The sequence below is a fragment of the Paramisgurnus dabryanus genome, chromosome 18 (assembly GCF_030506205.2).
Source record: "Paramisgurnus dabryanus chromosome 18, PD_genome_1.1, whole genome shotgun sequence".
Taxonomy (NCBI): Eukaryota; Metazoa; Chordata; class Actinopteri; order Cypriniformes; family Cobitidae; genus Paramisgurnus; species Paramisgurnus dabryanus.
Window position 1 is genome coordinate 22,114,663 of NC_133354.1, and position 133,893 is coordinate 22,248,555.

Below are 133,893 nucleotides of genomic sequence, written 5' to 3' on the forward strand. Positions count from 1 at the left end.
CTGAGTGCCAGCTTTCTTCAGCTGAGCGCTTTGATAGCTGTGATACTTCAGCTGCGAGCCGGTTGGTTGCTGTGGTAATGTCCCGCCCCTCCTCCACTGTGATTGGGCGGCCGTGTGAGAACTGACATTGACGAGCGGAGCTTTTCTCCCAAAGTAGAATCTCTTTTAACTCTCGACGCTCAGCGCCGAGCGCGGAAAAACCGCCGAGCGCCGGTTTTCAGCGCGGAAAAAACCCGCTAGCTGCTGGCTTATTTGAAAAACGCCGAGCTTCCATTGGAAACAATTGAAAACATGCGCCGGCCGCGGGCGTAAAAGTTTTGGTGTACACAACCCTTAAGGAGGCTGCAACCTTCTAATTGAGAAACGGCATACACACTCTGCTCATTCACGGATTTACTCACTCGTTTTTTGAATTTCCATCACATTTTGTCCTTCCTCGTTTCTTGTCACAGCGAACGCGAACTTTTTCGACACATCAGATTTAAAATCCGTGTTTCTTTTTCTTCCGCCATTGCCGCGAAACTTGTAGAGAGGCGTCAGAGTAGCACGCATGGGATTATGGGAATTGTAGTTCCCGCGTCCCTCCACTCACTTTACTTGACCGGAAAAAAACTACACGTGTTGCCCGGAAGACCTTACGTTTTACCGATCATGTGACCACGGTGGTACCGGGAAAATCTTCTACCGCAATACCACGAAATTTATAATACCGTTACATCCCTAGTGGATATACAGTGTGTCGTTTTAAGCCTTTGTCAAAATGACAAATCTACTAATTTATAACTTTTATGCCTACAACATATGGTATGTTAATTTATAGTTTAATTTGCAGCTTTTCTTTTAACAGTTCTTTAATTGAACCATTACCTTTACTATATGTCTAAAACAAAACACTTGTGACTCCTGCACTAAGGGTTAAAAACGTTATCCCCTTCATATTAATCTACATGTGACAAACTAAAAAAATAGTTATTGTCTAGTTTGATAGTCAGACAGTTAGTGATTTCACACATAACTTACCGGTACTGGTGGTATAGTGATATGTAGTTTGTTTTCACTCTGTTCCAAACGCCATGTTTTCATGACGACTGACCAGAAAAGACGCACGTGATGTCATGTTTACATGACTCCCGATTGTTAAAATAAGTCTCAAATTAACGATAAATCATACAATAAACTTTAACAACGGAGACACACTTACTGTATGCAACTACCCACTGAGACGCACAAAACTGCATGCGTCTTGCGGAAGAACATTGTAACCGGCACTACTTCTCTCCGTTTAAGTCTATGGACGAGTCACCCAGGTACTGTACTACTCCGCAGCGCGCGGGTACCCGCCGGACTAAAATAATCCGAAAATAAACAATTATTATACGTGTACCATGGTGATTCAGTATAAGACAAAAACACGGCTTGAAAGATTGATTCGTGATGTACTCGCTCATTATAAACATAACGTAAACATTTTGTAAGATTTGAACAAAAAAGTTGCATCACAACACTTTTAACTGATCCTCTCTCTGCGTGTGTTTCGCGCTCGGGCTAAGCGATGGTACAGAGAAGTAAAAGAAGAGGATGACACCATTTGCTAAGCGGGGAGTTTTTCATTTTCTACCTTAACATATACATTTTAAACCACAAACTACGGAGTATGTTTTGGACATTAATTAACCTTGTCAAAGACGAACGAACATTTTAGAATAAATACATTTCTTGCTCCAAGTTTTAGGGGTGCTGAGCTCCTTTTTAGGGGTGCTAAAGCACCCCTAAAAAGGGGCTAGCCTCGCCCATGCAGTAAGCTGTTTACACGTTACCAAATCAAAAGTTTGGCCATATTGGTCCCAACCACCAGATATTCGGTGGATGTTCTGACTGTCATTTGGTTGTGTATGGTGTAGATTGTGGGCCTGACAGAAAAGGAGGTGTCCACTGCACATGAGATGGTGGGCTGTCTGGAGTTGGGGAACTCTGCAGTGCACGAACTGTGGGATCAACGGCCATGAACGCAGCCTCGTCCCGATCGCATGCCATCTTTACCATATCACTGGCAGCGACGCAAAGGAGACAAGTATGTAAACTTGCAACACGTTTACTAAGATCACGTTCACATGAGTCATGACTGATGTGAGAAGGCCTTGACTCCAAACACTCCTCTGATTCACCATGGGGCACCCAAGAGGCCAATCACAGTTTGTCCATTAAATAACGTCACTTATTACACGGCTCTCTGGAATGCTTGATTCTGATTGGTCAGTTGAGACATTTGCAGGTTCGTTATTTTCAAATAATAACCGCTCCAAATTAATAACGCATAGCCGGACTACTTGCACGAGTAAAATCGCTCTGCGCCAATAAAGATCAATGAGATCTTTATCTGTTTGGCGCCATCTTGTGACAAACACTGGACAACCGCGACAAGACACAGACAGCTTACTGAGACTGAACTTGACAAAATAGAGCATGACAGCTACGAAGCCAACACACACAAAAATACAGAATGGGGATTAAAACTTCTCAAAGACTGGCTAAAAGAGAAAAAATGGAGACAGACAAGTATGAAGCAGAGGATCTTAATAAGGTATTACGATCATTTTATGCATCTGTGCAAAGTTTCGCGGAAGGATAAAAATTTTAATTTAAAACAAATATGCCAATAAAATGTTTCAAATTCATATTCATGTCCAGTTTTTTTTCTTATGTGGCAAGTAGCCGTGTAATAAGCGGGATAATGTAGAGGCAGCCAGTAGTTATTGGGAAATAAGCCCCTTCAGTGTGATACAAGACCCTCCGCTTCGCGTCGGGTCCTGATCACACTGTCGGGGCTTATTTCCCAATAACTACCGGCTGCCTCTACATTATCCCTTACATATGTATCTAGGAAATAAAATTGACTTTATTGACTCCTAAAGTGTTGGTAATTTTTTTTTTTTTATAATTTTTTTTTTTTTTTAGAGAACATATGAACATCAATACAGAAAACAGGCATCAAAAATAGAAACTTCCAAAGTTGAATAAAAATAAATAAATAAATAAAAAATAAATAAAAATAGAAGACATTCACAGGACGCCAAATACAGACTCATAGACATTAACAATACATGTACCTTTAACATTTTTTACAAGTTTGAGAGACTTCATTAAAAGAGTGATTTCTTTGAAGAAAACCAGCTGTAAAGGATGAGATTTTAACAATCTACATTTATGAATAAAGAATTTGCCATACAAAATGAAGAAATTTACCAAATTGTAAATGTTTTTATCATCATTCTCAAAGTAACAAATAATATCTTTCATATTAAATGTTATGACTGTGTTAGTTTTAGTTGATAGGAAAGTGTTGGTCATTTTAAGTGACCAACGGTTTGTGGGTGTGACATCAGAGGCGGTTTCCCGGACAGGGTTTAGATTAATCCAGGACTAGGCCTTAGTTATACTTGCGTCATTGTTTACCTTGGGATTTGTACCTTTCCATATTGTGAACATGTACTAACACTTACACACCAAAGGAAATGTAAAATCATTAGTCTGAAAGTAGGTGCTCTTTTTAAAGATTGGCAAACTTTAAGCGTTATTTTATAAATGTCAAAAAAATTACAGTTTCCATTAACCAATGTTTTGTGACTAAAACTTATTTTTGTCAACGGGTGTGTTCAACTTCATACAGTGCCGGGCATACTGACATGTGGATGACATAAAAATGCAGAAAGCGACTTAAAAGCTCACAGAGCTGTCGACTGCTGTATCGCAGCATTTTGATATCATGCGCTAGAGACGGTTCTTGTTTCGCCATATGAGGTCAAACATGACCTTTTCTGTCATCTTGCCTCCAGCCAAACCGTGCCATATAATAAAGAATGATCATATAACTTTTACGCACGTCAGAGGTGACCTGTAAATGTGCAAAACATTCAGTTTCATTTTTGTGATGCATTTGCTTTTTGAATTGCCTGAAAAACATCCTCATCCGAACGTAAATAATTTTTTGCGATTTATGGGAGTTTATGTGAAATTGAAATTGCTGTGTTTCCATTGACCGCATTTTCGCCATTTCAATATGCGCAATTTTGTGTTTGTAAAGGAGTGACATCATGATCTCCAAACTACACTTGGTGGATCTTGCTGGATCTGAGAGAAAGAACAAAACTAAATCAGAGGGCGATCGCCTAAAGGAGGGTGAGTTAGTACTAGATAACTTCAAGTAAGCGCTATTAAATCTCAACATTTACAGATTCTGATGAATTAAAAATGACTAATACCTTCCTAATATAAAGTACTGTGCACAAGTCTTAGGCCACCATGCCAGAATTAGATTTGTTGTTTTTGCAGTGTTATAGTGATAATGTATAATTGTTTTTCATTCTGTTTAATAGAATACATCCAGAAAATAAAAGAAATGTGTATGAAGTATTAAAAACTATAAGAATGTAAACAGATGTGTCAAGTTTTTAGGGTAAACTCCCCTTCCACTTGAGCAATAGCAGGAAACTGCAGGATCTCTTCAATCTAAATAAAATTAAATCTTAATTTCTAATTTTAAAGAAATTAGTCTTTACTTCATTCTGCTTTAAAACGCTCAAGATGTGTTTAGTGCCAAGAGAGGTCACACTAAACACTGACGATGCCTAAAGAAGACTTTAGTCCTGTAAATGTATTTATTTATTTATTTTGTACATATTGCCTGTATTTTCTGTTTGTATCTTAATAAATAGATTGAAAAACAAATATTGATGGACATTAAAACTTCTAAAACAACAAGTCTGGTGATGGTGGCCTAAGACTTTTGCACAGTACTGTAAATGTCTTTATACAACAGTTCTTTCTGGTTCTCGAATCTGATTGGCTAAGAGGCGTGCAATATCCTACTGATAACGGCACAGTAACCGCTTCACCATTTTGTATCATTCCGCCACCTGCTGGTCATTTTAGTATTAGTGAATGGAGTCTTATTTAAACAGGCTCGTCTCTGACTAGAACAGGGGTAAGCAAGTTCGGTCCTAGAGAGCCGCAGTCCTGCATATTTTAGCCTAAGAACTGATAATCTAACCTGGGGCCGGTTGCATAAACATAGCCATTGTCTTAAGACTGTGTCTAAGAAATAGTCTGACTAACTAATGTCACTGAAGAAAGACCGTTGCATAAAATAAGCACACAACTATCTTACGTAAGACTGTCTATACGGTTTGTGGGGAAAAATAAGACACTGAAAAACTTAAACAAAATGGCCGACAGTGGGCGCTCGTCACACTTTTCCTTTGCAGAAAATATTTGTATTTTGGAGGAATACAATGCTGCCAAATCCACTTTAATGAATAAATTTACCGACTTCAACGCGAATAGCAAAAAACACAAGGCTTGGACCACTATAACTGAAAAGGTTAACAGCGTTAACCCATCTGTCTCGCGATAATATTTTGATGGTGCTTGTTTTTGCTTTATTTTAAATACTGTACTACTGTTTTGAGTTGAGTACCAATTTTTATCTTCTAGTGGACTGTGAGCTGGTGACTTTGACATTTGTCTCTCAAAATGATGAAATGCCTGCGACAAGCCAGGACCAAACAACACAAAGCGAAGGTAAAGTTATGCGTAGGGGAGAGTGGGGTAAAGTGAGACATCGGGTAAAGTGAGACACCCCCTGTATCTAGGCAACGGAACACATTTGTGGTCCTATGACCATTATGTTTTTAAGCCCCTCAAATTTCCCCTTGGCCATGAAGGACAGGACCTCATGCTGCTGTGGTTAACATGTTTTTTTCACAAAAATATATTTTTTGCTTGTAAAAGTAAATTTTCTTGCTGTCAACTTTATCAACTGTTGTGCCAAAGCAAATTGATTCAGGTAGAAAAACTTATATCACACATGTTTATGAACTACCAACATATAAAACCTTGTGTTGATGCTAGCTGAAGATTAGCCTGAATTTCCAAGAGAGAGAGTTTTTTTCCAAAATGTGGTGGTGGGGTAAAGTGAGACAAATGATGTGGGGTAAAGTGAGACATGAGGCACAAGTTCAGTTTAGTCTAAAACATATTTTAATGTAATATTTCATTACATATGTTTTATTTTTAATGTTATAAACAATGCAGAAAAACCATTATGCCTAGTCAATACACCAGGAAGACAGCCTGGGGAAAAACCCCCCTTGAGGAGATGGAGAGTGCAGCTGCTTAGGTCAAGGAAGGAAAGAATTCTCTAATGCTATGTACACACCAAACGCGAGGCATCATGGTACTGTGGGTTCACACCAGACACAAGTTCAACAATTTGCGCAAGTAGATTACATACAAAGTCAATGCAAAGACGCAATCAGACACGTCCTCGCATGTGGCGATGCGAATGACGTGATATGGGTGGCGCGTTTTCCACGAAAACACGCGCTATTCGCCGCAAACATGTCTTCGCCCAATTTGAAAATATTCAACTTGAGCGAAAAATTCCATTACACAATGTTAAATCCTGCGAGTAATCTAGATCAAGTAACGCACTGCCCCGCATTTGGTGTGTACGTAGCATTATTCACTCTAGATTACTCACGGGATTTAACATTGTGTCATGCAAATTTTTCGTTCGAGATAAATATTTTCAACTTGGGCGAAGACATGTTTGAGGTGAATAGTGCGTGTTTTCGCGGCAAATGCTCCGCTCATATGGCGTCATTCGCATCGCCCCAGGCGAGGATGCGTCTGATCGTGTCTTTGCATTAACTTTGAATGTAATCTACTTGCACAAATCGTTGAACTCACGTCTGGTGTGAACCCACAGTAAGAGCAGCTGCAAGGGATAGAAATATTGATAGATGGTTCTGATTGTCTTTTGCGCTGACCCGCAGACACTAGCTGGCTCTAAGGGTCCTTTGTTCTGACCCCCAGACTGCGTTCTAATCTAACTGGTTCTATATGTCATTTGAATGTTAATTAAAAAAATTTGAATTGTCGGAGCCAATGGTCTACAGTGGGCAGCGCTCCGACATGTGGTGCTTTCACACTTTCTGGGAGTTCGATTCCCGGCTCGTGGTCATTTGCCGATCCAATACCCTTCTCTCCTCCCTGTACTTTCCTGTCCTCTCCAAAACTCACTGTTAAATAAAGGCAAAAACTGGCCAAAAAATATAACTTTTGAATTATGTTATGTTGTATTTGATTTTGGTTCAGAGTTACTGTACTTTCAAGTGTTTAGAAAAATAATGTTCTTAATTGACCAATCCCCTTGATTCTGTTACTAGTCCAACATTAGTTCTGGAATGTGTGGTTGTCAAGCTAGCCGTCAGGATTTTATCTGTTACAATATGTGCTGTTATGGTAGTTTCAGAGTGTAAAAAGTAAGTGGATCAGTTTACCCCGAGCTGGTTCACTTTACCCCCTTGATTTTTCTGGTCTGTCTCAGTTTACCCCTAAGCTGGGGTAAAGTGAGACACAAGACCACTTTTTTTAAAACAATCATATTTTTACTGCTCTATGTCCTGAATACATTCTGGTAATTTCCATAGCTAGGAAACATCCTGAATTAATGGGAAATGTGTAAATTTGACTGATATATCATTTTAGCTCGCTTAGAGGGGAGCAAATGTAAAAAATGTCTCACTTTACCCCACTCTCCCCTACAGTCTTTAAACCACGAGTTATAATTCATCAAGTTAGTTATCCATTTACTACTTCTTAAAATGATGCCCTTTTTAAGTTAAAAACAGATGAACATTGTTTAAAATACAATAAGTGGACACAGGGAAGTTAATTTGTAATGCATTTAGTGCTTGTGCAATCATAGTTGCTGCGGACAGTGTTTTCAGATTATATGCTTTATAATCAAAGACTACTTTTGTCAATATATTAATTTTGTAAAACAATATATAACATGCAGAAAACGTTCTGTAATGGGTAGGTTTAGGGTGTGGGTTGTATAGTTATAAAATGTTTAACTATCTAATTATAAAAACAGAAGTCTATGCATTGTCTCCATTTAGATAGCTAAGTGAACGTGTATGTGTGATTGCAATGCGGATGCGTGTGAGTGTAAAAATATTTTTTCTTTCTAAAATGAATGAACATTAAAAGGGTAAATTAGTAGTGCATTTTTGCAGAAAAAAGTACAACAAGCGTTCCTGTCACTTTCTAATTTTGCTAATGTTGTTTTTTTTTTAAAGAGTAACTAAACCCCTGGTCAGAGCCTGACTCCGCCCACTGGCAATATTTGAAAAATGCAAGAAAAGTGGGCAGACCCCAACGGAGATAGAGGGGACGAACTAAGTGTGTGGTGAGATCGCAACAAGGGCGTGGTGAGCTTGAACCTGCTTACGTCACGAGTCATTTTTTGGACCCAACATCCAATAGGAAAATTCAACTGCAGTAGCCACCGTTTAACCTGAAGAGGGCAGCACTCAGACGTTTTTACACCATATATTGTAGTATTGAAACACTTTATATCCAAATGTCAAAAAACTTACTAAAATCAATGAACAGCACTAATAAAGTATCATTCTTACAGATCATTAACTAAAAAAAGTTGGTTTGGGGTTTAGTTACTCTTTAAAGCAATACTGTGTACTTTGTTGAGTTAATTCTTAACAAAAACCCATGTTTTCTTTCAAAAGTATGTGCTCATTCATGTGTAATTACTTCCCACCCACTAATGAAAGTATTCTCGTAAGTGTAGAATCTGCTATTTAAAATTCATACCGTCGAAGCGCTCTCTGGCTGAATCCATGTTGTGCCTCCATCTTTGAAATACATTCGCCGACGAGGGACATTCCTGAAATTCAAGCTCCACCTTTCGCGCTTTCTCTCTACACTCACGCTGGCTGCTGGCTGAAGCCTACGAAGGTTGCATGTGTAGGCGGTATACGTCATCAAGACAGTCTTATTTCAGAACATTAACAATTATAAAGCTGACAATTATTCTTAGTTAATTGTAAATTGATGTAATATGCGTATGACTTGCGAATGTAATGCTCAGTTGATTTAAATAAACCAGGCTTGATGACGTATCCAGCCTGTGACCTGCGTAGCTGAATCCTTCGGATTTTACAACAACCGCACACCGTGATGAACCTGCGATCTAATGCTTTGATTTGAAAGCCTGTTGAAGACATATTCTCGAGGACATTAAAACAAGTCGCCAAGGATGCGAAACGGGGATTTTAAACGACAACGTGACAGAAAAAACATCAAGACCAAGGTCACTATTGGAGTTAGTTTTCCAAGATGGGGCTCAAGGGACACTGAAGTTTACTTTCTATATTCTCCACAGGTAATTCAGCATATTCGTTTACATCTATACAGTCCATGTTGTAAACTTGAAGTTTTATAGTTCCTTGGCTAACTTTAGCATGATTATGTATAACACTTGTTAGTGTAAACATGCATGTGGTTTAATGTGTTCGAACAGACACACGCCGTCTCTCCGCCCATTTATGTAATCTGAGGTACTGAGATAAATGTTTTTCATCTTTTCTGACCTCTAGCACAAACACACGGTGACAGCGCTATTTTTAGCCTTTCATTGATAAAAGCGTCTGATCTGCGCGTCTTTCGTTTCATTTTACAAGCGTGTGAAAGTTGCGCGATCTTTTTTCACCAATATGAGAGAAAGCTCTTACATATACAAGGACATGTAACGTTTACTTAAAACATAAGCATTGTACTTTGACATTATATTAGTTCGCGTCCAGTTAAACCCGTCATGGTTGCTTTTTGTATGTGATTTTAAGCGGACATATCATGACAATCAGACTTTTTTCATGTTAAACATAAATCTGTGTGCTTTGATGGATCACAGGCAAAGGACATTGCAAATTGTTCATTTTTTTCTCATTGCTTTTGCTTTGTAGCTACTGGAAGCCATGTTAACCTTGGCATGACACGGCCGGGCCACCGTACGAGTTAAAACGCGTTCCGAATGGGGGGGGGCTAGAAAGTATTATTCAGTTGCTTGTCATATAGACTTTCACCGGTAGATGGGAGTAGATCTTACACAGTGGAGCTTTAAAGAAGATGATTTGGACAGCACCCAAATGGCACCTGTAGGACATGGTTCAGACAAAGAAACACAGAAAGACACCACAAGCAAGATAACCATGAACAATATACTTGAAAAGAAATATGAAGTATTAACACTGGAAGAGGCTAAACTAAAATTAGAAATACAAAAACTAGAATTAGAAAAAACTAAGCTAAAGTTGGAGCTACAAAAACTTGGACATGAACTATAGATCTCAAGACCATTGTACAAGAACTAGTCAAATAATTGTTTTTAATAATTCCAGCTATTTAATTTTGAATTTACTTGTAATGTTTACATACAGAATCTTTAGATATATTTAAGAGATTTAAAGTATTTTAGTGAAAGTAAATGTAATTGTAATTTGAAGATTATATAGTATTTCAGCTGTTTTTACTAATACTATGCATTAAATGTTGTGTATTGTTAATAAATTATAATATGTCCAATTCATTTAAAAGTGATCAATTCTTTGATTTTCTCAGTCAAACCGAGAAAAATGTTTTCTACAATCATTTGTCGAATGTAACGTCCAGTTCCATCTTCATGCTTCTGTGATCTCCAAAGTAGGTTCTTCAAAAATTTGGTCATCCTCTATTTCTGGGAGTGCAAGATTTCTATTAAAAGGAAAGTGAAATTTTACTCATGTAATTTATAATCATTGGGGAATATGTAGCTAGGTGTTTTAATTACATTAAAAAACATATTCATTACCTTGCCATGTTGTGCAAAACAACACATGCACAGATTATGTTGCAGACTCTTTCTGGTTTCATTTTGAGCTCTGCATGCAGACAATGAAATCTTCGTTTCAGGACTCCAAAACACCTTTCAATAACATTTCTTGTTTTGGCATGGGCTGTGTTGTACCGAGTTTGAGACACACTGACTGGGTTCAAGAAGGGTGTGAGAAGCCAGGGTTTTGGTGGATAACCAGAGTCACCCAATAGCACACCCTGCAATTCTCCTCTCTCAAATGCATCATGAATTTGGGAATTCACTAAAATTCTTGAGTCATGGGTTGATCCTGGCCAACGAGCGACACAGTTGAGCACTCTGAGTTTGGCATCACAAATTGCCTGAACATTAATACTGTGGTAGCCTTTCCTATTTACAAATAATGGCTCATGAGTTGAAGGTGCTTGAATTCTAATGTGTGTGCCATCAATGGCTCCTACTACATTTGGAAATCCAGCAATGTTAAAAAAATCTGCCTTCACCTTGTTTAAGGTAGAGACATCAGTCGGATAAACTGGAAGTCTGCCTGAAAGTGCACGAGCAACTCGATGAATAATTCTTGATGCTGTAGACTTGTGTACACCAATTAAGTCTGCAGCTGCATTTATAAAACATCCTGTGGCAAAGAAACGTAGAGCTAAACATACTTGTAGCAGTGGTGGTATGCTAAAATTTCTTGATGTTTCAGGCCTCAGATGCTCTGCCAAGTCAATTGCTAGCTCTTGTATTGCATGTCTTGGAAATCTTAGCTTTTCCAGCAGTTCCTTTTCACAGAGTACTTCCAATGGGTTTGAACGGTCTTTGAAAACTCTCTCTCTTCTAATTGCCCTTTCATATAACCAAAGATTGAAATTTGCCATACCGCAAGACAAAGTCGGGCCACTTTGTGAATCTAGAGCATATATTTTCTGTTGACAGTTTATTAATTTCTATGGCAACATAGATTGTAAGAGAAAGTTAGCCAGGGGGGAACCAGTCTTACTTTTTTGGCTCAAATTAGACCAATCTAAAATTTTATGCAACTGACTTAAAAAGTAAATACCAGTCTTAAAGACAAAAATTAGACGACTAACTTGTAAGACTAGTCTTTAATAGATTTATGCAACCGGCCCCTGATGTCTAAATCCTAAAGACATTGATTAGCTTGTTCAGGTGTGTTTGATTAGGGTTGGAACTAAACTCTGCAGGACTGCGGCTCTGTAGGACCGAACTTGCCTACACCCGGACTAGAAAAACTGCACGCACACACAGACGCGCTATTTTTAAACTCTACGTGTGTCTCATTAGTTAACTAGCTCGTGAATCAGTGTGTGAATCCCAATCGGAACTGATTATTCTGTCAAAGATCAGCGCTCTTGAATGTTACGTTAAACTTAATGGGAGTAATGTCTTGTCACGTCGTGTGGACGATTAACACTTGGAAAGAGGAATGTAAACAATATTTTTTCTGGAGCGATCTCTCCTCAGAACGCGAAAACGCAGTGGAGGTAAGCAGCACAGCTGTTAAATGTGGACATTGATCATTTATTTTACGGTGACGTGACTATTAGAACACGTTATGAGATATCACCACTGATATATTTATAAGCAGCATGCAAAAAGCATCTCTCTAACACTTATAAAAAACACTTAGTACTGACAAGAACAAGCGAGTGCTCGTATCGCGTTAAGATTAAATGGGAAAGCAATAGTAACATTATATAAGTATAGTTTTATAAACTTTTACCTCGCGCCAGAACAATAACAACACAAAAGACACTAAATATGAATAAGAAACCAAGTAATTGTTTCATCATGACAGCAAATACTGCTGATTTGATCTCGTTTTTGACCATCAAACAGACAAGGGAATCCCTGTCAGAGATGTAGCCCAGAGAGTATAGAAGCCCAAGAGGCGAAGCTCAATAGAACGCTCCATAGCAACAGTTGCCCCCATGACGTGACGGCGCGGCCGCCATTATGGACTGAAAACTGAAGGAAAACGCCGAAAAATAACGAGAGTCAATAGCACTGAACCAACTTAACATAACAAAAACTTGGCATAACTTATTTTTTTTTCTGGTCGTCATATCTAAATACGAAAACAACGTGTTTATGCATGGCCTAATTATCCTTAGGAAAATAGTATTTTGGGACAAAATATTACTATAAAAGTACGATAAGACTACTATAGAAATACTATAGCGGCTCTAGGATATAGAGGTATTACAGAACATAACATACTTCTGTGATGTTCTAATACCTCTATAATATTTTAAAGCTGCTATAGTATTTCTATAGTAGTCTTATCGTACTTCTATAGTATGTCCCAAATTACTATAGTATTCATATAAGATTACTATACTATTTTGACCCAAAATACTATAAGATTCCTATAGTACTTTTTCGTAAGGGTATGTCCCCCACCGAATCGGCTTCATTAGCCTACCACTTACAGTTTGCAAAGATACAATTATAAAATTACTGCAAACCTTTGATCTATCAATATTCATGTTCTATTATGCATTTTCCTTGTTATATGAATAACAGAAATTCATGAAATAATATATAGGCAGACACACAGTAATAAGATATTTATTCAAATGTTGATTTTGAAATGAGTGAACATCACCATATATATATGATTTGGAAAAATAAATAAATAAATTATAAATGAACATTTCTTAAGAGTTAATCTTTTACATAGAATATCACAAAAATATTAACAAGTTTTTTCAACATCTTCAGTGAAAGTGCACACAGTGAACGTTTCAATGGCAAGAACAAAAACAATCTGTGAATGTCCTATTACAAGCGGAAAGGTACAAAAAAAAAGATGTGCAATATAGCAAGTGCACACATGAACTATAAACAGTACTAAAATGGAGCCATAAGATCTCAGTAATTAATCAGACACCACCATCTATTGTGTGAGCATTTGTGTATGAGAAGTTTTGTCGTATTTTTTTCTTTTTGTGAGAGAAGAGGCACTGACATAGAATGGAAGAGTGTGGAACAGTTGTGAGGCGCGCTAACGATTTCAGCAGCTTACAGTCCATAATGGCGGCCGTGGCTCCGCAGCGCCATCTACAGACTGGTACCCATAACACAACAGAGTTTCGCCTCTTGGGCTTCTATACTCTTTGGCGGGGCGAGTGAACACTGACGTCCGCTCATGCTCTGGTTCTCATACGCACTGAATCTTACTAAGCAAACGTTCAAACAGGCGCTATCTTTACTAATCGACTGCAGATTTAAATATAATACATATATATATTCTCGACTGCACTTATCTTGAAACTACACTTTGTGACCAAGAAACGGTAATATAAAGAAACGGCTGCTCCGTCCATTGAGTTGTTATGAGATTCAAAGCAGCCGAAAGTGTTACCTGTCATTCTGGCCGCCCTCAAATCCGTGGCGAAAGAAAGTAGTTCCCAAACAAAGAGGCTTTTAAAATAACTCCGTTGTTGTTGTTTTCTAGTTTTCGTTTTTCAAACGTCTGCCGTCGAACTGTTGTATAAAAGCAATATCGCTCGAGAAGGAGTGTGATGAATGTCAAGTTATGGAAAATGTAGATCATGCTTTGTTTAATTGCAGGAAGTACACAGAATATAGACAACGATGGAAAGAAAGAGAGGCTGAAAGTGGCATAGAAAACACCCTTAAGGAAGAAGGAATGAAGAGTGATAAGATCAAATCCCTATTTATCTTTTTGAGTGAGTCAGGTTTAATTAAGAGGATCTAGGATCCTTAATTTTTTTTTTTTATATATATTTATTTTTTGATAGTCTGATTATAGTCTGTTAAGTCCCTTTGCACACTCCTGTACAGTAGGTGGCGGTATGCACCAATGAGATGTGATCCGCCAATAAAGTAAAGAAGAAGAAGGAGTGTGATATAAGTTAGCTCTATATCATCACGGCTGTGATTGCCTCCGGCACTCGACCTCGTGCCTCTGGCCTAATCACAGCCGTGATGATGTAGAGCTATATCACACTCCTACTCGAGCGATATTGCTTAAATATAACATTTATGTGGCAATGTTTACGATTTGCTTGTGTAATTATTTGTTATGTTTGTAATGAAAAGGGATCAGCATTAATCGTGGACTGCTGTGTCTTGGTAAAGTGATTAGAGCGCTTGGTGACGAAAGCAAGAAGGGAACTTTCGTACCATACCGAGACTCTAAGCTGACACGTCTTCTCCAGGGTAAGACCGATACGTTTAAGATATTCGTTCATATGGATCTGTAGTTTTTAACACTACGTCATGATGTGAACTTCATGCAAATGCTTCTCAAAACCTTCCCTAGACTCTCTCGGAGGAAACAGTCACACATTAATGATTGCGTGCGTCAGCCCAACGGACTCCAACATTGAGGAAACGATCATTACGTTGCGATACCCTGATCGTGCCCCTTAAAATAAAAAATAAACCAATTTTGAATGTTGACCCACGTGCAGCGGAAATGAACATTATAAGTCTGCACACTGCAGTTGGCTCCCTACAGAAGGAAAAGGAAGATCTCATCCTAGCCCTCCAGTCTGCTAAAAAGGACACTAATCAATCCAAGTAACTCCATATTTTTGGGCCTATTTCCATCTGAATTTAACTGTCCGCACTTGTTTCCAATGCAGGAAGAGGCTTCAGGAGCTGGAAGGACAAATCGCTGAACTAAAGAACAGACTTCAAGACCAGTCCAAGCTGTTAATGCACAAAGTGTCACCGCAGTGACGCAGCGCGAGTTCCCTCGAAAGGAAACTGTTACAATGTATCTTAAAAGGTAACACGATGTAACCATGCTCTCACTTGAAATGTGTCTCCACATTTAGTCCTTGAATTTGAGGGTATTGGACCTGGAAAGTCATTGAAAGGTCTTTGAATTTAAAGTTAACTAAGGTGTGGGAACCGTGAATGCATAGTTTATTTTACCTGTCCATGTCACAGTCGTTTAACGCATATGTTGATCCCTTTGATGTTGTAATGAGGCGTTCAGCATACTCCTCGGCTTTCTGCGGGTCTGTAAAAGATGACTGGGTGCCGTTATGGGTGACTAGGAATCTCGCTGGATAAAGTAAACCATATCTGACGCTGGGTAGGTTGCGCAATATCTGCCTAGCTCTATTAAATTGCGCTCTTTGCTTTGCCACTGATGGAGGATAGTCAGGGAAGATGCTTATGGATTTACCTTGATACTGGAGATTTTTCCTAGCAGCAGCTTTGCGGAGAATGTCTTCCAGAACGTGATAGTGATGGAGCCGTATTACAAATGGGCGTGGTGTATCTGAGGGGTTCGGATGTTGGCGGATGGTCCTGTGGACTCTATCAATAAGCGGGGTTTCATCCAGTGAAAATACGTCTTTCAGCAAGTTGGCAATAAAATCCCTCAGTTTTGTCGCTTCCGAACCCTCTCGTACGCCTGTAATTCTGATATTGTTTCTACGAGATCTTCCTTCTAAATCTTCATTCTTTTTTTTAAGGCTGACAACTTCTGCATTGAGTTTAGTCACCTGTTGTTCAAGTTGAGTAATGCTATCGGAGTGTGCAGTAGCGGCTTCTTCTATGTCCGTGACTTTAGATTGTAGCGTCTGTGATTTTGCTTCAAGATTAGCAATTGACATTTGGGCCATGTTGTTAGTCGTGACAATCTCCTCTCTCAAATCATTATACACACATTCAATACATCTTTCCAAGTTCTCACAGATGTCATCTTTTATCTTAGTCATTTCACTTCTGAGTGCTGTGATAGCAGCTAGTAGAGTTCGGTTAGGTGGATCCTCTTCATCGCCACTGGACTCATCGGGTTGCGTATCAGGCAAGGCCGGAGGTTGATTAAGGCCTAGTTAATTCGATTTCAGTTTCCTGGTTTTTTGTTTGCTCATGTTGAGATATCCAGTCGAATTTGAAATTATAGTGTTTTAAAGTTACATGCTTTTCAAAAGCATGTATTTTACATAGTTGTTGGCTCTTGAAAAAAGTTTTTAACGGATTTGGCTCAAGGATCTCTTTAACTCCTTACTCCATCAGTAGCTCAACTCAAAAGGGATCAACTGGAAGAAGTAAAAAAAAACCAACTGATAATATACTAGGTACCATTTCTGACAGATAACTTTACAGACTGTACTGTGGTAAGATAACGCGACAAGAACTGTAAGTGGAGAGATAAATATTAGATTTTTACTGACAATATGCTACAAATCTCTACTTAAGTTAATATCCTTTCCCATTTATGTAGTGTTGCTCCACAGTCGTTTAAGTTTTGCTCTGGAGGTACCCATTAAGATTAAAGTATAAGAATATAATGTTAAGTTTACAAATCTTTCACAAAATATGATTATTATATAGGTTTTACTTTTTTCTTTACTGTTATTTTTTATTATTATTTTTTTTTATTCTTAAATTTACCTATAAATAATTTGTTTTATATTATAAATGGCTATGACACTATAGTTAGGCTTGAGGGGCTTACCCCAACAGGAGTAACAGTCTTTGTTAGTTAGGTTACTCATACAGGGAAGTTTTGTTTTTGTTTTTTCCCATTAACCATTTTTCCTGCAGCTACATTAGATTAGCTTAAGGTATTTAAGTTTATGTTGTTTATTTGTTCGTTGTTTATTGTGTTTATGCTCGTGAATATGCGGAATTATAATTTTTGTGCAGCAATAGAAGCAAGTCTCATTCTTTATAATTTATACAGATATTTGATCCTCATTTTATTCATATGCCAATTTTCCTTCTTATTACACATGGCGAATGCATTGAATCTTAAAAATGGATTGACATTTACAAGTTGGAATATACGAGGTGCAAACAATCCGGTGAAAAGAGGTAAAGTTTTGAATCACCTAAAGTCACTACATTCAGACATAATCTTTTTGCAAGAGACCCATTTAAAAAACAACTGTCATAACAGATTGAAAGCCAAATGGGTAAAAGAGATATATCATACGTCCTTCTCCACAAAAGCAAGAGGCACTGCTATTATAATAAAGAAAGGGATACCCTTTATTCACAACTCTACTATAGCCGATAAAGATGGTCGCTATATCATTGTCTCAGGAGAGATACACAACACAACTTTAACTCTCGTGAATGTATATGCTCCAAATACAGATAACCCTGCATTTTTTAAAGAAAATCTTTAGTTTACTTCCCAATTTATCGCAGACTATGTTAATAATAGGAGGAGATTTTAACACGTCTTTAGACCCATATCTTGATCGGTCAACATCTCGTAAAATTCCCAAAAATAATTCAAGTGTGCTTATAAATTCATTTCTTAAAAGTATGAATTTAATAGATTTATGGCGCTTTACCAACCCATCTGGCAGAGATTATTCCTTTTTTTCGGCTGTTCACAACTCGTGTAGTAGAATTGATTATTTTCTAATTGACGCTAAACTAGTTCCATTCTCAACGGATGTGAAATATCATACAATATTAATTTCAGACCACAGCCCATTAACATTGGATTTACATTTGGAAGGTATTGACCCACCCACTAGAACTTGGAGATTAAATCCTCAATTACTGACAAATAGGGAGTTTTGTGAATTCATTGAAGCTCAAATAAAATTATATTTCGAAACGAATGACACCCCAGAAGTCACATCATGTACTTTATGGGAAGCGTTTAAAGCCTATTTGAGAGGATGTGTGATTTCATATGAAGCGACCAAAAAGAAAAAAGAAACAATTAAATATAAATATCTTGAAGAACAGATACAACAATTGGATCGACAGAATGCTTTAAACCCCACCCCCGACTTGCATAGAGAAATTATTAATTTGAAATATCAATTGAACCAACTTCTCTCCAGGAAAATTACATCAGCTTTTTTATTTACTAAACAAAAACATTTTGAATTTGGAGAGAAACCTCACAAATTATTAGCTCGTCAACTTAAAAAAAATAGAAGCCGATCGTGCTATTCACAAGATTGGAGATGACAGGGGGCATTCATTACTTAAACCAAAGGAGATAAATACAAGTTTTTTACAGTTTTATTCTGACTTGTATACTTCAAAATGTAATTATGATCCCAACATTATGAATACATTTCTAGAAGAATGCAATTTATTAAGACTCTCACCTGAAAACTCGGAAAGGCTTAATATTGATATTCACGCCACAAAAAGCAGTAGCCTCTCTTAAAAGCGGAAAATCGCCTGGCCCTGACGGCATACCGATTGAATTTTATAAAAAATTTAGTTAAATTCTTATACCATTTCTTCATAGAATGTACAACTAAGCTCAATTAGATGGCGCTTTGCCACCAACATTAACACAGGCTACAATCACTGTTATTCAAAAGGTAAAGATGAATTAAATGTAGGCTCATATCGTCCAATTTCTCTATTAAATTTAGATTATAAAATATACGCAAAAATAGCCTACTCGCCAATAGATTAACTCCCTTAATGAACACAATAATTCATAATGATCAAACTGGTTTTATATTAAATAGATCTTCAACGTCTAATTTACGACGTCTCTTTGATATTTTATACACTGACAGGAAAACCCAAAACGACCATATTGACTCTCGACGCCGAAAAGGTGTTTGATCAGATAGAGTGGGAATACCTGTTCGAAGTATTAAAACGATTTAATTTAGGTGAGAGGTTTATAAAATGGATAAGACTTTTGTATACAAATCCTAAAGCACAAATTCATACTAATCGCAATTTATCTTCGTCATTCAATTTGTTCAGAGGAACACGACAAGGATGCCCCCTGTCAGCACTAATTTTTGTTCTTGCTATTGAACCACTGGCACAAAGTATCCGTTTAGACCCCCAAATATATGGCTATCAGACTAAGACCACTACAAATAAAATTTCGCTATATGCAGATGATATTTTGTTATATGTGACCAAACCTCTCCTCTCCATACCATCCATTCTTGAAAAAATTGAAATGTTTGGGAAATTTTCAGGATATCGAATAAATTGGACCAAGAGTTTATTAATGCCAATTCATGATATCCCTCAAATAACGTTGGCAAGGTTTCCCTTTAAGGTTACTACTGATAAATGCTATATTAATAGGTGAAGTGGTGAAGGCAGTAATAGACTGCATTGACCACGGTGTCGTTCATACTGACATACATCCTGGTAACATCCTGATCAACACCAGCACTTTAGACCTGAAGTTAATTGACTTCGGTTGTGGTCAGCTGTTTACCAGTGATGTCTATGACAGTAGTCAGTATGTAGGTGAGCTGGTTTTTTGTGTAGCACCAGAATGGAAACTTATTTATTATGTGACCCTTGTACAGTTTGGCTAAACTCTGAATCTGTCTCTCTTACAGGAAAACCAGAGTACTGCCCACCCGAGGTCACAGAGATGAACAGATTCATTCATTCATGCCATCTCTGCCAACGTCTGGTCTCTTGGTTTGCTCCTGTTCAAAATGGTCAACGGATGTTTGCCGTATCCCGAGTCGGAGGAAGTCCTGTTTGTGAATCCTGACTTATCAAGAGGTGAGTGAATGAGAAATGTTGATAAACATGGACATAAATAATAATCTGGGAGAGTGTCATATGCGGGAACAGACAAACCCAAAATGTTTAACTCTTTGAACTCAGACATTAGGGGTTCCGGCCCTGCTTTAACATCTGAAGAACCTTTTCGTACCTTTTCTGTTTCATAAAAGGTTCATTTTAAGAACTTTTTACCTTTGACCTAATGGTTTTTCTATATGGCATCGCCGAGAAGAACCTTGGTAGTTGCACCTAAATTCTTAACAGGGCAAACTGACATCACTGTTTCCTATGAAGTTTAAGAGAAAAAACTTTGTAAAGTTGTACAGGAATTTTAACTTAATTTCCATAAACTGTTTTTTTGCAGGCTGATGTTCTTTAGAAACCTTTTATGTTGCATTGTAATTTATTCTGGAAACGTGGAACGAGAAGCACCCTCGGTGAGAGTGATGGGTGTGTGTGATGTTGTCCTCCAGCACTATGAATGGGTCTTTCTCCTACACTCATGCGCCAATAATAGCTCTTCCTCTCTCCAGTTTCTTTCCCACAGTGCCCACAAAAGGATCCTCGTTGTTTTAAGCCTGACAAACAGTTTAGAAAGTCTTGTCATGACTGAATTGGGTTATTAGCATAATATATAGGACAAATCCTAAACAGAGAGGTTTAATACTATAGGAACTTTAAGGAATGTCTTAATAACGTCATTATAAATGATGTACACATTATGACACAAGCGCGTTTATTTTGATTTCCATATTTTGACTCATCACGTCTCAGTGTTTCCCTTTTGCACGCGCAGGATGGTGGTCTGTGAATCACACTCGCACGCATGCGCAGTGGCGTCAGCGCTGCAGAGCGTAGACCCACGAGCGACGCTTCCAAGGCAACGCGCGCGTGCGTACGGCGAGATTTCAGCACCACCGCCGTCCATCGTTTGATAACGAACCGATAACGGTGACGGCTACAAATAACGACATGTAATTCGGAGTGGCTCGTGTAAAACGACGTTTGCGAAAGGACAGCGTCACATAAGAGCGGGAGGCGACAACCGTCACTTGTGAGTACATCATAAACGCAGACATAACGAGTGGCATTTGCATTATCTGTAAGGTTTTCATTTGCGTCTTACGCGATTCTGTCATTTTATATCAGCGAAAGTTGTGTAAAATAATGACATGCGTAGATTTAAGGTCGCTTGCTCGTGTGTCATTCACAAACGCATCTCTAGTCTTTTAAGCTATTTTTAAGACAAATTAACTAACGTTACTTTGACATAAAATACCGCTAGCATGGTTTTGTTCATTTTCCTCATGACCAAAAAAGCATACACCTGTTATCCTATCACATGCCAGCGTAGTGCTGTGAGTGACGTCATGGTAATTAACAGTCACGGAGTCATTAGCTATAGCAATTTCTGTCAAAAGCTACACTGTTTAATAGTTTTGGGGAAAGTAATAACATACCAAATATCTTAAAGTTTAGATTCAAAACAATTTTATAACATTAACATTATTATTATTATTAGGCTATTAAACATTTACAAACATTTACATTTACAAAGCGTCTCGTAAATCATTGATGTGGTCATTTGAGGAATACACAATCTTGATTGTAACAGTATGATTGAACACTTGGGTTACTGCATTGGTTCAGTTTTTATTATTAATATTATAAATTTATTATAAAAAATTGTATTTTATGAGAATGAAAGTCATACACTTTTGCCATACACTATATGCACACAGGACATGTTTATATTGTATTGTTTAATCAAATTACAATATTGTATGTACAGGTATTACCAGCTATTACAACTATTGGGTTATAAATTAACCAATGCTGGTGGGTTGTTTGAACCTAAAATACTTTGTTTGGGTCAAATATAAACATATTCAGAGTTAATTTAGCAGAATAATTAAATGTTGAATAACAGTACTTGTCACTAATCCATAATCTATTGTCACATCTGAGAACCAAACCCGAATAATTTTCACCTAAGGCTTATTCGGATCATAATCCTGTAACAGCATGTCATAGTGCGCCACACTTCCTTAAATTATGGGTAGTGCCAGTGACTCGAATCCTCCTGCAGTCACAGAAATATACCCAAGTGCATGCGGGGGAACTCGGGTTTAATTCACATTCCAGGCTGTAGTGCTGGCGAGAGATTACGTAAATGTGTTTTTGGTGAAGGAGCCACCACAGCATTGCTGAGGCGTTGCCATGGTTTCCTCTCATGAATCAGATGTGTGCCACTGACTGTGGAGGCAGGCTGTCTATTTACACTCAGAAGTGAGAGATAATTCAGCTATAATGTTGTCTAATGCGGCCATTCCCAAACTGTGGTCCGCGGACCACTAGTGGTCCGTGAGGGTACTGCAGGTGGTCCGTGAAAAGGCAAAATAAGAATATGTATATTTTAATATACAAACTCGTTCATATTTTGGGCGAACGTGTACTGCTGCCTAATAAACGTTACTGTTTGAACTCATTCATTCTGGTGCCTGTGAACGGCACGCTCTCTCAGTTTAACGTCGTTCATAGGGTGCCAGATTTGTATATTCTTCCAGGCGAAAACCCGACTAAACCACACTGTAAACAGGCCTTAATGTGTAGCGTAAAAAACACCCAATCTGGCAACACCGCTCGGTGTTCACCAGTCACGCAGCATGCGTCATCACAACAACACAGACGCTACTGAAATTCCTGCCGCGCAACTCAAATAGTTTAACATTAAATAACATCATATTTGTCCTAAATCGTTAAGGATTAACATAGGCTGCTAACGCATATTCCGGATCTTGAAATAGACTTTGACTAAGCTCACGCTATTTAACGTGCACGTGTGGTGTGCAATACCTGTCAGTTGTCATACACGCAATGCCTCGCAACGCTTCTCGCCCGGGGTGCGACCCCCACCCAGCTAGCCTTTCAAGGTATGTTTAAGAAAATACAAAAATTAAAAGACAGTCAATGCTAATGTAAACCCTGGTTGAATAAGGATTTAAAGTTGGACATGAAGATGAAATCTGACGCATTTAGCTTCAGTGTTAAAACTGATCAAATAATTGCTGTCTGTGGTGGTTCTATATGGGCTATAATGGCAATCATTTAAAAAAATAATATGGGAAAAAATAACTATAAATTAGTTCATTTTTGGAACTGTGACCTAGTTTAACATTTTCAAATATGAACTATAAACTTAGTTCATTTTAAAATTTGTGAACTAAACTAGTTCATGTAGAAAGTGAACTTTCCCAACACTAAGAATATGTATATAAATAATTATGATATAAGGTTAAGAAACCTGTTGTACTGATGTGATGACCAGTTATAGTTTTAGTGCTAGTAAGACTATTTAGATGTGCAGATTAATTCAGGACTTTGTGTAGACATATTTTATAATAAGTATTATGAGGTGGTCCGCGAAAATTCTTGATTACAAATAGTGGTCCACACACACAAAAAGTTTGAAAACCCCTGGTCTAATGTTTTAGTTTTCTTTGTTAAAATGTTTTATGCAGATAAAATACATAATAAAGCACTTGGAATAGACATAAGACTAAAGAGACATAACATTTAGCTTAAAATAAAAAAATTATTTCAGCCTATTAAACCTGCTTTGGAGGGACTACTAGTCCCAGATATTTTGTATGTTTCCTCATCTGATTCGTCTCATTAGCTCATTAGCAGAAACTTGAATGCCTGAATCAGGTGTGTCAGATGTACGCTGCATCCGAAATCGCCTACTTTCATATTATCAAGTACATAAAAGGCATTATTTGAAAAACAGTAGAAAAAGATACCTAGATGACCTATACTTTTGGCAAGATTTTGAGGAATGCATTAATGCCCACTTTACTATCCTGTGAGCCCAGGGAGAGGAGCCACCAACTAAAGAAGATGAAGGAGAGCCGTTGTCATATTTAAAAAATGTCGGAAAATGGTGGCACAACCAGGCCTTGACATTAACTTTTTTGCTGACCAGCCAAAGTGGCTAGTTGTTTTCCAAAGTTACTAGACACCTAACCTTTTTTACTGGCCACAATTTTTAATGATTAACATGACTTTGGCATCCTAAAATGACTGTAATTTGAGTAATTTTATTAGCTGGTATATCATTGTATTCATGTACATGGATTTTACTGTCAACTTGTTTATGCAGATTGCATTTTATAAGCTTGATCATGGGTATAACAAAAATTGTTATGTAAGTGTTCGAACACTTACTTTTTTTAAGTTGAACCAACAAATCTTTTTTTTTACTTTGCAGCTGATCCTAACATCATCCAAGTTAACAGCTCACTTGTTGTTATGACAACATAATATGTGAAAATTTATCAGCATGGTGGATATAATACTTCTGAATTTCATTCATACTACCCATATTCAAGCCCTGGTCTATATTAAAGCAACACTATGTAGTTTCCATGTAAAAATGACTCACAGCTCCCCCATGTGGTTGCAAAGCGCAACAGTACCTGGTATCAGACACTCTTCTGCAGGCAGGGGGAGGGGCGGGGCTGTGTTTCCTACCCTCCACCGCCACTTTCAAAGTGTGCTTGTAGCAGCTAGGAGGCTGCTCAGATTGCAGCAACAGTACAATTTGTCCAGTTAAAAGTTGTTCTATCAATGAAATAATTTTAGAGACATTATTTAAAGGTAAAAAAAACTACATAGTGTTGCTTTAAGTCAAATAACAAAGAGGTGTAAATTAGTTGTTCCAGTTATTAGCAGATGTGTTATGTGTACAGATCTGTTCATTCATGATGTCGGTGTGTAGGATAAAACGGCTAATTTGACTTAAATTTCAGAGGTTATTTTTTTTTTTTTAGGAAAATGATGAGACTTTACATATTGTTTTACACATAAATTATATTCTTCATACTTCAAATGAGAATTTTGATGTTGCTGTAACTGCAGAACACAGCCTGTGCCACAGATCAGGGTTATTTCATAAGTGTTTATTTGCATTCACTCTTGTAACATCTGTAAAAAGAGTTCACCGCCTCAGGCAGCACTGCGGCCTATTTAAAAAAAAATTGTTGCATCAAGCATTGTTTCTGTGTTGAACAGTAAGATACATTTGTAAATTGAGTCTGTGTGTTAGTAGTATTTTAAAGGAGTAGTCTCTTCTTATGTCTTGACTCTAATATGCATTGGAGCATGAGAGGCGGCCTCGGGTGGTTGCCATGGAAATGGCCTTAGCCTTGAAGGGAAATAAAGTGGAGTGCCTATCTGAATAAGCCCACGTGATTGTTACGGTACGGGTGAGTAATCCAAAGAGGTCTACAACAAGGAATATAAAAAACATAAACTTTATTAAATAAACAAGACCTGATACGACCACATTAAACACAACCATACCATCAACGTAACACGAATGAGAACAGACAAACAATGAATAAAATTACAATGAATAAATACAAACGTAATGCTACCACCCCCATGCTTCACAGTAGGGATGGTGTTCTTGGGGTGGAACTCATCATTCTTCTTCCTCCAAACACGTTTAGTGGAATCGTGACCAAAAAGATCTATTTTAGTCTCATCTGACCACATGACTTTCTTCTATGACTCCTCTGGATCATCCAAATGGTCATAGGAAAACTTAAGACGGGCCTGGACATGTGCTGGTTTAAGTAGGGGAACCTTTCCTGCCGTGCATGATTTCAAACCATGACGTCTTAGTGTATTACCAACAGTAACCTTGGAAACGGTAGTCCCAGCTCTTTTCAGGTCATTGACCAGCTCCTCCCGTGTAGTTCTGGGCTGATTTCTCACCTGAGACCCCACAAGGTGAGATCTTGTATGGAGCTTCAGTCCGAGGGGGATTGACAGTCATGTTTAGCTTCTTCCATTTTCTAATGATTGCCTCAACAGTGGATATTTTTTCACCAAGCTGCTTGGCAATTTCCCCGTAGCCCTTTCCAGCCTTGTGGAGGTTTACAATTTTGTCTCTAGTGTCTTTGGACAGCTCTTTGGTCTTGGCCATGTTAGTAGTTGGATTCTTACTGATTGTATGGGGTGTACAGGTGTCTTTATGCAGTTAACAAAAGTGCTGTTTGTAACAATTAATTATGATATATTTAAAATATTTTGGGAGTTTAGGACGTTAGGAACAGTATTTTGTTACTGTAGTGTAAAGTGTATGTTTGTGTATCAGCTACCTAATTTACCTCAATTAAGAAACTTTGATATGACAATTATGTACGCAAGTGTGCCGCAAGTGTGTTTGAGTTTATTTTCTTTTGCCCAGTCTGCTTGATGCTGCTCCAATTATGTCTGTAAAGTTTGGATTAAAGGCTAGAGAGAAAACTTTCTGTTATGTGGAACAAGATATTAATGTGGGAATTATGTGTCCTTTATGGTGATGCTGTTACAGTCATTGTAATTCAGTGTCTCAGAGTCAGTCATTATAAAGGTGCCGCTCTGTAAATGGCATCATGTTAGCTCATAAACTGATGTATAAAATGTCCCTGTTTCTCCCCACAGGTGAGTGTGTTTGTATTTGAGGACAGTCATGCCTCTTGTGAAGAGAACCATCGAGCCCAGGCATCTGTGCCGGGGAGCCCTGCCTGACGGAGTGACCAATGAGCTGGAGTGTGTTACAAACAGCACGCTGGCGGCCATCATCAAACAGCTCGGAGGACTGAGTAAGAACATTGATCGCTTTTAAATTTGAAAACATGGTGTATGATGTTTTCTGGTACTGTTCAAGGCACATGACTATTTAATGAGGATAGAATTGTTCAATTTGTGATTTGGTTGTCTGTTGATAAACAAAAGCTGCAAATAAGGGTTGGGCAGATTTCTGCTTTTTTCCTTCAGTTCAAATTAGAATTTCCTGACAGAAAGAGGAACACAACTGACAAGTAATTTAATTTGAAAACTTTAAGAATAAATTCAAACATTGCAGTGTTTTGAACAGTCTAAAAAGTGAAAGATAATGAATTAAATATAATGAAATATATACATTGGGTATGTTGTCGTATTTTATTTGTCATCAAACATTAAAAAGTATGAAATAATAATATCCCCAGTCATTTTCACATTATTTTGATTACAACCCTGTTCCAAATCCCAGTTTTTAAAGGGGATATATCTTGAAAATCTGCCTTTTCCATGTTTAAGTGCTATAATTTGGTTCCCAGTGCTTCTATCAACCTAGAAAATGTGAAAAAGATCAACCCAGTAACTTAGTTTTGGTAAACCATTCTCTGAAAGCATGTGAAAAAATAGTTCATTGAAATTTGGCTCCCCTTGTGATGTCAGAAGGGGATAATACAGCCCCTTAATCTGCACTATCCAACCACGGCACTGCCATTTAGTACAGAGATCAGCTCATTTGCATTTATAAGGACACAAAAACGGCACATTTTGCTCACCCCTACAAACTGTAAATTTTAACATGTTATAATAAATTATCTGTGGGGTATTTTAAGCTAAAACTTCACATACATACTTTTGGGACACCAAAGATTTATTTTACATCTTTAAAAAAAGTATTGTGAAATGTCCCCTTTAAATGTACAAATATGAATTACGGTGTATCTGTACATTTAGATTGTTTGTTTGAAAAATGACCAGTTTGTCCTTGCATTTGAACTCTTGTGTTTTTACTGGTTCAGGTCGACATGCGGAGGACATATTTGGAGAGCTGTTTAATGAAGCCAACAGCTTCTACATGCGCATGAACAGTTTACAAGAGCGCGTCGATCTGCTGGCGGTGAAGGTCACACAGTTGGACTCCACAGTGGAGGAGGGTGGGTAAAAATTATTATTCATATGCAAGCTATGACCTCATCTTCAACAGAATATAAACACAGGGATGTTGATGCCACTAGTCTGGTCAGTAAATTCATATGTACAAGTCACTTCAACTTCCTGTTTTATATCCTTAATAAAGATGAATTGATATAACTCATAAAAAAATTGAAATTGCTTGACTTTTTTACATTAATTTTTTGTCGTGACTTATTTTTTAAATTATTTTTTATAGTAAACTGGGCTGTGCGAAGTATGATAAATAAGATGCAATGATGCATTAAAATGTGTTTACAAACAGACCATTTTATTATGGGGACAATTCCTAGGGTTGTAAATGTAAAATTGTATCAGTGCATTCTTTGGCACCTTTACATTTTGCTGGGGTCTGTGTTTGTGGTGCAGTCTCGCTACAGGACATCAACATGCGAAAGGCATTCAAGAGTTCTACCATCCAGGACCAACAGGTGGTTACCAGAAACTCTATTCCTAATCCTGTCATGGAGGTGTACCAGCGCTGTGACAAACCACCTCCTCTAAACATCCTCACACCTTACAGGTGAATACTGCTTACAAAGACGGTCTGGGTCTTATTTAAACCAAAAATAACTGCAAGTCACTTGACATAAGCTGTTTTTACCAAGTTAGCCTTCTTCTGTTTTACAGGGATGACAAAAAGGATGGGTTAAAATTTTACACAGATCCATCCTACTTCTTTAATCTTTGGAAGGAAAAGATGCTACAGGCCACAGAAAACAAGAGGAAGGAGAAACGAAGGCAGAAGGTGTGTGTGTGTGTGTGTGTGTGTGTGTGTGTGTGTGTGTGTACCTGGTAATTATCACGTTGGGGGGACCAATTGTTCCCACAAAGATAGGAATACCAGCATTTTTCATGATTTTCACAAAAGTTTAATGCCTTCCAGAAAATGTTCTTCTTTAAGTATATAAACAAACAATATTTCAGATGAAAGAACAGACCCTCTGCTTTCAAAAAAAAAAAAAAAAACCTTTCATCCTACCTTCATTAATTCTCTTGTAATCACCTCTCAAACATGGGAAGGTTTCTTCAAAAACACCCAATTTTGAGCAAAAGCTGAGATAAATCCATTTTTGCGCAGGGCATTTGATAGAGATCAGATGCAGAGCGATCTTTAAAACATACACGGAGTTCTTTCTCTTTCACATGAGGCGCTACTTCCGGGTTGTATAAGTTGCAGAAGTAATAGCGGTATTGCGGAAAGACGGAAAATCTCGTCATTGGCGGGGAAGCGTTTTCTCTTAATTGACGAGATATCTCGTCAATGGCGGTGAAAGAGTTAATATAAGAGAAAATATTACAGGTGTCTTAAAATGAACTAATTTGTTTTGAACACACAATTAACACTTTTATTGCTAAAATTGCATTTATACAAACTTTTAAGCACAACCCATTATTTTCAGTCAATAGAAATTTTACTATAGAAATCACTGCACTGCTATACAGAGGATTACAATGTTGTAGCACATGCCAAAAACTTGTAGCACAAAAAACACAAGTGAGGCTCATTACATAAATAGACAGGTCAGATAATCAATGTAATATAGTAAAATCATTTCTGAATCACTTTTGCATTTAATAAAGTCACATACCTTCTATGTAGAAAACAGAGAACAATTTAACATATTGTATTAAAGGAGCATTTCACCCATGGAAACATTAATCTTTATTAAAGTGGATCATATTTGTAGTCAAAATGTAACATAAATTTAGAATTTGCTGCCTATTTGACCGAGAAAAGAAGTGTTTGTAGTCTCACCCCCTCAACAAAGATATTGGACTTTCTTCTTTCAATGATGCAAAATGATGATTTTTACATCATTGAAAGAAGGAAGTGCAACAATGAAATCCCTGTCTCAGGGGAAACAGAGGGAATGATGCATGACCATTCAAAAACATGACTGGGGTTCTAACTATACAAAGCTTAATGCAAATGGGTGAAGTGTCCCTTTAATGTGTTTTTTGGCACCTTTAAAGAATATACTGTTCATAGAATAATTACGCTATAGACCGTTTCATCGAACGACGCGACATGCATCTGGTCCGAACTTTACTTCCGGTTTCAGTTTTTTTTAACTCTTTCACCGCCAGCGTTTAAAAAAAATGTTGCCAGCCAGCGCCAGCGTTTTTCATGATTTTCACAAACTTTTAATGTCTTCCAGAAAATGTTCTTCTTCAAATATATAAACATACAATATACCAAATGAAAGAACAGACCCTCTGCTTTCAAAAAAAAAAAAAAAACGTTTCATCCTACCTTCAGTGGTTCTTTTGTAATCAGCTTTTGAATATGGGTAGGTTTCTGCAAAAACACCACATTTTGAGCAAAAAGCAGAGTTAATTCCATTTTTGTGACGGACTTTTCATAGAGATCACATTCAGAGCGATCTTTAAAACAGACACGAACATGCAGCAGCTTGCCATAGGGCAATACTTCCGGGTTTAAAAAGTTGCGGAGTTTACCAGAAGTAACGCGTTGACCACGGATGCCGCTTGTTTATGTTGTTACTGCTGAAACCGTCTATAGCGCCCCCTTTGGCATTGCTGAGAATGCGGCATGTACTTGACTTGCATTATGATTTAAGTGAGCTGTGCCGGCCAGTGACTTCTTTATCGAGGGCGCATGATGCCAAACTCATCACAACATATTTTTAGCCCATCATGTGTATGGCTTGTCATTTAAAAATATGTGTTCAGTGCATCATGTAAACTTATGTGCATCATGTGTGATTACAAAATACGAGCCTGCTGCAGAAGCTTCGAAGGGTTATGATAAAGAGACGCCCACGTTTGCCAAATACTCGCTTAATCTCATGTGTAATCCGAGTTTACTGTTGATTTAGTGTTTTGAGAGTATTTCATGAACGTAAGGGTCTCTTTTATCATAAACCCTTTTGTTGCTTTTTGATGTTTTTTGACATGACACATGATGCACATAGGTTCACATGATGCACCGAACACATATTTTGACATAATGAGCAACACACATGAGACTCCAAACACATATTTTGAATTCACGCCCCATGGAGGAGAAGTAACCGGCCCTCACTGAGCATGAGAAGTCAAGTGTTGGCTTTTTTACCCTTTGCTCTTTTCTTCCAGTTCATCATTATCCCCATCATCTTCACCGCATGACTCATTTAGACAGGCTGAGCACAAGCCCTTTACTCCTATTGGTCTGTGAGCGTGTGTTTTGACAGCATGCAACTAAACAAGGAAGATGAAGTATTTGGAGGAGATCTGAAGGGTGGCTGAGTATAACGGAAAGAAAAGTGATGTCAGTTTAGAATAGAGTCACAGAAACCATTTAGCCCATCCAGACCTGCTTTTTACACACATGTTCTGGGTTTAAGTACAAGCTGTCAACTCCTAACCCACTAACATCTACAGGGTAAAAAAATCACAAACATTTTCTCTGTTTTCCTTCCTTAGCAAGAACAAAAACATACGGAAGACCCCACTCGTGAGGTAAAGAAAGTTCGTAAAGCTCGTAACCGCCGTCAAGAGTGGAACATGATGGCGTATGATAAGGAGTTCCGCCCGGACACTCGTCTAACACCCTCTCCTTACCACGGCATGTCCTCTGAGGGCTCACTTTCACCTGATAGGTGAGTAACCTGTTCTGTATAAAGTATGTGTAGGTCACATCAGTGCTATCAGACAGATTTGATTGAGTTGTTTTATTTTAGTATCAACATTATCTTTTAACTGCTTAGGAGAAATAGAAACAAATTAAACAACTGTACAAGTGTCAGAGCTATACTATTATATTATTGTAGATTGTATGGCTATCACAGTGTAAAGGTGGAAGATGCAAAGGAGATTACTACTAAATAATACTAAAGAATTCAATGACAAAAACCACTAATACGCTTCGCTTAACCGGGGTTTAGAATAACTATTTCAAGTATGAAAACCCCTTAAAGGGACACTCCATTTTTTTTTTGAAAATATGCTCATTTTCCAGCTCCCCTGTAGTTAAATATTTCATTTTTACCGTTTTTGAATCCATTCAGCTGATCTCTGGGTCTGGCGGTGCAACTTTTAGCATAGCTTAGCACAATCCATTGAATCTGATTAGACCATTAGCATCGCGCAAAAAAAATAACCAAAGAGTTTCAATATTTTTCTATTTAAAACTTGACTCTTCTGTAGTTACATCGTTTACTAAGACCGACAGAAAATGTAAAGTTGTGATTTTCTAGGCTGATATGGCTAGGAACTATACTCTTATTTTGGCGTAATAATCAAGGACTTTGCTGCCGTACCATGGCTGCAGGAGGTGCAATGATATAACGCAGCAACCAAAATAGTCCCCTGCTTTTGAAAGATACTAAGGGGACTATTTTTGGCTGCTGCGTAATATCATTGCACCATCTGCAGCCATGTTACAACAGTAAAGTCCATGGAACTTTTAATTTTCTGTCGGTCTTAGTACACAATGTAACTACAGATGAGTCAAGTTTTTAATAGGAAAAATATTAAAACTCTTTGGTAATTTTTTTGCGCGATGCTAATGGTCTAATCAGATTCAATGAATTATGCTAAGCTATGCTAAAAGTTGCACCGCCAGACCCAGAGATCAGCTGAATGGATTCAAAAACTGTAAAAATTAAATATTTAACTACAGGGGAGCTGGAAAATGAGCCTATTTTCAAAAAAAGTGGAGTGTCCCTTTAAAAGTCCTTGGGGAGATTAAAAGGAGAGGTGAACTATTTCTTTTAACTATAAATAAAGTGTTATCAGACATTTTCACATGTATATTTATTGTATTCATTATTAATATAATTCAGGTCTGGTATGTCGGATGAACACTCGTACCCGGCTAGTCCTAACCACCCACAGGACACTGGTGGAGCAGGGGTTGATGGGAAAGACACAGGCCCCGCACAGACTCAGTCACTGGACCGAGCGTATCGGCCCCCCGCATCATCCTCGGCAGCAGCTCGACAGCATTCTTTGGGTCGTGTGCAGGGACACCACGGACCTCCGCCAGACTCCTCTCTCAACGGACCACGCCCAACAGCTGCCAAAGAATACAGGCATGTGCTTTTCCCCTTTACTACTTTAAACATTTTTAGTTTTACAGATGGTTCATTCCAACCATTTTCCTTGGGCCTCCTTTTAAAGTACATACACGAAAGTTCGAGCCCTCCTAATCCTTTTTTATCTATCTTTCAGTTTGATCCAGCCATTACGCTGACGAGCACGTTAAGATAAAGCAAGCCAAACTGAAATATTTATTTTATACAAAACAATAAATATCTTATTTTGACATTGTTAGCATACGATTTTTAAAAAACAATTTTATCAGTGGAACATTTTATGCACCTTTTTTTGAGCTCCATGTAAACCCCGTAAACTCTGGCGCCCTCTTAAGGGGGTTCAGACCCCTGGCTGGGAATCACTGCTACATATCAACTGCCACCTCTTAACAGCTATCAGCTGGACAGTCTCTAAAAATGATTTGTGACCAAGTGAATGATTTGTGATTTTCTCTATACTCACTTTGCAGCGGCCATCAACTACCCGAGCATTTTGTCCCACCTGCACCTCCTCCACCCCCACCCCTCATCCCCTCATCTCAGACTGCATTTGACAGCACGTCTGGACCTCCATCACTGGCCCCGGGTACCGTTGCTAACCTCACACGACCCTACAGTCCATCTCCTCCTCCTGCACCTCCTTCCGCCTACTCCTCCTCCCCTTCACATCCTGTGATGGGCGGCCCACCGGTGGCCCCACCTCCTCCTCCGCCAGGCCCTCCCACCCATGCCCCATCCCCAGGCCGGGTCACACACCCAAGTGGAGAGTCCACTCTACCCAGGAAGGGCCAGGTGCCACTTATCCCCATGAGCGACGCGCGTAGCGATCTGCTGGCTGCCATCCGGAGAGGTTAGTGCAACGAGCAATGATATTACAAGTATTTCAAATTCCAAGATTAAGGATTATTTTGTGGTTTTATAGAATAGTATAATGTGTAAAAGTTGGAAAGTATCAGCTATTTGCAGATCAAATGTTAAGAGCCGTTGTCATCTCTTTCAGGCATCCAGCTGCGTAAAGTGCAAGAGCAGAGAGAGCAGGAAGCTAAGAAAGAGCCAGTAGGCAACGATGTGGCCACCATTCTGTCCCGACGCATCGCAGTCGAATACAGCGAATCGGACGAGGACTCTGAGCCAGAGGAGAACGAATGGTCCGACTGAGGCAAGGGGAAGACAACCGCGACCGCTCACCATCACGATGCTGCTATTTCCCATAACTGCACATACACATCGCTGTCCTCAGAAGTACAGAGCTACAGCCAGAGTCAGATGCTAAGGAGGTCACGACTGAACCGTAGAAAGAAGTAATGAGAGTTTGTGCAATAAAAAGAATATGGTACACAGGTGAAGTGCAGAAATAGACAATATTTGTGTAAGCTACATATTTGTAGGTGAAGCACATGAACTTTCAAAATACAGAGTATCTCATAATTCCAGCGCGTAAGCATTTATTTCAGAGTTGCTAAGAAAATGAAGTATTTGTGTGATTTTGAGTATATTTTTGGGAATACATATCCGTCTTTTGTGGTACATGAAGATTGTCAGCAGTGGTATTAGCACTTGTATTAACTTTGTTAAAGGTCATTGCTAATGTATTGTTACTAATACAAATTTATTGGCCGTATATTTGGTTTGTGTAAGATGCCCTGAGTGCAGTATGGACAATCAAATCCTTAGTATATTGTAGTAAATATTATTAACTTCAGACTCTCCATTTTAAAAAATGTTGTCACTTTGTTCAATTGTGGACAGTGTTGTGATGAATATTTATACCCCAGTATAACAGTGAGTAATTGTATTAATGGTTTAAATATTTGCGTTTATTCTTTAATGCACAGATGTGGCCATTATACATTGTTACCGCTTGCAGTTGACTAACAGTGTGTTTGTGTGTGACTAAATGTGTCTGATAAAGTGAAAGAAAGACATTTTATTTTTCTATTGTGTTTTCGTCCTCAAAAACACTTCGACATGTTGACACACTGTTTCATGACTAAAAAAAGCACTGCTGTCAGAAGAAGAATATTGTTTGTCAATACTCAGTCATTTATAAGCATTTCCAGTGTCTTTTACAATTTCTTGTTGTATTTTTGTAACACTGCTTGAAAGAAGGAATTAGCAATCTTGTGTATTGATGTCCGTCACAATGTAAAATTATAGCTTAATATGCATGTATGAGTAACAAATAAAACAAAACAGCCTTATAATCATAATTTCTGATCCTTTGATTTGAAATTTTTTTATTTCTCACATACACTGTCACTGGTATATACAACTAGCAGTGAAACGTAAATCAGACTGCACAAAAGAAAATTACTTTTTTTTTAAAGGTCAGATCCCATTTTTAAAGCTTTAGTTAGTGTGTTATGTTCAACCTGATCTCACAAATTTTCGTGAAAAAGTCACGCATTATTTTGTTCAGGTTTTTTTGCACCATTTTACGTGCCCATACCACGCATTTCTTTTCCGTGTCATTTCACGTATTGGTTACTCCACTGTTTTTCCTATTTTTATACAATTGTCACTTCAGTTTGGGGTTAGATTTGCTGTTTGTGTTAGGATGTCACTGTAAGAACTACACAATTTTTTCGTATGCTTTTTAAACCATTGTCGCCTGACATTACGGTTAGAGTTGGGTTTCGGTAAGGATGTCATTTTATGTAACAGAAAGTTGTTTTAACGCCAAACTGAAGCGACAATTGTAAGAAAATAGGAAAAACAGTTGAGTTGCACTTCAGCACTTCATTTTTAAAAACACTGTAAAAAACAGAGGAAAAAAACGAGCAAATGCATTGCAACAGAGTGCCAAACGTTTGCCATTAAAGAAAATAATGGTAAAACACCATGAACTGAAGTAATGTGTTTACACAGCAACATGAAAAATGCTAGATTTACCATTCTATACAATAAAGCATTTTACATTGTAATCTAATATGACAAACCATTATTTGCAATGGTATATGCTGCACTTTTTTGATTTTGATTATGGTTTACAGGTGTAATTTTACATTTAGCCAATATAATTTCTGTGCTGTTTTAATGCTGTTAACTTATAGCGTGTCATATAAATAAGGTCACACTCCCAAAAATTCATTACAGAAAACCAATAGTACTTTTTCCTGGTATTTTTTCTTGCTTAAAATTATCACTATATGTTCTAACACCAGGTGAAAAATTAAATAAGAAATAATTAAAACATTTAAACTAAAAAAACACAACACATTAATGACAAACATTTTATTACAATGCTTATATACTCCATTACAACGAAATATAAATATAAAGAATATACATATATCCTAGAAAAAATTTTGTTAAATACAACATTGACAATCAAATTAATTTCATCATTGCATTGTATGGCTTTCGCACACTACAGTTTGGACAGAACAATGGCTACAACTCCAATTCATTTTGGGTCTTGGTGCCTTTAAAAAATAAAAGAGAAAATGGTTATATGTCATTTATATCATATCAAGTTATACCCAAATCACCTATATATATTCAACATTATGTCTGTTTATGTAATGTTACTTATTCTTTTCTGTAATTACTGCACAAAAACAACTGAGCCAAACATAACATTCAATAACATTTGACAAACAAACAGGGTTGCATTTCCCAAACAACGACAGCTGCTAAACCACAATAGTACGAAGCATAGTTTCCCAAAAACATAGTCACTTTGTTGCACATTCATTGTTTGAACCATGATGCTTCAACAACACAGTTCAAGATATTTCATTAATGCTGAGTTCTCTCTTATACGTCACCCCTCCAAGGCATTCCCTAAAAGCCTGTAGGCTTATACGCATGCGCATTTTTCAAAAACAGCGCTTTAATTAATTCTGCTTGCAAACTAAAAGACGTAAAATGGATTTTTTATGTATTAAGAATGATGGATAGAACATGCACATGTTTTTTGCTTATTTGTTCAAAAGCATGATTAATGCCAGTCTACATGTCATAATAAAAAGGAACTATGCTTCTAACGACAGCTCAACAGCTGTAATCAAAACCACACAAGTTTGCGAATGTCAGCCGGAACGATGGTTTCGGGAAACACTCGAATCTCTAAACTATGCTGAAACGATCGAACTTGCGACCACAGATTTTGGGAAACGTACTGACAAATGAACAAACAAACTAATAACAGGCAGGTATATATACATGACAAGAACCAATCACAAAGCAGAGACAATCAGTAACCATGACAACAAACAGGCAGTGGGTGGAGTATCAATAACTGTCCATTGTAACAAAAGAGTGGACAGAATGGCCAGGAAAACATGAAGGAACACAGAAAATAATAATAACAATGATTTTTGCCGTGTGGGCCACCCACTTAGATTACATGGCAAAGCCTTGTTGTTAGCATTTTGTTTTCAAACGAGTTAATTCTAAATATTAAATGTGTTATTTTTCGTAATAACACAATTCTATGAACTTCATCTGTACTCTATTCCAAAGCCGTCTGTATAGTTGTTTGTATAGCAAGTAATTGCAGCAAAAAAAGACATATTTCCAAATTATAAATGTTTTTTCTAGATGGTGAAGGAAGTCTCGTCATGTAACACTTCAAATAACGAAAAACTCTCTTGACATGTCCGTCAAATTTCGCACTCTGTACACCCTGTATAATTTTTAAAATTACAGTGCACTAGGCTACAGCTTTTATTTGAGGAACTATACCTTCAACAGGGACGTGCACAGATATTTTGAGGGGCAGGGGCTCAAGTGAAATAAAGGGCACTTCTCATAATTATGTATAAAAAAGTATATATATTAATGCAATTTTGACTTCCTTTTTAAAAAAATATTAAAAAGTTCATTAATTTTATCTTCCTCAAACTCACACAATTGTTTACTTTTCAAAAGATGTCTACAAAATAATCAGTTGTTCACACAGACACCATGGTCTCCTTAGTAGTCTAGGTTTATAGAGCAGGAAAGGAAGCCATTACACAATGTGCATGTTTTGAAAACATTAAATTACATATTAATTACAAATTTGTTAAAATGCTAAAAACAAAGTTTTGACTGCCGAGTTAGCGCTACATGCCAATAAATGCTATATCATATGCTAGCGTTTAGCTGATTAGTTGTTACTCAAAATGTATTTTTGTCTGATAAGGGCTCAAAATATAAGGTCTGTTTACTAATGTGAGCTTCTGGCATGAGCCTCAGAGCAGAGCTCAACATTATTATTCATATCCCTTTCAAATAGGGCAAAAATAGACCATTTCATTCAAATGACAAATTCTAGGGTTGTAAATGGACATGTAAAAACGTTTCTGGATAATTTTTGCACTTAATAAATTATCAAATAACAATTTAACATATAATGACAACAGACTAAGGAAAGGTAAAGCCAATCATATTAGCGATTTGAATTTTGGAGGCGGGGCTCATCTGTTAACCGTTTGTGTGCCAAAAATAGCGCTATTTTTCTTTATATAAGAGTTTAAATCTCATTTAAATGATTTCTGGATAAATTCATGTTAAATTAAATAAGCAACAAGTAAAAAACACAAGAAACAGACAGACATCAGTTGTTATATGAATAAAGATCATATTATTTTTTTTTTTTTAAAAAGCACCCCAGAAAAAAAGGGCACTTTCTCTCCAGAAATAAAAAGGGCAGGTGCTCAAGCCCCCTTTGATGTCTATGTGTGCACGTGCCTGACCTTCAATATTAAAAAATCGAGTTACAGTGTTCGTGTATCTGCTTTTACATGTCTTACATTTACAGTAGTGTCTAATCTCATGTCAAATAAATAAAACATTTCAAGTGTTCTAGTGTCTATCTTGATGCGAACAAAGATTTAACATTTAAATATTGTTATTTTCATCACTTAATGTCAAATGTCAAAGCAGAGCCCTGTGTAATTTGACCGTTCAGATACAGCTGCTTACCATAAAATGACAGAACCAGAAGCCTGAGAGCTATACATATTGTGTCGTCATAAATTCGACAAGTTTTGTCATGGGGGTTTGTGATTATGTCACATGACAATAAGACTAACACAGTTCGAGTTTATTTTATTATTGAACAACAACATTAAATATCAAAAATCCAATTTTTTCAATGCCACATGAACAGAAGGTATCAATCTGTTACCAAAGAAGATTTAGAGAAGAATTACAAAAAAATGAGTAGGCCTAGCCTAATTTTAAAATATTAGATGTTTTCAGAGCTTTTTTGTTTTTACTTTATACAGGGGTACTGTATAATTTAAAACCATTCATAAAATGTGGGGCCCAGTATGTTTTGGTACTTCCTAAAACAAAAAATAACTGTAATATTATATTGTTCATTATTAATGATCTCTCTCAAAATAAAAAAGCAAATCAAAAACACCAATGTCTACTACATGACCTTAATTTCTTCTAATATATATATTTCCATATCTTTCCAAAAAAAGTCTCTACATGATGTATATCCACTTAAATTTGTAAGAAGGAAATTAACTTAAAAATTTTGTGTTGAAACTACTTGAATTATTTTAGTAAATATAACCATCTAGGCAGTGGACTTGTACTTCCCAGCATGCTTTGCATGCAACTGCATTTGCACATTTTTTAAGTAAACAACACATATGTTTTTTACAGTGTAATTTAACTTTACTTAAGTAAACTTAAGTAAATTCTACTTATTGTTTTTTTTTGTTCATTTAAATCAGCTTTTCGACATAAATTTTCACAAAAGTGAAATTTACTTGAAAAACCTGAATGCAAAAAATTGCAAAAAAAGTAAATTTTAGTTATTATTTTTTTAGTGTGTGATTTATATAGTATATTGATTATGTGCATCCTCAAGTCATTAAATTCTTTTAATCTGAAATGTATAATGACAGAGTTGAACATTTATTATGTTAAGCTGTCACAGCAGATAAAAGCATGGTGGGTTTTGGCTTTTCTTTAGGTGTATTGTTAAGTATTATTGTATGATAATAATATGTGTGTTGTTAGCACATGGGAATATAGTTTCATTCTAAAGGTCTGGGAACCATGGCTCCTTTAAATGGCCAAGGACCATCCAAGAGGCCAAATGACTGATACATAATATAAAGTTTGCTCTGAGCCTTGTCATGTTTAGGGGTGAGGAAATGTCTTCACCAAATAACAGCCCGGTGAGCGACCAGTAAAGCATTAATTCATGAAAGTTTTTAAGGTTTATAACAACAATGGCAAACTAGATCCCACTATTGCTTCAAACAAAACTCTTGGATGTCTTTATGCCATGAACTTTACATTCTTTTCGAGGCATCAAGTGTTTATTCGATGTGATGAAGCATTGTCACCAATGTATCTGGATTAAACAGTTGTACTGTAGGTAAACTGCAGTTAAAATATGAGACCCTGTTTGTGAAATCCAGGCTAAAGTCTCATAACCTAATGATGAGACTAAGAACATCAAAGTTTGATTTTAATCATTGATTTCACATTGATATCAATCTTTGACATGACCTCAACTCAACTCAACATTTATTTATAGAGCACTTCAAAACAACCAAAGTGCTTAACACAGAATAAAATCAAAGGAGAATATAAAATACATAAGACAGAGTTAAACAAAAATATCGAAACTTACCTTACTCCGAAAATTATCAAGGTTAAATTGTCACAAAATTTTCTTTACATTATGCAGGATGATTTTATGTAAAACAGCAAATAAAAACTAGGTGCTTGAATGACACTGACATTACTGAAAAAAAGTCTATGCTGAATATTTTTTTATTTTGGGGTAACTGTTCCTTTAAGAATGATTGAATTGAAGAATAAAGAATGAAGAATTAATGTCCTCTTTACATTTATTTAGGAATTGTGCTCATAAAGAGCCATTTTGGTGTGACACCTATCAGGTGTTATGTGAATACCAATTTTAAATTTAGATTAAATAAAAAAAATGTGTGGCCTATTAGCCTGCAGGTGGCGTTCGTACACTAAACATTACAGCTCACTCTCTCACGCACGCACGAGTCTACTGTAGATCTGTTTGTGTAACTTATTGGACCCATGTCACTCACAACATAGCCTAATGAATTGCTAAATAAAAAATTATCTCTGTCAAAATTAGTCCGAGGATATAGCAACCCTGTCTATATTTTTTTTCTTCTAAAATAACAATTAATTGAGAATAATGAAGTACCATAGTCCAATTTGCACGTTTAGTTTTAATTTAAGCCTTTGAATTTGCTATCCGAACCGACAGACTCTGCAGGCAAACAGGATGCGTAGTACTGGCGTCACGTTGTCGCCGTTGCGTCCGCGTCTGCCACGAGCGTTGCGCGTCAGCTTCATACAAAAAAAAAACTTTTAAAAACGCATCTCGAGACTCCTGTGTTCCGCTCTGTCCCGCTTCTCCTTCAATCGAGATGCTGTTGAACGCAACAACACCCTTCCTGTGTGAACGCACGCCCTCATTCATGTGCGTATTGAAGCTGGCTGTCTAGTGCACTTGTCAGGCGGATGTTGAGGAAGTGGTGAGGGATATTGATTAAAGCGTGAGAAAAAGATCAATGCCGCGCTGCTATGGACGCGATCGGCGTGTCGAACGCGGATCCGCTCGATGACTATGAACTGATACATCGTATAGGAAGCGGGACTTACGGCGATGTGTTTAAGGTAAGATAACGGAGCGCGAATGTTTGTGCTTACGATGAAATGACCTGTTGACAGGAATGAATCTGATGTACGCAATGAAACATAAGAACAGTGCAAATCATTATGCAATATTAATGGTATCAGAGCATTCCGTTAGCAGGGCAAAGGTTATGGGTTCGAATCTCAGGGAACACACATATTGATATTATGTATTGCTTAAATGCACTGTACGTCTCTTTAAAGGCAGTTGCGTTATTGTGAGCATATGCAACTACAATGCATAAACGTAAAAATACAGGCATTTGACAATACGCAGTATCAACTGGTCTTCCACTTCCACTTTAACTTCAATTTTCACACCTCGTTGACTTTGATGTAACGCTCATGTGCCTGTGCCCTGTGATGACAGCTGAATGTTTGGCACCATAAAAAAACGTGCAGTCATGCATGCATCAGTTCACATGTGATATGCATGCAATTTCACATTTTACTGTAAAACTCCGTGCCTCATGCCACTGCGAATAAAAGCAAGTGCGCTTGCAGTGAACTAATAGTGGACTAATAATAAATAAATAAAGTTGAATAAGAATAACGTTTTATTCATTGCGTACGCAACAATGCATTGTACAGCATGTAGTGAAATGCTTGGTACAGCTCTGCACACAACACAATAAAATGATGCAGATTAGGAGTAAAATGAAAGTAAAAATGGGACACTGTCACATCTAGGCCAAAATCGAATGAGCATGATTTCAAGCATTGATTTTAATCTTCGACATGATCTTGAGTAAACATATCAACATTCATATTTTATATAAATCAACAAAATGTATGATGATGAAAAATCATAAAGTTGGAGAGAATTGTATAAATTCAAGCTTTTCATTGCTGCCTGTGCCACCTTCACAACCAAAAACATTAATGTGTAAACAGTTTTTGCATGAGGAACCAACAAAAAAGCCTGCTTTGCTTGCAAAATCTAATGTAGAGTGTTTAACAGTGACCTTGCGGTCTGCTGAGGCAGATTGCCCATTTTTGTGACCCTGCCTATAAGCAAATATATCTCATTGGCCGTGATAACAGAGATAGACATTATACAGGATGTGATATGGTACGGCAGGAAAGAAAACAGGAAATGAGCACTGCCACTTTTTTCATCTCTACTTCACCTTTCCAGTGTCTGTTGATTCACTATTGGCTGCCGGTTACCATGGTTACAAGCAGACACCTTTAGTTGCCTGGATAGCAAACTAGTCCACACCGAATGTAACATTTTAATTAAATCAGAATCAACCTGTTATTATTACAGTTTACTTCTTATCAACCCTATATTGATATGTGTTGGTGTGCATCATAAAATTCAACGAATGTGGATGAGACAAACACTTTTCCGTCATTGTCATACACTATCAGAAAAAAGGTACAAGAAAGTACAAAAGATGCACCTTTTTATACACTTTTGTACCTAAAATGTACATACTGGTACCTTAAAGGGACATATCTGCAACAAAATGAAACATATTAGGACTTTTTAAGGTAACGTCCCAGTGACGATTTTATTTTACCTTTTTTCTAAGAGTGTATTATAAATGGTCTTTTAAAAATTTAACAGAAGCACAGTCAAACTTCAGAGATGTGTGGAATCTTTTTGTTAATGTACCCTGAATGTATTTAGCCTTTTACATTGAATTTACGATACACTATAATCACGAAACAATTAGGAATTAAGCATTTGAAAGTGAAAGTGAGGCAATGAAAGTACTCACTGTTGTAGGATTCAAGCTGTCTTACAGCAGAAGTTGGAGTTGAAGTGAAATGTTGTCATCTGATGCAAAAACAAGTTGTTACAAACTTTGATGTCCACATACATTGCTGTAATCTATTACAGTGTAAAACTTCCCACTTTTTTGTCTCAATAGGCACGTAGCATTAAAACTTCAGTCATTGCAGCTATCAAAGTTGTCAAACTGGACCCTGGTAAGTCATAAAAAACATTGTTTTAAATTTTTAGCAAGATTTTAGTAGATATGTGTAATATTGTCAGCTAAAATTGGGTTTTACAGATGCAGAGTGGCCAAGTGTCGATATTTCACATATAATGGCACATATAAACACATTTTATTATAAGATGTCAATATATTGATGAAATTAATATTTACATTTTATATATTGTGTTGTCAAAACATATAAGTCAGTCAATCCTATAGATTTATGTGAATCAGTAGTTATCTGCTAATGCTGATAGTCACTGATAACCTTATTAACGTGTTGTTAAGATTTTATAACTCAGCATTAGAAAGGCCACTGGTTGTCAACTAGGATTGCACCGATAAATGACGAATACGTGCCCGATAACTATTCTGAACCACACAATATTATTCACAGCTATTTCATGAACTACGGCTTTTGATCAGTAAGTCCTTATCGATCTGAAATCACTGTTAGTTTGGTTCGTTTATAACATGCATTTGAAAAAGCAACACTCGTCAAACATAATCAATATACATATTCTTTAATAAAATGAAAATACCTGAAAAGATTTCAAGAACAGCAATATAAATATATCTAGGGATGCACCGATACTGGTATACCACATTTTCTAAAGTACTCGTACTCGTTAAAAGTCCCCCGATACCTGGAATCCATACCACGGTCTAAGAAATGTCTATGTTTGAGCGGCGTGTAAGGGGTTAATGCCTCTTGTGTTGTCCAAAGAGGCAGAGTTTACAACAAACTGGAAAACTAGTCATTTGTTTTTTTGTTAAATTATATGACTAAAGCTGTTACCTGTAAATTTAAATCATGTTTTTTTTATTTAGTACTCGGTATCGGCAAGTACTGAAATGCAAGTACTCGTACTCATATTCCAAAAAAGTGGTATCGGTGCATCCCTAAATATATCCTTAAGCCATTTCCTGGAGATGCATGTGTAACATAGACAGTAAAAGAAAGGTGTGTAAATGGTTCTGCATCTGCAGCGCATATTGAGTTTCTCCACAAGAGCGCCCCCTGGCTTTTGGATGTAGCGTTATTTGAACGTAATTCAATGAGAAGCATAGCAAACAACATCGGCCTATATATCGGTGCACCCCTATTGTCAACATCAAAGTCTATTTTAAAAGACCCAGTTTGTCACGTTGTATGCTTTTAAATATTTAATGCAGAATTATTTACTACAGCATTTGATCTTCATGCTGTCTTAATGGAAACAAGTGAAACCTATAGCATAAGACGTACGTCACTTTTGTTCTGTCAGGTGAAGATATTTCAAGCATTCAACTTGAGATAACCATGATGAAGGACTGCACTCACAAAAACATTGTCGGCTATTTCGGCAGCTACCTCAGGTTAGCTCATTTACATCTGTCAAGGAAACAAATAAAGAGGAAAAAACAGTTCTGTATACTAAAGTGAAACTAATATAATATTTAACAGAAATAACAAGTTATGGATCTGCATGGAGTTCTGTGGAGGAGGATCACTGCAGGACATTTACCACGGTACATATCTGTGATTATTAAAAACATCTGTGCTTGTTAATAATCTCAAAACCAACCCTTCCCATATGTTGTTTTCATATCCCTGCCCTGTGCCGTTTACTGTGTTTTTTTATAGGAAATTAATATTCCCTGTAAGAGGATTAATGTTTGTGTGCTATTTTGTTAGTCTAAATGAGGTCATTGTGTTTCTGCAGTCACTGGCCCTTTGAAAGAAAGACAGATAGCTTATGTATGCAGAGAGACACTTCAGGTGAGGACACATTCACTTACATCCTTACTTGTATTCATGGGCCAATAAAATTTTTATTTTTTTTTGTTTTATCCTGGATGAAGTTGTTGTCTACACCAGGGATGTGTTTTTTCTTTATAAATATGGATTTCCATATTTTCTGATCTAGGTGGGATGACTTGTCTAAATCAAGTAAATCCGATGATTATTTTTATTAGGGTGGGGTCGGAGGGTATGCGCACATTGTTTGAAGACGTGCACTTCGCCACTATCCAAAATGTATCCCTGACATTAGGTCTGTCACACCATAAAAAATGTGTTTATTATTAACCACCCAGACAAATTTGAATGATTGAATTAAGGTAATGAAACATAATAAGTTATCAAAATCTTGGAGAAAATAAACAAGATTCTCTGCTCTTAAATGCTGGGGGTGTCTCCGCTGTCAACACTGAAACCAAGCCCATACGTGGGACAGCTGCCGTCTCCAAAAAGTTTCAAACACCTTTGCAACCACATGTCTTTTAATTTGTATCATGTATTTTGTATTTCATGTCATTTCCTTTTTTCGATGTTAGGTGCTGTTTATGGTTCATGTTTTCGGGTAGAGACCTGGGACCTATAGTTTAACGGTCTAACTCCACAATTCAGTACTACCTAGTTTGCAGTCTTTGTAATGTGTTTCAGCAATACATTACAAACATTCATGATGTGTTTCAGGGCTCCAGACTGCCCCCAAATGGTGGCATTTTGCCCCTAAAATTTGAGAGTGTGCCACTAAATTTTACATCCAGTCGCACATGTGCAAACAGTAAATTTGACCTTTTTTTCCAAAAGTGCACAATAAAATGTGACACTGAATTTGAAACAGCACATTGTAATTTCTGCATCTATCATCAAGTATTTATTAGTAATAGAGTGGAAATTAGTAGAAATGTGAATATTTGGTTAGCATGTTGATTTACGGTGTGTGCCCCTAAATTTTCTGGTTGCGCCCCTAAAATTTTCAGTTGGGGGCCACTGTGCTCCTAGTGAAAAAAGTTAGTCTGGAGCCCTGTGTTTAGAAACAATTCACTGAAATGACTTTACACGGACTTTAAAGTTTACGCAATGGTAAAAAACAAATACGTTATCAGATCAATAGCACCTTATTCATTGTTTTTTGTTTGTTTACAGGGCCTGCATCATCTCCATCAGACGGGGAAAATGCATCGAGACATAAAAGTAATAAAGCATTAAATCAATGTGTATTTGATTGTTACATATTGTTAAACGTTACATATGTAAGGAATAATTGACGACGGGATATTTAATTATAAAAAAAATGATGCACACCCAAGGTGGTAAAAGGACCGTCGATTATTCCACTTTTACCACGGTTACCACAGACATTGCTCTGGTGGTTATTTTAACACTTTGGCTATTTTTAACACTTGGCTATGTATACTGTGTTAGGCTTGATTTGTGCACTTATGTATTGCTGTTCTTGTGTTGTTCTAAATGCTTCTATTGTTTATCTCATTTGCATCTGCTAAATGACTAAATGAATGAATGAATGAAGGGCAGGTGTGCTTTAATCGAAAAATAATGCATACTCGTTGAACATTTCTCAACCAATCAGATAAATGCATTTAACAGCCCCGAGGTGTGTGTACATATACTGTATGTATGTATTTATACAATAGTATATAATAGTAGCTATTTCACGAGTGAGCATTTTTATAGCACAATAGTGAGGTGACATTACAGGTTTAATAGCGTTTATGTTCTCATTGTGTCATTTTCGTTTGTCTACAGGGTGCCAACATTCTATTAACAGAGAGAGGAGATGTCAAACTAGGTCAGTCTGGGTTTACCCTGAACACAATTTACACACAGACATATAGTAACTAATACCCTTGAAATCTCATTTTGTCTTATCTTTGTCTCAGCGGATTTTGGAGTGGCGGCTGAGATCAACGCATCTGTTGCTAAGAGAAAGTCATTCATTGGGACTCCGTACTGGTGAGTCACTTTAAATTGATGTGAATGGGAGCTGTCACCTAAAAACACAGACAATCGTTTTTTCAGTATAGTTCTACATTCATATATGTGACGGACAGAAAAACATATAGAAACCCAAAAAATATGCCATTTAATAACGGATTTGAACAAATCCAGTGTCCCATATTTTGTTCGATGGAACACAATAGATTTTTTCTTTCTTCAATGCAGTAACAATACATGTGTGCCTTTTGGCTCATTTTACAAACAACAAATGAAGATTTCTTTCATTTATATATTGTTGTATATTCATTTTTATTCAAAACTGTTACTGTAGCTCGGTTGATAGAGCATTGTGTTAGCAATGCAAGATTGTGGGGCCGTAATATATGATACCTTACTGATATATAGCAATAATGTGATATGCAATTCAATGATGTAATCTCTTTGCTAAAACTTTGATTATATATAACCTTTTGAAGTTTTAAAATCATTAGTTATTGCAAACTAGTATCTGATAAAAAACATATTTACAAGAAAAAAACATGATTAGGGCTGTCAAAAGATTAATAAAACAAAATAAAGTTTGTGTTTGCATAATATATATGTGTGTGTGTGTACTGTGTTTGTATATTATGTTTATATAAGTACACACATACATGTATTAATTTAAGAAAAATTTTATTTGGATATTTTTTATTTATATTTATAATATAAAATGCATCAAAATATATATAAATATACATGTAAATGTTTCTTAAATACAAAATTAATGTGTGTGTATCATATATATATATATAAATAATTACACACATAAATTATGCAAAAAACTTTTATTTTGTATGTGATTAATTGCAATTAATCTTTTGACAGCTCTAATAGTGATATATACATGTGTATTATTTTCAATATAATGTGCTGCCTATTGAACACCCAGGGAACACATGCACTGATTAAAATGTATGGCTGGAATGCACTGTAATTTGTTTTGAATAAAAGCTACTACCAAATCATTATCTAACCTAATATTACTTTATTGAATATGGCTTTTTTCAGGATGGCTCCTGAGGTGGCGGCAGTGGAAAGAAAAGGGGGCTATAACCAGCTGTGTGATATCTGGGCAGTTGGCATCACAGCCATCGAACTGGCAGAGCTGCAGCCACCAATGTTTGATCTCCATCCTATGAGGTGTGAAGGCATACAGTAAACACAGAGCCTGGCAGAAGTTCGGTTTTGGTAATGTTAATCTATAGTAGCTGGTAGACCGGCATAGCTACTGTATGTTATACCAAACCATTCTCATCAAATGCGTACAAATAGCACGCAGTGTGATATCATGTGATACATACGCCAAATTCCAATTTTGCGGGCATATGATATGCCAGCCCTTTCCGTTCACTTATATGGCGCATCTATTCGTGTCGTTTTATTTATTTATTGGTTTCTTATTTGTTTTCTGTTTTTTAAACCATTGTTGCTTGGGTTTGGGGTTGACAAGGAAAGATGCGCCATTTAAAGCAACACTAAAGAGTTTTTGCTCTTTGCTCCCCCTACAGGTTAGAAGCGTAATTGTTCATTAGCACTGACGTAAATACTGCAGCATAGCTGGCGCTGATTGGATTGTAGGTCTGCCGTAAAGCAAGTTTTTGTAGTTTTCACTCGAACTACAGGACCCCGACCCGACGGTTGGAAACTTCTTTAGTGCGGTTTTGGTCGATAGAGGGCGGCAAAGTGAATGTGAACGTGACATTCACCCTGTTTTGAGTGGATGAACCACTGAAACTTTTTTGGAAATGTTATTTTAAGGTAAAAAAAACTCTTTGGTGTTGCTTTAAGTGAATGGGAAGGACTGGTGTATCATATGCATGCAAAATTGGAATTGGAGTACGTATTGCACGATAATCATACTGCGTATTATTTGATGAGAATGGGCTGGTTATACAACAGCAAAAATGTGGTTTAGCCAGCATGGGTTTTCAAGTATAGCTGGCTAAATGAGGAAGTCTTACTGTTTTTGGTGGTTAAAGTAAGATGACCAACGAAGATATCATCATCAGTGCTGGTCTGTTTTCACATTCATATAATAGTAATGAATAATAGGAAAACAATGTGTAAAATGCTCCAGCACTAAAAATGATTTAAAGGTACGGAGATTGTTACGTTATCTCTCAGCTTTGCAGAAGTATCAAGTTTTTTTTTTCTTTTAGAGCTTTGATGCTGATGACCAAGAGCAGCTTTCAGCCTCCCAAACTTAAGGAAAAAAACAAGTGGTTAGTTTGATCAATTTTAGCCATTGATTTTCAAAGTTTTCACACATAATATTAAGTTTGCAAAATCAAAGGGAGTCAATTTTATTTTCCAAATACTAGGTCCACAGAATTCCACAATTTCATCAAAATGGCGCTAACAAAAAATCCTCGGAAAAGGCCAACAGCAGAGAAACTGTTACAGGTGCATGTCTAAAAAAGATCTTATTACCTTTGTGATAAATGGCTTTTATTTGATAAAAGGCTTCTCTATAATGGTTAAGATGGTGACCTCTGACCTCTGTCTTTTCAGCATGCTTATGTAACACAGCTTCTCACCCGCAACCTGGCTATAGAGCTGCTGGACACAGTCAATAATCCTGAGCTGCAGCAGACACTCACTATGGATGAGAGCGACCTGGAGGTACTGTACTGGCAAAATATTCATTTTAGTGGATTTAAAGGAACAGTTAAAGGAACATCCCCCTGTGACATCAGAGAGATGATATTTTGAACAATGTTTCAGCTTTAATTGCACTCAAAAGTGCATACATTGAGAGATGTGCCTTTTTTAAAAGGCAAACTTTGTTTTTTTTATAGATGCTTGTAATTTCTTTATTTTCCCCACCACTTTTATGCTGGTGCGAAAAATTTTCCGATCCGTGCCTCAAAAACCGTTTTGTTATCCGAGCCATAAGTTTTGTGATCCGTTTTACCACTATTGTTGACTGGACCCTATGATATTTAGTCTTGCTTAATTAGACTAAGTGGGAAATGACTTTTCCATATTTCTTGATATGTGGTTTTAAAGTATGTGCGTGTGTATTTGTGTTCACAGACATGTAGTGTTTTGCCTGATAAGATTCATTCTCTAGTGAAACATCCGGCCCAGAGAACTCTGTCTGAAGAGCAATGTGAGTTCAGTTTATACTCTTATACACAGCCGTGATGGGACTATAGGTTTTAGTGTGTTGTGATCCGTTGTTTCACATTTAACGAATGGCAATTTAGATTCATTTCATTTTTATACTACTTTCCCAACATATTCTGTTATCAACAGCAGTTTTATCCAGTGTCCTTCAGTGACACATTAAAGATGTCAAATCAATGTGTTTATTTATAAATTCTTTTAAAATGTCTTAATTTAGGTTTAGCATGACCCCTTTTATTAAAATTAACTGATGCTGAAATTTGTACATTGCAAAAAATGACTTTCTTACTTAGTATTTTTGTCCTAAGAAAATAAGTCTAGTGTTTTTACAAAAAATAAATACAATGTAAGTGAATTTGCGCTTAAAACAAGCAAAAAATGTGCCAGTGGGGTAAGAAAAAAATCACTTAATTCAAGAAAAATTCTAGAAAAATTTTCTTACACCTTTGGCAGATTTTTTTGCTTGTTTTAAGAACAACCTCACTTAAATTTCATATATTTTGTTAAAAACTAGACTATTTTCTTAGGTCATTTTGTTCATCAAGAGAATGTATCTTGATTTAAGGAGCACCTATTGTCCAATTCACGATTTTACATTTCCGTTAGTGCGTAAGTGTGCATTAGTACATGTCAACAAAATGCAAAAGGTACAAACCCCAAAGTAAACGATGATGCGAGTTATCGTCTCCAACCAGTGGCGGCTGGTGACTGCTCTTCCGAGGGGCGCAAATTCAAAATAAGTGTTCGGAGTGTCATCTGTGTTGCTCGTGTTTTCAAAATATGTGTTTGTTGCGTCATGTGAACCATGTACATCACGTTTTTTTTAAATACGTGCCTGCTGCACACGCGTCAAAACCGTTTATGATAAAAGAAACGCTCATGTTCACAAAATACACGCAAGACACTCGCAAGGCAAACGCGAACGTCTCGCAGAACACATATTTTGAAATTATGGACCACACACATGACGGGCTACATACATGTTGTGACGAACTTCGCATCGAACACCCTCGAAAAAAGAAGTCACCGGCCGCCACTGTCTCCAATGTGAATCTATTTTCTTGGACTACAACAAACACATGGATTGTAGGCAACAGTTTACTTCCTGGGATTGGTGATTTAGAGAAGAACGACATTATCATAATTCAGCCCGCTTCGGACTCACAGCTTGTAAGTTAACTCCTGTTAGCATTGCGTTATGAGTGAATCTTTCAAACATGGTAAGGAGCATCACATTTCCAGCTGACGTCAGAGGTATTCAGGCCAATCACAACGTACAAATAAGCTGGCCAATCAGGGACACAGCGCTTTTCAAATCCGTGCATTTCAGGAAGAGAGTGAAATCTGGAGCTATAAAAATGTACGGTATGTGGAAAACAATGTGTTTTTAACTATAAACCACATGAACACATTTTACCAATTACACAAAATAACATTGTTTTTTAGCAATGAAATAGGTTCTATTTAAGGATTTGATGATATTTGTACTGAAAATAAGACAAAAATACCAAGAAATTCATTTTTTTCTGTGTAACAATCCTATACAACATCAATGTAATGTACTTTAATGTAACACAACTGTAATCTCACGGGTAGTAAATGGTTAATCAGAATGTGACATTTGTGAGTGAAAAGCGATTGTTGTTGGTTGGTGGGATTACAGCACGGTCACAAGACGTGGTTAACTGGACAAGAGCAACTATTGTATTTGAGCGCCCACACTGGGCTCGACATGAAGCATTGTAATGTGCTTAGTAAACTGTTCAAGTAAAAAGTTTCTGTTTTACTTTATTTTACCATGTGTTACTGCTGCAGGATGCTCAAACTTTACACCAAGCATTTCAGTGTACAAATTATCACACAAATAACATTTGAAACTTGAATAACAGAATCGTGCCCCAAATATAAGGTTACATAGGTTGTAGTTTTAACAAGTCTATTTTGATAGATTTTAACAGTAACAAATTTTAGTCACCTGCCCCTTTAAAGGTCCTTTTCAGCCAGACAAATGAGTAATAAATGTGGAGAGCTGCCCACGCGTGATGCTAGAGATATGAAAGGATATATTGTGCGTGTGTCTTTAGTTTCATATACACGTTTGCGTGTTTGGGACATCACACACATAATACAAAGTAAACTTAAATGTACAGTTGAAAGAGGAAGTGAGATGCGGTTGAATTACAATGAATTTGCTTACAGTGAACACAAAGAATTTCGCGAGAGTTCCCATCTGTTGATTCTCTGTGTTTCAGTTGATCATGTGAAGTTCGGACCACCCATGAGAAAGCAAACAGATCCCTGTCCTGATCTGGTGAGTGAATGAATGTTTGAATGAAAGAAATTGCATTTTGTCACAAACCTAGGTGTTTAAGGGAGGTTAAGTAAGCCAAAAATTACAATTCCGTCTATATTTTTCACATAAAACTTTGTTTTTTATTAGGGGGCGTATGATGACTGGAGCTCCATTGGCGGGGACAAGGACTCTCCGTGGGTTATATTTTACTCTTTCTAGTCTGAAGCAATGGTGACAGTTGTAAATGTTGAGTCTGATTCGCTAAAATATATGCAGCACATCCAAAACACGTCTCTGATAGAAAAAAGTTAAAGGTCTGTGCCCCGTTGCATGAAAATCACCCCTAACTAAGTGTTTATGCTAAATATTTTAAGGTAGTTTATGTTAAAACACGGCAATAGAGAAGCGGTTTCTAAAGTTACAAAATTGTTGCAAATAACAGACTTTAAAGTCCCGCAAAGTAGTTATAACTTAAAGCACCTGGATTGATTAACAATCAAACCTCCTAATTAAATGGCGGACGCAGATTTTGGATGCTTCCATCGTTTTTTCAGCTAAGCGCTTTAGTGCTATGATACTTCTGCTTTGTCTATAGCCCTTTTCACACAGACATTCCAGAAAATACACGGAAAATGCATCCTGGATTTTTCCGGGATCGTTTGATTTTTGTTCATTCACACTGCCAATGATTTGCCGGCATCTGCAAGGTCCCGGAAAGACACTTGACCTGTGGAAGGTCCTGCACTATCTTCTACGCAGCGTCTTAAGTTTGCATATTATTTATTATTTCTCTCTCCCAGAAACCAGTTGCGTGCATTTTTGTTTATGATAAGACTATAAAGGAGCACTTGGAACGCCATTTTATGCTGGTGAATGATATCTGCTTCAGTCCAGTTTGCTGACATTTCTTGTCGTGAATGTTGTAAATCCCTCATTTTAAAGAGTTGAACCAACTTCATGTTGCCATGACACGCGTGTCCTCACTGCGGCACGCGCGGCATTGTTTAAGCGTCTCATTTATCATTTCCTAATAACTGCTTCAATCTAGTTTGCAACATTTCTAGTCGTGAATGTTGATATGTTTGTAAATCTCTCATTTTAAAGAGCTGAACCATAACTTTTGTTGTGATTTTTTTTAAATCATGCACCCCGCCTTTAAGGGCTTTTATGCAACTGGGCACTGATTGGCTGTCTGGCATCCTCCAATCACAGAGCTTATGTCACAATACTATGCAGTGTGTACTTCTAAATTAGATTACATAGAAATGCAAGGCATAAATATACACTGCAGAAAATGATTTTCAAGAAAAAAAAATAGTTTTCAGTAAAAAATTATAAAAATTCTTAAATTAAGATGCTTTTTCTTGATGAGCAAAACGACTCAATAAAATAAGTCTAGTTTTTAGACCAAAAATATTAAATATAAGTGATTTTTGCATAAAACAAGCAAAAAAATTCTGCCAAAGGGGTGAGCAAATTTTTCTTGCATTTTCCTGAATTTAGTGTTTAAGAAAAATTTTCAAGATTTTATCTTTCTCAAATGCCAGTTTTTAAGTTTGTGTGTTATTTTTGCAGGAGTCTGCTGGAATGTGTAGAAGAAGCTTTGATGGAAAGGTGATATAACTTTAATAACATATTTTTTTAATGAAGGCACAGTGGAAACTCTTTAAATAAGATCAAATTAATTTATAACAAAAGTACAAGTATTTATTGTAATGTGTGACATTATTGTAGCTCAGTTGATCTCAAAGTTTTTGGTATTCCCCCTTGTGTAGGATGCATCCCTTCACAGCCCCACCCAAAGAAAATTCATGACATAAAACAATCTCCAACTTAGAATTTGAATTAAACAAAACAAAACATTATAGTATATAATGTAGTGCTGTTGATTGATAGCTATATTTGTCAGAGGTTACACAGAATTTATGATAAATTAATGTTTTTTATAAAATGGGATGTCCCTGGTACCATCTTGAGCCCCCCAAGGGAGGCCCACACCCAGTTTGAGAACACCTGCTGTTGCTGTTCTGTAAAGTGTTACAATATCTCCCTTTGGAGTAGACTTTGATCTTTGTTACTTTGCAGACCTTTTAAATGTTTAAACAGCTACATACTAAAAAAGTAAAAGCATAATTTATGCTCTTTCGATGGTTGGTGAAGTTATTTCTCACATTTTATTTCCTCTGTTGCAGGAGTTTGACCATAAAGAGAGGATCATCGAATGAGGTGAGAGACAATTAAACAAAAGGTTGGCGCGAAAAAGTTGTGTGTCTTATGGAATAACACAAATCCTGTGTTTTTAACCCCTAGCACTTACTGGATGAGGAGGATAAACATGGCACTGTGAAGAGGGTGGTCTCACAGTCAACAACCCACAGTCCCTCGAATCAAGAGAGAAAAGCTTCCACACCCTTTTCCAACTCCTCGCCTCTCATTGGCTCCACCCCTTTAAAAGACTCCACCCCGGACACTAATCCCGCCCTGCTCAGCGAATCAGCTTTGCTGATTGGTTCGACACTTTCCGACACGTCCCTTCTCACAAACTCTTCGATTTTAGCAGACTCCTCCTTTCTCAGTCATTCCACCAGTCTGGGGTCTCTCTGTTCAACGTCAGCTGAAGGTGAGATCAACATTACAGTCGCAAGACCCGCAACCACAAATAAACAATATATGCATCGGTTTTTAATCTTCATCTTAAAAGAGAATTTGTTTGTTTTTCTCTATGGACTTGCGGTACACATAGATATACATACATGCATATAGACGGTTTCATAGGACACACGTGTTCATTTGTTTATGTTGTTGCTGCTGAACCCGTCTATAAATCTACAGATGACCTCAATATAAGGCCTTTACATGACATCTGCATAACCCGAAAATGGCTTAAATCCCCCCGCCCCCAATTCCTTGTCTTGTAGTCAATGAATGCATTCATGCCGGGTTCAAACTATATAATGTCAGCCTGATTTTGCAAGGATATGATGTAGGGGTGAATCGTAAATCACAAGAGGTGTCGAGACGCAAGAACCGATAGTTTAATCTTGTGTAGTGTGTCACAGTGGCTGGAAATCGACGCTGCATCAATGAGAAAACTAGTTACATTTTAATCGAACCCTTCATGATTGGTTTTGTAAACAGTTGCTAGGTGTAATTATGGATTAATATATTTCTTCACAGTAGCTCTCGTTTCCAGAGGGCACTCGCTCGTTTTGCAATCTCGATGACATCACGCATGTTATTAAAGACGGTCAGGAAGCAATAGTCGGACGTGTTTCTGGACACATTGGAGTAAAAATGACATAATCTGACACAGTGACCATGATAACAGACAAAGTATCGTTTAGTCTGAGCCTGAACTGGATTTTATGTGTGAGTAATGCAGCAGCATTGAACAGGTTTAATATCAGAGAGCTCTGTCGCTTTAGATCCCGGAGGAAACCGAAATCATTTCCCCCCGCTTGAATGTCCCGTCTCACCAGAATGGAGCACCCTCAGGAGGAAAACAGAAGACTCGGTAAGTGGATAAATGGGGTGGGGGCTTATAACAAAACTAAGCCTATATTAACCCATTTGTTTGATTAATAGCGTAGGAGATTGTTTGGTGATGATGATTTGGAAAAAAATCTTCAATGCAACACCATAACATTAAAACTTTTGAAGGCCTTTTTAATATTGAAATATGTTTAAAGATACAATATCATGAAAATCTGAAGTGCCATTATTAGGTGCTTCTATCAACCTAGAAAATGTGTAAAGCTCAACCCAGTAACTTAGTTTTGGTAAACCATTCTCTGCAAGCATGAGAAAAAAGTTAATTGAAATTTGTCTCCTCTTGTGATGTCAGAAGGTGATAATACCGCCCCTTTTTCTGCATCATCCAACCGCGGCACTGCCATTCAGTGCAGAGATCAGCTCATTTGCATTTAAAACGACCCAATTGTGTGGCAATTTTAACATGCTATAATAAATTATGTATATATCAAAATTTAAAGGCGGAGTCCATGATGTTTGAAAGCCAATGTTGATATTTGAAATCACCTAAACAAACACGCCCCTACCCTAATAGAATCTGGACCTTCTGTTGATAGACCCGCCCCACACATACGCAACCCGGCATTTGATTTGATTTTATTGGCTATAAGTGTGTTTTGGTAGTCGGCCCGTCTCCTTTTCCAAACCGTTTTTCAAACATCGTGGACTCCGCCTTTAAGCTAGAACTTCACATTTGTACTCTGGGCACACCAAAGATTTATTTGACATCTTAAAAAAGTCTTGTGAAATGTCCCCTTTAATGTACATATGTGATTAAAATAATAATTCACCAGAACATAAACAATCTCCACCGTCGTGTCGTCTCAAACGTATATTCCTATCTTCAGCTGAACAAAAACAAATAGTTTTAAATTAAATGGTTAAGTTCCATAAATCATATACATCCACATTAAGGAAGTATTATGCCTATTTTTACAAGATTTAATATAAATCTCAGGTGTGCCAAGAATGTGTCTGTTTAGTTTAAGCTCAAAATATCCCACAGATCATTTGTTACACCATGTCCAAAACGCCCCTATTTGGGTGGGAGCAAAAACGCGACTGTACCTTTAAATGCAAATGAGCTAGTGCTCCCAACTACCTTACCAAAAGAGACAGTGAATGTTTTTAGTTAAAATAGATCTGATTCCTGTGAATACAGTTTAAGACAATAAAATCTCACTATGGAGATATGCAGACATCATACAACTCGCTAAGTGCTAATGCAGGACAGTCAGTTAGTGGCTGTGGGTGGGGCTTTATCAGTGTGACATCACATTAACAAGAGAATAAAAACAGCATGTCTAATGAGACTGCTTTGGTTTAATGGGAATAAATAAAGAAAGTGTGAGTGGATTTTTTTATTGTAGGGTTGTTGTGTTCACATTGCCAACACACATTTATTTCCAAAACTAACTACGAATACAAATGTGTATTTTGCATAATAGTTGCCCTTTTAAGGAATCCAAATTACTCTAGTCACTTAATATATGTCTTCTGAAGTGAAGCAATATGTTTGTGAGAGACACAAATATATTTGAGCTTATTTATGTTGTTTAATGTGTAATATTGTAAGTATACAAATCAGTGCGTAATAAATGCGGCACAATGTAATTAAGTTGAAATTGTTATTATAGCACAGAATGATCTCCTTCATTAACTGATCTCATTATTTTTTGTCTCTATTTTCATGATTCATTTCAGAAATCTGTTGTGCATGGACTTCCACCTACACCACAAGTTCATGTGAGTGCAGTTTACAGCCAGGTCAAGTCTTTCACTTCTGTTGTGTCGTTTTAATGCTTGCTTTATTGCATTGTTTTGATGTTTATCATTTAAGATGGGCGCCTGCTTTTCCAAAGTATTCAACGGCTGTCCTTTAAAGACTCAGTGTGCTGTTACATGGGTTCTCCCAAAGACCAGAGGTACAACTTTACCCTAACACTTTACCGATTTCATTTGGACACATTTTCGTCACAGTGTTCGATAAAACTTGATAAGCATACAGATCAAACGTATAAAACGATTGCACTTTAAGTTGCTTTGGATGAAAGTATTTGTCAAATGCATAAAATATTAACCCTAAAGCCATTGGTGATGGAAAAGGCACCAGCATTGGCACATACATACTTAATGTACATGCATTGCTTGTTTAAACTTCTTTCTAAGGTATAGCTATCTATTCCTACAGATCAATACCTTATGCTGGGTGCTGAGGAGGGTATATACACACTTAACCTTAATGAACTTCATGAGGACACCATGGAGAAGGTACCCCTATTACTTTATTGTCGATTTACATTTCTCACAGCATGTAACCGATGAGCAAATGCACACAATTTTTTTTTCTTTTACAGTTGCTTCCTCAAAGATGCAGTTGGTTGTATGTGATGAACAATGTCCTTATGAGCATCTCAGGTATGTTAAACCATCACCGATCATCACATGACCCAAAGCTATTCACTTCTGTTTCTGAATGGCCAAGTCCTGCCGTGTTAAATGGACAGTCCACCGAAAAATTTCCATAAACACAATCTAAAAATCCCATCCTAATTAATGTACCATCAAAAGTTGAGATCATTGGATCACTGAATCCTGATGTCTTCTGTCCACAGGAAAGTCATCGCAGTTGACATCTCACAGTCTGCCGACACTTTTCGAGTATCGCAGAAACATGCAGCGTCGACAGGGCCATCTCGCGATTAACGCCCATCGCTTGAGCACGAGAATCAACTCGAGGTTTGTAGCATTTTTCAGCGATTTATTTGCATTGACATTCATGCATTTGCCAGACACTTTTATCTACTTCAAGCTTTACATTGTTTATCAGTACATGCATTCCTTGGTTTGGACTCAAACCTATAAGCTTGTCGTTGCTAGCGCTGTGCTTTACCAGTTCAGCTACAGGGAACAAAACTGATGAAGTTAAATGATTTTTTACTACATGTTAGCTTGGCTAACACTTTCCAAGTACATTTCCGTTGCAGATACATAACATGTTGTTCTTGTGGTTACGTGGTAACCCAGAAAATAAAGGGCCGATACAAGTAGAGACATTAAATCAAAACATCTCATTGGCTGTAATTCTCTTCTTGTTTTCAGGAAGTATGCCATGTCAGTAAAGATCCCAGACACCAAAGGCTGCAGAAGATGCAGTGTGGGTGAGGACCATTGATGTTTTATAGCATCTTATAAATCTTTCTATGCACTCAGTGAACATCGGTTGGTTTTGCTTTTAGTGCGCAACCCGTACACCGACAGTGTGTTCCTGTGTGCTGCTGTACCCACCGGCCTGGTTCTTCTCATGTGGTATGAGCCTCTGCAGAAGTTCATGCAACTCAAGGTGAGAAACAAGAGATAAAAGCAATGGGAAATGTTAAAAATATCTGCACTTTTACATTTGCACTTTTCTGTTTCTCAGCACATTCCTCTTAGTTTGCCTGAGTCTCTGCCCGTCTTTGAGCTGCTTGTACATGAAACTGAAGAACTACCAGAGGTCTGTGTGGGGGTGAGGAGGACACCTGGCCAAAGAGACACCAATGGACAGATGCACTTTGACATCATCCACCTAGATGACACGCCATACAATCTGCCAGGTGTCATTTATACACATCATATGTGACCCTTTCTGTGAAAACACAGCTTAAGTCCATTTTAACATAATGTAAAGAATATTATGTGGAAAATAACCTTGATATCTTTAATATTGACTGAATTTAATGCTCCTTATATCTTTATTAGATTCAAAAGCCTTGATTTCATAGACATACTCAATAGACATAAGATGTTTCTGCTTTTGGTCATAAGCCATTTATATGCAAGGCCTTTGAACTGAACTACATGCTGATCAAACGGTCAACAGTGTTTTCTTGGACTAACCGGGGTTATTTGGTTTCACAGATGGAGAGTCTTTGGATGTCAAGCAAGTAATACAACTGGACAGGGACACTGTTCTCATCGCACTGGAGAGTAAGAAATCACTGATGTTTTTAAATGAATAATTCACAACATTTTGTATCCCAGACCCTTGTTGGCTCCAAAAACCATTATTTACCTTTTAGTGGACTCCACATATCTCATATGTGACCCTGGAACACAAAAACTTTGTACACTGCAAAACATTAATGTCTTACTTAGTATATAGTATAAATATCTAAAAAATCTTACATTGAGATACATGTACTTGATAAGAAAAGTGGCCTAAGATTTTAAGTCTTGTTTACTGAAATAAATTATGATATTTAAGAGGTTTATGCTTAAAACAAGTAAAAATATCTGCCAGTGGCGTAATTCCTTTTTAGGTATAACATTTAGGGACCTATTTTAACGATCTAAGCGCATTGTATAAAGCGCACAGCGCAATGTCTAAATGGGCGTGTGCGAATCCACTTTTGCTAATTTAACGACGGGAAAAATGATTTGTGCGCCGAGCGCATGGTCGAAAAGGGTTGGTCCTATTTTTTTTATGAGTAATGGGAGTATTTTGGGCGTAACGTGCAATAAACAAATGAGAGTCTCAGCTCTCATCCCCTTTAAAAGCCAGTTGCGCTGGCGCTATGTTTAATCCCTATTTAGATGACGGACTTTATAAACTGAAAAACTAAGCGGAGGAAGAAGATCCCCAGTTTAAGATTAATTTTAAATAATTGTGTTGCTTTTCACTTGTATTGAAATTGTATTTTTTTTATTAAAACCTTTAAAACCCGTTTTCTTTTAGACATGGAAGTAAAAAAGCAGGCTTTTAATTGTTTTAAATGTATGGCTATCCAATATAATCAAAAAATTATTTACAAGTATTTAAGAAAAGGTTTGTACTCTAAAAATATTTTATTTGTAACAAACAGGAGATAAAGAATTTACAAACGGCTCTTCGCACGTTTCAGCACTTGGACAGCTTCGTTTTTTTTTAAGCATTACTTAAAAATGTTTCTCATCTCACCATATCCACAGGTACAGAGTCATCATATACAATAAATCCGTGAGGAAGCATTTAAAAAAAACACATTTAAAAACAGATGCATTTGTTTAAAGCAAAGCATTTATTTACTTACCAGGCTGCAGGTGAAGCAGCTCTTTGTGCCTTCTAACGTCTCATAATTAGTGCTCATTTATGTCCAAGAGACTCAATAATAATCTTTTACATTCGATCCATTAATCTTTCCTATTTAAAAGCGTTTTTGTGCTGCTGTGCATTCATGTATGTGATAAGCAAACCCGCATTGTCGTCCCGTTTATAGGTGCACATTACTAATGCGCTCTTTAGATAACAAAAATAATATTGCACCATTGACTTTAGACTAGGTTTTTTTTGGTCAGTGGCGTAGTCTATTTTAGTTGCCTCAAAATAGCATCGCGCCAACAATGCGCCTGAACACACCTCGTTTTTAGATCAGAATGCCCATGGGCGCAAAAGGGGGCGCAAATGCATTTGCTTTTTAAACAACGTGGCGCTAAACGTGAAAATGATCATTGCACAGGGTGGAAACTAGCAAAAGACACTTGCGTCACGCATTACGCCGCATTGCGCCGGGTGTAAGAGCCCTAAAAGTCGAAAGGATGAGATAAAAGGTCAAAATTATGACTTTTAAAGGCATAATTATGAGATAAAAAGTCATAGTTATGAAATAAATAGTCCAAATGATGAGATAAAAAGTCATTACTTTAAAAGTCATAATTATGAAATTAAAAATCAGTTATGAGATAAAAACTCATAAGTTAAAAGTCATAATTATAAAACAAAAAACTAAAAATTATGACTTTTTAATCATGAGATAAAAAAGTCATAATTATGAGATAAAAACTCCAAATTATGACTTTAAAAAGTCATAATTACGGGATAAAAAGTCATAATTATGAGATTAAAAAGTCATAATAAAGACTTTAAAAGTCATAATTATGAAATAGAAGTCATAGTTATGAGATAAAAAATATGACTTTTTAAAAAGTCATAAATATGTGATAAAAACTCCAAGTTATGACTCAATTATGGGATAAAAAGTCATAATTATTAAATAAAAATCGAAATAGTGAGATAAAAAGACATAATTATGAGATTAAAACTACATATTATGACTTTTTAATTATGAGATAAAAATTCATAATTATGAGATAAAAAGTTATAATTATGACTTTAAAAATATAAGAAAAGAAAAAGTTTTTTTTATCTCATAATTATGACTTTTTATGACCTAATTTCGACTTGAAAATGTAAAAAATGTTTAACGTGATTTGTTAAGGTAAAGTAACATAGAATATTGTTAAGGTAATCAACATAAAATATATGTTGATTTAATATAAATTTTTTTAACAAACGCTTTTAGACTTCAAGGGGCTGTTTCCCGGACAACGTTTAGGTTAAGCCTGGACTAGGCTTTAGTTATATTAGGACAATTAAGTAGTTTTCACAAACATAACTTACAAAACAAACTAACTGGTGTGTATCTTGAGACAAAACAATAGCACTGATATTTGTTAAGATATGTTGGGTCAAGACGTTTTTAAATTAAGGCATATCAAACATGCATTTTAGCCTGGGACTAGGTTAAGCCCTGACCACGAAACCGCCTCTAAAAGTTATGTTTATATGTAAAGAGTATTTAGTTGGACAAAAGCCTTTGTTTGCAGAGCTTTTTTTACGATAATCAAAAAGCATATGGAAAAATCCCACTGATTTTTTTGTCAAGGGAACCCAAAATACAAAAATACATCATCCAAGCAGCTCTCTATAAAGCGCACACTAAATGACAGATGTAAACAAGCTAAAGAGCTTTAAATTTAACTATGGACATTTCTTTAACAATCAAATCTTTTAACACACCCTTCTGTTTCAGACACAGTCAAGGTTGTGAATCTGCAGGGATGTCCGAGCGATCAAAAAACCTCTGAACTGACTTTTGATTTTTCGATTCAGACTCTCGGTAAGTCTTGTTATATATCAAATGTTGCAGTGTCTTTTTAAAACAAGGCCTCTGGTGGACAAAAACAAGTAATTCATTTTTTATGTAGTTTGTCTACAGGACAGCGTTCTTGCGTTCTGGAAACATGGCCTGAAAGGACGGAGTCTGCAGACAAATGAGGTAAATCTAATGTATGGTCAATCTAAATGAGTTAAACCTAAATCCTTTATAATACAGAAGAGATGATGGGATATTATGTGGTTCGTCACAGGTTACCCAAGAGATCACAGACAGAAGTCGAGCTTTTCAGATTTTGGGAACAACCAGGTACCACAGTTTTAAAAACTATTATATAAAACATTTACTTTTATGCATCCAAAGCGATTTATTGTGCACTACAAGGTATACATTTTATCATATAATATTACTAAAACTGTTTATACAGGGATATAATATTGCAAAGTACCCCAACGGATGACCCATCTGCCATGAGCAATCTGTACATCCTCACCGGCCATGAAAGCAGCTACTGATGTGACTGAGACTCTGGGAATGATCATCCATAGCTGGAAACACTACAAAGGGGTCAATATTCCTCTATTGATCACTAAAAGGGGAAAGCCACCAGGCCCGATAAGCTCTGACACAGATGAAGATGATGGACTGGTGAACACACGGTGACCTGGAGACATATTGAGACAGATGTTGGAGCTCATTTGGTGGAAAGATCAGCTGTGTGCTGTGAAAGTGGCCTACGATTTGAGACACTATGTTCACTTATGGAGAAAGTGAAGCTGTTCTCTTCCTTATTTTGGGAAATCTTGAGTTAATTATTGACATGGTACTGTGAATTGGTTTGTACTGGCCAGTAAATGTTGACAGAGTTGATAATAAATCTAAAAAGAGAAGTGATGAGAATGTAAAGAGTTTGGATGTGGTTCTCACAAGAACACAAAATGAAAGTTAATATAAATAAATTAAATAAATGGAAATGTCAAGGACTATAATAAAGTATTTTTTTGTTGTTTCAACAGCTCTGTACCTTGTTGTAGTCTAGTTTTGTTAACAGAAAACACAGTGGCATGTGTTTGGACACTTAAGCCATGCAAAAAAGATGTTTGCACATCAAAAAGTCATATATAATCCTAACAACTAACAGTGCCTTACAAGATATATTTTTTTATCATTTTGTGTGTTACCTGGGTTCAAACCCATGACCTTGCACTGCTAACCCAATGCTCTGCCATTGAGATCTTCAGGAGCACATTAACTGTGTTGCATTGTTTAGTAATATATCACAACCAGAAAGTGTCCTGATACATTTTTAACAGTATGTCTGATGTTGTCGGCTCAAACTTCTTTTTGTTTTGCTTGTGCTATCCTAAAAATAAATAAATATGTGATTTTGTTATCTATTAGAAAGATTTTCATACATTTTAAGTGTGCCTTAAGTGTCCAAATACTTTTTGTGGCCACATTATATACATTAAATATATATAGCCTATACATTTGAAAGTTACTTTTTACATGGGCATACCACAAGTGTAACATTATGGGTACGGTTTACATGACCTTTTTGTTAACTCACCCCTGAAAAATCGGACATTTATGAAAACAATTAAAATTTTCAATTGCTGAGATATAAACATTGCGATAACTTTCATGTATGACAACTTGCCCCGGTGTCTTTCCTATTCACTGTGCTGTACCGCTAGGTGCCGCTGTTTTTATTTGCTCTTTATTTAATAAGAGCGTCTCGTCTTTTATCAGAACTTGTTGAAAACAGGAAACGTTTTGCATTTGGGCATATTTTTCTGTGTTTAAAAGATATTCAGCCTTATACGAGTATAGGAAAGACATTTTGACCGTTCATGTTTCAGAAACTGTAGCAAATTAAAGCAGTCGTAGCCTATTTAATACCATATTTGATAAACCACACTTATAATGTAGTAGACATGTACTGTACTTGCGGCAAACCGAACGGATTATTTTATGTGTTTAATATATAATAGACGTTTAAGAGTTATTTCAGAATGAGTTTAGAAGTGGCATGTTTATCATTTCGCCAGCCGTACGCTGCTTTTGTGTTGCATGGCATTAAAACCATAGAGACCCGTTGGCGACCCCTTTTGGCGGAGATGCAGAACTGCACTCTTGCGGTGCACATCGCTCAAAAGGACTGGGAAGGGGAAGACTGGAGACAAATACTGACTGATAGACTGGGAATGAATTCTGTGCAAATAGAGAAACTTCTGGAGTCTGGAGAAAGGTTTGGGCGTGGTGTTATTGCGGGTGAGAATTGGTTATTCTGCTTTGCATTTTTTCCTAAAAATGTTTAAAAAGGTTTATGATGTGTGGGGTGTCATGAACTGTAGGACTTACTGAAGGCCATGATCACAATATCTGTATATCTGACATCAAATATTTAACATAGATGAATCAGTTTTATAAAATACGTATAAATATAATACCATATACCATAGTAATATTTTTTCCTGTTGTGTCAATACACAGGTATATTCAGGTGTGCGTGTATGTGTTTACTTGTCACTGTAGTTTTTGTGTATTAACCTTTGGTTTTATTTTTAAATGTGCAGGTCTTGTGGATGTTGGTGAGACGTGGTTCTGTTCTGAGGATGTAGCATGCGAGGAGATGAGAGAGCTGGAGAAAGCTGCTTGCCTAAATGAGCTCAATCAGAAATACCTTACACGACTCTCGAACCCACGATGGCTCAATGAACCTATGTATTCTAGAGGCCATAAAGACGTGTGGACAGTACACATTCCCAGTCATCTACTGCCCTCCTCTCCTCATCCTTAGTAGACAATAAAGTATGTTTGTTAGTTTAGATTTTGTGTCTGTACATAACGGTAAAGATTACAGAAGAAACGGAAACACACAATCTGCAGAGCTTTGCATTGACTGTGACTACTGTGACATATGCTTGTTGAATTGTCAATTGGAGATTGCTGTTAAGTTGTTAATTAACTGATGGATAAGACTTACATTAACTTCGGTCTTCTTAAATATATTATTAAAAAATCCTAACGTCTGTATTTTGTATGTTCCAGTATTGCAATTTTGGTAACTTTTAGTTTTAAAGTTTTAAAGGGGACATGGCACAAGACTTTTTTAATATGTCAAATAAATCTTTGTTGTCCCCAGAGTACGTATGTGAAGTTGTTGCTCTAAATATCATATTGATAATTTATTATAACATGTTAAAATGTTTGTAGGTGTGAGCAAAAATGTGCCGTTTTGGGTGTGTCCTTTTAAATGCAAATGAGCTGATGAAATGCAAACACTGATCGCAATAATGCTGGTTTGTTCATATTGAAACTCAATTGTGCTGTCAATTATTCTTCCTCTCTGCACTAAATTGCATTGCTGTGGTTGGATACTGCAGAATAAGGGGCAGTATTATTATAAGAAGATCCCCTTCTGACATCACAAGGGGAGCCAAATTTCAATTTTTCCCCGTGCTTGCAAAGTATGGTTTACCAAAACTAAGTTAATGGGTTGATCTTTTTTACATTTTCTAGGTTGATAGAAGTATTGGGCACTTAAACATGAAAAAAGTCATTTACATGATGTGTACATTTCTTAATAATAATAATAATAATATTAAACAGACAATAATGAATTACTTATCAAAATATGGTACAACAATTTTTTAAACAAATATATGAATAAAAAACAATTAAACAACGATAAAAAAAATGTGGATGAGATCTTAATTTAGATAGCTTAAAAAACGTAACACAGATCTAGGGCGTTTTAATTTACAATTTTTACAAACCAAAAATTAACTCGTAATGTTTCTTTTTTATTTTCTTAAATAACAAATAATGGATTTTTGGGTAATGTAGTTTGTAGTTTTTATCAGCGCTGGCGTGGCAAATACGAGAGGGGAGTGACTTCTGTATTTTAATATTCACGATTACTATTCATGTTCATCTATGTTATTGGATGATAATCACGTAACGTCAGCGTTCCCTAATAAATATGCATAAGCTTTCCGTCGTCATTGGATGGATGCGAGCTCAGATCTAATTGGTATTTATGAGCAAAGCCTTCATTGTAGGATTCGTGATTTCGCTTGTGGGAGAGTCGTAAAGTTTGGGGGAGATCTTTAAGAAGCAGCATATTCGATGGATATGCGACATAGTCGCCGCAGAGTGCGATATCGATCTTCTGTCAGTTACAGTAGAGGATGGACACGCGATCGAGCTCCGTACAGTTAAGCGCTGAAACTCCAGACAGGTCAGTGCAGATAACAGCACATACGTTACTGTATACTGATAGAGAGGCGTCAAAATACGACAGTGTAAACATACTTTGTACTGTTAACTTGAATGTACAGCACTGTTATAACACAAGTTTTATCGACTTGTAAGACGCGTCAAACTATAACGGCGCATATACAGTATATTGATAGACACGCGCCAAACTACACATTTTCACGCAACAAAACGACAACACTCTCAGTATAAAAATATGCGTACATATGCAGTAAAACACCACATAGGCATTGATACAATTCTCCCTTTTTCAGAACTAAGTGTACTTTTGATGCACACCGGATGTTTACTAACACTTATTGCACATGTATTAAAGTCCCACAGGAGCTCATGTTGAATGGTGCAAACAGTTGATTGCAGCCACAATGTCGAGTCAGATCTCAGGAGCCATCAGCTCAGATATGATCACCAGAGAGTACAAGGTATGGACATTTACTGTATTTGCGTACACACGTATTTAGGTGTTTGACCTGGTGTACCCAGTTATCCACTTTTATTTACTACGATAGGTAGAATATAGCAGTGGTACAGAAACTTCATATAGAGGTAAACAATATGACAAAATTAAACGGGTAAATGCTCACTAATTCAAAACAGGTTTGTGGTTTTATATTCATGCTTTGCCAAAAAATCTCCACCCAATGCTTGTAATACAGGCCAACTCTCTTCAAGAGTAAACACATGAAAATCACATTTTATCATGAAATCACTGCGTATGAATTTTATCCGTATTATCTGTCTTTTTATATTCCCATTAATATACACATGCAAAAACTGTTTGGATGATTTTAAGGCCAAGCATTGGAATAAAACAAAAAAATAATTTAGATTTCTTATAATATAAATGAGATCAACTCCTCTGTTATCCATGGTGAACTTCTGACTGGTTCGGGCACTATCTGTTTCTGTTTATTAAAGGGGTCATATTATGAGATAGCATGAGAACTGATGATTTACTCAGTCCGCTCTGTAAAGACCAAAAAAATCAAACATTGGACACAATACAGTGGAAAGTTCTTAAAACCTTGAATGATAAAATCAAAAATGCACTTAAACTCAGTGAGGCTCACTGACATTATGGATACATTCACACTTTCCAAACCCCCTTAGACCCCCAATGCCTGGTCCGTTTGACTAGTGTGATCGCTCTGTACCTTGCCCTGCGCAGTTTGGTTAATCGTGCCCTGGCTGGCTTGCAGAGGTGGTTCACTTGGGCTCAGGCGCGGAAAGTGGCAGTGTGATTACTAATGTTTTGTTTTTCCATGCTGAGAGTTGAAAAATATCATGCTTCAGCTAAAAACTTTGAGTGAAACGCTCAGCTCATCAATCTCACTTTTCACTTGGTCATCCAATCACAGTGGAGGAGGGGCGGGACAAATACCATAACCAGCCGGCGCATTGATCAACGACTAATAAACTTACTTACTTACTTATTCAATTAGCTGACGCTTTTATCCAAAGCGACTTACAATTGCAATAAATGTCAGATGTCGCACACCCCTGGAGCAACAAGGGGTTAAAGCAACACCAAAGAGTTTTGGCTCTTTGCTCCCCCTACAGGTTAGAAGCGTAATTGTCCATTACCCACTGTCATAAATACTGAGGCATAGCTGGCTCTGATTGGATTGTAGGTCTGCCGTAAAGCAAGTTTTTGTAGTTTTCACTCGAACTACAGGACCACTACCCGACATTTGGAAACTTCTTTAGTGCGGTTTTGGCCGATAGAGGGCTGCAAAGCGAATTTGAAAGTGCTGTTCACCCTGTTTAGAGTGGATGAACGACTGAAACTGTTTTGGAAGCGTTATTTTAAGGTAAAAAAAACTCTTTGGTGTTGCTTTAAGTGTCTTGCTCAGGGACACAATGGTGTGTCACAGTGGATTCGAACCCAGGTCTCTCACACCAAAGGTGTGTGTCTTATCCTCTGCACCATCACCACCCCCAAATAAAACAAAACCCCCAAACATAAACAAAACAGAAGAATCATAGCAACCAAAGTCGGTGTCGCCTGGCGCTTTAAACACTTTGGTGTGCACGCTCCCTTAGTTTGAGAATTAAAGTGCTGTTTTTAATAACTGTGCGTGTGTGCAGAGCTATGAGCTTTAAGACCCTGGGGAATCCCTGGGATGAGCGACGTAAAAGTAAACTTGCGAATTAATGAAATATTTTGAAATAAAACAACAGAGAACTAAAACACGGCAACAAATCAGTCTTTAGATGCAATTTACAGCAATGATCTGACATTAAATTGATCTTTACAGATTAATTAGTACTCAATCCCCTACGTGACTTCATCTATTATGTTGAACCAACATGGTTCAAACGATGGATGTGAGACAAAATTACTATGGAATCAATGTAGGCATGGGAGGTTTAGGTCGCTGTGTTTATGTAAAACGGTCGGATCACGTAAATTAATGCAGCTGTTGGATAAAGGGTCGGGTGGCTGTGACGTTATTTTTGAGCAACTGGCAACAAAAGGACTGGCTATCAGAATGTTGTGAGACTGACCGGTCCGGGCCATTATGCTACGGCCCATTCTGGTCTCTGGCAGGTCAATCAGTGCATCTCTTATAAAAATGACCCCTTTATTAGACACTATCACTTTATTACACCCGCATAATTTTTTTTACTGCTGGTATAGTTACATAATCTGCAATGTTTCTGCTCTGTTTTCCTTCTCATTCTTTATTTCTCTCTATCTCTGTGGTGTTGTGGTGTTTTCTGGTACAGGACTGTGATGTGGAAGTTAAAGGATTTCTCTCGGACACTGACCCTCAGCAGACTGCCTCCCCTTCGGCAAGTCTCTTCTGTGTCTGTGTCTGTGTATAGTGTGTAACTCTTGACATGGTTACCGTATTTTCGCTCTGGAGTATAAGTTGCATCAGTCAAAAACATATATAAGTCGGACTATACTATATGTTGCATTTATTTAGAAAATGATTTTACAAAATCCAAGCCGAAGAACAGATATTAAATCTGGAAAGGCAAGTTATTCAACTAAACAATAGCACAGAACAGCAGGCTGAATAGGTGTCCATACATGTTAAAGTAACATAAAAAGTTATTTACACGATACACAATAGCATACAGAACATACCTGCCAGGCTGAATAGGCTAAATTAACACGACAAGCCAAATCAAGTTCAAAAAGGTCCCGAAGTCATTCCCCATCACTGAATCCATTGAATTACATAAATACAGGAGCAGCATAGAACAGACTCTCACAGATGTATACGGTAATGGTTTCTCTTGGTTCATATGAAATATTTTGGCATATAAGTCGCACCCGACTAGAAGTTCCAGTACCCACCAAACTATGAAAAAAGTGTGACTTTTAGTCCGGAAAATACGGTACCTTAAAATGCACGCTCGAGTGTATCCAATAGATTATGTACATGAATAGAAACCAACACTGATACACAGAAACATCAAGAATACGTAGAAAAATTTACAACTTAAAAATGTGATATTTATCCCCACCTTTTAATTTGTAAAAGTATGAATAAAGTCTTGCATTTCAGCTTGCCAGAAAAACACAGTGGTCACCTTTTTTTAATGAAACTTTTTGGATTGATACACAAAAACATGTGAAAGTATAAAAGCAACAGGTGAAATATTTGATATTAAATAAAAATGTGGTATTCATAACCACCTCTTCATTTGTAAAAAACAAGCAAAAATAAATTTGAAATGTGCAAAAGAAGCCTTGCAATCCAGCATGCCGGAGAAATGCCAAGGTCATATTTTTCCTAAACCGCTTGCATGCATTCTTGTGAACTATTATGTAGTTTGAACCGTAAAAATTGTCTAACATTTTTAAGTACCATGTAGAGGAGTCATATTTTACAGTCATAAAGTAATCATTGTGCATGGGATTTGCTCTTTGTAAAGAGTAATGCATCGAGAGTTACATTTCATCCTTCCATCCTTTACATTTCTGGGCTTTATTTTAATAGCTGAGTTTAGATTTTGAATACTTTTGATTAAAGGTTTTATATAGGCTTTTATTGTAAGTGCATTAGTTTGCATGCATTTCTGACTCATATGTCCCTATGAAATGTCACCACCCCGTGTCATCTTTCCAAGGCTTTATTAGCATAATTCTGAACAGATCTCCAAAGATCTTTTGTCAGGGTGAAGGTCAAGCCGCTGGATGTCAACAGTGCTGCCGTTGTCCCGAAGCTGTGCTTTAAAAGAATGACTGAATTCTTTCATTCCCCAGTGTCTATGATGCTGCCAAACAGCTCAGTCACTGTGGGTGGAGCCACAGATCCACAAACCCCACCCATTCCCATCTGAATTTCCTTCCTGCACGTTGTGGGCCTTCATGCAACCAAGCGCTCAGAAATGATCAGACTGAAAGAGTTTCATTAAAATCCATCAAGGTTGTTTAATAATCACTGATGAAAAGTTGGGACTGACACTGAAGTTTATTTCTACACCAGTATCATTTAAGGTTACGATTAACTTGTTTTCCACAATCAGATAGGGTAATATTTTGGCTTCTAAAAATGTAAATATTGTACTAACTTAATCTTTGGGTCATGTTAACATTTTATTGTAAACATCTGTATACTTTTCACAGTTACAGCTTACACAGAATATGTATTTTTAACAGCATAATGACTTTATATAATCATGTAGTTAACATATAATGTTAAATGGCATATATATATATATATATATATATATATATATATATATATATATATATATGGGCAAAATAAAAAAATAAAAAATCTTGTTTGTCTTTTGACAGGCACTGAGACAAGGAAATAAGCAGGCTCAGATGGAGGAAGCTCCATGTGTACCTGGGGAATCTATCAAAGCTATTGGTAAGACACTCGGCACATTCAAACTTTAATATCTTTCCACTGCTTTACCAAACAAACCCCTTAATCAATCCTACCAGAAAAACACAGCTTTGTGTCATAAGATCAAATGTGTTTCTTCCTAAATTTCATTAATTGATTTTCATTTATGCACTAGTTAGTTTAGTTTTGGTAATGATACATTGATAAGGACATTTTAGATTGTAATCTTTAGTGGTGGCTTCTGTTGTGCATCTCAGCCGTAGACAACTTTGTATGTTTTCTGGTGTTTTAACAGCCAAAGACGTGATGTATATCTGCCCTTTTTCTGGTGTTGTGAGGGGAACTTTAACCATCACTGACTACAAGCTCTTCTTCAAGAGTTTGACTCGGGTAACGCACTCCTCTGTTTTTGACAGTGAAGGTTAAAGGGATAGTTCACCCAAAAATGAAACTTCTGTCCCCTTCTTTCATCCTCATGTTGTTTTAAACGGGTATGAATTTTTTTCTGATGGAAACAAAATAAGATATTTTAATAAGTGACTAAAAGCACACAGCTGATTGTAACCATTGATTTCTATAGTAGGAAAAAACAAATACGATGGAATTCAGTGGGTACCATCAACTGTGTGCATCATTTATTCAAATATCTTCTTTTGTGTTTAACAGTAAAAAAAGAAATGCATACAGTCATGTTTTTGAATGGTCATGCATCATTTCCTCAGTTGCCGCTGAGACAGGAGAAATACAGATTTCAGTGTTGCACTTCCTTCTTTCAATGATGTAAAAATCATCATTTTGCATCATTGAAAGAAGGAAGTGCAATATCTTTGTTGAGGGGGTGAGACTACAAACACCCCTTTTCTCTGTCAAATAGGCACCAAATTACATTAGTTACATTTCGACTACAAATGACACACTTTCAATAAAGATTAATGTTTCTACGCGTGAAATGCGCCTTTAAACAACATGAGGATGAGAAAATGATAAAATAATTAGAATTTTTTGGTGCGCTATCCTTTAAAGAGATGGGCTATGTCACAATTTGCATACTTTCATACTTTTACTGCATACTTTTTTTGGCTAATATTACCCACAACCCCTTGTGATGTAATTCTTGGTCGACTTATGAGGTGGAGGGTGCCATTGCTATTTTTAGTATATAAATGGACAACTTTTATGATATAGTAGTGCTGGGCAAAGATAAATCACGATTATTCGCATACAAAATAAAAGTGATTTTTTTTTTTTGCATAATACATGTGTGTGTGTGGTATATATTTATTGATATTTGTATATATTCTGTATGATATTTACATTTTAAAAAATTCTGAAATGAATATATGTATGTGTGTGTGGTTAAATATACATAATAATTACATAAAGTACACACACATATTTTATGCAAAAAATCACTTTTATTTTGTTTGCAAATAATCACGATTAATCTTTGCCCAGCACTACTGTGCATACGCAAGTGCAGACTTTATTGATGAAAATGCACAAGAGAAGTATGCAAATTTGGTCACAGCTATGAAATACGTCAGCTGGCTTTTGTACCTTATTAGGGGCCGTTTACACGACAATGAATTTAACAAAGTTTTATGCAGCTTGGCTGTTTGATTACACAACAACGACATTTTGAGGTCCTGAAAAACCACAAACGGGTTTCCTTGTAAACTACGTAAATGCAACTGTGATAAGGATGACATGTGCATGGTTATTTCAGTTTGGATATGCACGAGTAAAACCAAAACGACAATGGTGTCTGACGGGAACTACAGAGTTTATTGAAGCTTCTCCAACAAAGTCTACAAGATTTTGACTGAATCTACCTCATCATACGTCTATACACAATTGCACAAGGCTTTAGCTGTCATCATTGTTTGTACTTATTACACGGCTCGTTTTAATGCTTGATTCTGATTGGTCAGATGCAACATTTGCAAGTTTGCTATTCCCAGATAACAACCGCACAAAACTAGTAACACATGGTAACCCAGATGCTGCAAATCATTTTGATCATTTATTACACAACAATTAAATATAAATACATCTTTTAATAACATATTTGACATTATATTTACAAATGATTCAACCAAAAAGTGTGTTTGGATGTCTTATCTTAACACTTAAAGTAAATGGTAACGTCTGCCTTCGTTAAAAATTAGCAAATAAAATATTTTATTTTAATATTTAATGTTCCTTACCTTACTTAAATAGCCATACTATACGTAATACAGCGTATTTAGTTGCCTTTGCGAATCCGTGTAAACGAAAAGTTTTTAACAGCAGTGTCGAGTGTACGCGAACATTTTTCATAAATGCAAAGGGAAATGTTTTCCGCTTTTCTCTACATCATTGTTGTGTAAACGTAGCCTTCGATTCAATTAAATGTTTTGTATGTATGTTTTGGTTTGTTATTAACGCTGTGTTTGGTGTAAAGGATCCTCCCTTTGTGTTGGATGTAAATCTTGGAGCAGTAAGCAGGCTTGAGTCCATCGCTGTTCAGAGTCATGGAGAAAACAATCACGGACTTGAGATCGTCTGCAAGGCAAAAGATCTCAAAGCATTTTTTCTGCTCTCCTGTCTCTCATATTACCGTACACTTCTTTTTATGCACATGTTTTACTTATTTACTTCCTTTTTTAGGACTTGAGGAACCCCAGGTTTGCTTACAGAAAAGAAGGACAGAGTAATTTGGAGGTGTTTGAAATACTGTCAAAGTATGCTTTTCCTTTGTCCCACAACCTGGTAAGAGGAATCACACTGACGTGCTATATTTCACAGCACTGTACGTATTATGTCAAATATTTTGGCATGTTTAAATATGAATTCTCTTTGCTCTTAGCCTCTCTTTGCATTTAAATATCGAGAGAAATTTCCAGAAGATGGCTGGAAGATCTATGACCCAGTCTCTGAGTACAAGAGACAGGTAAAATCCATCACATTTCCCCTCACAGACAATAGATACTCATTTAGATTTATATAAGGGATGTCGATTTGGTCATATATATTTTTATGTTATACACCAGTAAGATCCCTGACTGGTACATAAATTCTATGCAATTTATAATATCACTTTGTATATTGTAAACTCATTTATTTTGTGTAGCACAAAATTAAAACATGTTTATCAAAATAAAATTCTGATTATGTGCATAAACAGACAGAATATTAGGAATGCACATTTTGCAATTCTTAGGAAATGTAAATATGTTATTTCTTTAAATTATTTGTCAGGGTTTGCCGAATGAGAGCTGGATTATCAGTAAAGTCAACAGCAATCATGAAGTGTGTGAGACGTACCCAGCACTTCTGGTCGTACCTTCAAACGTCACAGAGGACGAGCTGAAGAGAGTTGCAGCCTTTAGAGCCAAACGCCGTTTCCCTGTGAGTCTCCTTATTTTGTCCTATTGTGTACATTTATGTAACCAATCTGTTGTTAATGTAAGGAATAATTGACGATGTGCCATTAATTATTCAAAAACAATGCACGCCCAAAGTGGTAATGCGGCATGATGCACCGCGGATGTGCATTAATAAAAAAAAATGTAAAGGACCAATCAATTATTCGCTTATACCACGGTCACCACAAACATTGCTCTGGTGGCTATTTTAAGACATTTGACCGGTTTGGTGTGTATTTTACAGAAAAATAACCAACACCTGTGAAACATCAACCAATCAGAATAAAGCCTTCAATAGCACATAAATATATATAGTTATTAATCTTGGCATGGGGATACATTATGCTCTGCATTTTCACATTACTTCTTGTTTCTTTGCTGTTTTTGCATGCTATAACAATGAGTGTCCATGGCCAGCCCTTGCATTACAATATGATAATTATTCTGATTATTGTGTTAGGTGCTGTCCTGGATTCATCCCGAGAGTCAGGCTGCTATAGTTCGCTGTGGTCAGCCACAGGTGGGACCCTCAGACCGTCGCTGCAGAGAGGATGAGCGCTACCTGCAGACAATACTTGACGCCAATGCCCAATCTCATAAGCTCTGTATATATGATGCTCGACAGAGCACTGTGGCTGACACCAACAAAGTAAGAAATGGGATTTAAATAAACATAATATGTGACCCTGGACCACCAAAACATAGTCGTAAGTCAATTTTTTTTAAATAATATAAAAGCTGAATAAAAAATCTTACCGTTGGTGTAGGTTTTGTTAGGATATTTGATTTTGCAATTTGGTCGAGATATAACTCTTTAAAAATCTTGAATCTGAAGTTGCAAAAAACCTTTTTTTGATTAAATGTCCAAATGAGATCCTTAGCAACACATAATATTAATTATACAAATGTTTTATATATATTTACGGTAGGAAATTTACAAAAATTGTTTTTACTTAATATTCTAATGATTTAATGCATTAAAAATATAGATAATTTTGACCCATATGTGTTGTTGGATGTTGCTACAAATATACCCATATGTGGTTTTGTGATCCAGGTCACATATAGATGTTTTGTTATAATAATATGCTGTAATATACAGTACCAATGTTAATGAATGACTCAAGCTTTAAACTGAGGACAAGATAAGGCTTGTACATTTTTGGAGGTTGAGTTTACAATGGAAATGATAGATGTGTAATAGATATTCCTGAAATGCTAGCATGTCAAATCATGTTTGATTTACTAATAACAACACAGCATTGTGTATACTGGCCTACATGCATTTTGAATAAGAGAACACTAATATTTCGACTTGTTGTGATGGATTGACTGAGATGGTCTCACTAAATCTTTGCTAGAAAATCCATTTTAAGATAGTAACTGGTCCAAACTTGTTATTTGCTGCTGATCATCATACCAGTATAAGGTGCTCAAACTGGATTTAGGAATATGATAGCTGGTCAATCAGCAATAAAAACCATGTCCCAAAACTGCAACTACCATGTTAAACTGAATCTTTTACTGTGCGTTGGACGCTTAAACAGTTTGAGTTTACTCGCATAATTTGCGCATAAAATTCTAGTAATTTGAGACATTCACATATAAATTTGCAGCATAGGAGGGGCTCATATAGGTCAAATTGAGTAAACTTACCAGATTGTTCGACCTCCTGATTCCAAACAAGATCCTTTTAATTACTGTAAAAGTATGAAGATGGCTCGTGTAGCTCATTGTTGTTTTTCTGCCTCCACTCGCTTTCTGTAATCACGTCACTGCTAGAGCAAGCTCCTGATTGGTTAACGTTGTGTGAAAATCCGCCAAAGTTCAGATTTTTCAACTCGCTCGGATCAAGCGGCAACGCTCAATTCTCGCTGCGCCATTTGCGCTTACCATGGCGCAGGATGCCTTTTTGCGTCTTTGCATTGACTTAACATGTAAAACACTCGGGCTTGCCGCCTCTTCCACGTCTGGTGTGAACGCACCTTTAAAGGTCTACTGTGAAAATTTCTAGCAGCATCTAGTGGTGAGACTGTGAATTACAACCAATGGCTCAGTGCACAGCTCACCCCTTCCTTCGAAATGCATAGAGAAGCTACAGCAGCCACTAAAGGTCAAACATGTCATCCTCTGAGACAACATGGTGATGAAACGCACTCTGTAGAGCAGTTTGTCTATTCAGGGCTACTGTAGAAATATGGCAGTGCAAAATGGCGACTTCCATGTAAGAGGACTCATGTTGCATATACAGTAGATAAAAACAGTTCATTATAAGGTAATAAAAACAATACAGTTCATTTTTTAAGGTCTGTATACACGACTGATCATTTAGTTATGTATAATATATTGCATTTTTGTCAAGAGATTCTTACACAAGTTACATAATGCACCTTTAACCGAGAGCAACTGGATACAGCACATACATTGTTGACTGCCTCCTCTTTTAAAGGCCAAAGACGGAGGATACGAGAATGAGAGCTTCTACATAAACGTGGAGCTAAACTTTCTGGAGATCCCCAACATTCACGTGATGAGAGAATCCCTGAGGAAGCTTAAAGAAGTGGTGTACCCTGCAATCGACCAACAACACTGGTTCTCATCTGTGGACTCCACACACTGGCTGGAATACATCAGGGTGAGAATGCAGTCCTAACATTACCTAGTTCTTTAAATCGTGATACTTACTGAAACGTTTTCTGTTAAGCTCTTGCTGGCAGGCGCCGTACGTATCGCAGACCGAATCGAGTCTGGAAAGACGTCTGTGGTGGTCCACTGCAGTGATGGATGGGACCGCACGGCTCAGCTCACCTCTCTGGCCATGCTTATGCTTGATGGTCACTATCGATCGCTCAGGGGTTTCCAAGTGCTGCTGGAGAAAGAGTGGCTGAGCTTCGGACATCGCTTTGCCTCGGTCAGTAAAGGCTGATCGTTTGTTAAAATTCAAAGGGGTAGGGTTGAAATTTTATGTGTGAGTCTAATAAGTATTAGCTTAGAAGTCCCATCTCATCACAAGGTCTGGGTCAGTTGACACCGTCCCTGCCCAGTTTAAATGTACTCTAGGCTAAAGTACGCTTGAATGCAGAGAATTGCATTAGTGTTGGAAAAACCAAAAAACATGTACATGGCAAAAAAATCTTGATGCTGATTATCTACTTTATTATTTTGTGTATAATTAATTGATTTACCTAAGTATATTTTGTTTTACAGTGGATACAACAAATCAGAAAGCATTTAAAAGGCACCTATTATGCAAAATCCACTTTTGTGTTAATACAACCACCCATTAATGTAAAAAATTTACCCTCCCATTTTTTAAATCTCTATAAAATCTCATTAGACATGCTTTTATGATTCTCGTGTTAATGTGACATCACACTGATGAAGCCCCGCCCACAGACAATGTCTCTTTACCTTTGTCTTTCTATCTTTCAGCGTGTTGGACATGGAGATGGGAATCATGCCAATTCTGAGCGTTCTCCTCTCTTTGTGCAATTCATAGACTGTGTCTGGCAAATGACCCGACAGGTGAGTCCCCCTGTGTGTCATTTAGGCACTTGTATGTTGACTGCCCCAAAGTTTCATAGCATTGCTGTATTTGCTTAAACATCCTGTCCCGTCCAGACCGACATGGCGACATTGACTCAAGCAGTTGTGTATCTTGAACTGTCTCTAATTACGTTACATGTGCCAGGCAGTCAAACTGTATTCTTTTGTTCTCTCTTTAGTTCCCCTCTGCATTTGAATTCAACGAGTTGTTTCTCATCACTGTTCTCGATCACCTGTACAGCTGCCTGTTTGGGACGTTTCTCTATAACAGCGAGCAAGAGAGAGTCTCAAAGGCAAGAACAACTGCAGTTCTCTATGTGCTTTATGGGAACGTTCATCCAAAAATGAAAATTCTGTCATTGCTTACTCTCAAGTTGTTCCAAACCTGTATGAATTTCTGTGTTTCACTGAACACAAAGGAGGATATTTGGATATTTACAACTAGTCAGACCATAAAAAAAAAACGAAACCGGAAGTAAAGTTCGGATCCAGACGTGTATCGCATCAGCGCACGTGCGTCAGATAAAACCGTCTATTAAAACATAAAACATTAAGAGAAAAAAATAAAATGAATACATATATCAATGCCTGCCACGCGTACGTACATGCATGTCTATGCATCAAATAATTTAATCATCAAAAAAATGAAAATAAATTATTTTATAATCCAATTTTCACTGTTTTTGTTACATTTTTATTGCTATAGGTATTTAACTTTACCTTAGTAGTTCTGGAAACTTTTAGTCACCTGAGTTTTTTTAAATGAATGATAACAATACATACAGATCCCACATTTCTATTTCAAACATGATGACACCACTGTGTGCTAATTCAAATATTATACAGTACATCCAATGTCTCAGACATATATTTAACATGACGAAATCATTGGATAACAAGTAATATTGAATAACTTTGCTGTGTTTTTTGCAGGAGGTTTACAGTAAGACTGTGTCTCTGTGGTCATATGTTAACAGTCAGGTTGAAGACTTCACAAACCCTCTGTATGTAAACTATGAGCATCATGTTTTGTATCCAGTAGCCAGTTTAAGACATCTGGAGCTTTGGGTGAGTTATTACGTACGCTGGAACCCTCACATGAGACCACAGGTGAGATTATAAGGATGCTTGACATTTAATAACTATATATTATACAAGAATTTCTCAGTGTTTAATAATTTTTGTATTTAATTTACATATATTTCCTAAATATGCCACTGTCTCTTTCTCTCTCTCTTAGGTTCCGGTTCATCAGAGTTTTAAAGAGTTATTGATTCTAAGATCAGAGCTTCAGAAGAGAGTGGAGAAGCTGAAACGAGCTTCATCACAATCTCTCTCCTCTTCCTCAGAGCATGAGCTCATGCAGACAACTGTCTGATTATACACCTCATTGATTTGGTAAACAATGGACATCCAGCATTTCATTCCAGCTCTGTTGTCAGAGGAAAATAAAGACAGTGTTCACTTATTTTTTTTTATCTCAATGCTTACATACTGTTGCAAAACAATACATCTCAAAATAGCACTTTGTATTTGTTATATTACACTATTTCTACGTACAAGCCTGCAAAAGTAGTTGAATTTCATCAGATGTTAATTTAGAAATAATGCACTGTGATTGATGGTTTGATTTGGTTTTCAGAGTCTGTTAAAAAACAGAAAAAAGTTTTTGGCCAAGTTAAACAATTGCTAGGATTGTTGTTTGTGTTGGCTAAAAAAATCATTTCTCAATACTAAATAGACCGTTTTTATTTTAAATGCATATTATTATAATGTTATAAGAATTACTGAAAGTTATTTATATTTGAAGGCTTTCTTTTAAACATTTTGTGTATAAATATCACTACTTTTAATTTACAAGTTAATAATTTTTTATAACATTTATATTGAACAAATGTCTCATTAGTTTTAAGCCCCTTATGCTGGGGCTTACATTTGTATCAGTTTTGTATAAAAATGTATGTTGCACATTAAAAATTTTTATTCAACAATAACATGTCTTTAAAAATATATGATGCCTTTGGTTACTAGTTCACGTCATCTGCAAAGCATTGTTTAAAGCAGTTTATTTTCCAAAATATGAGTTAAAAATACAACGCATGTGAGCTGTGTATTTATAAATATTAATATTTATAGAATAATAGATAATATAGAATAATTTTATTAATCTTGCAAAAAGTAATCTGTTACAGTTATTGAATATATTTCTAACAGTTTCTAACATATTCCTACAGTCATGGCTAGAAAGCATTTATTTCATTGTACTTTAGAAATTTTACTTTATCTCTCTTTTAGGGAACCGCATTTATCGTGTAAATTTTATTTTACAGCATTCACTCAGTAGTACTTTCTATCATTATGCAGTGTCTAAGCTCACACGTGGTTCCTCGTAGGCCTTCATAACTTTTGTTGTTTTGACAGCCATTCCCGCCTTGTTTTCGAATAATGGGGCGTGGTTTGGGCTTTGTACCAATTGGGGCAAGCTAAGTATGATATGCAAAACGCTTTATCCAATCCACAGTTATGGAGGCTGTTTTAAACGTGTGCCGGGACTGACCAATCAGGCAGGTCTCGTAGTGAGCTAGCGCGAGGCTGTGTGGTCTTTACAGAGAGGAAGCGCGAGGCCGTTAGTGTGACTGAGGAGATTGACGACAGGGCGAACGCTATCAGAAGGTATCTATGAAACACTATAGTTTTAAATGTTTATTAATATAGATTTTCTACGTAACGACTTTATTTTAATTATTGCACATCTTATTTAGTGCGTTTATAGGACATTAATAAATAATAATTCGCGTTTCTCTCATATACGTTTTATTTTTACAGTGAAATGTTCAAGGTGGTGTGTTAATTCTTTTAATGCTTGTCTGAATATCATTACTATATTGTGAAGTGATTCTACCTTTCGGTTAAGCCGAAGTTGAGGGACGAACGTGCATTTAAAATGGCTGGCGATGTTAAAATTTGCTTAAAATAAACCACGGGCTGTTAAATGGCCCTAAAGGCTTTCGTGAAGTTCGTCGTGACCAATCGCTGCGTTTGCTGTGAAACGTTTATAAGCTTTACATGGTTCTGTGTGTTTGGCTAGTTAAAGATTGATCTGTTAAAGCGCTGTTGACAGTCAGTGCCAGTCATGACTGGTTTGACTCTGCCTTCTTTGTTACAAACGGGTTTGTGCTTTGCACTAATTTAGAAATCCCACTATGAGAAAGGATTGCCTCATGAATATTAATCGCCTCTGTGACGCAGCTCGTTACGGTTTCCAGTAGCGTCCTGTCGCGTAACACAATTAATATGTATGAGCCAAGCCATCGCTTTAGTATGATTTGTGTAATTCACGTACACAGTAACGCCCCTATATTTTTCAACCAATCCGTTGGAGAACACCATCGTGTGTCATTTAACATTCATGAGCCGGGCTTTTGCAATAGTAGATTTACGAATTGGGTATAACTTTGCAAAGGCGGGCAGGTACTCATGGTGCACGAGTTTAAAAACATTTTAGTCATATTTATATTTAACGAACAGCTTTAAAAACAGGCGAAACTTTGTTTTTTTAAGAGTGTTTTGAGATAAGAGTGTGCAAGTCATTGTTCCTCGTCACAGAGGCCATTTTAATTAACGGAGCCTCTTCACAGACTACACGCGACGCATAACCGCATTTAAATTTGGTTCAAGCGTAACCATAACAGTATATTTCGGAAATTATCAATATTGTACAGCATCAAAGTCAAAAATAAAGCCTAGTTTCTCTCATCATTTTGCACTTTACTAAATGGAAGATGAATAAACCGTGTTTGAAGGCACATTATGCGTAATATAAATAAAAGTGTATGGCGATATGACGTAAAATGTAAGTATGACCTTTGTAAGATTTGTGCTTTAACAATGGTTTGGGGTTGTTTTATTAGTGCCTAGTTTCTTTTAAGTGCTAGCTAACTTTATTTCTTGTGTAATGCAGATATGACATTCATATAGATTTTCATAAAAATGTTTTTGATGTGGTTGTTACCTGTCTGTAACCAGGTGTGGTGAAATTCGAGTGCTGCAATTATAATGGCGAAAGGTGAGCCAGGAAAGCCCAAAGGCAAGATGTCTGCCTATGCTTATTTTGTGAAGACGTGTCGTGAAGAACACAACAAGAAAAACCCTGGCGTCACGGTCAACTTTTCCGAATTTTCCAAAAAATGCTCCGAGCGATGGAAAGTAGGTAGATCGTACTCTCTTAGAAGTGTTTATTGCTGGAACTCATGGCAAAATGTATTTATTTTATCCCATTTTTTCCAGACCATGTCGCCAAAAGAGAAGACTAAATTTGATGACATGGCCAAACAGGACAAGGCCCGTTACGACCAAGAAATGATGACCTACAATCCGTCAAACAAAAAAACGAGTCGGAAACAGAAGAAGGACCCCAATGCTCCAAGGCGGCCACCGTATGTTGTCAGCCCCTTAAAAAGCAACAAATCTGTAGACCTTAAATGGTTTCTAATTTGTCTTTGCCTTTTCAGGTCAGGGTTTTTCCTGTTCTGTTCAGAGAAGAGGCCCAGTATCAAAGCCCAGTACCCGAACCTGGGCATTGGAGATGTAGCCAAGAGACTTGGTGAGATGTGGAACAATCTCTCTGATTCGGAGAAGGAACCCTTCCAGTCAAAGGCAACCAAACTGAAGGACAAATATCAGAAGGTGAAGAATAGCATCTCTTAATGTACTTAAATCAATCTGGCCTGTTATACAAAGATATTGGATAAAACAAGATTGGGCACCGCTATTATTATGAACAGGGTATTATATATGGCCGCTCTAGTGACGGAAGGTTTTAAAAAAGTGATCATCAATCTGATGTTTGAGAAACTGAATTACTTACTTTTATTTAACTTCTCAGGACATGGCGGACTATAAAGGAAAAGGCAAAGGAAGTGGAGCAGCGTCATCTGCCAAATCCAAACCCAAGGCGGCCGCTACTGCTGATGATGACGACGATGAGGATGAAGATGACGAAGAGGAGGAGGACGACGACGACGATGACGACGAGGATGACTAAAGAACTTTGTATCTTAATCGGGCAGTAAGAGTTGTGTTTGTTCGCTGCCAATGAGTTTCAGTTGAGTCCGGTTCTAACAGGTCTTGGTGTCAAAGCTGCTATACACTGATCACCAGTAGAGACGGCCAATGCATGCAAGCTCTGACTGCAGACAACCAAACTCTCTCAGTGTTGGGTTGCTGGCGGTCTTATGTTTTTAAGCTTGCTATATGTATTGGCAAAAGTAAAATTTCCACACCGTTCAAGAAATTATACCAGTGGTAGCAGTACATACTCTTTTAAAACTATTTAAGGTGGTGTGTCTCTGTATGGCTGTTGACTTTTTATTTTCTGTTCTCCCAGCTTTCAAAATGCACAATTTCATGGATAATCCCATCTGTTTTCTGATTGGCCCCGTAGGCTTCCTGCGTTGTTAAAAATGTAATGTGTGATGTATTATTATTATTATTATTATTATTATTATTTGTGTAATTTCGAACAATTACATTCGATCATTTTATGTGTAGAGAGTATGGGGGAGATTTCTGCTTTATCCAGATGCAAATGTTCAAAACTTCAGCTCGGAAAGCTCTTATTTGCACCTTCGATTTGTTACTTTTTTATGTATAGGTGACACTGGGATTTGAAATAAACATGGCATTTTTAGATCTCCAATCATTCAAGGAACTTTCTTATCTGCAAAAAGTGTGTGCGACAATGCTATGTAAATATTTCTTTACACCAATAAAAGTGAGTTTCTTCAGAAATGCTTATTTAATTTAGGACAACAGTGTCATTGCAGTACTTTACCACTTGATGGCAATAGAAAGCTTACAGTAACTGCCTACTTAATTTTTTTGACCATGAACGCTTCACACAAGCCCTCAGTTAGTAGTGGCTTGTGACGTGGTTTCACAAGGTTGTGCGTAAGCAACATCTGAAAATCTGCAGAACATCCTTTCCTTAAATTTAGCTGTGAAGAAAAGTAGTGTGATAAGAGCCTGTGAAAAGCAAGAATCTCCTGAGATCGAAACATTGGCCATACATATTTAATGCACTGTCACCATATCTGTTGGCTTTATGCTGCAAAAATAAAATGTCAAGGACTAAATGGGATTACTAACTACACCATAATAAAGCCAATCTTAAAAAAAAATTCTCACGATATCAAACCCAGTCCCGTTTATTTGAAAGCGAATTCTACTTTAAAAGATTTTACATTTTTATAATTTAAAGGGATGGTTCATTTTCTCACTCATGTTGTTGCAAACCTGTATAATTTATTTGTTCTGATGATAACACAGAGAGATTTTGAGAAATGTTTGTAACCAAACCGATCAGGGGCCCCATTCACTTCCATAATAAAAAAAGAATACTGTGGAAGTGAATGGGGCTCAATAATTTTTTGGATACATAGATTTCTCAAAATATCTTCCTTCTTGTTCATCAAAACAAATACATTTATATAAATTTGTAACGAGAGTGAGTAAATGATGACAGAATTTTCATTTTTGGGTGAACTATCCCTTTAATATCTATATTAGCGATTTTTGTCATAAAAACTAAATTTATAATTTTGACCTATACGATTTGTTTTGTTGGCTATTGCTACAAATATACCCATGCTCCTTAAAGGAACACTCCCACGTTTTGGGAATTTAGCTTATTCACTGTATCCTCCAGAGTTAGATAAGTCCATGCATACCTTTTTCATCCACTTATTGGGAGCAGTATGCTAGCTGGAGCCATTCACTTCCAGTCTTTGTGCTAAGCTAAGCTAGCGGAGGTGCATCAGACAGATTTACGGCACGCACGGAGATGAAAAAGTATGTATGGACTTATCTAACTCTGGGAGATACAGTGAATAAGCTAAATTCCCAAAATGTGGGCGTGTTCCTTTAAGGTTTGTGGTCCAGGGTCACACACACACACATATATATATTTATATACATCTAGGATTTTCCATTCCTCTGTGAGGGATGCATTTAATATTACACGATTTCTTCTCCAAATATCTCATTCTGTATTTTATAATCATAAATGAATCAACTTTAAAACAAATGATTTCTAGATTGCTAGCAGCAGTAGAGATCTGTAGTGATATGAATATTTTAATAAAGCAAAACAAGCTCACATGCAGTGAGCCTGAAGGTTTTCTGTGCAGATTTTTGTGATGCTGTTTCCGACTGCTCAAGCGCTAAGAGAGATTTGTGTTTATTATTGTGTCAATACTAGAGACTTCGAGGGTAGTATAAAGCTTTTGGGTATAGAAAGTAAATCACACGACACAAGGAATAAACTGTACTGTTGTCTCATACACCACACAAACCAAATCATATATTTTTATATTCACATTACCTGTTTGGGATACATGACACTGATTCAAGCTAAATCCCGACTGAATCAGTTATCAAAAATGCCCATACAAGAGTTAGCTAGTTGGATGATCAATGCTGAGCGAGCTAATGGGAAACCATTTGAATAATCCCCTCTAATACAAAGCCCATAAATATGATGTAATCTAGAAGGTGATCAATTATTGTCTCTTTTCACTTCATCAGCTGCCTGGCTCATACTCAGATTGTCCTGATGTAAAAAAAAGGCATTTAACTTCGGATTAGATTTTTGGATGGAGGATGCTGTGCGTTTGATGAAATCTGTTATTATCTCTTTTACCTATTATCTCTTTTCTGTGGTGCCCATGTTTATCATCTTGTGTAGCTGAGGCATGTTTTTTGTAAGGTGAATTGTCTTTCACTGGATGTGTAATAGCTTTATTGACCGCGGGACCCTGTGTGCGGCTGAGCCATTGTCATCACCTTGTCTGATTGTCTCTGGATGTATCCATTCATTCCTTAGAGACTTTACACCCTTTAGCCTCCCCCTCAGCACACAGACATCACGAAGCACCAGGTCATAATCAAAAATGTGAAAAGTAATGGTTTTTACATACACTATCAGATAAAATGGTCCCTAGCTGTCACTGGGGCAGTACCTCTTCACAAAGTACATTTTTGCACATAGAGAGTGCATATTAGTACCTCAGAGGGACACCTACTAAATATCAGTGTTGGGTGTAACTAGTTACTGTAATTGAAGTACTTTTCCCTTAAAAAAAACTTATTTTTCCTGTAATTTAATTACAGTTTCTTTTGGTAACTAAATACTGTTTATCTGTAGAACAACTGTAATACAATAGTGGATTCAACATCATGATAAAATGCACGTTTTTTATGTATTTTTCCACTTGAAATCCTTTGGTAAGTTAATAAGAATAATGGTAACACTTTAGTTTCCAATTAACTGATTGTTTATTAGCATTAATATTTTTGAGCTGTTTATTAGTATTTAAATAATAACTTATTCTACAAAACCTTATTCCAAATCCTTAATCCTATCCAATTCCTACAAATACTTAAAATTAACAACTACTTTATTAAGTATTAATTAAGCAGTAATTAGGCGTATATTGAGGCAAAGTTAGTTAATAGTTAGTAAATAGTGAGAATTTGATCCTTAAGTGGGACCAGAATAATTGTAAATGTACTTTTACATGATTTTTGAGGTGTTTCAAGCCTATTTTTGTTACTAAATAGGATTTAGAAAGTAATTAGTAAAAAGTAACTAAATCCTTTTTGGAGAGAGTAATTTGTAGAGTAATCTAATTACATGATTGAAGATGTAATAGTAACTAATTAATGACTTTTTTTGAGTAACTAACCCAACACTGCTGTAGCTAAATGATGCACATTTTGAAAAGCCTGGGAAAATTTTTGATAATTTGTACGTGCAGACACTATTATGTTGTCTGCATGTTAAGTTTGTGTTTATGTGTTCATTAACACAATCAGGTGTTGTTAGATTTGCTTGCTTGATTTATAAATGAGCAAATATAAGTAAAATACATACTGTACAAAAGTTTTAGGCCACCATGCCAGAATTATATTTGTTGTTTTTACAATGTTATAGTGATCATATATTATTATTTCTCAGTCTCTTTAATAAAATACATCCAAAAAATACAGGAAATGTGTATATAGTATTAAAAACTGTATATGTTTTTAGGGTAAACTCTCCTTTCACTTGAGCAATAGCAGGAAACTGCAGGATCTCTTAAACCTAAATGAAATTAAATCCCAATTTCTAATTTTCTAAATCTAAATTAGTCTTTTTACTTCGTTCTGCTCAAAAACCCTCAAGATGTGTTTAGTGCCAAGAGAGGTCACACTTAACACTGACGATGCCTGAAGAAGACATTTAGTCCTGAATTTAGTTTTTTTTACATATTTCCTGTATTTTTTGTTTGAATCTTAATAAAATAGAGTGAAAAATAAATATGGATGGACATTAAAACATCTAAAACAACAAGTCTGGTGGTGGTGGACTTTTGCACAGTACTATACAATAAAATCTTACATCTCTTCTTTGATAAAACACTCTACATCTATAAGTACAGTTCCTGTCTATATATATTACCACACAACTGTATTATTTGATCATATATGCATTGTAAAGTAGGACAGGTCATTATTATGGATACTTTTATTGAATTATTAAACAAGCATTGAGCTGCAGTTCTTCTGTAGATTTGTGTCAGAACTCAGTGTGGCTTTAATATTTGCTTGCCTGCTGTGCAGGTTAATGGCGATCCTGCAGTACTGGAGATCAATTGAAGCTAATGAGGCAATGCATTCCTGTATCAATCCAGAAGTAAAAACCTAACTCATGGCTCTCTGGCTCTTTTTTGTGTTTTATGCAGTGGATTATCTATTTGTTTGTACATGCAGCATGTGATGTTTAGTGTGGAGAATACACTTTTATCTAAAGCGACTTACAGCGCATTCAAGGTATACATTTCATCAGTATACGCATGTTCCCTGGGAATCAAACCCATGACCTTTTGTTTTGCTAAGCTAATAACCTTTTTTCCAAAGTGACTTACAAAGAACCAATAAAGCCATTTGTCATACACTGCAAAAAAATCACAAATATCAAACAAATTTTTTCTTGATGAGCAAATTACTTTTTTGAAATAGTAACTGAAATATTGATGTGTACATTTATAAAGTAATGTGTTACTTTACTCGTTACTTCAGAAAAATAAATATTTAGTGATGCACCAATGTATCGGCCGCCGATATTTATCGGCCGATTTTTGATGAATTTGAAACCATCGGCATATCGGCAATAGCACGAGAAAGGCCGATACCGATTGTTTATTAATTAACTGCATAAAGAAATCCATTATTTGTAAAAAAAATTAGTTAATGTTGTTAATAAAATAAATGCTGAATAGCAAAAACCACCTTTTAAGGTTGTCATGCTGTCTTATTATATTTGTTTTAGCTTAATTTGTGCCTCTCTTATTATGTTGGTCAGTTAAATGTTAATTAGATCCAATCCATGTTCAGTAAAAATAATTTGATGCAGAAATAAACTAGCTAGACCAACTGTATAGTATTGTATACAAGTGTTTAATATCGGTATTGGCATCGGTATCGGCCAGAAGTTGTCTGTTTAAATCGGTATCGGCCCAAAAAAATCCTGTCGGTGCATCCCTAGTAATATTATTACGTAATGCTTGTTACTTGTAATGCGTTACCCCAATAATGTTAATAATAGACTGCCAATGGGTAAAGAAATTTGTCTTGAATTTGTCTTGAATTATGTGTTTAAGAAAAAAGTTCAAGATTTTTTGCTTACCCTATTGGCAGATTTTTTGCTTGCACAAATTTGATTTTTTTTGTCTAAAAACTAGAATTATTTTCTTAGTTCATTGTGCTCATAAAGAAAATTTACTGTATCTTGATTTAAAAATAAAAAAAGATATTTGTACTTAAAACAAGAAAAAAAATTAGGAAGTAAGAAGTCATTTTGCAATGTAGGCGAGGCAATAATACAAAAAATGCTTGTACCAAGTTACTAGTTTTCACTTTTCCGAAACAGTAGGCCTACTTGTACAGTATCGTCCATCCAAATCAAATCCAATGATAAATGCTCATAGGGGGGTTGTTAAATCATAGATTACGTGTTGATAACTGTTTAAAATGTGAATATGAGCTGGAGACACTTTAGAGCCAAGCTACACTATTATTGATCATTATTGATTATTTTGGGTCTTTTTTACATAATTTAAGCGAGCCAAATGCCAACAGTGACATTAGCAGTTAACCCAAACTCCATCAACAAAGGTCGGGATAAAAAGACCTTGGGCAGGCTGAGATGGATGAGTTGTCCTGCTGGCTAATCGCTAATTTTTTATGTTGTAAGCATGCCTACTGTTCTTTAAAACACCAATATAGTGCAATATTTTGTAACAACAACTAATTATACATCCCTAGTATGTATAGAACATAAGAGTATGTCCTATTATTTTTAAGACATGAACATTGACTTAATCATGTGTGATTGACTTGATGATAAGCTATTTTCATAACAATTCATTGTGTGTTAGAGTTAACCCCATATGAACCAATAAAGCTGTGTACAAATGTTATTTAGATACAAATGAATCCTGCTTGTGTTTCTTTCCGGTCAATGTGCTTTAAAAACTTACAGGAGAAAGGTTTTTAACATATTCATGCCTTGCGTTTTTTTTATCTGTATGAACTGAAGCTATGTACTTAGTTATAGGACTAAATTACTGTTTTTAAAATAAGTAAGCATTTGCACAACATTAGAAATGAATGATTAGCCAACAAAACAGATTTTATGTACATATTGCGCTGCTCTTATCTCAAAAATATATGTCTCTTCTCATTTTAACAATCCATGATTTCAGATTTCTTTGTCCTGTGGAAATTTGTAAAATGATGTATTTTCTGTTTTGAATGCTGAAAGACTACCGTCCCTATACAAAACAATAGGGTTAAAGTGCACAATCTGGATGTCTATCCCTCACAGCCTCATTCTGGAATCAACATGGCAAGCTGAATAAGGAACATAGAGTTTGTTTTGTCACTACCTTGTCTCAGACGATGACATTTTTGTCCTGTGGTGGCTACCGTAACTTCACTATGCGTTTTGAAAGGAAGGGGTGAGCTGTGAACTGGGCTGTTGGTTGCCATTCACAATCTCACCCCTAGATACTGCTAAAAGTTCCACATTGCACCTTTAATATCTTCTCAAGTAACACATACTAATTTTTCCCCAAAAAACTAAAACTGTTCTGCCAGGTAAACACAGACATCAGGTTTTTCAGCATCCGGGGTAAACTGTGTGTCAGTGAATGTTTGATATCCCACAATCTTGGACTGTAACACTTTCCCCAGAGTCTCTGTGACAGACTGAAATGATTGTCACGATGTGATGCCAATGTCACATTTCTCAGATTATCAGCTTTGTCACAACTCTAGAAAGTAAACAACAACGCAGCTCAGTTTTGGGACAGAGTTGTAAGTCTCTTTCTGATAGATTGTGGATTTATTTACGGTCATGCACAGTACATCAAGACAAATCAAGACAAATGTGAATTCACAATGCGCCATCTAATGTATGCGTTAGACATTATATATAAAAACAAGACTTAAATGTAATCTGTTTATGAAGCGTTCAAATTAAAGGGACAGTAAGTAGAATTGACCCCATCTAATGGTGAAATTGTATTTTGCATTCAAACGAACAGTGCTCTCTAGCGCCTCTTTTTTCCAAATGCGTGTTGCAACTACGGTAATCACTGATCTTCTTGTCCGTTTCAGCTGGTTCACGTGTTCTGAATGGAAATGTGTTGTGGAAACGCGTTGGTATGCTAGTGCTTTTTGTCCCTCTCTGCTATTATAGTTTATAAATATGACAGAACGACATGGAAGCCTTCTTGGACTTACCCGTTCAATGTAATTAAAGAGAAGAAATTCTAAGCTTACAAAGAAAAGTCAGATCACTGTCAGAGGTCATTTGACACCAATGAGGACATATTTATGAATAAAAACATTGATTTTGATTAATAAAACACTTAAAATCCTTATTACAGTCCCTTTAAATGAGCCAAAGAATGCATTGAAATAATATGTTAAATTGTTCTCTGATCTCTACATAGAAGGTATGTAACTTTATTAAGTTCAAAAATTCTCCAGAGACAGGTTTACATGTCCATTTACAACTCCAGGATTTGCTCGATGAAATGGTCTATTATTACCTTATTTGAAAGGGTCATGAATAATAATGTTGAGCTCTGCTCTGATTGGCTGTTTCTCAGAGCGGATCATTTCAGTAGCTCTGTGTGTGTGTAACAGACCTTGGGCCATATTTTAACGATCTATGGTCTAAAGTATGGCTTATGCGCCTAGCGCACAGTCTAAAAGGGTTGTTCCTATTCTCGTAATGAGTGTGTTTAATAAACCTTTAATAAACCAATGAGAATTTCATCTCTCATCCCCTTTAAAAGCCAATATAGTGCAACAATACAATATTATGACAACAACTAAGTATACATCTCCAGTTTGTATAAAACATAAAGCAGAGGAAGACCCCCAGTTTAGGACTGATGTTAAAAAATTGAGTTGTTTTATTTATTGAATGGTTATTTTGTAATTAAAGCTTTGGTTCTCTTTAAACCTCGTTATTTCAGTAATGGGAGTAATAAGTATTATAAGCAGCATTTAATTAGTTAAAAGTATGATGCATGATCACTGTAATCTCAAAAAGTTTTTTATAAAATAATTTAAAATATGCAAATAAAAGGTTTTCAAATGTAAAAATACTTTATTTGTAACAAACAGGAAATAAAGAATTTACAAATGTGTAAAGAGGCGTTTCAGCACTCAGCATCGTGAGTGTTTTGAAAACTTTTCAACGTTTTTTAAAATGGTTCTCATCGCACCACATCCAAAGGTACAAAGTCATTATATACAATAAATTTGTGGGGTAACATTAAAAAAAAGCACTTTTTAAAAGCCAAAAAAAAAAAAACTGCTTATAGACCGTTTCTGCGATAAGCGTCTGGTCCGAACTTTACTTATACTTTCTGTTTGTTTAATGGTTGCTGAAACGGAATCCTTAAACAAATACCTTGTCGAAATAACAAATGTTTTGGGTTCCTATGTAATCTACGCCTTGTTTATTTTGCTTGTTATATAAATAAACTACCTTTAAAGGACTTTGTTGATATTTATTCTTCACAGACTTTACCTGAAGTTACGTGATGACCACGAAAGCTGCGTGTTTATGTTGTTTTTGCTGAAACTGTCTATACTAGACTACAGGTAAGGCAGCTCTTCACACCTTCTAAAGTCCTATAAACTGTCCTCATTTATGTCCAAATGACTTAAAAATAATATTTTAAATTTGAATCCTTTTATTTTTCATATTTAAAAACGTCTGTGTGCTGCTGTGCAACCTTGCGTGTAAAAAGCAAATGCATCTCATTTATAGGCGCAAATTACTAACGCGCTCTTTAAATTACAAAAACAATATTGTGCCATTGACTTCAGACCAGGTTTTAGTTAGTCAATGGCATAGTCTATTTTAGTTACAACGCACCAGCAATGCGCCCGAACACAGTGCGTTTTCAGACCGGAACACCCATGAAATGTGAAAAAAACCATGTGATGCTGGACCTGAAAATGATGACTGCACCGTGCTGAAACTAGCAAAATATTCTTGTGTCGCGCTTTGTACTGCATGAGTGTATGATAGGGCCCCTAATGTTTGAGTCTGTATCAGACGAAGATATAGAATTCATTAAATTGTTTGGAGATTGTTAATGGACATTTCTGGTAAGTTTGATTTTTTTTCAGTATGGATCTGCAAACATCTCGACTGTAACGTCACAGTCTGTGTTATGTTAAGATTGGCCTGTTTACCAGCGATCTTTTACCTGCACAAGGTTTATATAAGAAGGAGGAAACAATCACGTTTGAGACTCATAATATCTATTATTTATCTATGCCTACATACTACAGTTTTACATTTTACACCTTTAAGTGTGTAGACGAATATGTATGTTTATACTCTCAATACAGTCAATATAATCAATACAGTGCTGCCTACTACACAGTGACTACAACTGTCAAGATCCCAGGAGTCATCTATTATACATGCCATAGCCCACGGTCACACTAGACAAGATGAATAACCCAGCACAGATTACAGCCCTTGAGTTGAACCGTGCCATGAAGTCACAGGTTTCCTTAAAAGAACGAACCCCTGTCAGAAAAGATGTCAAAATATGATATTGTATTAATGTAAAGCAGATTCACAGCGAATTCACATCATTCTGAAATGTTCATAACTTGTCACTTATGTAAGCTCTATGAAATGACAGATGAATCCATTAATGTGCTGGTGTTTGGCGGTCATTCAGCTCAATCATATATTTTAATTGAATACTGTATGAATCATTAAAATCATTTTTATTGGGATGACAGGCATGCAAATGTTAGTGAAGCTGCCAGTGTGTAGATAATAAAGTAACCAACCAGATCAATTTCAGATTAGGAAATCTGAAATAGATAGATTTATGGAAAATCATCCCCTGAAGGTGCCGTGTTTTGGCATGCAAATGAATAGCATGGTAAGTGAGCAAATGATGGCACTAAGCACCGCACGTTCGTCTGGTTTTCTCATGTTCTGCGCTGTTGGATGACTCGCACCTGCAAACCTCAAAAAGGGAATGCTCATGAGAGAAAAACAGCAAACAAACAGCACTCAGACTGGTAAACATCTCATACATACAACATCAGCTTTTGGAAAAAAAACAGCAGCTCACCCCCTCCCTCAAAAAAAAAAAAAAAATTATTCACCCCTTCTCTTTAAAACCTGTGTGACTTTCTTTTGACATTTTTAGCAGATAAAGCTGCTCTTTTCTGTACACTTACATTTTTGACATGATGTTAATGTTGATGACAACAAACAAGAAAACAACCTGGGTGCCGAAGAGGAGGGGAGAGAGAACAGAGATGTGGAACTGAGCGATGCTGCATGAGGGTGGGAGGGATAGAGACAGAGAAACGGAGAAAAGCGGATGAGGTGAAAAAGAAACGTAAGGCACAAGAGGGAACAGACAGCCGGAGCGGCACATAGACAGACGGAGGTAAAGCAGGGGATGGAGACTCCTCACTCCGACCGGCAACCATGACAACGGAGGCAAGCACAAGCCAAGCCCCCTGTACCATTACGGCACCATTAAGAGGGCTATGAACCTCGACAGACAACGGGGAAGATTACAAAACACATGAAAAGAAGATACTGAGAATAGCATCCTTGGCGTGAAACAAATCAGCTTTTATTTGAACAAACCTGGATTCATTTTTATTGTGTATGGATTTTTTTTTATCTCTGTAGAGATGAGAGGTTGAATACTGACCAAAGCAAACAGCTGGAGACCACAATGTGACCCATCAATGGAGCACCTGTGATGGGCTTAATACCCCTCAATGGTTGCTCTCTGGAGCGTGTGATCAGGTGACGGACTAACCGACTCCAAAATGAAATGATCTTGAAATTCGCTGGGAGAAGCAGAAGACGCCAGGTGAGAAGACTTTCTTAACCACGCATGCATACTACTGTAGTTTGAATCATTCTGAGATTTTGATTGCAAACATGAGCGTACAGACATCACAGTTTTGTTTACATCTGTAATGCAACAACGGGAGCATAAATCAAGACAAGGTTATTATTCAATTTTGGTTGGATAACCACACCAATAACAGTGTCATTTTTTCTGCACTACAAACACATATTCTCAAATCATATCTTCAAGGTCAGCTTCAGATAACCATGACATTTATCTTTGGGGATAGTTAAGGAATCTAAAGCAGAAGACCTCTTGTCCACAGTCATGTAAGTGTGACTTTCAACAGGTTAATGAAGCTCCCTTATTGATGCTTAGTAGAAACCATGTGTATCTGCTTCACTTACTACTATTAGTACGATTGTGAATTACAGGAAACTGGACTTGGTTACATTATATGACTGATCTGACTTAAGGATGGGCAAATCTGATTTTACACGCTAAACTGTTTGTAATGGTTACATGATGGGTAGATTGCATTGGGTAATATATCACTAAAAGGGATAGTTTGCCCAAAAATAAATATTTTGTTATCATTTATTCACTTTCATGTTGTTACAAACCTTTATAAATGTCTTCGTTGTGATGAACACAAAGGAAGAAATTTTGAGGAAAGTTTGTAACCAAATCAATCAGAGGCCCCATTCACTTCCAATTATTCTTTTTCCTATATGGAAGTCAGTGGGGCCTCTAAATAGTTTGGTTACAAACATTCCTTTAAAATATCTTATTCATGTTCAAAGACATTTATACAGGTTTGTAATGACATCAGAGTGAGTAAATGATGACATAATATTTATTTCGGGGCGAACTACCCCTTTAGGATGAATTAAAGTCACAAGGAAATTGAAATAAAAACTGTAATTTTTTATATTTTATATATATGTTTTTTTTTTTCAAATGACTTATCTGTAAGCTTCTTTTTTATTCATGTGCCTTATAATCTTTCATCAAAAAAGCAAATCTCCTCCCCTCCTTGAAGCGATCTCTCTTTACTTCTGATCATATGTCATATGGTATGGCAGGTGTGCGGGGTCCGGAAAAAGATTGCAGCGATTAGCAATTAGCAACATGACCCAATCTCCAATGATCCAATAAATTATCGATGGACAAATTCCAATTCTCGAAGTCCTGCCCTACCCTTTTCATTTCAGAAGTCGTTTCACTCGGAAATACATCACCACAAGGAAAATAAGACAGTTGCTACACTCTAAAAAATATTGGATTGTTTTTAACCCATGGCTGGGTAACTATTGGACAGAAAACATTTCTGGGTTAAAATGACCCAAATAATGGGTTGTTTTAACCCAGCCCTGGGTTGAAAACAACCCAACATTTTTAAGAGTGACTTTCATTTCATGGCAACTGTAAATTTAACCAAAATTTCATTTTTACATTTTAAAGGTACTATAAGTAGGATTTTAAGTGTTTTTTATTCAAAATCAATGTCTTTATTCATAAATATGTCCTTGTTGGTGTTAAATGACCTCTGACAGTGATCTGACTTTTGTAAGCTAAGAATTTGTTTCTCTTTACTTACATTGAACGGGTAAGTCAAAGGAGGCGTCCATGTCGTTTCGCCATATTGATAAACTATAATAGCAGAGAGGGACAAAAAGCACTAGCCTACCAATGCGATTCCACAACGCGTTTTCATTCAGAACACGTAAACTAGCTGAAACCGACAAGGAGATCAGTGAGTTCATAACGGCTACCGTAGTTGCAACACGCATTTGGAAAAGCGAGGCGCTAGAGAGCACTGTTCCTTTGAATGCAAAATACAATTTCACCACTAGATGGGGGTAAATCCTACTTACTGTCCCTTTAAATATCCTTTCATAGTCATAGTTCTAAGAAATATGCTTTTTACAGAATTGTCTGTCATGACTTTCTGTTCAACCCCGTTATAAGTTTAAAAATAGTTTTTCTGACAGAAAACATAGTTCAAATTGAAGTATGACAGCCTTTTAAGTATTTTATTATCTTTACGTTTATATAATAATAGGTTATATATATATTGATAAAAGGTTGAAATAATGTTGTACTTTATGGTTATGGTCAGGTATAGACATAAAAGGATATAATACCTGAGGGTTGCTGAATGTTTCATTCTGATTGGTTGACCAAAATTGTAAGGATGTGCATTATTATTTTGTAAACTCACACCTAAATAGTAAATCCTAAATGTTGAAATGTGAGTTAAATTAGTTCTACTCACACTAACATTTCAAGTACAATGTCTAAAATAAAACAATGTCTAAGTTAAATAATTGACAAATAATTGACAGAATTACGGCGATATAACAGTCCATTGAATTATTCGAAATTCAACTTTTCGAAAATAATGCACACTTGTAACAGTACTCAAAATAAGTACTTGTAACAGCACTACCACTGAATAATTATTTTTGAATAATTCAAACCCATTGTTAATTATTCCTTACATAATATAGGACAATATTTAGCTGGAGGTGTTAAATGAGGTTGGGCTTTTGGACGCAGATGTGCTTTACTTGTTTAATGTCCAGGGCACTCAGATTCATCTGTGTGTAAGTAATATGAAATTTCAAGGTTACTTTAGCAATTTCCCTGTAGATTAAATAATGTCATGGGTCAACAACTTAAAAAATCTGTAGGCAGGATTTAGACATAACACTCTTATCATTTTAAATACACATTATTGTTGTTGTTGAATTCTCCATTTTAAATATTTCAGGAGTGTATAAAATGCAACACAGCAATGGGATGGGACTCAAACACTTAATTATCCCTTTAGTGTGCTTGATAATTAGATCATTACTGTTAACGGTGTTGCTTAATAGTATGCATAAAAATCCTCCATAAGCAATTCTCTCATTGGCACTTGCTCATTGTGCAAGCTAAAGGGCTCAATATCATAAGCACATCCAAAGCACATTGTGTGTACACATCAGTTAAATTCACTGTTTAAAACTGTTTAGTAGTGATGCATCAGAGATGACAGGACATGGTATTAAACATTAGAGCTGGAGAGTTTGGCAAACACATACTGATGATATGTACTTGGATGCACTGTAAGCTTTGGATAACATCATAGGTTATGCCAAATGAATAATGTAATGAAAGTGACTGCATTAACACCATAACCAGAAATATTGTCACGGTAATTTTATGTTCAAGAATGAAAAATTACTTTCAGTACTGCATGTATACTGTGCAGTAATTCAGTGGCATTTTATTATCATTTTAGAATTTTCAGTATCATAAATATGATTGTCCCACATTTTTAACTTTATTGTCTGTAATTGTTTTTAAACAGTAAATGTTCAGGTTGACTCTTTGCATTGCATTATGGGATAATGTATTGCACACAGCGTGCTCTAGTATTAAACTGTACAATTAGCATACTATACAGTACATACTTCAAAGATAGTACACTACTGTCTAATTCCAAACAAATCCCTTATTCTTGCATTTTATATAATTGCATTCAGCTGGTGAGGGATATTGAGGTGCCAAAATGATCCTGCTTCTATTTTTATCCCGAAACAAATAATTCAACCGGCCGTGTGACATCACCTAACTGCATCCTGATGTCAATACGTAATTGGATGAGGCCATTCTGGCTAAAGACCCTGTTTTAGACTGTCACCTGTCACTATGAGTCACTATAACAAAGAAGCAGGCAGGTTTTGCATAATCAGGCGCTTACTGGATCCTTTTTGTCTCCTGTCATTGATGTTCTGTGAAAAACAACAGTGAAGGGACACAGTGCCGTTTATTCACATGGTGAAATTGCTAACAAGCTCTCTGCTGTAGTAAACAGCTGCCTGTCTGTAATTGAATGTGTACACCATATTGGACTGTTATGGCCAGATGTCACATAGCTTTAAACCAGTACTAACTAACCTAATGCCATAAAACCATAAAAGTGCAACAACCCTCACAGCAAAAAAAAAAATATATATATATATATTTTAATGTAAACACATTTTGTAGAAAGTAAAGCTTAAGTAAATATATATTTTTCTTTGAAATATTTGAATATATTTGAAAATATATTTAGTTTTAACATTCATATATTAACATATATTTAAAAAATTTAGTATTTTTAGGGGCAACAAATAAAATGTTTAATTTTACAACGCATATGGCCAAAAATACACATTTCCTAGCCAAAATATAAACATTTGTATAAAATGTATAAAGTATAAAATGTTTAAGTTTGTATAAAATACAAAATTATATAAAAGTATATATTTGCAGTCTAAAATATAATTGTAATAATTTCGAACCTGTTATGTTTACAGGTTTGTAACATACAAAGTTTTTCTTCCAATGCAATGTGAATATATTCCAAAATTTACAAAAATAGCCCAAAAAATATATTGGTGAAAAAAACATTTTTGTAAACACATTTTAAAATATATTTCAGTACATATATATTTTAGCCATTTTTTATATTTTGAAATATATTTAAAATTATATTTTAAAATTTCTTTTTTTGCCGTATAGTCAGGATTGATGTAAAAACATTATGCTCGGTACATCAAATTAGATGTATAGCGTAGGCAGTCTTTTGTGGCTGTCAACACCGTACAGGTGTACACGGTGTGAAATGTTTTGAGTTAGTCCCATTTTGACCACATTCAGAGGTAGTCAAAAACACATTCCACCACAGTTTACACCACAAAAGCAATCCGGTAAAATGTGTTCTCAACTACCTCTGAATGTGGTCGAAAGTGGACGATCTGATCGACCACAACGCTTCTTAATATCAGCCTCTAAAGGATCATTCTGGTTGGAGTATTAGGAAACCACCAGTCTGGTAGTCTTTACCAATGTATTCACCTTGAGGTGTCTGCACGCGTCATGACAGCAGTGTTCCCTTTTTCACTCTGTCACATTGAAATAAATGAGACATGGAGACTATCAACTCTACTTTCATTATTTTGAGGTTGCGAAAAGGCAGAATGTAAATTCTGCAGGATGTCTTAGAGGTTACCAAACAACTCATTGCTCTATTTGATGTTAGTATCAAGTACATGATGTTGTGATTTTAAACCAGTGCTGTTATTTACTCCTGCTGTTACTGAATCTGTTCAATGATCTAAGATTGTGAAAACAGAACAGCTTTGAGAAATTGAGTTCATCTAAGGTTCAGTTCTGGCCGTCTTTCTCTAGTCTGTCTGTTTCACTACACAAACTATTAGCAATAGCAATATGAATAGCAGTATTAGGCCTCACCAAATCCAATTGAACCAACATCCATGGGACTTCTACCATGTTGTGTTTAAGTTTTTACCATTGGTCCCTACAGTATCCTAAACTCAATGAAGTAGGCTACTAACCTGGAAAATTACTGAAAAAAATTAACTGAATTTTATCATTCAGTGCCACTCTTTTGGTCCTACCTTACTAAAGAAAAAAAAACTATATCATAGACTGTAAAACATATGGACTAGTGTCCGTGACGTCACCCATTGGTTTGTGAAGATCATTTTTTAAGCTTAAAATCGGCGGTGCCTGCGGTCGCCATACTGGCCACTCGTCATCACCCGCAGATAACTGAAAGATCGGGACATGGGTGAAGCTGTAGCTGGTTGCTGAAACCACGCCCGCCTACCTTCTAGTGACAGCAGTGGCAGTACACACCTCACTCAAGTGGCTACGGCCTTATGCTGCGTTCCAGGCAGGTTTTTAAGCTCGTGAATTACGACTTCAAAACCACGACTCAGGACTCTGAAGTGGGAGTATGTGTTCCAGGCAGCCTGTAACCCGTGTTTTTATGCTGCCTTCACGTGCTATGGGAAAGATGATATTTTCCATTTGTGAACTGGTATTTACCAGCGTGTTGTGTTCAAGTACATTTTCCATTTGTGAACTAGAATTTACCATTGCTTTTGTTGTCATTCAACCATTCACGACGTTGCTGCTGCTCTCCGCCATTTTGAAAAGGTCAAAGGTAATCTCATCTTGGCAACTCGGGCATCAAAATATTTTACGAGTTGCCCAGTGGAAAATACCACATGAGGGGTGTTCATGTGCATTTTCCAAGTGGGATTTTGGTATTTACCATAATTACGATAGCACGTGAAGGCAGCATTACAACCTTCTACCTGTGAAAGTGCACTGGAACGGCAGTCAAACCCGTGACTTCCCACCCTTGAACTCGTACTAGATCGATGTACTCCCAGTTCAGAGTCGTGAGTCGTGGTTTTGAAGTCGTGATTTACGGGTTACAGGTTGCCTGGAACGCAGCATTTATGCTGAACTTTAAGGCTTAATATAATTTAACTCTTTCCCCGCCAACGCTTCCCTGCCAATGACGAGAATTTCCGGTTTTCCGCAATACCGCTATTATCCACAAGGTGGCGCACTTCCGCAACTTATACAACCCGGAAGTAGCACCTCACGTGAAAGAGAAAGAACTCCGTGTATGTTTTAAAGATCGCTATGCTTCTGATCTTTTTCAAAAGTCCTTCACAAAAATGGAATTATCTCAGCTTTTTGCTCAAAATTGGGTGTTTTTGAAGAAACCTACCCATGTTTGAGAGGTGATAAAAAAGAACTAATGAAGGTAGGATGAAAGTTTTTTCCGTTTGAAAGAGGAGGGTCTGTTCTTTCATTTGATATATTGTATGTTTATATATTTAAAGAAGAACATTTTCTGGAAGGCATTAAACTTTTGTGAAAATCGTGAAAAATGCTGGCGCTGGCTGGCAACTTAAAAAAAAACGTTGGCAGGGAAAGAGTTAAACAGATGAGTTACAAAAAAATTCACCCCCCACAGTTGTCATCAAGGGCAAAATTTGCAATATAGACTAAAAACACTTTTTGTACCAGGCTGTAAACATATTATTTTCTACTGTAAAGTTGAGCATTTTAACATTAATGTCTATGGGAATTGACTCCCTTTTGGTGCCAGCCTCTATAGGCCATTCGATGAATTGCACTCTAAGTCACTTTCGTATTGGCTTTATAAGAGAGATCGGAAAGTTGCCCCTCGATCTAGACATATACTCCTTAATATTCCTCAAATATTGTTCTGCTTGAAGTCAGTTTCAAGAGTATAGTCTTACTTTATAAGCTTTCACAAGTTCTAGTGACAATTTCACAGACACCACCATAAGCTTTTCATATTTTTCACATGAACCCACACCTTTGATGAAATAGATGGGACTTAACTACCACCCATGGACATTTTACTAGTTTGCCTGTGCATTCAGTCTAATGGTAAACAAACTTGGTTTGGTGTCCTCGGAAGAAGGACAATGGTTCCTGAGATCAAACCCACAACCTTTGCACTGCTAACGCAATGCTCTCCCAACATTTTCAAGAGTATAAAGTTCAGAGTAATGGAGGAAATGTAAACACAGTAGATCTACAAAGAAGTGAAACAGTGGAAAGAATGAACAGCTGCTTTGGGATTAAACCAGAGTGAATCTCAATATTTGTGTTCACACTACAGTGTATGAATTCAAATGCTCTGGGATGCTTTGACAGGCTTGTGAAGAGTATGATTCTCTGTAGCTCCATCACTATGTCAAAAGCAAAAAATTGGATTTGTTCCTCTTTAAAAATACCTCAGCTGCTGTTTATTGCTGGAGGCCAAAGCCTGTGTGATTCACAGGAGACTTTTGCTTTTTATCTCAAATGAGTGATTTTTTGTTGTTAAAACATACAGCAAAAATGTCTCACTTTCTTATTCCCTTTACACTCACACACAGGCACTAAATACATATTTATCCCTTTAAATGTAGCGTACTCCCTACTGTGTTCCTTATTATGAGTTTTTATGATGAAGAGTGTTCTTCATCATGAAAACTTAATCTAAATTAAATTAAGACATAATAGCCCCGACTGCTGTTGAAATGAATGTGTGATGCTATTTTAATAAATATGAAACTTAAATAGACAACATTTATGATGAATATAATAATTGATACATGGTTTCTGGTAGAAATGCTGCCAGTCATAATTCTGCTACTCGGTAAGGGTGCAATAGTTAGTTTTGGAGTGCAAAGTGTGCATATGTGAGAAAGCTGTACACATCTGTAGGTATTCACTGCCAGATCGGACTGATGAGCTAAAACGTATCAGCCCAGTCCAACAAACATGCTGAATAAAACATGGGCTTGATTCCCTGTGGAAGCCTTGTTCAGATTTTATGAAGCAGCGAGGTGTGAAGAACAACACACTAAACGGGAAAACAGACCATCTCCCATCTTACGTAATGAAATAATGAAACTCTAGCACACAGGAGTGTAAAGTGCATCAAATAAAACTTTATGATATTCAAATTGGCAGGGTCACTGTAAAACAGGCAGCTGTTCCGCTTTTGGCAAAGTTTACTAACCAATGCCAAGAGGGGTAAAATGCTATGAAGTGAGAGTGCTAATAATTGTTTGACCGTGCAAGACAGAATATAATCACAGGTTAAAGGCGCTCTAAGCGAATTGAAGCGTTTTAGCCCATAAAAATTTTTTTTGTTACATACCGGAAACATCTCCTCACTATCTGCTTGCTGCCTGTCCGCTGATCAAACTGTAAAAAAACACGATCTCTGTAGACAGCCCAGGCTTCACAAACGGCAATATCAACAAGTGGCCAAACCTAGCATCACAAAACAAAACAAAGTATTCCAGCCAATAAACGACAAAAAGGATTTGGGGGTGGGGGTTGGGCGCGTTCATGAAAGCACGGAAGGGAGGGGGAGGGGGAGGAGTTAGCTACGCTCCGTCTGTTTGAAAACAGTTCAAACGTCAACAATAACTAACGTCTCGCAGATTCGCTTAGAGAGCCTTTAAGGTTTAAAGTTTGAAATTGTATGTATCTTATTATCCTAAGACAGTATCTTTAAGTGCTTATCCAGCTAATCATAAATTGTGCCAAAAATGTTCCCAGAACGATTGTTTTTGTTCCCAAATGTTATTTTTTAAGTTTCGTTTTTTGGTTCCCCAGGAATCTTTTCTTTACGTAAATAGGATGTTAGTAAGTTAGTTTTTGGTTGCAAAATGTTTCTTTTTTTGTTCTCAAGGAAACTTTTCTTTATGTAAATTTAACGTTCGTTTTTATTTTCGGGAACGTTCCCAGAAAGTAAGTTTTTGGTTCCCAAATGTTATTTTTTAAATTTCATTTTTGGGTTCCCCAAGAAAATGTTCTTTATGTAAATAGAACGTCAGTTTTTTCGGGAACGTTTTCGGAAACATTTTTAGTTTTTAAATGTTACTTTTTAAGTTTCGTTTTTGGTTCCCCAGGAAACTTTTCTTTATGTAAATAGAACATTCGATTTTTTTTGGAACTTTTTCGGGAACATTTTTAGTTTTCAAATGTTACTTTTCAAGTTTCGTTTTTTTGATTCCCCAGGAAACTTTTCTTTATGTAGATTAGGGTTGTTGAGGTGACAGAATTTTCCCACCGGTTAATCAGCGCGTGACAAACCCGGGTGGGAGGGGCTTATAAATGCACGGAAGTGCGCATTTTACTTTCACTATTGAATTAGATGCATCTGTTGTTTAAATCCAGCGGTTGCGTACGCTGCGTTAAATCGCGTATGAATTTGCGTGCAAATGCAAGTGCAACAGCTGGTTTAAGTGCTTGAGTCAATGTGCGCAGGTACTTCTGACAGAAACCCGCCAGTCCCAAGCAGAGCAACCGGCTATTCCTCCATAAAGCGCTGCTTGAATGATGGGTTTATTATTCTTCTTAATGAAAAACACAACAACAAAAAGATCTCGCCTATATTAAACATCATATATGTATATTATAACAAAACCGAGTAGGCACGCGGCTTCTGCCTTCGTCTGCTTGCCGCAGTTTGACAGGAATAAATGAAATCTGACACCCGCAGCCACTGCTCTGATGACGCGCGTTCAGCTCCGCTGAATTCAGGGAGCAGACACATTCAGTTGTAAGTGTTTGCTCTCTCTAAAGAAACTAAATTATTTAATTACAAGAAAATATCAAAACGACGGTGAAAGACGAGGTCGCGGTGGGCAAGTGATCTAACCAGTGAGAGGCTGAAGCACCGGTTATCACCGTTTCACCGACTATCACAACAAGCCTAATGTAAATAGAACATTAGTTCTTATTTTCCAGAACGTTCCCAGAAAGTTAGTTTTTGGTTTTCAAATGTTACTTTTTAAGTTTCGTTTTTTGGTTCCCCAGGAAACTTTTCTTTACGTAAATAGAACGTTAGTTTTTTTCGGGAACGTTTTCGGGAACGTTTTCAATTTTCAAATGTTACTCTTTAAGTTTCGTTTTTTGTTCCCCAGGAAACTTTTATTTATGTAAATAGAATGTAAGTTTTTTTTTGGGAACGTTTTTGGGAACGTTTTCAATTTTCAAATGTTACTTTTTAAGTTTCTTTTTGGTTCCCCAAAAAAATTTTTCTTTACGTAAATAGAACTTTAGATTTTTTTTCGGGAACGTTTTCAATTTTCAAATGTTACTCTTTAAGTTTCGTTTTTGGTTCCCCAGGAAACTTTATGTATATAGAATGTAAGATTTTTGGTTCCTAGAACATTACCATAACCAGCAACTAATGTTAGGGAAACAATTTCGACAAAATATAGAGGACATAAAACAGAAATTGATTGACAGGTAAATAAATAATACCATGTCTAAAACATGCCATATAATGATTCGTATTCCAATAATCTAAAACTATAATGTTAACAAATAATGTACCACTTTATACTTAATTATACTTAATGGACCAGGAATAAAAGGCATGATGATAAAAACATTTACATTACATTACATTTATCCTTTTTGCAGACACTTACAGTGCATTCAGGCTATACTTGTATCAATATGAGTGCTCCATGAGACTCTAACTCACAACCTATGCGCTGCTAATGCAATGCTCTACCGATTGAGCCTAATGGTTTAAAATAATATTACATTGAAACTGATTGCTAATTAAGGATAAAGGTGTTAATTATTCTTCTAAATACACAACCCAGTTATATGTTTATTTCTTCACAACACTCTAGACAATTTCAATCAATTATTTTTAATGGGGTATCGATCTGCAGACAGGCCAATGCCAGGAAACACAGGCCGTCCATCCTATAGCAGTGAATCAGTCATGCAGGTAATGCACCTGCCCCTGCTCTATTTAGTGTGTAATGGATTCATAACAATGTAAGATCATATTTGCAAATGTTTACATTCATGTCACACCAAAAACCATGACAAAAGAGAAGGAGATAGCATGAAACATATATACATATTTAATTTTCCTAACATGCCTGTCATAAAATGATCAAAAATGGTCCCAAGCTGTCACTGGGACAGAACCTTTTTAAAAAGGCAGTTACAGATGTATACATTTGGTACCAATATGTATCTTTTATGAGGTGCTTTTTGATGTCATAGAAGAAGCATTTTGGCTGAATGGTTCAATAAAGAACCTTTAACTTACTGTTTCACAAAAGTTTTTCAAACATTTCTTTTTGGGTTATTTGAGGACAGAAAAATCGCTGTGAAGAAAATTTTAAGCACCTTTATTTTGAAGAGATACAGTAGCTCCCACTATTGCTAGACAGTTCTTGACTGTAAAAGATATTGACCCCTGTTGTCAAGTGAAATCATTTTCTGATGGATGATTCAGGAGTTTCAATCACTGGTAGTGAACAGCACTCAGTGGAAATCAGGTTTCAATCAAGCCTGAACAAATTGAACAAAACACTCACAGTTAGACATCACTCATGTTCAAATGTTGAACTTTTGATTGTTAATAGATAAAACCATCATGTTTTTTATATTTAATTAATTTATATTTCTCTAGAATTGCAAAAGCAAAATGGTTTTCAAAGGCCATATTGGTCCAACCGATGGTATATTTCACCCACATCTTATTGAGCTTCAGGGAAACTCGTAGAAGCAGATTTAGTTTTGGTTTTATTAGTTATTGAAGAAGGCAGACATTTGTCCAGTCACACAGAGCTAAATCTATCACACAAATTTATTTCAAATCCTCCAGGACAGATTTTTATGAATGTTTCAAATAAACACGCTCTTAAATGATTCATAGTTCAACAATTTCCTGTAAAGGCAAACCGCAGTGTGCTCAGTTGAAATCTTTGCCATTTTCTGGAAAAACTGAGTCATTTAATTATTGAGAATTTTGAGCCGGTAAACCAGCTGCATTTTTGCAACAAATGGATTGGAAAAGTCAGGAAATTAAACAACCATAGACTTAAGACTGGCTTCCTGATTTCCAAACCAATTGCATTTTTATTTGATGTATATTAACTTGGTCTAGCTCAGCACAATATTTGTTGCATTGTAATGTTAAAGTCGCAATGAAATTGAAATGAAAAACTATATATGTATTTTTAATAGTGTGGTATTATTAACAAATGACTTATCTGTGAGCTTCATTATTTTTTAAAAATTTGTGTGTGCTCATAATCTTTAATCAAAAATGCAAATCTCCTCCCCTCCTCAAAACGATCTCTCTTCACTTCCGGTCAAAAGTATGGCAGGTGGGCGGGGTCCGGGAGAAGATCGCAGTGATTAGCAATTAGCAACACGACCCAACTTCAAACGATCCAATCAGATCTCGATGGACAAATTCAAATCCAGCCCTGCCTTATTTCATCTCAAAAGCCGTTTCATTCGGATATACGTCACCACGGGGAAAATAAGGCAATCGCTACTTCCGTTTCATGGCGACTTTAAATGCATAATGTAGTGTATTTAACAAATTGGTCAACGTAAACAACTGTGTCAACATCAGAAATATTTAACATTTTTATCCAAAAACCTAAACATGCCTATCCTTATACCAACCCAGTTTCACAAAAATGTTTTATATAGTCATGTAAATTTTTTATTCTTTTTTTTGTGATATAATCACGAATTTCTGTTTTCTTGTGATCATCACGTATTGATTACTCAACTGTTTTGTCCTATTTTCTTACCATTGTCGCTTCGGTTTAGGGTTAGATTTACATAAAGTTATCCAAACCCAACTCTTACCCTAACGCCAGGTGACATAAAAAAATAAATCAGAAAAAATAGTATAAACCAAAACACAAAGTGACATTCTCAAATCTAACCCTAAACCAAAGCAACAACGGTTTGAAAATAGTAAGAAGCAGTTGAGTAACCAATACGTGATAATCACATGAAAACAGATATTCGTTATCAATCACGAAAAAACGCGGAAATTCGTGATAATATCACGAACCTCCGTAAGACTACGAACCTCCGTGAGACTGTGTACCTACATATCTATTCCAACATAACAGACCAATAAATGATTGGTGTGGTGGCACAGGGTAGCACTGTTACCTCACAGCAAGAAGGTCCACGGTTTAAGCCCCGATTGGCATTTCTGTGTAAAGTTTGCATGTTCTCCTGGTCTCTGCATGGGTTTCCTCCTACAGGCCAAAAATGTGCAAGTTTAGTGATTTGGAGATGCCGAATTGCCTCACCCCCAACTAGTGCATGGATTAACTTGTGTGGATCAAGATGCATTTGGGTCGATTGGATCACAAGTGGACGATGGGGTGCAAAACGGTTTGAGCTCGTCCACTTTCGACCACATTCAGAGGTAGTCAAAAAACGCATTCGACCGGATTGCTTTTGTGGAGTAGACGTGCATGTGGTCGAATGTGTTCAAGCAGCCACAAAAGACTGCCTACTTTCCGCCTATTGATCTAATGTATTGTACTGAGCACAATGATTTTCTATTAGCCATGACTTCTAGAGCGAACCCACGGTGTAAGGATGATCTTTTGGCTTTCATTGATAAAACTGAAGCTTCTTCGCTCTTTCATGCATTTCATTTTGAGAGCGTGTGAAAGTTGTTTGAGCTTACTCATCAATTGCTCTAAAATATCATCTTAGACACACATGTACAAAACACTGTGCAGCATGTTTACTAACAACACAAGCAGCAGACTCTGACCTAATATTAGTGCGCGCCAATTTAAACCCGTCATTTCTCCAACTCGCTTTTAAAGGTGCAGTGTGTAATTTTTAGAAGGATCTTTTGAAAGAAATGCAAAATAATATAAAAAACTATATTATCAGTGGTGTATAAAGACCTTTTATAATGAACCGTTATGTTTTTATAACCTAAGATTGACACGTTTTTATCTACATACACCGAGGGTCCCCTTAAATGGAGGTCGCCATTTTGTGCCACCATGTTTCTACAGAAGCTCTAAACGAACAAATGTTTTTACTAAGTTGTCTACGATGATGAAATGTTTACTAAGTGCTCTTCCGCCATACAATATAGTTCTCATTTTTAGAGAAAATCATTTTATTTTGTGCCACGATACTTACTTGTGTAACTACTCATGTAACAGTCTTTAAATAGAGAAAACATGGAAGTGTTTGGTGGCTTCTAAATTTATCCCTGTTTGGATCCTAAGGAATATATGGGGCTAGGCTAAATGCTAACACATTCACGACACGCTGTACAAAGATTAAGTGCCTGCATTGACAAAAGATAGGTATGGATTAATTCATCTGAACTGATGTACGAAGAACATGGTAAAATATTGAAAATGGTGGTGTTTTCCTTTAATACCAGGTATAAACAACCTTGTGTATGGATTAGTTCTCAGCAAAAATCTAGCCATAGATGCTGGAATAGTGTGAAAAATAAATAAATAAAATAAATTATTTTTAAACAAATACTATAAAAACCCAATGAATCTAAAATCTTGTTGTGTTCCTATAGCTCAACTCATAAATCATCATGTTAGCAGTTTAAAAGGTTATGGGTTCAAATTCCCAGAGGACACATACTGAATACCACTACATTATATAGTGGTATACATATTATACTAATTGTAGGTCACTTTGGATAAAAGCATCTGCCAAATGCATACATGTAATGTATTTTGAAAAGTCCCTAAATGACTGTTTTTTTTTGTTCAGCTTGCCCTGGACTCTGGTCAGCCTGTGCCACCACGTCTTTATGAAACCAATGGCGCAGCTGTACTACAATAAGGCCAGCAACTCGCCGTACCGCGACCGCATTCCGCTACAAATCGTCCGGGCGGAGGTCGAGCTGTCCGCCAAAGAACGGGCTTACCTGACCGCGGTGGAGAAGGGCGATTATGCTGGAGTTAAACAGGCTCTGGAGGAGGCAGAGATTTATTACAACATTAACATCAACTGCCTGGACTCGCTGGGCCGTAGCGCCCTACTCATTGCCATAGAGAATGAGAACCTGGAGGTGATGGAGCTGCTGCTGAGTCACGGCGTGCACATGGGTGACGCGCTCCTCTACGCCATCCGAAAGGAGGTGGTGGGAGCTGTGGAGCTGCTGCTGTCCTACAGGAAGCTTACAAGCGAAAAACAGGTGCGTGATGATTTTGAAAATGAATTTGTGAGTCTATCTGTGAAATCCAGGCTCTAAAGTCTCATAAACTATAGATGAGATGAAAAACATTAACGTTCATTTGATTTCTTACTGATTTCAATTTTTGACATGATCTTACTCAGTGAATATTAAAGATATCAAGGTTATATTTTTACAGAACGAGTCTATGTAGAAAACTTTAGCTGGGTTTTCACAGACTGGAATAATTTTTGTATTATTTATTTTCATTCAGAAGACATGTAAACTAGAGATTAACATCAAATCCCTTATCATTAGACAGAATATGGCCATTTTTCCTATCAAAAAGCTGTCTGTGTTTTTTTTCTGTAATTTTTGCTGTGGAGATGTGTTCTGTACTCTTCTACAAGTGAAAGTCACAGGCACAGTTTGAAACCTTTTAATTAGTTTGCATTCACCGGCTCTGTGTGGCTTTTAGCACCATTATGGTGCTTTCATGAAACATCTTCAGATTTAATCACACAGCCTTTTTAAGTGAAATGAAAGTATAGAGAGATCCGGGTTTTAGATGTGTGGCTGCTGGTAAGAAGAGGTCATTTCACAAGGAGTTCAATTTTCTTTCGTATTTTGAGATAAATGTTTGTTTTGTGTTTTATGAAACCATGCTGTAACTTAGAGATTCTCTATAGACCAAAACTAGGCTGCAAAACTGGACTGGACAAAACTTGGTTTGTCGTATTGTCACCCAAAACCGTAACTCATTCTGCACGGTTTGTCGTATTTTCACCCAAAAATTCTCAAAGACTTACACACGAAATTCGACGAGTCATAGCTCCAGGATTTTGCTGATTTTGGGTTACAACATTTGAAAATTTTGGTAGGCTCTGGAAGGACATACAAGCAGCCTTTGGAGTATTGTCATTGGCCGCTACCAAGCCACCCCCTAACAACCAAAAACAGTACCCTAGCAACCAATTAACAGAACATTGTAGAGACATGGCAGTTAGTTAAAATTACTCAAACTGGCAAGCAGCCTTTGGAGTATTGTCATTGGTAGTTGCCAAACCACTCCCTAGCAACCAATTAACAAAGCCTATATCTCTGCATCACAACATTGTAGAGACATGGCAGTTGGTTTATATCACTCAAACTGGCAAGCAACTTATGGAGTAATGCAACTGGCAACTGCCAAGTCACTCCCCTAGCAATCTAGTTAAATGACATGATTGCAAAAATAACAGTAACACTTTACAATAAGGTTCTAGTTGTTAACATAACTAAATGCCTTAGCTAACAAAAGTTTTTGAGCCTTTATTAATATTTGTTAATGTTAGTTAATACCATTACAATTGTGATGAACTGCGGGGGAAACAAACCATTCAAACAAATCAAGAGGGAACAGTGGAAACGAATCAAACAATGATGGGATGATCTAATGAGATGACAAGGGGGGCGGGGCATAAACGAGACACGGAAGCACACGGCCCAAACAAAGGCCAAGTGCTACCAAAAAGAACATGGGACTGCCACAATCCTGCTACGGCTTTCCTGATTTTGCCAAGTGGTTGATGTCCTCAGGGCAACATTATGTTGACCCTGGGAGAACATTTCAATCAACCAATCAGATTTCAGAAATAAGTTTACAGTTTGTTTTAAGTTTAAGCTTACAACCAGGATTAGTTGTAAAACCATTGTTTTTCACTTATCATGTCCCTCTGATTTAAGGGTTTGGTTATGGTTATGGTAAGGGTTGGGGTTTGGGGTGGGTTTAGGATTTATTTAGAAAAATGTTGTCCTTGGGTCAACACAATTTGAAATTTACATAAACCCTGCCCAGGGAACACACTGCGCAGGGGGCTTTCTTCGAAACACCCAATCTGGGACAGCTAACCAATATGAGCATATTGAATATTTCTGAGGGAGGGGCTTCATAGACTACTAAATAACCTGTTTTTAAGAGGATGGAAACAGCAATGCAGAATTAAGGGTAAAATAATGTTCTTTTAAATAAAGCATAAACCCGATAAACACAATCAAGGCTGAGAAAACTCCAGATTTAACCCCACCCCTTAAAATTATTATATACCATAACAAATATGTGTCTTCTTTAAATAGCCCCAAGGGTCAGAATGCTGAGGGAAACTTGTTGTATAAAAAGTATAGGTGCAACTTTAAAATCTTGCTTGGTATGAGAAGACGGAGACTTCCCTATAAATTGATGTTTTTTATCCAATTTGATCTCATACAGGTACCTTCTCTCATGATGGACACCCAGTTTTCCGAGTTTACACCTGATATCACACCGATCATGTTGGCTGCCCACACCAACAACTATGAGATAATCAAGCTCTTGGTCCAACGAAAAGTCACTATCCCCCGACCTCACCAGATCCGCTGTGACTGCGTGGAATGCGTTTCCAGTTCGGAAGTGGACAGCCTGCGTCATTCCCGTTCACGGCTGAACATCTACAAAACCCTCGCCAGCCCCTCTCTCATCGCCCTGTCCAGTGAAGACCCCATACTCACGGCCTTCAGGCTGGGCTGGGAACTGAAGGAGCTCAGTAAGGTGGAGAATGAGTTTCGGCAGGAATACGAGGAGCTATCGCAGCAGTGTAAACTCTTCGCTAAAGATCTACTAGATCAGGCGCGCAGTTCACGGGAGCTGGAGACCATCTTGAACCACCGGGATGACCACAGTGATGAGCTGGACCCTCGCGAGTGCAGAGACCTGGCCAAGCTTAAACTGGCCATTAAGTACCATCAAAAAGAGGTGAGGATCAACGATGGAGAGAGTATCTTTTAGTGATCACATTACATTTCAATGTCTATATGGATTTGGGTGCTGTAGCATTTTGCGTTTAAAAGACGTCTTATACACATCTAGGCTAAAACAAGGCTAAATTTGTCTGGGCTGTCAGTGATAATTTAATAGATGTCTAATCATGGTCAAAATGTAAATGAAACAAAATCAATTAAACCAAACATGTAACCAAAATCAAGTTAATTTTGGCTAGAAATGGGTTATATACTAAAAAAAATACTGAACCAAGACAAGAAACTTTTTCCAAGGAAAGTTGTAAAAGGTTTTCATAGGAACAGTAGTTTCTCTAACTGAGATGAGATGAAAGTTAAGCTTTGTTATTGAACATTTGAATAGTTGGGTTTAATAGGAACAGAAGCAGAATTGGCTCCTTTTATTCAACATAAAGACATTGCATAGCAATGTAGGTCAGGCAATAGGAGAAATAGGATTTTTAAACAGTTATTTACACAATTACTATAAGCAGGCACATCATTTCACACATGCATTGTGTTAAAATGAACGTTTTTGAGTCATTTCAGAGAAAGGGATTTGTATTTCTCATTAAAACATTCAAACACGGCTTAGACAGAAGTCTAAGCTTGGCAAATTTATTCAAGACTGATATTTTTCTTTTGTAAAACAGATTAAAGTCTGTGTAAAGTCATGTAAGATAATAGAGCCGCCATTCATTTCCCCGCCCCTAACACAAAGGCGTTCAGGTTGTAGCGCTATTTGAAAGTTGAGAGAGATGACAGCTATCTGGTTCTGGGTAGAGGAGATACAGCTATGAAATCTCGCAAGATGTTCGGTTTGGGGTTAGATTTGGGGGTAGGATTAGGATGAAAAACAGCGATTCTGGCTAGATGGGATACAGCAATGAGCAGTAGCTGTATCCCTTCTAGCCACAAACCAAAGTGGGCGTGGTTTCAGCACCAAAAGAATCCTGTCGGTTAGATTTTGATAGCTTCAAAATATCGGACTTTACACAGAAGCTCTTTCATCTGTGTTTAGTTATAAATTGTACTTTATTTGATTTAAAACTCTGCCTAGGTCCTGCAGAATACAATTTACTTTAATAGTAATCTTTATTACTCTAGAGTCGTCATGGTCTCTAATGTTACTGACAGTCTAGCAGATGGCTGCAATAACGTTTCACATGAACCAGGTGTAAATATTTAATAAAGACATCATTTAAATTAATTTAGACATTAATTTTACATGCAAGACTCTTAACTCCAGGTTAATTTGGAGCGAATGTATGTTTTTGGAAAAGGTATGCTACATTACTGCTTAGAAAAGTCAGACAGTTTGATTTAGTGATTTCATATTAACATGAATACCAAACCTGACTGAAGGTTTTCCTATTGTTTTCAACGGCAGGGCAAGAACAACAGTATGACTTGTAACAGACCTGCGTTCTGATATAACTCAAATGAAGCATAAAACCAAAGGCTTGAAAGTTATGCAAATGCAACCAATTTCCCACATAACTGGGCTATAGTTTCACAGCTCTTATATCTTTCTGTGGTCTCCAGAGGATGCTGAATTTAATTTTCAATTGAAATTACAGAAAGAGGAATTTACACTCATCAAAACTTACATCATAAAAATCAAGGTTTTAAAAGCTTTTTAGCAGTTATTTTAAGGTTCTCCAAATAATCTTTTATGTCAAAATTCCTTCCTAACAGTATCTTTTTATAGTCTGAAGAATCTGTTTTTACTGTGCAAAGAACATTTTGTGCAATACAAAAGGTTTTGTGGATGTTAAAGGTTATTTATGGAACCATACAGCTCGATAATAAACCTTTCAGGAAGCACCATTTTGAAGATCGCTGTATTGCAAAGAAATATATAAATATATACATCCAGGGAAAAAAATAAGAGACCACTACAGTTTTGAATTTAATCTTCATTTCTGTGTACTGTATTGTGACCATTTCAGTCTAGTGTCTGTTAAATATCAACAAAAACAAACATTGAGAGTGACATAAAGTCCCCCAACATCAAATATAAGAGACTGAGAGCATGACAAGACCATAGACTGTTAAAAAGATGGACGTTATGTCCGTGACGTCACACATAGGTTTCTGAAAATCGTTTTTGGAGCCGCATCACTCGCGGAAATCCGAAAATGGATAAAAAGGCAGTATGTGGGTGAAGCTGAGGTGTCTGGTTGCTGTAACCACGCCCGCCTAGCTGGACTCTAGTGACAGCAGTGGCTGTGTACCCGTCACTCAAGTGGCCACGCCCTTTATTATGCAGAACTTTAAGGCTTAATATAAATTAAACGGATGAGTTCCAAAATAATTCACCCCCCAGATGTCGTGAAGGGCACAATTAGCTATACAGACCAAAAACAATTTTTTTTACCAGGCTGTAAACATATTTTTTTCTGGTCTAAAGATGGCCATTTTAACATCGGGGTCTTTAGGAATTGACTCCCTTTTAAAGCCAGTCTTTAGCGGCTGGTCGATGAATTGCAGTTTAAATCACTTCAATATTGGCTTCATCAGAGAGATCGGAAGTTTGCCCCTCGGACAAGACCCATGAAAGATGTGACTAAAAATCTGTTTTCCAGAAATAAATTTATGTAAAACATGTAAAAACATTAGTATTTTGTTGTTGAAAAAAATATTTGAACTTGTTTTCTCTGCAGTATCAAACACTGTATCTTTTTATTTTTTTGACCACGTTTTCCCCATTTTAATTTTCAGTAAATAAATGCAAATAAAACATTATTAAAACATTATTTCTATTAAAAATTTGGCAGAAATGTTGTCTGTACTTAACAAAATAATATATATGGTCTATATATATACAGCGTGAAAGAATTTTTTCTTTTTATAAATGTTTATACATTTATTTAATATTAGTGCATTCTTAGTACATTCTAAAAACTTAAACCATAAAAAGATTCATAAAAAATCTAGCCCATAATTAAGCACAATACAAATTTCAATAAATGCAATGAGATGAAATTTCAATATTATTTATAAACTAATGTTACAGTAAATATAAGAGTTATGACAAGATCTTGTGTATTTCATTGAGGGGGAATACAGTCTCACGATATCAGCATAAAATTTAATTTGTGTAAAAACCTGTTACAGTGCATGGATTTTCCAACCCTTTCCAGTGGACGTTTTCAATATCTCCCTCATCTGACTCCATTATTTCTCATCTTGAAGTCCTTACTAATGAGCTGATGAGTGGATTCAGGTGTGTTTGAATAGGATGAGCTGGAAATGTGTGGTGTTGGTGTGCCTCCAGGAACAATAATGTTTGTTTGGGAACTCATCAAAATTTCTAGACGCGTTGTGTTTGTATGGAAATTATTAAGGTGTGGAGCCTATCAGCAGTTTAATCCCTCTGAGTTTACATTAATTCATGTATACATGTTCTTGTTCAAGATTTACAGTGGCTGTATTATTTATATTGTAAAGAAGTGGCCACATTTTAAGTACATTTAATCGTTGTTTGTGCACAAATAAGCCTTTGATCTCAATGTAAAGTGAAAGTAAAATAACAATCACCAGGCTGTTGGTCCCCTCTGCAGGCATTTTTATAATGCATAATGTTTATTATCAGATTAGTTAATCATGAATTACCAAAATAATTTTAGAAAGACAATGTTTGGTCCCTGGGGTCAAGCCCATGTGTTGATAATGTAATGCTTTTCAAATAGAGCTGCAGGAATACAGTGAGAATAGACCACGGTTTAGATCTTGTCGAATTTTCTGCTCTGGGTCTCCTGAAGGATTCATGTAATGTTGTTAATGGTACACAATAATATTTTTATTTACATATAGCCTGGATAAAAAGGGAGAAAGATGAAGAAAAGGAGTGGCCCAAGCACTGATCCCTGAGGGACCCCAGCCACCAAACTATCCCTCATTCCTTTAACAGTCCTATGTTCTTCTAAAATCAAATTAAAAGATGATGTATATGCTTGATGATGCTTGGCAATAAGCATGTGGCTCATCTGTAGATACAAACGTTTTATTAAATGACATTCACATTTTTTTTATATGTCCATAGTACATAAATTTAGAAAGACCTGTTGATTAGTTAATACATTATTTACATAAATATAATACATATATTTAGTGATAAATTGTATCACTGAAGATTTCTGAAAAGTGTCTCTTTACGTCCCATAGTAAATACCCCAGATGTTCTGTGTATGATAACATGTTGGTCTAGTTTATGCAAATAGAACAAAATAAGTACATAATTATTATGCTTTAAAACTATACATATATCACTTTCTTTTGAATTTGAGTTAAATCTAACTTCCTCAAATTCGATAACAATACGCATCCTATTTTTTCCATTTCCACGCTCTATAAATATATATATAAATTGCGTGAAAATTGTTTATTTTTATAAATGGGTTATATTTATTTATTTATTTAAAATTAGTGCATTCTTAGTACATTCTAAAAACTTACACCATAAAATTTTATAACAATTACGCATCCTGTTTGCTTCCTATATTCAATTCAACTTCAATTGCAATTTAAAGCCTTATCATTCCAACTGTGAGTGGAAGTGAACACAAAGATGTGATAGTTACACATTTTCCGCATACCAGTTTTCCAATATTTGTAATGATATTCTTCATATGCCTGTTTTTTTGTTTGGTTCCAGTTTGTAGCTCAACCCAACTGTCAGCAGTTACTGGCCACACTGTGGTATGATGGTTTTCCAGGCTGGAGACGACGTCACTGGGCAGTTAAGCTGGTCACATGCTTTATCATCGGACTACTTTTTCCCATCTTCTCCGTCGTGTACCTTCTGGCTCCAAAAAGCATGCTGGGACTCTTCATCAAGAAACCTTTCATCAAGTTCATCTGCCACACTGCATCCTATCTGACCTTCCTCTTTCTCCTTCTCCTCGCCTCACAGCATATCGTGGAAACCGATCTGCATGTACAGGGTCCTCCACCTACCATTGTAGAATGGTTGATTTTACCCTGGGTTCTGGGTAAGACCACATGGGCACAATTTAATGCAAAATCGCATAATTTTTGCATAGAGAACAAGATTACAGTGACATTTATTATTGTTCCAAATAATACATTTCAAAATAGACCTACAATGAATGCATTGTATGCAACTATTGTAAATGTTATAATACACACCACTTTGCAAAAAATTACAAGACATCGATTTTACAGATTCTAGGCAAAGGATGATTACTTTTTGTCACAACATTCCCAAAGTTACATTTGTGTTTTTTCATCATTTCGATGGGTTTACTATCGTAAAATGTAGTAAACCTATTAAAACCAAATGAATAAGTGACCCTAAACGTTTGAACCATAGTGTATTTGTCATGATTTCCCAGTTCCTAGCTTTTATTAATGGTTTGAACTCTTAATTGGAGAATTTCTGAGATTCCCTATGAAGAAATCAATGGGAAAAATACTTTAAAAAAACACAGTCACTACTGGGCTCTCTTTTACTCCAATAGGAAATGTTTAAGTCTTTGAAATATTCATTTAGCTGGAACAATGAAGAAACGTTGGCTGGTAAAATTCATTTAGTTGGCTCATTTCTCAAGCAATAAACCCAGCTTAATGCACAGGATATGGACACCGCTGCCGTCGTACCCGTCTGGTTAAATGATTGAATACTCATGAATTATTGATATGATAATTTATTATCCTCAAGACAAAAGCAGAGAAAATCATATCTCAAGCTGCAGTTCACAATTGATTACATCAAGACTCAATCATAATTGCTTAAGGTTTTTTTCTCATAAGTAGCCCAGAAAACCCATAAGTGAAGATATTATGCTGGTCACATCACTTCTGGAGGACAGAAAAAAGTTTGCTTTATTTTTGTCAGGTTTGAGGGACAGAACCCAGATGCAGAGCAGTCTTTAAAATAAAAAGATATGAATAAAAAGTAAAACACAAAGCAAAAGGTCCAAACAAAGCAAACATGGGGGTAAAATGAGATAAAACCGAAACAAAACTGGAAAGGACTGGACTGGTTAGAGCCAGTAAAAACCCAAAACCCATTAATTTTAACCACAAACACTGTTTTTGGTGTTTGCAGGCTTCATCTGGGCAGAGATCAAGGAGATGTGGGATGGAGGTTTCACAGAATACGTCCATGACTGGTGGAACCTGATGGATTTCGCCATGAACTCTCTTTATCTTGCCACAATTTCTCTTAAAATGGTGGCTTACTTTAAGGTTGTTATCATTATCCCTCGTGAGATCATGTTTTTCTGAACTGCTACACTAGAGGAGCGTTTCAGTTAATACAGTTTTCACCACAATGTCTCGGTTAATGTCCCGTTTCTTCTCTCCCCATCAGTACAACAGCTCTCGTCCTCGTGTGGATTGGGAAATGTGGCACCCCACTCTCATTGCTGAGGCTCTCTTCGCCATCGCCAACATCTTTAGCTCACTGCGTCTCATCTCACTCTTTACCGCCAATTCTCACCTGGGCCCTCTGCAGATCTCTCTTGGCCGAATGCTGTTGGACATCCTGAAGTTCCTCTTCATCTACTGTCTGGTGCTGCTGGCCTTTGCCAACGGCCTCAACCAGCTTTACTTCTACTATGAGACGCAGGCGGTCGACGAGCCCAACCACTGTAAAGGGATCCGCTGTGAGAGACAGAACAATGCCTTCTCTACGTGAGTGACTTGAGTACATTTTTAGCTGGTTTTGAAATCTTGTGGAAGGTTGTTTTCCCTGCTGGTTTAAGCTTGTGTCTCAGCATGGCGGTAAGATGGTTGGACAAATGGTTTGAACTTTTATTCACAATGTGTGGTCCCTGGGGTCAAGCCCATGCGTTGATAATGTAATGCTTTTCAAATAGAGCCACAGGAATACAGTTAGAATAGACCACGGTTTAAATCTTGTTGAATTTTCTGCTCTGGGTCTCCTGAAGGATTCATGTAATGTTGTTAATGGTACACAATAATATTTTTATTTACATATAGCCTGGATGAAAAGGTAGAGAGATGAAGAAAAAGAGTGGCCCAAGCACTGATCCCTGAGGGACCCCAGCCACCAAACTATCCCTCATTCCTTTAACAGTTCCTATGTTCTTCTAAAATCAAATTAATGAAATTAATTCAATGACATTCACATGATTTTATATGTCCACAGTCTCCTAACAGTATTTTTGCATGTATTTACAGTATTTATACAGAAAAATGCTTTTGGATGTTGTAACTGGTTTCTTTCTTTTTTATTCTTTCTTTCTTTCTCTCTCAGGTTGTTTGAGACCCTTCAGTCTCTCTTCTGGTCTGTGTTTGGCCTCTTGAATCTGTATGTCACCAATGTCAAGGCCCGTCATGAGTTCACAGAGTTTGTGGGGGCCACAATGTTTGGCACGTATAACGTCATCTCGCTGGTGGTGCTATTGAACATGCTCATTGCCATGATGAACAACTCTTACCAACTCATCGCTGTGAGTGCCAAACAAAACATGTCCATGTTCGACAGGGATTGGACACCCTGATCTAAACTGAGTAACTTTTGAAATACGCTATTAGGAGCAAATAGATTAAACAGTAGCTAAACACCAAACACTGCAACATTTCATGAAATGTTAATCGAGACATCAGGGGGTAGCGTGGCTCTTTTTTGTATCATAAAGTGTGCGATGTACAGGTAGGTACCTCAACAACAGTCGAGTGATGCACATTTATGTACAAGTATGCCAGATCTAAATAATCTGCTGCTTGCTCCAAAACTGCACAATAACACTAAGATAAGCAAGACTGGGAATAACTTTATGCAAATTGAATTTAGCACTAATTTGGGCATGTTTGAATCTCATTTGCATATTTCCTGTAGTGAATCAGATGATAAAACAGCATGTTTAAATAAATATTATCAGTAAATCGTAGTGCACACATCTGAGTAAACGCGCACCAGCCAATCAGGAGCTGAGTTTTAGAGCAACAAAAGCCAGTCACTGTCCCATTTTACTGCCTTCTTTCCAACCAGCCCTCTGTTATTCTGCTGTAGGATCATGCAGACATTGAGTGGAAATTTGCTCGCACCAAGCTGTGGATGAGCTACTTTGATGAAGGAGGAACGTTACCTCCACCCTTCAACATCGTACCCAGTCCAAAGTCTGTTTGGTACCTGTGTGTGTGGCTGCACTGCCGTCTGTGTGGACATGGAGAGTCCAGACAAGAGGACGAGTGTAAACACGAGAACTTTCGAGAATTTACGGTATGAGATTGACTGGCATTTTTATGATGTAAGCAGTATGGCTGATTTATTATAGCTTTAACTTAATAAATCTGACAGAGACTTTGCAAAAAAAAAAAAAAAACTTAATAATAGAGTGCCGCAGGGAAGACGTATTTTTGTAGGACAACCTGGAAGTTAGCGGGACATTGGTTCTCTCACAAAAAAGCCCATTCATTTTTCCAGACTTTTGGATTAGCGTAAATAATAGGCTTTGTATTTAACAAAACTGTATGAACTTACACATTTGTCCAACAAGATTTTGTCTTCACAGAGGAAAAAATATTTTGAATTTTGAAGTATAAATGCGTTTCCTAGAAATATAAAAAGTAGGGCTGCCAAAAGATTAATCACGATTAAATTACAAATAAAAGTGTGTGTAATTATTTTGTATGTATAAATACACACAATGGGATGCATGTATTTTAGAAACATTTACATGTATTTATTTAGATTTTGATATAATTGATATTATATATTAAAATATATATATATATATATATATATATATATATATATATATATATATATATATATATATATATATATACACATTATTTTTTTTCTTAAATGTATACATGTGTGTGTGTATTATTACATATACACTCACCCAAAGGATTATTAGGAACACCATACTAATACTGTGTTTGACCCCCTTTCGCCTTCAGAACTGCCTTAATTCTATGTGGCATTGATTCAAAAAGGTGCTAAAAGCATTCTTTAGAAATGCTGGCCCATATTGATAGGATAGCATCTTGCAGTTGATGGAGATTTGTGGGATGGGCATCCAGGGCACGAAGCTCCCGTTCCACCACATCCCACTACATGCTCTATTGGGTTGAGATCTGGTAACTGTGGGGGCCATTTTAGCACAGTGAACTCATTGTCATGTTCAAGAAACCAATCTGAAATGATTCAAGCTTTATGACATGGTACATTATCCTGCTGGAAGTAGCCATCAGAGGATGGGTACATGGTGGTCATAAAGGGATGGACATGGTCAGAAACAATGCTCAGGTTGCCTGTGGCATTTAAATGATGCCCAATTGACACCAAGGGGCCTAAAGTGTGCCAAGACAACATCCCCACCACCACCAGCCTGCACAGTGGTAACAAGGCATGATAAATCCATGTTCTCATTCTGTTTACGCCAAACTCTGACTCTACCATCTGAATGTCTCAACAGAAATCGAGACTCATCAGACCAGGCAACATTTTTCCAGTCTTTAACTGTCCAATTTTGGTGAGCTCGTGCAAATTGTAGCCTCTCTTTCCCATTTGTAGTGGAGATGAGTGGTACCCAGTTGGGTCTTCTGCTGATGTAGCCCATCCGCCTCAAGGTTGTGCGTGTTGTGGCTTCACAAATGCTTTGCTGCATACCTCGGTTGTAACGAGTGGTTATTTCAGTCAAACTTGCTCTTCTATCAGCTTGAATCAGTCGGCCCATTCTCCTCTGACCTCTAGCATCAACAAGGCATTTTCGCCCACAGGACTGCCGCATACTGGATTTTTTTCCCTTTTCACACCATTCTTTGTAAACCCTAGAAATGGTGGTGCATGAAAATCCCAGTAATTGAGCAGATTGTGAAATACTCAGACCATGCCACGGTCAAAATTGCTTAAATAACCTTTCTTATCCATTCTGACATTCGGTTTGTAGTTCAGGAGATCGTCTTGACCAGGACCACACCCCTAAATGCATTGAAGCAACTGCCATGTGATTGGATGATTAGATAATTGCATTCATGAGAAATTGAACAGGTGTTCCTCATAATCCTTTAGGTGAGTGTATACATAATAATTACAAACACACACACAAATATATTATGCAAACACAAACTTTTATTTTGTATGCGATTAATCGTGATTAATCCTTTTGACAGCCCTAATAAAAAGATGAATTTTGACTTCAAAATTCACAAAAATTTGTGTTAACGGGTTGTATTTAACAATAAATATTTTTAAAATATTTTTCAACAAAAATAAAGTTTAGTACGTAATATAACCTGCAATTTTATGCTTTAAACAGAGATGGTGATAGAGAAGCAAAAGTTCAGATTACAGCTTTAGTGAACTTATTTCTAATGTGAATTATCATGGCTATTTCTTTAAAGAAAAAATGCGTAAAAAGCATGTTACAATTTTCTGAAAAACTTAAAAAAAAACTTTTGACTTAGATAAATTAATTATTAAAATATTTTAGTTCAAAGACGAGGAAAAAATTCTACACTCTCAGACAAAGGTACAAAAGCTTTCAGTGGGGTGGTACCTATTCAAAAAGTACACTTTTGTACCTAAAAGGTGTATAATGGTACCTCAACGATACATATCTGTACCAAAATGGTACATATTAGGATTTTTTTAAAAGATACCGTCCCATTGACAACTTTTGTACCTTTTTTCTGAGAGTGTAGATCTTCCATAAACTGGCTTTTAGTCCACCCCAAAATGGAAATTCTGTCATCACTCATTCACCCTCATGTTGTTTTAAACCTATGAGTATAAGTTTCTTTATTCTGTTAAACACAAATGAGATATGATGCTGCTGCTACCAATTGAACTCCATAGTGTTTGTTTATCCTACTATGAAAGTAAATGCGTACCGTCAACTGTGCTACTATCATTTATCATAATATCTTCTTTTGTGTTCAACAGAATAAACTCATACAGGTTTAGCACAACATGAGGTTGAGTAAATGATGACAGAATTGTTATTTTTGGGTGAACTATCCCTTTAAAGAAGGTGCAAGTATTAAAAATGTTAGGATTGAAGCTGCTTGCCTGTTAGCCGTCCAGACTGAAGTTGCCCTAGGCCGATCGTGGTTGCTAGGCAACCTTGCTGCAGCCGTACCAATTCCCCTGACACCTTTCCATCAGTTGAACTTCAGGCTCCACTGTTTCTGCAAACTCACCCACCCAGTATTCTCCCACACAGAGCACAGATCCACAATTCTGGTCGGTCTTAAAAATCGATTATGTAAGACACCATTCATTTTTTTTAAATTCCAAAACAATGTTTCAGCCAATCAATATGTATGCTTTTATTTACTCCCAAAGGAGCTAACAATATTTAGGAACAAAGGGAGACCCAGCTGCCTATTACTCTGAAATGAAACATATGCAGTATGGTCAATCTGGTGTCCACATGTATTTTGCTTACATTTACATACAGTAAATGCAGTCAGACAAAAAGCTTCTGTAGCTTTACTGGTGTAGTACTGCATTGCAAAGAACACACATAAGCCTACAGATAAAATCTACTGCAAAATTACACTGTAGGTCACTTTGGATAAAATGCATGCATTTAAACTTCATCACAGACAATTACAGAGTATTATAAATGTTTAAGGGACATTCCACTTTTTTTTTTTTTTTTTTTAATATGCTCATTATGCTAAACTATGCTAAAAGTGCTAGCGCCAGACCCGGAGATCAGCTGAATGGATTTCAAAACGGTAAAAATCAAATGTTTATCTCCAGGGGAGCTGGAAAATGAGCATTGTTTCCAAAAAAGTGGAATGTCCCTTTAAATTCAATTATTTTATGACAATATCCATATTCTCCTGTTTGTTTCAGGAAAGACATGCAGATAACCTCCTTCAGAACCAGCATTACCAGGTGACATCATCCCATCATATTTTGATAGTCATCTCAGCATGCAACATTCTGTAGATCAGATTATAGATTATCTTTCAATCCCGCTGTTAACATTAGCAATTTAAATGAAAAATAGTTGTCATGCATATAAATGAGTTACTAGAGCACTGCATGTCTAGTATGTGATTGTTCTAGATGCTTGAAATTATGTAGATGAGATGTTCAAATTAATTCACACGGTACATGGCACACGATCACGCTGAAAATAAATCCTGATAGTATGCATTGAACGATACGATACATTCATTTAACTGTGCAAATTTAGCACTCGTTCTAATTGCATTGTGTCTTGTGTTTCCTATATGTGCAAGATCCCTGCTGATTTCTAATGCATTAATACACAACTCCTGCAACCTCTGTCTGGTGCATGTCACCACGCTTTAATGAACACACATTATCAAACAGCACAGCTGTTACGCTGCGTTACTGAACAGTGTAGAAACAAAATCAGGCTTTTGTGCCGATGAAAATGCATGGCTTTTGTGAGCGCAAGGTTGAATGTAATTGGAAATGGCATTATAGGGGCAAATGTGCACATGACAGTCACTCCCCAATGTTTGAGAGCGATTCAGTAGCTATGGTTTTAAGAGCTTCTGCCATCTTATGCTTTATTGGACATGCAAATAAATGTTAATGAATGCACGTCCACATGATTTATGTTATAAATATGCCCATAACTGATTTTCTTTCTTATTGCAAAATATGTGCATACCAATTGCATTCAAAGACGATCTTATCCCTCACTATCATATCAGATGAGCATTAAAGAATGATCATAGAATATGTCAGCAGAAAAATGTATGTAAAAGTCAATCCTGTTTTTGGCTGTTTTCAGGAGGTGATCAGAAGCCTGGTGAAGCGCTACGTTGCGGCCATGATCCGCAGTGCCAAAACAGATGAAGGTCTGACGGAGGAGAACTTTAAGGTGTGAAGTTTCTTCATCTTCCTAAATCTGTTTTTATCACATGTCTCCGCTCAGAGTGATGTCACTAACAGATATTTGTGTGAGTTGTAAACATTTCAAAAGATTTATTGAAATTACAGCAATTTCGCAAACGTGCATATCGCAATACTGAATGATTTTAATACTTTAAAAGGTTAAATATAGTCAAAGTTTTAGGTTGATGCAAATAGCAGAGAGACTGGTGAGACAGAAAGATAGCGATGCTTTCTTTACCCAGAAAGAATGTGAAACATGTATGTTATTATACAGTCACCTAAAGGATTATTAGGAACACCTGTTCAATTTCTCATTAATGCAATTATCTAATCCACCAATCACAGGGCAGTGGCTTCAATGCATTTAGGGGTCCTGGTCAAGACAATCTCCTGAACTCCAAACTGAATGTCAGAATGGAAAAGAAAGAGGATTTAAGCAATTTTGAAGGTGGCATGGTTGTTGGTGCCAGACGGGCCGGTCTGAGTCTTTCACAATCTGCTCAGTAACTGGGATTTAAAAAAAACATTTCTAGGATTTACAAAAAATGGTGTGAAAAGGAAAAAACATCCAGTATGCGGCAGTCCTGTTGGCGAATATGCCTTGTTGATGCTAGAGGTATCACTCATCTCCACTACAAATAGGAAAAAGAGGCTACAATTTCGAGCTCACCAAAATTGGACAGTTGAAGACTGGGAAAATGTTGCCTGGTGTGATAAGTCTCGATTTCTGTTGAGACATTCAGATGGTAGAGTCAGAATTTGGCGTAAACAGAATGAGAACATGGATCCATCATGCCTTGTTACCACTGTGCAGGCTGGTGGGGTAATGGTGTGGAGGATGTTTTCTTGGCACACTTTAGGCCCCTTGGTGTCAATTGGGCATCGTTTAAATGCCACGGCTACCTGAGCATTGTTTCTGACCATGTCCATCCCTTTATGACCACCATGTACCCATCCTCTGATGGCTACTTCCAGCAAGATAATGCACCATGTCACAAAGCTGGAATCATTTCAAATTGGTTTCTTGAACATGACATTGAGTTCACGGTACTAAAATGGCCCCCACAGTCACCTGATCTCAACCCAATAGAGCATCTTTGGGATGTGGTGGAACGGGAGCTTGTGACCTAGATGTGCATCCCACAAATCTCCATCAACTGCAAGATGCTATCCTATCAATATGGGCCAACATTTCTAAAGAATGCTTTTAGCACCTTGTTGAATCAATGCTACATAGAATTAAGGCAGTTCTGAAGGCAAAAGGGGGTCAAACACAGTATTAGTATGGTGTTCCTAATAATCCTTTAAGTGAGGATATATGTTTCAGTTTTTAAATATTTTATTATAATTTAAAGTGATCTTACAATTTAAGCATCATCACTGTTAAAAAAAATAAAAGTTGAATTAACTTTAAGTGAAAAAAAAATGTTTCAAAGCAAAGTTTAGGTGTTGCAAATTGAATTAATGTTTTTTTTAAATTCATCTTAAATTTTCACTTACAGTTAGTGAAAAAAAGTAAAGTAAAGTAAAGCTTAATTAAATGTGCCTTTGAATTTTAACCTCCTAAGACCTGGATATGTACACATCACTTTTTTGAAACATATTTTAAATTTTTTTTTGCTGTATGGGAACTGTTCCTGTAATATAGAAATCAACAAACTGGCAGTAATATGTAAATATAATTGACGACAGGCCGTTGAATTATTCAAATTTTTTTGTCAAAGAATTCGAAGGACCGGAGTGAATTTTTTAGCTCATACCATGGTTACCACAAACATTGCACTGGTGGTGGTTTTTTGAAATTTGACAGAAAAAATACAGAAAAATAATCAACACCCATGAAACATTTCTCAACCAATCAGAATAAAGCATTCAACAGCCCTGTGGTATAAAGCTAATATATAAGCTAGTTTTGAAGTGCTTTGGTTGCTTTAATAAGATTTTAATGTCGTATATATCTGGTTTATGATATCCAGTTTGAATTGGTTCCAATTCCTCAAAGAACACTTTCGTTTAAAGTGCTGGCTCTTATCATCATCATCATCATCTAAATCTCTAATATAAACCTCCTCCATAACATCATAATATTTCTGTAATTAGATGATATGGTTAATTAAATTCCATTCCTCTGTGGCCCATTCAGGAACTGAAGCAGGACATCTCCAGTTTCCGCTACGAGGTTCTTGACCTGCTGGGTAATCGTAAAGCAGCACACCGCACCTACTCCCCCAACAGTGAAGACACTCAACACGACGAACCAGCTGAGCCCGAGGAACAGAGAGAGGAGAGCGGTGGCGATGTAGGAAACAGATGTGGGCCTTGGGGAAGGTCCTCCAGATCCGAGGCATCTACCTCCTTCACTCAATCCTACAGAGGCGGAGGATCTCACTTCAGCGTATCTGCCCTCTTCAAGTCCATGGCGGGTACGGAAAGACGAGCTAGAGCCAGACCCGAAACCAACGGCCTGGGGAAAGACGTTTCTTCTTCGTTTGTCCAGACCAGCAACCGTCTGCATCGGTTTTCACATTCCAAGAAAGTCTCATTGCAACGTTTGGGAACAATGATGTCACGTATGAACGGACACTTGCCTGATCCGCAGCAGTCCGCATATAGCATCTCAGACAGGGTACCGCAAGCGGATTGGTGCGGCCCCCGGGCGCTGTCGGAGTTAACAAGGAGTGAACTGCATCTGCACACGCTGGGACTGAGATCCACAGAGACTGAACAGAACCTGATGCAGTCCACATCTCAACAGGCAAATGGCATGGACAGCCTATTCCTCGGGCCTCCCGGACACTCGCTGCACCGTGCTTCCGGTCTGACCGCCTCCAGTGCCCGGCTCCTGGCCTCCAGTGATGGCCTGTGCCAGAGCTGGATGGATCACTGTGACAGTTTTGGTTCTTCGAGCTGGGAACAAGAGGAATCTGTTACCACCCAGCTGTAGATGTGCTACCGTCACTACTGTATGCAGATTTCGGGTTTGAAGGAACAATGGCAAATGGTCTGTGACCGTCATATTCAATATTATTTTATAAGTATGCAATTAGCAAATAAGTAGACTATTTTCAAAACACTGGAAATTTACATTTAAAGGTGAATTGGGTAATTTAATGTATGCTGCCTTTACATGCTATCAGAAATTTCCTGCTTACCCCTGCTGAAGTAAGGATTAACAGTTCATCATGCTCAAGTGCTTTGTTGTCATAAGGAATTACGAATCATTGAGGTCAACTTAAAATGTTTACAAGATTGGATTCGGACTAAAATGCATCCGACAAATACATGCCATTTCAGCTGTGTATTACACATACAGTGGCAAGAAAAAGTATGTGAACCCCTAGGAAAAAACTGGTTTTCTACAGTGATTTTCCATAAAATGTGATTTAATCCTCATCTAGGTCACAACAATAGAAAAACACAATGCGCATAAGCGGACAACACACAAATAATTCTAGTTTCTTGTGTCTTTTTTGAAAACACTCATTAAACATTCACAGTGCTAGAGGTAAATAAGTAAACCCATAGACTTATTACTGTAATGAAAGCTAATTTGTGTCAGAAGAAGATAGCAAACTGGAGTCCAATAAATAAAATAAGTTTAAAGGTGTGGTTTAGTGCTACTTTGATCGATAAGACGACGCTTAAACATTTTAAAATTGCTGTCCATAAGAAGCATCAGCTCTTATGAACCATGCCTCTCTAAAGATATACGATCAAGAGTTGTTGCACTCCATAAGGCTGAAAAGGGATACAAAACAATTGACAGTTTGACAAAATATCTATAAATGGAGGCAGTTTAATACTGTAACTACTCTTCCTAGAAGTTGGCGCCCAAACCAAGATGACTCCTGAGGCACAACGCAGATTACTCAATAAAGTAAAGAACCCACAAGTAACAGCTAAAGGCTTGAAGACATCATTGGAACGGGCACACAGCTCTGTTCCTGAGTCTACCATACGTACAAGTCTTTGAAAAGGCACGATGGCTATGGCAGAACACAACGGAGAAAGCCGCTGCTCTCCCGAAAAACATTACTGTGAGCCTGACGTTTGTAAAAGAGCACATTGGTAAACTCTAGTGCTACTGTGAAAATATTTTATGGCCTGATGAAACTAAAGTTGAATTGTTTGGGAAAAATACTATGGCGCAAAAAGGGCACAGCTTACCAACATCAAAACATCATCCCAACTGTTAAGTATGTTGGGGGAACATCATGATTTGGGCATGCCTTGCTGCCTCAGGGCCTGGCCCACTTGCCATCATCAAGGGAAAAATTAATTCCAGAGTTTAACAAAATATCCTACAGGATAATGTCAGGGTGGCTGTCCACATGTTGAAGCTCAGTAGATGTTTGGTTGATGCAGCAGGACAATGACCTTAAGCATCGAAGTAAATCAAACACGGACTTGCTTAAGAAAAACAAAATGCACCATTTGGAGTGACCTAGACCATAAACTCATAGAGATGCTGTGAAATGACAAAGAGTGGTTCACACACAAATACTTAGAAGTTTTATAATAGGAAATGGACAAAAATTCCTTCTGCAGGTCTGACTCAGAACTACTGAAGGCGCTTGCTTGAAGAAATTGCTGCCAAAGGAGGTTCAACAAGCTATTAAATCCAAGAGTTCACTTACATTTTTCTCCAGCACTGTGAATGTTTAATGGATGTTTTCAAAAAAAAGACACAAGAACTAGAATTATCAGCTTATGCACATCGTGTTTGTCTATTGTTGTCACCAACATGAGGATCAGATGACATTGTATAGCAAATCACTGTAGAAAACCAGTTTATTCCTGGGGGTTCACATACTTTTTCTTGCCACTGTACATCAAATGTTTCTTTATACATGTAAATATGCAAGGCTTTAATAACAAGACAAAGCAGATAGGCTGGAGCCGGAGCAAAACTAATAAAAATCACTCACCACCCCATGGTCTCCCCTCCATCCAGTTTATGGACCGTCTATCTCTGCAACTCGGGCGTGAAAGTTAGCTCAGAGGTAAATGGGACTTCATTCATCAACTTTAGATTTATGGAAACGCTCTGACAGCTTGGATCAACTTAAATTACTTGAAATTGGTAACACCTAAAAGTGTAAGTTTTTTTTTACTTACATTTTTCACAAAGTATTTTTAACTTAAAAGTATCCACCTTATTTTCGAACGCAGAAGTAAATGATGTGACATTTCTCTTTTTTTTGTGCGAGACTTCTGTTTCAATAGCCGGCCAGTAAAAAACAGTGGCATGGGAGCATCCACTAAAACATGATTACAGTTAAATGGTAAATATTTACCTCGCCGCAATGTATAACCCAGTGGGAGGATGAAATATAGAAGTGACCTGATATATCATATGTAGATATATTCAGTCATTTTGTGTTGTTGCTTGGGGGTGACGGTATGCCTCTGTGGTATTTTCTATCAAGGACGGGTCTTCGATGCAAAATACCACAGAGGCATACCAGTACCTGTACAGTGTGAAAGTCAGTCTAGTGTTTGCACACGAAATAGACCAAAAAAAATGTTTTTAACCTTTTCAGGTGTATGTTTAAAGTGTCCCAACTGTCCTCTGTTGCAAGTTTTTTTTTTAAATGGCCTAACACGCGGCCCGACAGTCGGCAGCAGTATCTTTTTCATTTAACACATAGTAAGTTATTCGAACAAACCATATTAAACAATTACATTTATTCAGTATCGTTTTCGTTTTATGATTATTATTACATCGCTTCTTACAGTCGACTCTAGAGGGAGACATGAGCTAAGGAAAAAAATTGCATTTTTTATATAAAACATAACAAAAGTATGCGTAAACACATCAATAACTAATATAAACATTAACTAATAAGCAATTTATGTCGTAAATATTCTGTTCTGTAATTGCATTTTTCTAAGAGAATATATAAACCAGCTAAATCAGCATAACATTAATTGATTTTGAACAATTACTTTATTGTTCACTGGCAGTTTGTATGAAAGGTTTTACTGGATGGATGTGTGGATACAGATCATGGGTCCACCTGCACCACATCCACATTCAGCTCTTAGGTGTGGATGATGGTCAAAACAAATGTTTTGTAGAGATTTACGGTGTTTGTACCAGCTTTCATGACAACCCCTAACTGCTCAAATTATGCATTTCTGGATTTCATAATAAACATTAACTAGCCAGTCTGAACGGCACACTCGTGTCACGCTTTAGTGGCTCACTAAAGGTTTTACACATGGCAGTGCCCTTATTTATGTCAAAAATAGGGTGGATACGTTTTAAAATATTTTTTTACGTGGTACCAATTGAAGTAATTTTTTACTTGATCCAACTTTCACTTTTTACAGTGTGTGAAGGCAGCATACATTGCACATTCCTGAAAATTCACTTATTCTTACACTGTTTGAACAAACATAATCCCATGTTGTTGACTGGCTGGTCTTCATTTTCAAATTGAAAATTTTTGATGGCACCACAAGGTTTACACTTTTTTGGCAAATCAACCACAAAACAAAAAAGTGGTTGTTTGTTTTTGTTTGGAGGGGGGTTCGATTCAATGACGTTAACCATACAATTTACATTCAGATAAAATGTAATGTGTAAAAGGAGAAATTTGATATACATTATGATATACATTGAGAAAAACTTCTAAGCTTTTTAATACATTTGTAAAGGGGAAACTCAGCACCCCCCCAGTGTACTTTCAACACTTTAAGGTGCGGTTTCCCAGACAGAGTTTAGATTAATTCAGGACTAGGCCTTAGTTATTTTAGGACATTTAAGAAGTTTTTACAACCAAACCTTACAAAAAACAATACTGATGTGCATCTTGAGACCAAATAATGGCACTGATTCATGTTAAAATATGTCAGTACAAGCCTACAAGGTGTTTTGAAATTTAAGCAGCCGAAATATGCATTGTAGTCTGGGACTATGATAAGCCCTGTCCAGGAAACCAAACCTTAATTAGTTTTTACATAGAAAAAAAAAAAACAATAATGGTGTGCATCTTGAAAGGTGTTTTTAAATTAAGGCAACTCAAACCTGCATTGTAGTCTGGAACTAGGGACCCCTTGTCCGGGGAAACTGCCGCCAAGAGTTTAAAAATGGTAAGGTGCA

General features: G+C 36.8%; 6 protein-coding genes across 9 annotated transcripts; all 6 read left to right on the plus strand.

Annotated features, from left to right (window-relative positions):
* Window positions 1-1,977: 1,977 nt before the first annotated feature.
* Window positions 1,978-35,261, plus strand: LOC135776520 (actin-binding protein WASF3). Of its 3 annotated transcripts, XM_065287285.2 has the most exons (10): window positions 1,978-2,071; window positions 20,032-20,203; window positions 26,699-26,859; window positions 27,835-27,969; window positions 28,376-28,529; window positions 28,637-28,754; window positions 31,439-31,614; window positions 32,800-33,048; window positions 33,522-33,901; window positions 34,052-35,261. In XM_065287285.2, the coding sequence occupies exons 3-10, from the start codon at window positions 26,727-26,729 to the stop codon at window positions 34,207-34,209; spliced, it is 1,503 nt and encodes a 500-aa protein (XP_065143357.1). In that variant the 5' UTR covers window positions 1,978-2,071; window positions 20,032-20,203; window positions 26,699-26,726; the 3' UTR covers window positions 34,210-35,261. The 3 variants fall into 3 exon arrangements, with proteins under 3 accessions (XP_065143357.1, XP_065143356.1, XP_065143358.1); XM_065287284.1 differs by lacking the exons at window positions 1,978-2,071; window positions 20,032-20,203 and adding an exon at window positions 21,051-21,260; XM_065287286.2 differs by lacking the exons at window positions 1,978-2,071; window positions 20,032-20,203 and adding an exon at window positions 24,902-25,473.
* Window positions 35,262-41,269: 6,008 nt separating this feature from the next.
* Window positions 41,270-64,256, plus strand: map4k6 (mitogen-activated protein kinase kinase kinase kinase 6). Its single transcript, XM_065287287.2, has 32 exons — window positions 41,270-41,676; window positions 43,575-43,632; window positions 44,912-45,002; window positions 45,091-45,155; window positions 45,350-45,405; window positions 46,561-46,608; window positions 47,182-47,224; window positions 47,316-47,388; window positions 48,424-48,555; window positions 49,575-49,637; window positions 49,737-49,818; window positions 49,927-50,037; window positions 50,452-50,527; window positions 52,797-52,855; window positions 52,985-53,031; window positions 54,413-54,451; window positions 55,030-55,063; window positions 55,148-55,457; window positions 56,263-56,351; window positions 58,073-58,114; window positions 58,209-58,293; window positions 58,560-58,639; window positions 58,726-58,786; window positions 58,984-59,107; window positions 59,471-59,529; window positions 59,608-59,711; window positions 59,790-59,964; window positions 60,269-60,337; window positions 63,199-63,285; window positions 63,374-63,444; window positions 63,536-63,591; window positions 63,710-64,256. Exons 1-32 carry the CDS (start codon window positions 41,584-41,586, stop codon window positions 63,795-63,797), a joined length of 2,670 nt encoding a protein of 889 aa, XP_065143359.1. The 5' UTR covers window positions 41,270-41,583; the 3' UTR covers window positions 63,798-64,256.
* A 539-nt stretch (window positions 64,257-64,795) lies between these two features.
* LOC135776522 (protein EOLA1) lies at window positions 64,796-66,309 on the plus strand. Its single transcript, XM_065287289.2, has 2 exons — window positions 64,796-65,556; window positions 65,862-66,309. Exons 1-2 carry the CDS (start codon window positions 65,298-65,300, stop codon window positions 66,083-66,085), a joined length of 483 nt encoding a protein of 160 aa, XP_065143361.1. The 5' UTR covers window positions 64,796-65,297; the 3' UTR covers window positions 66,086-66,309.
* Window positions 66,310-67,321: 1,012 nt separating this feature from the next.
* mtmr1b (myotubularin related protein 1b) lies at window positions 67,322-81,324 on the plus strand. Of its 2 annotated transcripts, XM_065287290.2 has the most exons (16): window positions 67,322-67,528; window positions 67,883-67,988; window positions 70,297-70,362; window positions 72,326-72,401; window positions 72,676-72,770; window positions 74,824-74,931; window positions 75,030-75,131; window positions 75,229-75,312; window positions 75,621-75,770; window positions 76,248-76,436; window positions 78,237-78,422; window positions 78,492-78,698; window positions 79,220-79,312; window positions 79,513-79,626; window positions 80,267-80,443; window positions 80,574-81,324. In XM_065287290.2, exons 1-16 carry the CDS (start codon window positions 67,479-67,481, stop codon window positions 80,709-80,711), a joined length of 1,941 nt encoding a protein of 646 aa, XP_065143362.1. In that variant the 5' UTR covers window positions 67,322-67,478; the 3' UTR covers window positions 80,712-81,324. The 2 variants fall into 2 exon arrangements, with proteins under 2 accessions (XP_065143362.1, XP_065143363.1); XM_065287291.2 differs by lacking the exon at window positions 70,297-70,362 and having other exon boundaries at window positions 80,574-81,323.
* A 527-nt stretch (window positions 81,325-81,851) lies between these two features.
* Window positions 81,852-85,123, plus strand: hmgb3b (high mobility group box 3b). The gene is made up of 5 exons (XM_065287292.1): window positions 81,852-82,006; window positions 83,360-83,539; window positions 83,621-83,769; window positions 83,845-84,019; window positions 84,219-85,123. Exons 2-5 carry the CDS (start codon window positions 83,390-83,392, stop codon window positions 84,375-84,377), a joined length of 633 nt encoding a protein of 210 aa, XP_065143364.1. The 5' UTR covers window positions 81,852-82,006; window positions 83,360-83,389; the 3' UTR covers window positions 84,378-85,123.
* A 10,086-nt stretch (window positions 85,124-95,209) lies between these two features.
* Window positions 95,210-130,120, plus strand: LOC135776525 (short transient receptor potential channel 5-like). Its single transcript, XM_065287293.1, has 11 exons — window positions 95,210-95,823; window positions 110,755-111,181; window positions 113,409-113,930; window positions 118,614-118,950; window positions 120,030-120,169; window positions 120,294-120,616; window positions 121,203-121,398; window positions 121,962-122,171; window positions 125,766-125,807; window positions 126,682-126,771; window positions 128,929-130,120. The coding sequence occupies exons 2-11, from the start codon at window positions 110,795-110,797 to the stop codon at window positions 129,727-129,729; spliced, it is 3,048 nt and encodes a 1,015-aa protein (XP_065143365.1). The 5' UTR covers window positions 95,210-95,823; window positions 110,755-110,794; the 3' UTR covers window positions 129,730-130,120.
* Window positions 130,121-133,893: the final 3,773 nt, after the last annotated feature.

Bases quoted from the DNA above. Each gene is read 5' to 3' on its own strand.
- LOC135776520 (XM_065287285.2), top strand. From the start codon at position 26,727: ATGCCTCTTGTGAAGAGAACCATCGAGCCCAGGCATCTGTGCCGGGGA. The intron at 27,970-28,375 runs GTGGGTAAAAAT...TTTGTGGTGCAG, and splicing joins GGACTCCACAGTGGAGGAGG to TCTCGCTACAGGACATCAAC. The intron at 28,530-28,636 runs GTGAATACTGCT...TCTGTTTTACAG, and splicing joins AACATCCTCACACCTTACAG to GGATGACAAAAAGGATGGGT.
- map4k6 (XM_065287287.2), top strand. From the start codon at position 41,584: ATGGACGCGATCGGCGTGTCGAACGCGGATCCGCTCGATGACTATGAA. The intron at 52,856-52,984 runs GTGAGTGAATGA...GTTTTTTATTAG, and splicing joins CAGATCCCTGTCCTGATCTG to GGGGCGTATGATGACTGGAG. The intron at 58,640-58,725 runs GTACCCCTATTA...TTTCTTTTACAG, and splicing joins ATGAGGACACCATGGAGAAG to TTGCTTCCTCAAAGATGCAG.
- LOC135776522 (XM_065287289.2), top strand. From the start codon at position 65,298: ATGAGTTTAGAAGTGGCATGTTTATCATTTCGCCAGCCGTACGCTGCT. The intron at 65,557-65,861 runs GTGAGAATTGGT...TTAAATGTGCAG, and splicing joins TGGGCGTGGTGTTATTGCGG to GTCTTGTGGATGTTGGTGAG.
- mtmr1b (XM_065287290.2), top strand. From the start codon at position 67,479: ATGGACACGCGATCGAGCTCCGTACAGTTAAGCGCTGAAACTCCAGAC. The intron at 72,402-72,675 runs GTAAGACACTCG...GTGTTTTAACAG, and splicing joins GGAATCTATCAAAGCTATTG to CCAAAGACGTGATGTATATC. The intron at 75,313-75,620 runs GTAAAATCCATC...ATTATTTGTCAG, and splicing joins TCTCTGAGTACAAGAGACAG to GGTTTGCCGAATGAGAGCTG.
- hmgb3b (XM_065287292.1), top strand. From the start codon at position 83,390: ATGGCGAAAGGTGAGCCAGGAAAGCCCAAAGGCAAGATGTCTGCCTAT. The intron at 83,770-83,844 runs GTATGTTGTCAG...TTGCCTTTTCAG, and splicing joins AATGCTCCAAGGCGGCCACC to GTCAGGGTTTTTCCTGTTCT. The intron at 84,020-84,218 runs GTGAAGAATAGC...TTAACTTCTCAG, and splicing joins TGAAGGACAAATATCAGAAG to GACATGGCGGACTATAAAGG.
- LOC135776525 (XM_065287293.1), top strand. From the start codon at position 110,795: ATGAAACCAATGGCGCAGCTGTACTACAATAAGGCCAGCAACTCGCCG. The intron at 111,182-113,408 runs GTGCGTGATGAT...GATCTCATACAG, and splicing joins AGCTTACAAGCGAAAAACAG to GTACCTTCTCTCATGATGGA. The intron at 120,617-121,202 runs GTGAGTGACTTG...TTTCTCTCTCAG, and splicing joins CAGAACAATGCCTTCTCTAC to GTTGTTTGAGACCCTTCAGT.